Source organism: Chaetodon trifascialis, chromosome 24 (assembly GCF_039877785.1).
Source record: "Chaetodon trifascialis isolate fChaTrf1 chromosome 24, fChaTrf1.hap1, whole genome shotgun sequence".
NCBI lineage: Eukaryota > Metazoa > Chordata > Actinopteri > Chaetodontiformes > Chaetodontidae > Chaetodon > Chaetodon trifascialis.
Window position 1 is genome coordinate 6895129 of NC_092079.1, and position 139034 is coordinate 7034162.

Below are 139034 nucleotides of genomic sequence, written 5' to 3' on the forward strand. Positions count from 1 at the left end.
TGCGAACTGGACTGAACTTGGAGTCACTTCCTCGAGTCGGGTGACACAAAGCAGGGCTCCACTGTCAGGAACCCTGATGTTGAGTGTGAATAGCCTTGTTCACGTTTGACCAAACTCTCCATAGGTTGAACAACTCTCCTCCTGTTGCACTAGATCAGAGTAACAACCCTTATGCAAAGAAACTCAACAAGCATTTCAGAGTTTCCTTTCCTTTAGCGATAGTCCACACAGTAACTGCAGTAAACCTGGACCCTGCTTGTGTTGTTAGTGTTCACACTTCAGTTACTATTACCGCCAGTAAAAGCTCACCAAAGATGATGTCAGCATCCGTCAGACTTCTCAAATGTGTCATTTTCTGTGTTTTTCACACGTTCAAATGTCTGTTTCTATTCCTGTATTCTGCCTCTGAACCCTGTATGGCAAACCATTCAGCCGTACGCTTGTGACGACAGCTGAAGTGGTGTTTCCTGTGTGATGTCTTACTCTTTCCAACCGAACAAGACAGAATCCCAAATCACCCGATTCCTCTGGCAAATGTAAATTTTAACTTTCAGATTGTTTTTAACTTTCATGGTTTTCTAAATTTATTTTGCCGTCAACATCCTCCGGATGGAAACCTCCAGCCTCAAACACACACAGAGCGCATTTAACTTATCTACTTTCACTGTGGGTTGAGCTCTTTTCTTACTATATTTTGAATGTCTCTCCTTCTGCTTCTGTTTAATTGCTGAAAATATGTCTTAACTGCGAGCATGTGCAAACCTGTTCCTGTCTCAGCATACCTGACTCACGGCTTGGGCCCTTGGGGTTTTTGGAGGTGCCGACTAATTATGTTTCCCCAGGATATGCACTTTTTAAAAAGGGAAAACAATTGCTTTTTTTCATTGACTTCGAGGTAAAGCAAAAGCGAATGGATAAGCGGGATAAGATGGTCGACCATGTGTCGATCCTCCCTGTCCATTTGTTTGTGGTTAGTGAGCCTCTGCAGCTCTGATGGGTTCATGCACTACATTTTTTTTGCCCTTAAAAAATATGGCAAGACTGACGGGCCTAATGCATGAGCTCTCCCTGTAAAGCATGAAAATTATAGATATAAAATATGTAGAACTGAGTCAAGTCACTGAGCTAGAAATTTAATAAAATGCTATTACAGTCATTTTGTATGCTTGTCTTTGCTTTTAAATAAGGATTATGGCTGGAGTGCTTTTAAAAATGTTTGTTAAAGGATCTTTCCTGTGTTGAATATTCACTCCCAGTGGGCTTGAAACACAGCAAAGTTTGTAGCTTCTCAACATCTCAAACTGCTGTTAAAATATTCAAAATGTGTCAAAACACATCAAAATATCACAGGAAGCCCACTGGCTTTGAGGATGAAAGTCCATTATTGGCCATGGAAATGGTATTTGTTAAAAACAATTCCTGACTAAAGTCCAATTACCAGGTTTATCAGGATGTTTTGACTGTTTTCATCAGCAGGTACAGTTTGCTTAGTGGACCTGGAGTTAACAACTGAGCTGAAAGCTACTCAAACTCTACCCAGGACCATGAGATTTAATTGAAAAATGAAAAAAAAGGGAGACAGAAAGAGAGAGAGAAATGTTATTGGTGTACAAGGAATATCAAAAATTTGCTAAATGCACCTAGTGTATAATATAGGCAGTGTAAGCGAAGAAGAAATATATTATTGTTTGCCGTGCTGTTTATGAACCCTTCATGACAGTGAAGGTGTCATGTGAAAATGACGGTCTTGAGTAACATCTAGTCAATTCTCCGCTGCTTTTGTTGTTGTTGACATAAGGCCAGGCAGCTGCTGTTTATCTGCTGCTATCTAAAGCTGTCCTGACCGCCATCTCCACACAAGCTTTTAGAGGCCTATTACTTGGTGTCATATCAGCCGCCGGCACCTGTGCAACATGAGAGGACCAGATAATCTCGCTGTGGATTACCTGTTCTCCCTGCATCACCAGAGGACAGCCGGCACTCCCTGCAAAAAGACAGACCTGTCTAAACTGACGCTTTTTTCTTTTCCTGCAAGAACCTCCCATCCCCTTCTTCATCCACCAACAAGAAAAAAGTTAAGACGTTGATTTCTGGGTCCTGGGATTTGAGCTGATAGAGTGTGGCGAAAAATGAGAGAAAGGAGAAGTCAAACAGCTTCAAGGTGAAGTGGGATTAGTGAAAACAGCTCTTCATACTTCTCCACCTTCCCCAATTTATCTGCAAATTATGTTCCCCGGCTAAGACTCTGACAGGGGCCAAGTAAAACGGACCTCGTCCTCAACAAATTTAAGTCTTCCCTTCAACCACTTTGTATTACTTGGATAGTAATTCTGTACTTTACATCAACCCTGTGTCACTTCTGTCTCCTGTTCTGAGGTGATGGCATTTTTTTTTCCCTGTATGAAGTGCACATATAAAAGTGGGCCAAGACTCTCGCCTAAGCAGCCTTTCAGTTTGCTTTTGTCATCAGTGCTCATTATAGCCAACAAAAAACTATTCACGTTGGACACTAAATGTCCAAACACGCTTCAAAAACCTCTCCTGCAGTATTTCTCTTGTGCTCATGTGTCCAATCTTTTGGTTCAGCGCACTGATGTTTTGTCAAAGTATGGTTCAGTCAGTTTTGTTGTGAGACCTCGTCAAAGCTAAATTCATTCCTGTGAGACAAATGATTCCTCCTCTTCGTAAACTGAACATGGCAGCTGAAGAAGCAGATCTGGAGCAGAGCCCGAGTGTCCCGTCCCCCTCCATCAAACGCTCCGGCTCAGTGGCAGAAGTTGTCCATCCATTAGGACATCTCCTCATTTGTCACAGCTCGTTTCCCCGGCAATCAAACCCCATTAGCCACTTAATGGGCCTCTGCATGAACTTAATGTACGTACAGTACAGCAGCACTCAGCAGATGGTCAGAAAAACTCTCCAACCACACTTCGCCTTTTCTCTGAGATGTAAAACTGCAGTGGTGTTGCAAAATCACACCAACCATTGCAAACTTTAGAATCTAACTTTTGCAGCAACAGTGTGTCACACATTGATTTTTCTTCAGCCTTTACTTTAATATGAGCAGCCAAAATGAAACCAGTTTTGTGCTCTCTATGGAGCTTTATCTGAAACTGCCTACTGTACCAACAGTAAGCACTGATTTAGCCAAAATTTAGCATGTAGCAAAAGGAAAATCTGCAGTATGCCAAAAACAGACCAGTCGACCTCACCTGCTGTGTCCCACAATGCAAAGCGCTGGAACAGTCAGTCAGTCAGACATTCGTCACCCATCATAGATATTCCAGTAAATACTATACAGGAGACCTTCTCATCTCACTCTCAGAAAGTTAATTTCCCAAAAATGCATTTTTTTTCCCCAAAATGTATATGTTAATGAATATAAATGAATTAATAAATTGCTCAATATTGAAAATGTAGCTCGCTGTTGACGTCGTTTGGCACGCGCTCACAGAGGCTGGCTGTGGACTGAGGAAGCAGGTATCTGTGCTCAGCCGGTGACAATTAAAGCCTGAAGCCTGCTGCGGTGGCAATGAGAAATTCTTGGAATCAGATGTGGCACGCAGACGGTTAGCCTCATTAACGCCCGGGGATGGCTCACTGGTGTGAGCCCTGTTACAGCCATGACCAGTGATCTGTTTGCCTTGAGTCACCGTCCTGTAACCAATCTTTCTAATTCCTCCCTTTTAGCTTCAGTGGTGTGGATTGTTTGCTAGATTTCCTCTCTTGCGCCACATGGAGCAAACTTTGTGAATGACATTATCATTTGACCCACATGTCTGCACTGCCTGTGTCATATTTTCCCACCTGCTTGGAAACGTGGAAGACACAAACAGGCTCTGCTTTCACTTGATTTTATTCCGCAATTCCTTTCATGCTGAGCGGCCGTTTCACCTGGCTGCACACGCAATGCTGCTGCAGCACCTGCGGAGAGACTTGTTTTCATCCACTAATGACACAGCACAAGGTAATATGAGTCATGTGTCTTATGCTTTGTACTCTCAAGATGAGCTCATTATGTCTATCAATATTTCTTCATATATTTTACTAGTGCGTCTAGTGTTTAGATTCTACTGTTCCCTGAAGTGCAGAAATTGTGCCTGGAAATCTTTGTATTTGTGTGTAATTAGACATCATATGTTGTCATTTCTCTTTGCAGACCACACACAGATGCAGCCTCCTGCTAGCAGCACATATGTCTGTCTACGGCACTCCTTGAAGTAAATGCACTGACCTGAGGATCCCCGCTCATGCTCTGGAGCTTGCCTGGAATCATCTCTATACCTGCTGAACCAAACCAATCACCTTTTCAAAGGCGCCTGTGTCGTATCAATCTGTAGTAAATATAAGACTGTACCATTACACAGTCTGAGGTTCATTATACCATAGTCAATAAACAACTTTTAAAGAACTGAAAAGTGATTTTTACAGTCAGCCAATGATGAATAATCAATAAAAAAAAAGAGTATCGAAGTGGAATTCTAAACACTCTATTTGGAAACAAATGGTTATGAGTTGGAGAAAGCTCAGTGGTCCAGGTAGCACTGAGGTGATGTAATCACCCGCCATAAATCATACAGCTCAGGTCAATGGGACCCTCGACTCCGTTCAAGGCCTAAATTTCCATTTTAATTTTCTGCTCAGTGGAGTTGATGTATGTGGGGACACAGTGAGTAGCCAGGCTCTTCGCTCCCTTCTATTCATTATTAAATGACGACCTTTCCTTTCTGGATCTGTGAAAACTCGACTCTCTCACATGAGACAGGTAGCTGTGTGGACTGCAGTGACACCAGCCTTTTCCAATCTCGTGAAGAGAAATGTCAGACAGGGTGAGATTAGGAATTCATTTCAGATGCTGTGGCTTCGAGATTTACTTACTTTGGCTTGGAAATCCCTTATATGTGTTTACCTGTGCAGTGCTTGTGCGGTTTGAGGGTTCTACTTCTAAATGACAGATTAAAGGACCATTACCAATGGTTTTGCATGCAACATTGCTCAATAAATTACCCATGGAAGCCATGGCTTTGTTTTCTTCCTTGTCTTTTGCAGCCTAGTCAGAAGTCAACTTCACAAGGTGCAGCACAAGCAAGGACTCTCACATTTCCAGCTTGCCCTTGTGCCTCTTTTTCTGACCTCCAGGTGCCCACTGGTCTGCTTGTCACTGGGAGTTGAAGATGTACTTAGGCAGACATGAGTTAGATGTTCTTCCTGCATGCTCAGCCCATCTAAATTGGTCTAAGTTGACAAGGGCTGGCGATGCTGGAGGTGTTTGATTGCTCTAGCAGTTATCTTTGATATACTGTATACGTGTTTGTCTTTCCAGTGAATCTTTTTGGGAGCACTCCGGGGCTGTGATGTGTCTGCTTAGCACTGATCTAGGTCTTTGCTCCATATAGTAGAGTAAGAAGAGCAGATGGTTGCAACTCGCACAACACAAAGACAAAAAGCTACCCATGCTCAAATAACCGCTGATATGGCCATGAACATAATTAAGACAGTGTTAAGCAAATGGCAATCTATAGTGTGCATTTGCATTTGAAAATCAATTTTTGACCTTTCCATTCAGCGAGCTGAAGTTCAAGATAAAGCAGCGACATCTGTGTGATCTCAGTGACATTAGAATATTCGACATCCACGAAATCAAAGCCAAACACGATATTTCCCGTCCCGTGAGTGTCCTGTGACACATGATGCTGAGCTGAAACTGCAAAGCAGACACCTGTTTCTGCCTTCCACACCTGCTGAGAGACACGACCTGTCTGAGTCTACAGCATTTCACAGGACTGTGTAGTTGATCTGAACAGATTTTGCATTAATTTACATATTAATGAGGAAAAATGAATGAAATGTCTGTCGGGTCTCAAAGTTCATTGAGTGTTAATATAAACATGATAACAAGCATACTGATGTACAAATGTGTGCTAATTAATGCATCACTCAGCTTAGTAAAAGACTTAATTAGCATGTTTTGTTTGACAGATTATGTGGGACAAAAGGCAGTTCAAGTCTCTTTTGTTTTAAATATGGGTGTCTAATTGGTGTTTGAGCCCTGGGGGGACTGTTGGATGTCATCTGATATTATTATTTCAACACATGCGTTCCTGCAGCCTCAAGGTGCTGCACCTTTAATCTGCTATTTATGTGTTTTCTTTTTGTAAATGTCTGCACTGGAACTTGGTGTTATCTGCATTTACTCAGTTCAGACTGGTCAGTCGTTTGAACTCATTTGATGTTTATCTGAGGGAGACGTTGTTGCAGTGAGAAGAGCTGCTGAGACATTTCTGCCATCTTGTGGTTGCTAATGTTGAGTACAGCAACAGTGTTCCTGGGACCTGCTGTCAGCTTTATTAATACATTGTGAATGCATTATTTACCACAGCAAAATGAATGTGCTTTTCTTTCAGTATTGCTGAGTAGGTCGGGGAGGTTTAATGTCTTTTGTCTGTGTACTGAAGCACGTTATCTCTTCTAGGATAGATAGATAGATAGATAGATAGATAGATAGATAGATAGATAGATAGATAGATAGATAGATAGATAGATAGATAGATAGATAGATAGATAGATAGATAGATAGATAGATAGATAGATACTTCATTTAAAATGTGCATGTCACAGCCACATTCATTCACATTCTACTACAATTTAGTTTCCCTCCATGTGGTTTTCAGACAGTATGTGTGAAAAATAATAGTCACATTGCATGGGGGGCACTTGAACTCATTGCTCTGGATCATAAATAGACCCAGTATGTGTCCATATAAACAATTTCCTCAAAGAATTTGGGCTCTTTCTTTGAGCTGTTCAGAAAGATTGAGGTTTATTGTCAAGTCACACAACAACAGTGCTATATGACAACACAAATGTTTGGCTTTGGGGTATAATTAGGTGTTGTAGAGAAATCAGGGAGTACATTTTTGTACCGATGTGCTTGGGGTAAACCTCCAAGGAATGTATGAAATGTCCCTAAATTGTCCAGAGTATGACACAGGTGTCTGGATATCGGCACATTTCCTCTAAATAGCTTTGGTCATATTCAGTTCCTTGTCTGGAGAGCTGTGTGTGACAAATACCAGTACTGTATAATGGAAGACACAGTATTACACTGGGGAATCTGTCAGGAAAGATATCATGGAAAGTACACAATCATCTAATTAATCACTTAATTCAGGAGTATCGGAGGTAAATTAGTTTCGTTTCGTTTCATGTCATTGAGTTTGATGTTCTGCCAAACGACACTCTACACTCCAGGCCGCTAGGTGGCGGTAAAGCACCTATAAGTTAGTTTGCCAGTTGAGCTCAAAACTCGAGGAAGAAGAACGACGACGACGAAGAAGAAGTTGTTAAATTTAAACTAGGCTAAATAGTGAACCCAGTTAAACGCAGTATCGGTATTACTAATTATTGGTAACTCACTTCGTCATTAATTTCATATCCGCTAGCAGTAACAAACACACAGGTAAAGTGGCCACGATGCGTTTTAAGCTCCAGAATCTAACGCAGCTCTAAAGTTCAACATGCTAACCTGGGAGCAGATATATTGAAGTATTGTCTCAATTTAGCTAACGCTACGATCAATCTAGCTAGTTCCTGTCATTTTTGTTAATTTGGAGAGCTTGACGACAACTTCATTCAGCATGTGTCATTTGTTATTATTTTAATCGAAGGTCTCGTTTGGTTTCCTCCTTTTACTAAAATAAACTCAACATTCATAAATTATATGCTTTTTTTTTTACAATTTGTCGTTGTATGCTGTTGTTAACAGCTCAGTAGGTTTAAATTGACGGACTTTAAAGACGTAGTTGGATCTGCTTATAGCTCTGAACACTATTGTTTTATCTCCTGCAGGGGGGCGTAACGATGGAAGAGGTGAGTCAACCTAAACAAAATAATGCTCATCTGAGGCTGTAGAGGCTTGTGTGTGGAGAGGGTCTGTGTCGGAGAGAGATGATGGGGGAGTGGATCGGCTTTCAGTCATTGTTGTGGTGCAGAGGTGGCAGCTGCAGGAACTGCAGAAACCTAATCGCTAGTGGGCTTTCACCAGAGGCATCTCATTCTACAAAGGCACTCAAGTCCTGCAATGATTAGAGTTATGCTCTTCAGGTGCTTCGTTTGTGCTGAGAGGAGGACTTTTAAGAATGGACAGCAGGACAGCTACTTTTTTACAATCAAGAAATAAGACATATGTTTATCTGTGGACGTACAGGCAGTTTCAGGTAGTGCTCAGATTTCTTCAGCAGCTTCGTGTTGCTCTGTGATGTTTCTTTCCACCCTGTGCTTTCCTCTTTTGACTCCAGTCCTGTCTGTATTGCAGCAGGAGCAGGTAGAATGGGATGACGTGAACAAACTTCTGCAGCATCATGGTTTTAAGCCAGTGCATTTTGCAGATCCTGGAGAGAACAAGAACCTTTCGGGTAAGAGTCGCTGGTTCCAGTTTCTAGTCAAAATGAAAGCAACTTGTCATGGTGAAATTCCAGTTTTAAGTAGGATTTGGAAACGATTGCAAATGCTCACGTGTGTCCTTAGATTTGGTTCTACTGGACAAGAAGTCAGCTGGTGAGATTAGGACGACTTTGAGGACAATGCTGACAGACTCGGAAAGAAGACAGACCCTCATTCAGGAGCTCATCAAGTCCAATAACCAACTTAAGTAAGTCAAACGATGAAGCTGTCAGTCATTCCCTTTTGAAATTTAGACATTTGTGAATAAAATGTATTAGTCACAGCAACCTTTTCCCCAAATCTGCAACATATGTGGTGTAAATAGTAAATAGTAAATAGAGTAGTAACAATATGGTTTTTAGAGGGTTTTGAGCTCTAACCATTAAGAAAATATAGGTATGTAGTAGACTTGTGTCACCCTCCAACGATGGAAATTCTTACATGCCTGCAGTGTGTATTACTGTGGGTGTTATACGTCCGTATCTGTTTAATAATGTATCTGCAGTGTGTGTCGACCACCTGTCCACCTGTCATCTAATCTGATCAGCATCAGATGAGTGTCAGCGAGATGACTGGGCTTCTGCCATCAAGCCCCCTCTAGGCTCTGGAATTCCTTGTCTGAGGGGATCAGGCCCCCCAGTGCATTACACTATGAAGACATGTTTTTATCAGAAAGCCTTGGGAGGGGAGGGAAACCACCAGCCAACAGGTGAAGAGAAAGCACTCGCTGCATTGGGAGAATGAAACTCTTCCATGTGTGTCTTCAGAGAGGAGGCTCATGAGCAAATGAGACAAGCAGCTCAAAAGTCTCAGAGGGCCACAGAGCTGGAGGGGCTGCTGGACGAGGTGAAGACCAGACTCCAGGACCTGGAGGACCGCTACCTGGGCAAGGCTGTCCAACAGCACAGCTACACACAACAACTGCAGCAGGAAAAACAAGAAGCACAGGTACGTCAGCAGACTTTCACAGCAAGCCACGACAGGCTGAGACTTGTTGCACATAATTTTTGATCTTGCAAAGCTTTTTAAAAATGAGAATATTGTCTATCATCAGCTTCAGTCAAGAAATATCTTTTTCTGAGAGAGAGAAAAAATCTCTTGTAGAAACTGTGTCAGGCTCTGGAGCAGAAGCTGTCGAAACAGAGGGAGGAAGCAGCTCAGCTTCAGAGGAAGCTCTACTTCACTATCAAAGAGGAAGAGGGACGAGTGGCTCGACAGAGTCAGACCTTCCAGCACATCTGCAACAAAGTCAGCCAGCAGAGCTCCCCTGCAGACCAGCAGTAAGAACATAATATTCTCTTTGACAAAGAAATTGTATCTCAAGGTTCGCTTGCAAGCTTTTTCCCACAGCTTTCAACTGCATCGTGTGGACTTCCTCAAAGAGAAAATACTGTGTGCTGAGTTGAATTCTCTCCTGGTTCTCATGTCTGCAGGGTGTTGGATGTGATTGACTTCTATGAGAGTAAAATGGCTCAGCTGCTGGATGAGCTCAGGTAAGCATGCCTCCAAAAATTCAGTATCAAGTATCATTTGGCAGGCACAAAATAAAGTTCAAGAAAAGGCTGCGTTGGTGTTGTCTTTCATAAATGATGTAGATCACACCCTGCAATGAGCACTGTTGTCTCCACTTGTACCAAGCTGTTCATTCTGACCCCAGATCTGCCAGAGGAGAACCAGAAGGATCTCAGGTGGCTCATCAGACAAGAATCAAGAAAGCATCCAGCAATGTTACTCCATCATTCAAAACCATTCTCAAGGTAACTGGACAAACGTTCATTCATTTTCACGTCGTTCTTTCCCCGTGTCGTCATGTAATACTCTTGCATTTCTTTCAAGGCGTACCAGGACCAGCAAAAGACGAGCAAAAGTCACATCGAGGAGCTAAAGAGGGAGGTTGAGCGCCTGAAGCAAGAGCTGGAGTCGAGGTGTGTGTTGATCCAGCTTGAAACAAATGCACGCTCTGTCTTATGAATATTTGCGCTGACTGCGTTCCCCCATGCAGGCCGACGCTCAAAGAAGTGAAGTTCTACAAACACAAACTCCGCCGCTTGGAGGGGGCCAACAAAAGCAGTCGCACAAGGTCAGAACGTTCTTGAGAATAAAGGATCGTGCACTGCTCTCTGAATCTCTGTGCGTTTTTTGCGTCCAAGTCAAAAGACAATCATTCACTGTTTTAAAAAAAAGCAAATAAGGCAGTGTCTGGTTTTGTCGTCATTTGCCGAGCAGCATCTTTGTATTAACTTTGCATTCGCGCAGGGGATGGGTGCGTCTGTCCTCTGGGCCAAACTTTGGAGTTTGAGCATCCAGGTATTGACCTAATCTGATCTGCAGAGTGACGAAAGAAGACAATACGACTGAGATCAGTGAGAACATCAGTGACCAAACCAGGGAAGCCAGTCTGTGTGCCCACTACAACCATGTAAGCACATTGTTTGATTCCACAAGATTTCCTGTCTTCTTCTATCCAGAGTCCAGTCCTTGTTGTTTGCTAAAATGTACCTCGACCAAACATAACAAACAGGACTTTTCTTCTCCTGAATTCTAGCTGTTGAGTCAAATCTGTGCCATTGTGACAAATCCCAGAACCCGTTTCAACTGCACCGGCAGAAACCCTCCTCTGATGGTTCAGAGCGGGCTGAGTTTCAGTCCGTCCTCCCCACACTGGAGATTTGGGCTCAGCAGCTCCACCTGCTACAGGTAAACACCACCTATCTGCAGGCTTTAGTGTTATTTACTCTTTTAACTGATTAAAATTCTTCCATTTGTATGTTGGTAGGATTTGCAAAGGGGATTAAATAAATTGACTGCCAGACTGATGCCCTGGCAGCCATCTGATGGCGGCCACGATGCTGCAGAAGCAGCGAAGGTGGAGGACATGATGTTGCTGGTGGACACCATGCTGGAAAACACCTCGACTGATGACGACAAGGTAGAAGACTTGTTTACTTTTCTACTTATGGTGTAAAACACACTCCATGGTGCATTGATTGAGAGGCTGCCAGAGTATCTGACTGATGTAGGACAGGGTCAACTCCGGTGACACTTACTTATAAGTGTGTTTTCTGTGGTGGTGTAGGTGCTCAGGAGTCCCACTCGATACACTCTGGCTTCCATGGTGTCCCACTTCCAGAAGCTGTTTGACGTGACCTCCCTCAGTGGCGTGTACCCACGTATGAACGAGGTCTACACCAGGCTGGGAGAGACGACTAACACCATGAGGAACCTCCGCGATGTTCTCGAGCTAGGTACGCTTCTGCTAGAATCCAAGCTTCATGTGTTGTTTCGTCAGTTTTGGATACTTGTACGGTAGAAATGAAACGACAATGGAGAAGAATTGTGATGTTTGTGGTTTTGTGTCAGACAGCAGGGTTCCTCCTGCTGAGGTGGTGAGCCAGGTGGCCAGACTGGTTTCCTCCACTGAACACACTGCTGGTCTCCACAATCTGCTGGGAGATGCTGAAATTGACAGGTTCTCACATACAGAACACACACATACTGTTTGGAATGTGAGACACCAGCTCATAAGCAGCTTTACTGCAGGGCGACAGGAACCCAACGTGCTCCTTGAAGTGGTTTTATTTTTTTTACTCTGCAGTATCATCGTCAAAGTGAGGCAGCACGAGGAGTTCTTCCCTGCTTTCCACGCGCTCATCGTGGACATTTTACAGGCTCTCGGTATGTAAGACACAATACACACACCAAGCAGCTGGGCCTTTCTCCTTGTTTGACTTGATTTGGCTGAGTTTCAGCAGATCCTAATCAGAGCACCACATGTGACAAATATACATACATTCAAAAAAGACCTAGATGTCTGACTGAGGCTGATTATCAGGATTTGAAAGTCAAAAAATACAAATTGCAAATCAGATTGATTGTAGCACTGGTTCAGCCTGAGGGTAGCCTGACAAGGACCAGGTTCATCTGGAGGGATCAGTTTCCATGTTTATGAAACCGCCTTCATGAAACAAAATGTACTGAGAATGAATGTGTGTGTGTGTGTGTGTGTGTGTGTGTGTGTGTGTGTGTGTGTGTGTGTGTGTGTGTGTGTGTGTGTGTGTGTGTGTGTGTGTGTGTGTGTGTGTGTGTGTTTCAGGTGTGAGTCACCTCGATGACATCCTTCCAGCTCTGAAGTCTTTGAAACAAGCAGCTCAATGACACGTTGCTTTGACTGAACTTTGCTTTGAGTGCTGCGTTTTATTCAGTGTCATGATTGTGGAGTGATTTTTGTTTTTTAAAAAAACAGAGTGTTTCTTTGGTGGAAAGTAGATGATTTGCTACAAGAATTCATGCTGACCTCAAAATGAGACCCTGATAGTAAAATGAAAAAGCAGGTCCTCTTGAGGGCACCATCGGGAGGGTGAGGCACAGGGTCTTATGTTGTTTGCAATCTGCAACCTCACCACATATATGCCACTGAATCCCACTGCTCACAGTGTATGCTTTGTACGTTGGGTGAAGCAGCCCTTTACATTGCCTTCTGAAGTCACTTGCAGATCGCCTTTTGTGGCAGTAGATAGAAGCATACTCCTGGTTAATAAACATGACGATTTTTGACTGTCCTACCAGTAAGCAGCTTGGACTGGCAACATTTTTTATGGCAAAAAATAGTGAATACTTTGCTTTAATCCTCTTCTTATTTAGTGTTCATTTTGGGAAAATTCATATTTTTTCAAACCCATTATTAAGAAATTTCTTTTCAGCAGTTTTTGTTTTAGAATGTCTTTTTTTTTCTTCTTCCATTATCTATTTATTTTTTTCATAATGGCGCTTCAGCTCAGCTCATTCCGATCAAAGCAGCAGCCAATCAGGCTCGTCCCAGTTGTGTGTTTTGACTGACAGGTGAAGATGAAAAGTGGCATTATGAAATACAATAATCATAAATAATTATTGAGTTACACTGAAATAAAACTGATCAATAATCGAAATGAATCGGTTTCCATAATATGTGATGAATAAAAGCCACGTGTACATTTACAGTGGAAAGCTGCGTGCGTGGCGCTTCACAGTAAGTCCAGCCCAAGCGATTCACCTTAAGAACACTTAATCTTTTACACAACCCATGAAACTCGCATAATTCTGTAATATTGTTAATACTTCACATGATCTGACTCATCATTTCGCTTTAAGTGAAATAACAGCAACACAGGTTTTCACCTCAACCTGTACGGGTTTGAGCACCTGGCTGACTCAGGCCAGTACTATTCCAGACTTGTCAGTCCGTCTAATACAACACAGCAACCAGTTCGTGGTTTTCCATAACAAGCTGGAGATATATGATTCATTGAAAGTGAATCAATAGCCCAAGACAATCATTTTTTCCTGAACTCTTAGTAATATGTACACGTTCAGTCCTGGTTGATTTACTCGAGCAGCAACGCTCAGCTCACAAACAGGTGGCATCAATGCAAAGCTGGCAACGCCATTGCCACTGAGGACCACATTGTGAAGGGACTAAACATACAAAAATCTGAATGTGTGTAAAACACAATTATGTTTAAAAGTGTAGAAATAATCATATATTTAAAAGTGTATTAGAAATTACGTTGGGGACCCTTCACCCCCCCACACACAGACTAAATGGTACGGCCCGCAAGTGTCAGTTTCCTGCACTCGGTTGCTAGGAGGCGGAGAACGCCTGACAGCTAGAAATAAAACGCAGGGAAAAGCTCTGCCTCTCACTTGTCCGCACTCAGCATCGTTAACGCTTCTATTTCACTCGTTTCTGTACCGAAGGATAATTCGGTGGATACTTCGCTGTGGGACGGTAAGGCTGGAAAGCATGTTTACATGTTGTTCTGCTTCTTCAACCATTATCTCATCGCTGGAGGTAGAGCACAATACAATAATAAGTTGTCGTATTGATGTTGACGATGGCCACCGACTGCAGTCAAGAATCAATTTTGGATTTTCTGAAGGAGAAAGGGGGCAAAGTGACAAACGCGGATTTGATTAAGCACTTTAAGCCCGTATTCCCCGAGGAGCCAGGCAAGAAGGCGACTGTCCGTAACAGGTTTAAAAACTACGTTGACAACATTGCTTTTGTAAAAACTGAGTGTGGAGTTAAGTATGTCTGCCTGAAGAAGAAGTTTCGCGGTTCTCTGAAAGAGCAGCGCAACGAGACAAATGGGACAGAAACACAAGTTTTAAGTGAAAAGAAAGCCTCAGGTTCAGACTGCAGTCAGGTTCGCAGTGATGACGCAGGGGAGGATCCAGCCCAGCCTCGTGCCGCCCGCGCTGAGGTGCAACAACAGACACCTGGCTCAGGTTACGGAAATGACAGCCAGGTAAAGGTTCTGCGTGATTTCTCTTCTACAACCATTTTCCTGGACGACGAAAGTAAGTGTCACGAGTTTGTTTGTTCAGTGGAGGAGGTGGACAGCAGCTCAGGTGAGATGGGAAACAGAGGGAGCTTTCGAAGAGAGAGGAGGGAGTCCAAGAAGGAGCAGGTGGCGAAAGCGCCTGACATACCAGAAATTGCAGTGATTGAAGCTTCGCCTCTCCCTGCAGAGGGAAGTGCGTTCATCTTGCCTGGGCCTGTACAAACTGGTACTGCAGGACAGACAAACGCATCTACTGCTGCACTCAATCCCAGAGACAGGCAGGTTGAGACTGAGTGTCTTTCACTTGAAGGCCTGGAGGAAGCAGAGCAGATTCATGTGGTGACCCGGCGGCGAAACTCAACAGGATCGCAGCCTGGAACCAGACAGCTGCAGCCAGACAAAGAGGAGGATGAAGGACTGCTGGACACACATAGTTTGTCTGGGAGTGAAGGGAACAGCTCCCCAAAAGGCAGCCGCAAACACTTCATCGAGGTCATGATCAACAGTTCCCCCCAGGTCAGGCGTAGCGTAGTGTTACGCAACTCATTTTGCCTGTCCTCCAAGAGTGATGGGGACTCCGTGTCATTGGTCTCCTCCAACCTGGAAGACGATAGGGCCTCCGTCACTCTGGACCCGCTGGAACATGAGTGGATGATGTGTGCTTCAGATGGGGAGTGGGCCAGCTTGTACCGCCTCCTCACCACAGAGCCCAGCCTCATCCTGAGGAAAGATTTTGTCAGCGGTTTCACATGCCTGCACTGGGCAGCCAAGCATGGCAAGCCTGAGCTGTTAGCATTGATTATCAACTTTGCCAAACAGCACAATGTTCCTATCAGCGTTGATGTTCGATCCAACACCGGCTACACGCCGCTGCACATAGCTGCCATGCACAACCACATGGAGGTGGTGAAGCTCCTGGTGGGTGCCTACAATGCAGATGTTGAGATCAGAGACTACAGCGGGAGGAAGGCCTGCCAGTACCTCACTGACAATGTGAGCGTGGACATACGGGACATCATAGGAGCATACGAGCATTCAGGCTCAGATAAGACAGACCACAAGGACGGAGGTCGCTGGAGGTTCTCTAAAGTCCTCCAGTCTAACCTGAAGCCCCTCAGGCTCCTCAGTCCCAGTGACTGCGACTCTGTGGACAGAGAGTATCTACCCAGAGAGAAACCTGTCAGGAGGAAGTCGTCATTCAGCAGGATGAAGCCCAAACTCGAGAGGCTCCGCTTCAGGACGTCGCAGATCGTCCACAGCACGTCGTTCCGTGACACAGAGGAGCTGGAGGCGTCTATCAGAGCTTCCTTTAAGCCCAGACCCAAGACACATTTCTTTGGGTGAGATCAATACTTCCACAGGACAGGAAGCAGTGTTTAAGGATGTCAACAGTTGAAACACAGAAATGTAGCAGAAGATTTTTACATATTCATATAAATTTGTGGGATCAGATATTCATATTCATCCAATCAGATGTAGAAATAGTTCCTGCTCCTGGAGCAGTTAAAGGGGAAAAATAACTGTACTCTCATTTCTCGCTCTGAATTGAAAAATGGTAACGATACGCAGTCTGAGCCTCAGTAGCATCAGTGATATCTATGTCAGATAGCTAGATTGGGCTCATTGATCATTACCTTCTCTAACAGGGTTCCTTAAATGTTTAAGATAGATGTTAATTAGTCTGAAATTGCTGCTCATGCAACTCAAGTTAGTCGCAGTTTTAGAGTGTTAAGAGCATGAAATCAACTCTTTCTATTTAAAGCAGAAGAACAATCTTTGATAATTTCAAGGCTGCAGTTATGTTGCAGGGGATAAGATATATCAGGCTTTGGTTGCAGACAGTGCTTATTATGGGAATTGCTGGTTTGGCTCTGCATATTTGATTTACACACACACACACACACACACACACACACACACACACACACACACACACACACACACACATATATATATATATATATATATATATATATATATATATCACCAGCACATCACACAAAATGAAATGAATGAAATGTAATTAAGCAGCACTGAATGTTTAGTCAAAAGTTTCCTCTTTCTATTTAGTTTTGTTTACGCTCTGAATGACTTTTCACCACAGAAACAACAGCATAAGAACTTTCTGGTGATGTACTGTATATGACTAATTTTTCACTCCAGATCTACAAAAAATGCACACAGAGTTACATTATTTATCAGTTTGGTGACTGCTGGTGACACTCTTTGTGATGTGACTGCAGGTCAGCCTGCTTCTCTTTATCCAGACACAGCTGACACTAAAGCCTCTTGACCTTCAGACTCTAATCTCGGCTCCTGCAGGCAGATTTCTGTGTCACAAGGTTGTAGTTTGAGGCCAGGCCAGGGGCAACGCTAGAGAAGTTCTAGTCTTGGGTAATTTTACTTTTCAGACTTTCCAGGACCAGAATGTTAGTGTGGTGACTCAGGCCACCAACATTGGAGGGTGAAAAAGCCATCTGGGCAGGGCTAAATCCTAGAAACTGGATGCTTTGGTGAAGTCTGTGCACAGCACTGAATTTTACATGTGGTTTACTTAACTTATGCTTTTTAATATATGCATTTTATGGGAGCCACACTGGAAAATAACATCACTGAATCAGCAGAAAACAACAGTGTGATGCAGCAGGGTTATGAGTCACACATGATGCATGAACAGATTCATCTGATGTACAACATGCTGCTTCATTTCAGAACTTGACTGACTGTACGAGCTTTGCGTGTCAAGCTGTGTTAAGGTTCTTAACGAGAGGCCTGTGGAGATGAAGGTTGATTGCTTACATTTCTTCATCAATTTTACATTTTCTCATTGTCATATATATCCAGTGTTGGTTTGGAAGGGCCGGCTGGTTTGTCAGTCATGCAGAAAGCGGAAATTTCACTGTGGATCATCCCCCTTTTTTCAGATCTGCCCAGTGTTTCCATTTGGGGAATCCCAGACTGCCTCTCTGTTATTATGGTAACCAGTCCATTTGCTGCGTGACCACAAGTTCAAACCTCTCAACTTTTTCAGTGTTTTTGTCTTAACAGAATCTTTTTTTATCTAAGATTTTCTTTCACTGAATGGCACCTTCAGTCTTTTTTATTACACCTTTGCACATTTTAATAAAAACAGCTCTTAGATTTTTATTTGCACATTATAATGTGACATACACCTTTACTCTTGCAGCTCAGAGATTAGTAAATATTTTTTTGGGTTACTTGTACTTTGGTCATTTTATTGATGTCTGTGATGTTTTTACTCTGATCAAATAAATAATACTGACAACTTGTACAAAGGACTGTGTCTGATTTGACTCTTGGTGCGTGCAAGGCAAGAATGAACTTTTCCCACCCAAGAAAATTAGTAGTTTCAGTTCCCACTGCTATAATCTGTCTACCCCACATGGCCAAAAGTATATGGACAATTAACTGTTCCTGCCATGTGTGACAGCCAGTCAGCCACAAGAGCAGTGGCAGTTTGATCAACTGGCGACCCACAGTTGGACTCTGTAATATGAAGAGGGTTACACAATGAAATTTGATGTGATCCTCACTCAATATGTGAGTTCACAGGTGGATCAGACAGATTGGAGTCCTCACAGGGATCAGGAGCTGCACATAAATGCAGATTGTGCTGAATTAATGCTTTCCATTGTTTTCCCAAATTCACTCGAAAAAGTGAACTAGGGGTGTTGTGCGTTGTGTTATGTCAATTATTTATTTTCATTTTACCTAGACAAGTTTTTTCTAGTAAGGTTAAAGTAATTGTGTCTCCTGTTATCTGTATAAAATCGTAATCTGCTACTCAAACACAAACGATTGACGTTAAGCGAATTAGCGCTGAAATGCCGCTCGCATCCAGAAGGTGGCAGTGGTGCAGCGTCAGAGGCCGTGAAAGACTGACGAAAAAGTAAAGCAAGCAGCCACACACCTGGCCCGCTCTTTTCAGTCTTGGAGACTTCGTCGTGGTTCAGAAGTTGGACTTGGTCGCACTGCTTTCGAGTTGGAAGAGGTAAGAGACATATATTTGTCACCAGTAATTTTGTGTTGCAGTGCTTGTGTCGTACACAAGATGGAATTTTGTTTGTGATTCAAGCCGTGTCATGCAGTGGGCGTGACGGTCCGGACATGCTAGCTTGGTGGTAGGTAACATTACTGCGACCTCAGTGACATTTAGTCCTGACGGTACTTGCGCTGTTTTATTCTTGCTGGGTAGCAGTGTCTTGAACGACTAATACAGAAACGGTTGTTTAGGTGAGGTGACGAGTGGTCTCATTGTTGGCACCGGAGCATGAAGTATTGACTGGTGGGTGGAGGCTTCATAGAGTCGCCTGGCTGTGAGCAAAATAAAAAGTTGTTTGCGTCTTTTTTCGCCCAGTGAATTTTCATTATGTTCCTGGCTGTTTCCAGATATTAGTGTATAACTTGTAAAATTGCCACTTTGTTAGTTTCACGTTTCAAACAACAACATGTGTAATGTTTACACTATGATGAGCTAAAAATTAAGTCTTTAAATTATATGCGTTTAAAAACGTGGATTACTTATTATGGCATGTGTTATGGCATTATTTTCTATTTAAGAGCAGAGCCCAGTCAATGACCAGTACCTGTTTTTCAGGTTGAGGCATCCAAGTTCCTTGTGACCAACACATTACCCAGCTCATCCAACGGTTCAAGAAAAAGGAGGATCTGCAGGGCGGGAAATGAGCACGACATTGGCTCCAATCACACAGGTAAGTTTTTCTATTTGTAGAAAATAGATCAATGCATAGAATGCAGAAAATGCATAGAATGACATAGAAAATAACAAACGTTTGTATCTACCAGATTAATTTGTGTGGGACTTGTTGACAAATGAGGATTGAGTCAACCCAATTAGAAAAATTAGAATTATGTAACCTGTGTAAAGCTGAAGCTAGACGGCATAATTGGAGTACAGTTTTTGGCAAATTAATCCGCCAGAAGCAGTGAATTTCTTCTTTAAGGCTATGTTTTCAAAGAGATGCCTGGTTTGACTTTTTGGCTGATTTTTTTCTGCCGAGTCGAGCTCACTTTAGAAAGGAAAGCACAAATCTGTCAGGGGCCTGTTGTTTTACAAGTCAGTCATGTTGCTGAACAATTGTTATACTAAAAATGTACTAATATTTATTTATTTATTGCTTATTATTTTCTATGTTCATTTAAAAAAAGAATATGTTTGTATATGTATCTATATGTATAGAATTATATTTTCAGTCATACATTATTTTGATGTAATCCATGATTTTGTGTATCCTGTTTTCAATATTGTGGAAAAAGTGTCTTATGCACCTCATGCAGTGTCAGTGCAGATGAGATGTATGAACATAGCGTGTTCACATTTGATGCAAACACTCCCGTACAGCTCAGTTTAGACTGCTGCCATCATGCCTCCACTTTTACCTAATCACGGCATTTCACCGTCCTGCGACAAAGAACAGCAGCTCATAGTCTTTTCAGGCAGCAGGATCACTCAAATCTGTAGGAGCTCCAGCTGATAATGATAGCTGCTCTCATCTCAGTGGAGGGCTTCTCTTAATGCTGGATAGTCAGGTGATGGAGGCTAATTAGTGCAGTCGCAGGAAGAAAATATCTGATCAAATGAAATATTACTAAAGTATGTATTAACAGACAAAAATGAATACAAACACGATAAAAAATAGCATTAAATGATAAGTCAGGCGGCTCAGACCCTCAAAGGCAATTTGTTTATTGGCGATTAACATATTCTTGCCATCTGTGAAGCATCTTCCTCAATCTGTCGGCATGACATATTATAAAGTAATACACAACTGAATAAGGCATCATTCACAGTGATTACGGTAAACCATTTGTGTGCAATGGAAAGAGGTGGCATATCGGTTACAGGCCAGAGGACATTAGAGACACCTTGTCATGTGTCCTCTTTTTATGCTAGCAGAAAAGTAAGACAACACCTTCATCCTGGACAACATGCTCACTAACACTGAGAACTTTGATTAGTAACACAGTAACTGCTCCACGTGGAGGACAAGTGTCTGGTTGAGGACTTTGAGAAGTCTCTTTGGATCTTTTTGGCCTATCAGGCAGACTGGGCTGTTTGATTGGACTTTTGCTGATTGGATACCTGCATGTTAAATCAAGCTAATTCACAACTGATCATCAATTAAACAGGACAGAAACCACGTGCTGTGTCTTAGTAGGCGCCCGTTACTGCTGTCTTGATCAGCAGACAGGGGACACTGTCCATTCAACTATACCAACCAATTAAAACTCATAATGTGGCAGCTGGCAGTATTTCAGCAAGGAAACGCATAATTATACACTCATAATACAAATGATTTCAGTGTATTTGACAGATTCAAGCTACCATTGAATCACAATACTTAAATAGAGTCGTTTTTCTGTCAACTAAAGTTATGATTAAAAATCTTTGATTTCCCATATCATTTCTTTTAATCTGCATATAAGTGTGGATTCATAATATATATGTTAGAACGGATTTTCATTAAGGCTGCAGTAAATTCTAAAAAGTAAATTTTGTGGTATCCAATGGGAAAATTGATATGATTGATTTTTGACATAGAAATAAATTCTTAAAAACATGTTGAGAACTTTTTTCCATAATATGAATATTTTTCCATAAATGAGTCTGAACAAAATTCAGGTGAAAAAAAAAATATATATATATATATATATATTTTTTTTAAACACTGAATCCTGATTCTATACAATTCACATTCTCACACATGACATCACATTTATTGAAACATAAATGGAGGCTGTGCAAAAGTATATGTTTTAAAAGTCATCTGTAGGCTTAAATTTGCACCTTTGAGGCACTTCGGTTGCACCTGTGATCAGATTGTAGGTGATTAACAAAGCTGCTTGACTAGGAAAAACTTACTACTAAAGTCTGGCTTAGTGTCGATAAAGACAACAAGTGCATTTGATACATGGAGAACTTGGTGTTTCGCTCTGTAGCCAACTTGCTCAAGTACAACAAAACATACAGATGAGACTTAATTGTGCATTGGGCAGAAGGAGAACCATGTCCATAAAGAGTAGCTCACAGTTTCTATTGTATACACAGTATGACACTTAATGTATGCCACAGAATTTGCTTTTAGCACAGCAGTAGATTAAAATTCTAGATATTTAAGTGCTGGGACAGTATAAAGAGAGGCAGTAAGCTCTGGATAGCATCTCTGAGATGACTGATGTGGGTCACATCAGGTTGCATCGGTCCTCCTAAAGGCCCACAAGCTCACAGCTCTTCTTCCAGAGCTTGGCTTGGAGCTCGGAGTCGTAGGAAATGTTGGAGGATTGCCTCTTCTCGCCGTTGTACAGGTAACAGCCCCCGACCCCCTCCATCTCCGAGGCAGCTGCAGCATAGATGGAAATGGATGCTCCCTCTGCTGGAGTCTGAGAAGGAGATGTGTGAAGAAAAGAACCATCAACAGGTTGAGTTAAAAGAGAAGGTGTCCGAATAAGTTCAGCTCCTCAGAATTCTGAGTCTTATCAGGCAGTTTTTATGATTGAACTTTTATGTTTGAACTCGTTGTCAGTCTGCCTGCACTGCTGAGACTGCGGCTCAGGACGCAGAGCAGATAGTCCGCTAATCAGGTCAGTGGTTCGATCCCTGGCTTCTTGGACAAGATACTGAAGCTCAGATTGCTCCTGGTAGCTGTGCCATCAGTGTGTGCGTGAATGGCAGAATACCGCATGAGTTGTGAAGTGCTTTGAGAAATCGGTAGACTAGACTTTAGAAAAATCAAGATATCACCAAGCACGAGGATAGATACCGTAAACAGACGACAACTTATACTATTAAACACGTACTCTGAACAGTGTCTTGGCCACTGGCTTCTTCAGCAGCTGCGCGAGAGTCCACAGGTTGTCGTACAGCGCTGTGTCCACCATGCCGGGGTCCACGGCGTTGACGATCACCGGGAAGCCGCCGGCCGTCAGCTGCTCCTGCAGGTAGTAGGTGAAGAGGACCATAGCCAGTTTGCTTTGGGAGTAGGCGCCATGGGAACTGTAGCATATGCTATAGGAAGAGAGAGGGAGGGCGTGCCAGTGTGCAGGTTAACTCTGGAGTCATGCTGGCATTGAAATAAGCACAAATTATGATGAATTATGAAACCAGTTGCACAATCAGTTAACAACAGAATGCAGCACAACTCATTTGGTTGTAACTGCGCAGTGTGCACAGCACACACACACACAATGAAAGGCACACAAACAGGGCTGGACGACCGGAGCGACAGACGACAATACGAATGTATTATTCACCCTGCAGTGTTGAGTGTTTGTGCCACTGCCTCGTTTCAGGGTTTCCACCGTTCCTCTTACCTCCTGTTTAAGTCTTCCATGTCCATAATTCCTGCATAGTGTGTAGCAGAGGACATGTTGACGATTCTGGAGCAGCAGCCCTGTCTTCCTGCCTTCTTCAGCATATCCAGCAGCAGTCTGGTGAGCAGGAAGTGGCCGAGGTAGTTGAGTACAAAGTGGAACTCAAAGCCGTCCTCTGTTCTTCTTTCAGGAACCAACATAGTTCCAGCTACATGAGAGAATAACAGAGTACAATGCACATGCAATCCCTCAACATAAATTGTGTTTAACCAACACCTGAAAATGTAATTTGAGTACAGCCTGTCAGGCATTTACAGGGACAATGAAAGCAGCCTACCATTGTTCACCAGGACATGGAGGGGGAGACCTTTGTCTTTGAACTTCTGCACAAACTGTCGCACGGATTTCAGCAAGGTCAGGTCAACAAACATAAACTCAGCTGTCAACAGAAACACCGCGTTAGCACAGACTCAGAGAGCTCTGTCTGACTGAAGAGAGAAACAGACGTATGATTTCTGACCTGACAGTTTTAAAGAAGCATTTCAGGCACAATTTTTCGGAAATTCATCTGGAAAATTTCTGTGATGCAATGGTGACGAGCATCTTGCAGACTAGTCCTGTCTGCGCTGATTTGTGTATATAGCCAATGATTGCTGATTGGTGCAATCGCCTCTTTCAAATTCCAAAACGAATTAATAGTTTTTTTTTTTTAGCGGTGCTGAAGTACAGTTCTGACATACTGGTACTGGATTAGATACTACTTTAAACTTCTACTCCACCATATTATATCTCAGAGGGAACTTTTCAATGATGCTAATACTAATAATTATTATTTATCATTATCTTTATTCGGCTGAGAAATACTGGACTAAACTAGCTAACTGTGTATAATGTCGATCAAACTAGCACCGAGCTTTAACAGTATGCTACTTACATATTTATGCATCAGTATTAAGAATCTAAAAATATCTTTTATAATACATTTGAGTGATGGATACTTTTACTTTTGATACTTTTAATACTGACAGCAATCAGTAACAGTAGCAATAATAACTGCTCATACTTTAAGCTGAATTTTAATGCAGGATTTTAACTTGTAATAGAGTAGTTGATTTGCTTTACTGTATTTACTGGGGTGTCTCTTACCTTGATAAGAGCAGAAAGCAAGAGCAAGAAAGATGTTAAGAAGCTCTGAAGTTCTGAGAAGAACAGCAGAGGTCATGATTATTCTTGGTGGGTTTCTCATTTCTTAGCAGCTGCAGGAATTTCATTCACGAGGCACTTGCTCAAGCACTGAGTTAAATCAATCAAAAACACAATTGCAGCATATTCTGCATGACACTAATTGAGATGCCTGACAAGAGAGGGTTAAAGTAGGGTCTGAAGTAAGGCCACAGTAGAGAATGTCGACGCATAGAAACACGTGAAAAAGCCTACTGAGAATTCAGTCAGTCACTGGTGTAATTAGCACCGTTTGTCACACACGGTTAGGCTGAAACAAAGAGCTCTTTGTGTGGATATTGTGTGATGGCTGTTATTATGCTGGCCTGTTTGTGTCGCTCTCTCTCTTGTGTTCAGAAGGAAATATGTTGATTTTCTTTGCCACATGCTTATGTGGCATTTTAAGCTGACCACCTCCACAGTTAATGTCATATTGTAGGTCTTTGTGAATTTCACTGAAGCCAAATAATTGAGTCAAAATGATGTCTTAACTTCTATACATATATTTCAAATACAGCATACTTAAAACCTGCAGTTCATCTATAAATACTGCAGAACAAGCCTTGGTTTGAAGGCTCTTGACATTTTGTGCCAGACTATTTCATAAAAATGTTTTGTATTTGGCTAAAAGAAAAAAAGTGCAAAAATGGCAGATGTGACTAAAGACAGAGATGGAGGCAGACAGATGATTACCTTTCCCTCTGCTGCCGTCGTTTTGAATCACCTTGACGGCTGCTGCACCCTCTTCTTTCTCGTTCCCAGCTGGAGATGATGGAGATCAGAGAGGCTTGTTGGGCAGATGTCCAGCAGATGTGCATTTCAGATCAATACCTCAATAGGTAAGATTATCAAATGCCCCAAAAACAGAACTTTGAAAAGAGGACAGCACAAATTAAAGGCCCCTCTGTTGAGTGTGATAATAAAATTTTGATTTTTCACAATTAACTTCTTCTTTTGACTTCATTTGCAGCATTTGTTTATGCGAAAAATTAAGAGGAAAATTGCTAATTAAAGCTGGACTCCTTATCTGGCTAGAGGCATATGATTGGACAGGAGCCTACCTATGACAACATGCATGCCCAGGTGTGCCAGGTGTCTCGCTGTCTCAAAACCCATTCCTCTGGTCCCCCCAGTCACAATGGCAACCCTTCCATTTTGCTTGGGCAAGACTGTGTAGGAGGAGAGAGGGGACCACATGAGAACATGATGCAATCCTTCATTTCCAGTTGTTTTGGAATCAGTATCAATGTTTCATTTAATACCAGCTAGGATTAAACGTGGCAGGTCACAGGCAGCTCACTTATCAGATCCAGACCTTGCAGGGAGGAAGGACTCTTAATGCTTATTTGCAGCAGTTTACGTGTCAGTTAAGATGCTGCCACGCAGCATTTATCTTTGCCTGTTGTTAATGCTGAAGTATTGATATGCAGTAAGTGTTTTTCACTCCGAAAAAAATGGCATAGTAAACTACTTAATCATTTCTTCAACTAAATTCAATACGTTTCTTGTGGAAAGCTGGTCTCACCACATAATTTATGGTGGCACAACTTTGTACTTGTACTTTGCGCATGTTTCACGCTAAGCATGGGGTTTCTTGAACAGTGCTAGGTTTCTGAAGTTTAACAATCCCCAAAGTTGTTGTATTTGCCAACAGATGCCCTGGTGGAGAAGTCATGAATGCAGTCATTAATAGGCCTTTAATCACTGGTCTGATGGTTTCTTCTAATTTACAGACACCTGACATTGCACTGCACCGAAGGAAAACGAGTCTTGAAGATGTAGTTTCTGCTGCTCAATCACAACAATAACAAAAGATGGAGTTATCCGATAACATAAAATCCAGATACATTTTCTATTGGAGCCAAGTATGGACTGATTTGGATTCCAGATCAGATGTTTAAGTATAGATTTCTTTGTTTACACATGTACTTGAACGCATATGAAGTCTTCTGCATACAAAGCGATGTAGATGAGAGAGTTTGAGGTGCACCAGAATGTACCAGGAAGTCTTATGTTTAGCAGTCTACAGTCAGTGCTTTGCAGCGATGAAGACGCTCAATTGATCTTTTAAGTGTTTGAAGTTTACAAGTCGAGGTAGTTTAATTGTGTTTCTCAAGCGAAGAGGTGTGTATGCATGTGTGTGCACTGGGGGGAGAATGAGTCAGCTGATATGTTTCTATGAGAGAGAAACTTCAAGCTCCAAAAATAATTAGCAGGCAAAGTTTTACTGTTCTGGGCCATCGAATATAAATGATTGTCAGTGAAACACTGAGTGAAGAAATGTGTTGATCGGATTGGAGCCAGACTAAAAACTAAAATCCTTCATCTGGTTAAAAAATAGTTAAAAAACAACCAGGAACAACCACAATTAAATGAAATAGATAACACGGGTCAGTCTTTTTTAGACATTTTAATATAGAAGAGGTGCATCTTGCAATTTTATTCACAGGTTAACTGTCATGCACAATAGAGTTCGGCCAATTTCTGTTTTTTCCAGTCTGGTCCAGTGTCGGAGCTTCAATCACTTCGAGTTTATGGACATCGTCTGAGCCGACTTTTGCCATTACGACAGGGTATGACAGAGTAAAACGTAGTGTACATCATCAGCTTCATGGTGCGCAATCTAGCTTGTATTGCATTCGTCATAAGCAAAATGACAACATAATTCATATATTGTGTTTGATCAAGTCCTTTTTCAACAGGACACGGATCCAGAGGAGAGGCAGACCAGAGGTGTCAAGATGGCTGTTCTCACATAGATGATCAAGCACCTTCCTCACTGCCACAGTCAACAGGATTGCCGATGAGGCAGCTTAGCAGTAAGTTTTAACAAATAAACAAACCAAAAATAAAATTAAAAAAAGCCGCGTGAATATAAACCTTGTTTTGAAAATGTTCAAGTAAGTGTGAAAGTCAAATGTTTATTTAAGTGGGGTTTTTTTTGTTTTTGTTTTTTTAATAAACATGTTAACTGAGCTGGCTTGGTTTGTTATCCATGACCTCTATTTTTCAGAATTCCTAGTGTATAGAACTCAAAATTAAGTTTTTTTTTTACATAAAATTGTGACATCAACCATTGCAGTTTTTTGTATAGTTCACTTACGGGCTTTAATACACTCGTTCCATCTTGAGGTTGTCGGGGGGTTTTTTCTTTCTTTCTGAGATAAGAAGATTTTTATCAATGTAATTTTTGCATGTCAAGTACATAGTCAGGATCTGGTTAGGCGAGCTTAGCATGATGGCTACAAGGAGGGGAAACAGCTAGCCGGGCTTTGCTCAATGCAGAAAAAAGTCCATCAACAAGCTAATTGCTAATTAACACCATGTGTCTTTTGTCTTCAGCGCATACATGTGTGCACCTAGAGCCACACCACTATGAACAACAATACATGGTTATATGGCGAGCAGCGTGTTTGAGCTATTTCTTGGGCAACAGGAGCTAAACATATGGTTTTTCTATTTACATTTAGAGATTAAACAAATGAGAGTCAACGGGTGGGCTTTTTGGGTCTTAGAACGTTGGACAGTACAGGCTAGCCGTTTCTCTTGTTTCCAGTCTTTGCTCTGTACTTAATGTGGGGACATGAGATAACAATCTTCTCATCTCACTGTCCGAGAAAGCAGATAGGACTTTTCCCCCCAAATATTACACAGTTCTTTTCAAACCATTTTCATGCAAAATTCTGACCAAAACTTGAAGAAAGTTCATTATAGCAGATCCATGAAATGTTAATACTGCTGTGTGCAGGGTATAGATTGAAATGATTACAGTTCATTGACTTTTTTGCACTTTTAAGCATTCAGTCATTCAAGCGGCTGACCCAGACAACAGTTTCCCTCCCAAACATTGTCCAAATCATCCTCACAAGGTTCAGGCTCGTAGTAGCTTCGTGAGTTCTCGTACAAGAAGACCTGCTGATCGACTAAAGCTGGAGCTAAACGATTCCTTTTTCCGCACAGAACAGTACCAGAGGAGCTGAACAGCCTGTGACAAGGTACACTCATGGCAGGAACACACCAATACTTCTGGAGCACCTTCGGGAGGGTAGGAAACAAGGGTGCATGACTCGACCACCACAGTAAAGGGTCTTCATTCAGACCTAGGACTCGTTGTGATTTGTAGTTACTCAGCTCCTCTACCACTTGTGCATGCAGCTCCTCCTGGCTCTGGTCTGCATCAGACTGGCAAAATATGGCAGCCAAAGGATTGTCTTGGGTTACAGTGCTGGCTGAAGATTCTCTTAGAGGTGTCTGCTTTTTGCTCGGTGGTTCATCAGATACCAAAGAGAAGTCATCTAGGCATGCTCGCTCAGCAATTTGCTTCTCAAGGATTGCTTTTGCCTCTTCGATGATGTTATCCTCAACTTTGGAGCGTTCCTGAGTGGACAGGAAAGGCAGTTTCTTGTACCGAGGATCAAGGAACGTAGCAATGTTGAGGAATGTTGAAATTTCTTGTGAGAGATGTGAATTCTGAGAATAGGTGCTTGATAGAACCTTTGCAATAACCTCTTTGGTCATGCTGATCTCTTTGAGGTCCCCTTCCTTGACCTTGAGGGTGTTGTTCAACAGCATATGAAGCACAGGCCGTACCATGCTAATGGTTGGATACCTGCAAGAAGTTATCATGTTTGTCACAACTTTAAAAGGCTGGAGGACTTCAATCAAACCCCCCAACAAGGCCCAGTCAGAACCATCAAAGCTGAAATGATGGTTGCTGGAACTCTCTATAAGCGTTGCAGTGACAGCAACCTGTTGCTCTTTCAGTCTTTGTAACATTGCCAACGTGGCCAACCAAGTCCGACACCTGTCTGTGATGAGCGCACACTGAGTGAGGCCATGCTGCTTCTGTTTATCCCTCAGCAGATACATTGCTGGTTCTCTAAAATGATCGACGAGTTTGCGGCAACATCCCAAAAAGCTGTCGACTCCTGGCAGCTGGAAGGCTTCATCCATGGCACGGTTGATGGTATGTCCGAGGCAAGGCATTTCCACTGATAGCTCCAGGAGCGAGCATGCTTTAACAATGTCCACTGAACCATTTGTGGTGGCACCGCTGACTTTATGAGTTATCCCCCATTCAACAAAGGCTTCATACATCGCTCTGGTGATGTTCTCGGCTGTGTTGTCCTCTTGTACTTGAAATGTTTTCAGGCACTTGTTGGTCAAAGAGAAGCCAGTTGTACTATTGTAATTAACTGAATGCATAGACAGTGAAATGTATGTTCTATTCTGGGTTTGGCTTTGCCAAAGGTCTGTCGTAACACCACAGTTCACAACCCCAGTAAGCTCACTAAAGACCATGTCCCGGGTACGGCAGTACATCTGAGGAAGCATTTTAACTACGAGGTCGCTTTTGCTTGGTGGAGAGTAGCCAGGATCAACAGTACTCATTAAGGTCTTGAAAGTAGGCTCTTCAACTACAGATGCAGGATACAAACCCTCGCAGATGAAGTTGATGATGGCAGCAGTCAGATCACTGTGTCGTCTGTTTTCAAAGTCTAAGCTCTGCCTTAAGTTGGTGTCCTGGGATTGTTGCTGAACATGTACACCCGACGGCTCAGACTTTATCCTGGAGAATGCTGTGGCGAATGCTTCGCGCATCTGATCTGTGTTGCTCTTCACAAACTCACTGAACTCTACAGGGTGGTTCTTTTCGAGGTGGTACGACAGATTGGAGGTGTTTCCAGAATAAGCAATTTGACTCATACATACGCGACAGTATATCCGTTTCCAGTGCAGTATGCAGCCATCTGCATCTGTGTCAAAGCCAAAGTATTTCCAGACTTTGCTTTTTGCCCGTGGGTGGGCAACCAGATTGAGGCCAGAGCATGAAGGTCCTGAACTTTTAGCCTCCATTGGTTCCTTCAGTAAGCAATCCACTTGGATGCCTTCACTTATGAGTACCTAACAAGAATAGTGAAATAAACAATTGAGGATGTTGATAAAAACACTTTAGCTATTTTTGAGACGACACTGAAACAGTATCTTAAACCCTTTCTGTGATGTTTACATGTAAACAACAAATCAAATTACTTTGAGAAATCAGGTTAAGACAGGAAGTGTAAAACTTTCACCTTGCTAATGTCTGATCTGATCTCTCGAAAATCTGTTCACATGCAATGCAACAAAGCTCCCTCTGCCAAGTCCATTTTATCTTTACTATTATGTTCTATATTACCTCCCAGAATGCAATCTCACTGAAGGAAGAAAGCCTGTTTGGGTTAGTTTCAGTTTTAGTTCAAGTCCAATGATTGATTATGTTTGACAATGATGGTATGATGTAGACATGGCATGTTTTGTTGGCTGCAGGGTTTTCATCAAACACATGACCACGTGTAAAGAAAGAATAAACTCACAGTAGATTCTGGAAGGAGCGAAACATCGTTGCTGTGGGCTCAATAGGCTGAAAGATATAAGTCCTCTGACCAAACCCAGAATCACAAGCTGGGTGTGGTCTGTCTGTCGAACGTGTGACCACACTTGGCTGTGATAGAACATGGCATTATAGTGCTTCAGTTTAATTTACTATATGAAGGTAACAATGAAGGAGGATTTAAAAGTGATCTTTTCAGTTCTGACACGTTCAACCCCTTTGTGCACCTGGGGTTTTTACGGTGTAGTTTAGGATTAAAATAAAAACTGATTTTTCAGTCAAGCTTGATTTTTTTTGTCATTAATCAGAAGTCTTCTGAGACTTTCCTTTCAGGCCACTGCACTCTACCATATCAACTGCCTGCATTCTTTGAGTGATTAGAGAGTAATTCTTCTGGCCGGGGGACACAATCATGTCTTTGTCTTGAAGTGTAATGCAACAGTAATTTCTCACTCTGCAGTCGTCACATGCTTCAACACAAAACCTTTTTGTGTGAAAGGATCATTCAGAAGACCATCACCACAGTTTGAGTATGTACTACGTGACAGTTGTTATTTTAAGGCAAGATGTTAAGATTCATTTAAACTAAATGTCCTCTCACTGACTTTTTCCACAGCTTCTAATCACATTTCATGGTCTTCAGCAGATGGACGCCAATCAGTTGAGGCTCAGAGAGCCTGTTGGACATCGGGGACCTTGAGTTGAGATGATTTTATGTTTACGTTTGAGGTTGAAATTCTTATGAGTTACATAACTTTTGAAGGCAGGTTTCTCTATGTGTACATACGCTGTAATAAAATGAACAGCAATTAATACATTTTAGGATAATTACCATATATTGTTACGCCGCATTTATTCAGGAGATGTGCAAGGAAATTATTCACAAGCTTGTGCTGCTCTGTGTCGGCCGTATTTGAATGAGAAGGTCAAATAATGTTGGAAATTGTGATTATATGATCTCATGTTATCGTTCTATTAATTCAAGAAGGAACTAAACTGTTATTAAGGCCTTTGTTTATTACATATTTATAACAATTTTGCTTCCAGTTGTGATATATCCCAATATCAGAAAATATCCTTAATAATATTGGGAAAATATTTTCACCAAGCATTTTCATGGAGACAAACTACTGCTGTTCTCCAAATGAAAACTTTGGCTTTTTATTTTTGCAACCACAATATGTGATTATGAAAAGAACGCAGTGATCCGAATACTGCTTTCTGCTCAATATATTTTTGAATGAATAGATACATTTCAGTAGACTTTATGCAACAAGCATTATCCCTGGACAGACAGATGTTTGAACCATGATGAATGAACTCACCTTTAAGCCAACATGTGGCATGTTTTCCACAAAGTGGGTTTTATAATAATAGCAATAAGTAACATAAAGGTCACAATACTCCTCAAACTCTAAACTTTGACCTCTTTCATTTAAAAATAAAAAAATATCTCAGGTTCTATTAACGACATTCGTTAGTCAACAAATGATATAATACTTCTAACTCACATCTCCACTGAGAGCTGCATGCAAAAGAAAGAATGGCGGGTAGTGGGAAATCATAACCTGAAAGAGGAGATTAGCAGAGCGTAACACACACGTAGGAACGAGAAATTGACCAAACCTGGGAGCGTAAACGATCTGTTGAACATCTGATAGAGAAGAACCTTCATTCCGCACAAATACAGCCTGACAAGAGGCACCAATACTGCGATCAGCCACATCACTCCGCTTCCGACTCCAGCTGTGCGTCGCGATAATGAGTCCGAGTCGCAGCCTTCATCGCATTTGTAGTGGTTCCGCCCCCAAGACACTTGCGTCACAAGATGCTTCGCTGCATCAGCTGATTTATCTAGTTTAAATTTTTTTTCCCTCCCCCCATCAACTATTATCTGACTATCTGGTTGAACTGCTCTTAAATCAATCCCATCTTGGTCTCCACTTGACCTCCACCATTCATTAATTTCAATCTTTATGACGTTTATGTTTGTTTTTAAAGTAGAGCCTAACTATAATGTATATAATGCGGTGTCAGTGTCAGTTAACTCAATTGTGTAAATGTATGCATTATTCAAGAGAAACATACTTCATTTTGATACTTGTAACTAACTGAAAGAAGCTCCCGTTGTCATGTAATGTGTTGTACTGTGTTTCATAAGCTCCTCTGATGTGCTTAGGCATGATCATTAGTTAAGCTTTCAGGCAGTGGTTATTATGCTTTCCATGTGAAACTCACCTAAAGCCAGTTGCAAGAAGTGGACTAAACAACATGTTATGCACGCTTAAAGGACAGCTGCCAACAGAGTGCAGCAGGTTAATATTCCTGAAGACAGTATGACAAAAATGATTAAGTGAAAATGATTCACCATCAGGTTTGATACGATATATTTTGGAGTGTACTTGTGAACCTGTTTTGTATGGAAATACACAAGTTAAATGTACAGTATTCTTCTGTCAATTGCCATGGTTGTTCATTGGCATTGATTGTTCAGATGATCTAAACTTGTAGATAACAGAACCAAAGTTCAGTTGAATTTATTTTGACATTTTTCCTGTTGACAGGTGGCAGCTGCTGGAGGAGCCCATGGCATTTGATTGTTGGGACAAGGTTTGAAGAGTAATTTGCGTTACCTGGCCTCTCCTCATGATGACTGTGAACAAGCTATCAGCTGATTACGGTCTGAGACCCTTCAGAAAGGTTATCTCAAAGCTCAAATCATTTGAGGTGATGAAACTTTTGCATGGTGCTCCTCTCCTTTTTTACTCTAAAGTCGTGCAGAATAGAAATAATACAGAGATCTTGCTTAAAATGCTGCAAAGAATTTTTTCATTTTTAAAATCAGGTAATCTTTTACTCACTTTCATTTCATTGCTATTCACAGTCAGAAATTTTAGTAAAGGCAGCCTGACTTTTACAATACATACAGTCATGTGAAAAAATGAGGACGCCCTATGAAAACGTGTGTTTTTTGACAAATTTAAACATATGGATATTTAATATCTATTTTAACAATACTTAGAGATTCAAGTAATATAACTAAACAAGTAAAACTGAAGAAATATTTTTAAAACCTTCTGTAAAATGTAATAAAATAAAAAGGCAATTTCTGTTGAGGAATAAATTAGGACACCCCCACATTTTTTCCCTCTTAAATTGGCTGAAATCACACACAGTTGTCTCACATCAGATGCACATGATTACAACATTGTCACTCATTTTGAAGGAGACTTGCCCTCAGTCATTCAGTTTGGTGTACTCCTGACTTGACGTGAGAGTGAACACCGTGGTGAGATCAAAAGACCTGTCTGAGGCCTTCAGAAAGAAGATTGTTGCAGTGTATGAGTCTGGTAAGGGATTTAAAAAGATCTCAAAAGGGTTTGACATCAGCCATTCCACTGTCCAGAAAATAGTGTACAAGTGGAGTACATTCAAAACAACTGCCAACATGCCCACGTCTGGCCGTCCAAGCAAGTTCACCCCGAGAGCAGGCCGCAAGATGCTTAAAGAAGTCTCCAAAAACCCTAAAATCTCATCACAGGACCTGCAGCAGGCACTGGTGACTGTTGATGTGAAAGTGCATGCCTCTATAATCAGAAAGAGACTGCACAAGTTTAACTTTCACGGGAGGTGTGCAAGGAGGAAGAGGAACATTAAGGCCAGACTGAAGTTTGCCAGGGAGAACATAGATGAAGAACAGGACTTCTGGAATAATGTTCTTTGGACAGTTGAGTGTAAAATTGAATTATGTGGACACCAGAACAGAGGACATATTTGGCGCACACCAAATACTGCGTTCCAGGAAAAGAACCTCAAACCAACTGTGAAGCATGGAGATGGAAGTGTCATGGTTTGGGGATGCTTTGCTGCCTTTGACCTGGCCGGCTCACCATCTTATAATCTACCATGAATTCTACAGAGGGTGCTTGAAGAACATGTGAGACCATCAGTAAGAAAATTGAAACTGAAGCTGAACTGGACCCTGCAACATGACAATGACCCTAAACATACCAGTAAATACGTTAAGGGCTGTCTGAAAACTGAAAAGTGGAGAGTCCTGGAATCCAGTCAAAGCCCAGATGCATGCATTTATGGTGATGTCTTTTGCTTAATGAGTAAAACAGTGTTATTTTTCGTTGTTTTTCTGTAATTATTTCACTTTCTTTTCCAGAGATTAATAAAAAATAAAATTAGACATCAATATGTGAACATTTCTTAATGAATAACTGAATATGTGATGGGGTGTCCTAATTTTTTCACATGACTGTAGTCTGCAAATGCTGGAATCAGCCTTTAAAGTGGCTGTCTTGTCTGAGAATTAAGCATAAAATGTGACCCCATCCCCCCCAGGTTTCAAAATTCCCAAATTCCAGAAAAACACAGACTGCAGTCAATCACAGTACAGAGCATCACTGAGATGAACAGATCCTTAAAATTAGATCACATGGACCCCTGCAGCTCTGTGGACATGGATAGTACAGTGTGTTCTTTGATAAGTCTTCATATTGATGATGAGGCAAGATCCAATCTTGATATTAGTCTCACACAGAGTGAACATCCCTTCTCAGTCCTTCACTCGTGATTGGAAATGACCATAAAACGCAGATTATTTCTGGGGAAGAACATGGTTTTTTACTTTCATTCCTCAGTCATGTGTGGCACTTTGGTCTGGATGAATCTGTGTTCCCCATTTAATTTTTTGTCATGGCGTGCTGTCACACATAACTTAGCTGGACATTTCGGACACATTTGAGCATCATGTTATCTGTGGCTGCATGAAAGAAAGCATTCTGGCTTTTCATTTCTGACTTCATCATGAAAATATTTTCCGATCAAGCAAAACATTATGACCAACTGCCTAATATTTTGTTAGGCTGCCAAAACATCCCTGACCCATGGACACATTGATTTCACTAGACCCCTGAAGGCATGCTGTGGTGTCGGGCACCAAGATGTTAGCAGCAGATCCTTCAAGTCCTGGAAGTTGTGAGGTGGGGCCTCCATGGATTGGACTTGTTTGCCCAGCACATCCCACAGATGCTGGATTAGATTGAGATGTGGGGAATTTGGAGGCCAAATCAACACCTCAAACTTGTCGTTGTGCTCCTCAAACCACCCCTGAACCATTTTGACGCAACAGCCAAGTGACCATGAAATGTGCTGAGCCGAACATCGACTGCAGACTGCATGATTTCTGATGAGAGAGCGGGGTTGCGCGATTCTTGAGCTAAGGGACAAAACATGTCCTACACATAAAAGTCTTATTTACGATAAAAAATAAATCCATTCCTAGTAATAAAATTTGTCTACACTGGGGGTTGGCAGATAGCGGGGTGTGAGCCCAGAGAAAACATTACAAACTGGTCTTCCCCTTTATCGTCACGGGAAATGAAAGATCTCTGTCAAATGTGATGCATGAGGTAGCACTGCTGACTGAGCACCAGATGGAGCGTAGCATTATGCTGTTCAGGGAGCTAACCACGCTAACTCGAGACACGACCACTGTGTTGGACTGTTTCCAGATGTGGTGGGTAGACAGGACAGAATGTTCCACAGGTGAGGAGCATCATAACTGAAAGCTGCTTCACTTTGTTTGGTTCTGATTCTGGGAACACACAGTAGACCTGTCCCTGATGACCTGAGAGGTCTGGATACTTCATATGGAGTTATAAATCTAGAATATGTTTTGGTCCTAAACCATTTCATGCTTTGTAGACCAACAGTAAGTTTTTAAAGTCTATTCTTTGACTCACAGGAAGCCAATGTAGTGATCTGAGGACTGGTGTGATATGGTCCGTTTTTCTGGTGTTTGTAAGGAAGGGGGGAGTGCTGGCGTGTGTGTTTTGTTGTGCTCATGGGAAAGACTGACAGCCTCACACATTGTGCAATGGGTAATGGGTGACATAAACTTCTTGTAGGGGGAATCCACCACATCCGTATGGTGTTTTTCCAACAACAAAACCTGCATTACTCCTGACATAAAGGCTGTCCTCAATTAAAGGAAGAGCATCTTTAAGTCAGGAAATAAAAAATCAGCTGATGAATGTGCAGAGGGAGCTGAGCGGATTGAACAGTGGAGTCTGAAGAGCCTATTGAGGACTGAAGTGGATGAGTGATCTGAACTGCTTCCCATTGTCATCAACCAACATCAACAAGTATCTTCTGAACCAACACGTCCTCGTACCTCAATAACCGAATAAGCTGACTGCCAGCCTTGCTTGCACGAGTTACCCTTGGCGTCGAGAGCATTAGGTGGTTTTTTATCCTAATTTTTGATGTCGTAAACACAGTAAGAGTATTTAAAAGGTGCCATGTAAATCAAGTTTTGTTGGTATTTTTTATGGAGAAATAAAGCATTGGAATGAATAATGCATTATAATTTATGCAAACATTAAAAATACTTTTATAGTTGTTATATATATAGTGTTTAACACAGATGGGTGTAAATTCTATTCATGGTATATATCAAGTAATTACAGACTGATTGAGTCATTGTCACAAGTAATTGTTCTGTTTTGACCGTTTGTTTTGAACAAATCTGTTATTGTCAGGTGTGTTGGTCACATTTTTTCGCAATCCACCTTTTGCAACAGCCCTCTCTGAACGCCACACCTCGCCTGTTCTTTAAAAGGTCGGAGTCGAAACAGCGAGCGGCACACGGCAGCTGCATCTGTAAAAAAAATTCTTCAGAAGCAGGTCTTAAGTCGTGGTGAGAAAAAGCTCAAAGCTCTGGTCAGAATGAGGTCTGGTTTGCAGCTCGCTTTCCTTCTGCTTCTGGTTACAGTGATGGTGAAAGGTAAGACAAAGCTGTGATCACTGCATAGCGATGCTGTCCATTTATCTTTTGAAGGCGATAGAGGGTTTAAGGAACAGTGGTGGTGTATCTGATTACTTTTTTTCATTTTGACAGAATAAAACTAGCTTATGCAGTAGTTTGCTTGTTTGTTTGTTTGTTTTTTTTGATGAACACTGGATTCTTCTTGTAGTTAATATTTACAGAGAGCTTTTTATTACACAGGGGATCTCAGCTTGTAAAAGCGCTTGAACACCTTGTCAGGCTTACCTCTGATGAGGTGCTCGCTACGTGGTTCATATTGTCAATACATTTTCAGAATTTCTCGTCACAGTCCATTTAGTTCTTGGTCAAGAAGCATTGGCGTACACATCTGGTGTCCAAAGCTGCTCAGAGTGTCAGTCAGTGCTGCATGGAAACCAACAGCTGCACTGAACTGTACGACTCTCTGCAACAGCCTGACGCTGAGCACACAGGCCATAGATTAATGGAAAGAAAAGGACAGGACCGAACGCAATTCACATCAGGAAAGATTTCATGTTTTCCTGTTTGGGAAGGCTCCAACTCTTTCTACTAGTGATGTTGATTTGTAATGACATTGCCTGTCCTTCTTTTCCAGGAACTGACCAAGATGATAATGGTGAGTGACCTTTACTTTAGTATTATAATCGCTGCTCAAAACCATCCTTACAAGTCCATTTTAATGAAACTAAAATATTAATATGAACACTCAGGTCATGATCATGGTTTTACACATACTCTAAAAGAGCACAACAGGATCTGTTGCATTGGCAGGAGATCCTATAAGCATGAACTCTGTTTGTGGTTTAGTGGGATTAAAGCATGAAAAGAGATGAGATGAGTTGGGACGAGATGAGCGATGTTGAAAACACTTAAGAACATGAGTGAGGCTGCCATGTCTAATTGCTGTCCTAATGAGGCGGTGGAAACAACAACAACATGACCTGCTTGAGGAACAGGTACTGTGATGCTGACAGCTGATGACAACAGATTAACACATCAGCATTGCACCACTTCTGCTGTCATCACAGCACCACCCTGTCACAGCGGCCCATGCACGCAACATTTTGATTTATGGTCACTAATACTGTCTAGTTAATGCAGCCTGGGGCCTCTGGGGCCCTTGTGGGTAGCTGCTCATAGTGCAATTCATAGTAACCTTTGAGACAAATGCGGGTGTTTAAGTGAGTAGAGCAACTTTATGATAGTTTGTAACTTTCTTTGTTAATGCAATTAATCATGCATTAATTCTTTAGACATCTATAGTTATACATTTTTTGATGTACTTGACGATGATGTTTCCGTGCCCACAGATCCCAATCGTGGAGAAACTCTTCACCGATCTAAGCGCAGTGAGTGTGCACATCACTATGTTTGTTTAACAGTCAAATGTTCTGCTGCTTATAAGGTCCGAGCAGCAGATCCACACCCTGATTTTCCCAGTAGCGACCACAAATCCCCAAAACTTCATCCGGCCATGAGTTGATGTATGGAAACTCAGCTGTTGAGTTTCACAATATCACAAAACTTTGGCAGGGAGTGGATCTTCAGATGGGCGTTAACCTTTGTTTTTCATGTCTTTCTCAAACAGGATTCAGCGTGTATGATATTCTGCGCGGCAACGGTGAGTAGCAGATCAGAGACAGATCAGTTCATCAGAAATGAAACCTTAGACATGTATGTAGCATTTTTTACCATTTCAGTGTCCTTTATTTAAGTCTAATTTATGATTTTAAAGAAAGAATCTTAAAAAGTTCTGCCATTGTTTACATAAAGAGGCTATTGCAATGTTGTGGAAACCAATGACAAGAGCCTCAGGTGTGCAGGAGCACAAAATAGTGAGCACAGTCAGGCCTTTTGTTTATGCATCTCTATGTTACAGGAGCCTCGACCGTGAGACCCAAACCTACTAAATCCATTGGAGGAAGTGAGTGTACAAATGTCATACCAATTCAAATTCAATGCCTTTTTAGCACTTTGATTAAATAATGATGACCTATAATTTCTCTTTGATATTTGGCACTCTTAGATGGCTTTGGATTCAATCTGGAGGATGCTCTTAGTCCAGGTAAAGCTCATTTATGGATAACTAATATTGATTGAATACAGATGATAGCAGTAATTTAGGCCAGTGTTGGTTAGAGTAAAAGCTGCATTAACTGATATTTGGCCTTGTTAGATCACCAGATTTGTTTTCGCTGATTTAAACATTATCCAGATGCTTTTAACACCAGTTTTGTCGATAAAGTTTTCCAGACTTTATCTAAGAGATATGGCTGAAACATCACAAGACCTTCATCATCTTTGCCTCTGGCCAAATAAATCAATTCATGCAGACAATTTTCAAGCAACAGTATCCAAGAGTGCAGACTCCCTTCAGTTCAATTAGAGCCTGTCAATATGTTGCAGTTTGATGACGATGAACATGCTGTCATACTGACTTTGTCTGCTCCATAGATGCTCAGACCTCTCAGCCTGGTGGAGGAAGTGAGTCCACAAAACCTCAGTTTGCTCATTTCTTGCTAATTCTTGAGATATAGATAAGTGACAGATTCGTGTTCATACTCAAACGCCATATATTATCACCTGTCAACCCCAACAACTGATTTTTTTTTTCCCCATAAAAACAAGAAGACATTCATTTAGAGATATTCGGTAAAGCCACGCTCATTTTAAGATTTCTTGTGTCTATGTTCTTCATTCATAGACGGCTTTGGGTTCAATCTGGAGGATGCTCTCCGTCCAGGTAAAATTATTTGTTCAAGGTTTTTTCCTGTTAAATATAATTAAATCTGTTGTGCATTTGTTTATATTGTTGTTTCATCTCTTAAATTATAGATGGGTCTGAAACATTCTTTGCCAGAGACAGTGATAATGTAGCTCTCTTGAACTGAAGCACATGTGGCTCAGTAGGCACAGTTGGGTCATTGTCTATGAGGATGCCGTCATTCCAAATAGATGTATTTTTGGAAAGATCAACACAACCAGTAACTTGTCCAGCAGCAGCAGCTCATGAAGTCAGTGACAGCTTGTGAGATAATAGAGAATCCTCACTGATTCCCCGACTGTGATTGATGAGTTGTTAGAACATGTTTCAGGTTCTATTTGTCTGATATTTTGTCTTAGGCGTGTTGGCTCTGTCAAGAATATCTTTACATAATAGAGATTTCAGTCAGATTTGGTGGATGGTGATATTTTGGTGTGGATAGCACCACCATGCAGCCATGTGCAGAGGCATTTAATGTTCCAGCAAACACCCAAACTTATGAACCATGTGGTGTAGACCTACCATTTCTATAATAGTTGTCCAATAGCAGCCACATATACATAACAACAGCACACATCAACGGTGTGATCCTGCATGTCCTGATGGCATTAACTTGACATTCAAACATCTGTAACTTGGTGGTCATGGCTCTGAATTGCTTCAGTAAGCATCATCTCTCTCACTGTGTGTCTTTGGATGCAGATCTAAATGCAGATTGCAGTTCATTTCTGTTAAAATAACACATTCAGATGATTATGCAGTTCTGCAGGGGTATGCGCTCTTTAAGCGACCCCGAACGTGACTATGTTATTGTAATGTTCAACATTCGTGTTCCCACAGCTCCAAAACCCACTGACGGAGGTGAGTCCACAAACCTCAACTTCTTTTATTATTTGATCATTTGATATTGTAAAGTTTCAAAGATGAAAAAGATTTGTTTTTAATTTGAAATGAAACTACCTCTGTTACTTTGACAGTATTATAACCTCTTCCTATAATCAAAGGAATTTCTAAACTCTTCCCCAGATTGCAGAAGCAATGTGGCCCAAAAGCTGAGCTCAGTCATTGAGAACCAACATGAGCAGCTCAGACTGCTGCTGAAGCTGGCGGCTCGCTTGAATTAGGCCCACGAGCTCGGTGTGGAGGTACAGGAAGAAAGGTGTGAGTCAAAAATCAATGTTTTCCACAAATAGTTCCCCATTTTTATTAAAGTGGCTTTAGCAGATCTCTCCAGCAGAGACACATTCCTTATCACTCATCCTCTGTTCACTTTTACTGATTGAACCCTGCTGGTGTTTTTAGACATGAAGAGGACGGGTTCGATGGTGACGCCTTCCTGAATATGCCTGAACTTCTTAATCCTTTTTCCCGATCAGTAAACATTCACAAAAAGGTCCGTTAGAGCAGATTATGAAAATGTAATTTACGAAATGTTAATTGTACGGTATGTATGGGGTGTATGGTGATTGGTGGTTGACACTATTTAAACCAGGAATTTCTGTGACTAGGTAGGCATTTGGGACCAGGAAGAGAAACAGTTTTGACCTCTGTATATCGCTGTCGGTCTACCATTCTGTACGTATGCTCTGCATGCTATTATGCTGTATGGAAATATGTGACTTCTGGACTTGTAAAAGAAAAATAAACAGAAGATTGTGCATTACAATGGAAATTCACGTGGACTTTCATTCATGACATGGCAGAAAGCGTGTCAATTTAATTTCAAGTCAAAATGCCTCAGTGGCTTAAGCATTGGCTTAGCCTCTGCAAAGTCATTTATATATTCAGCATGAATTAATTCTTTCCGTATAATCTACTGTATTTTAAACGCACAAATCATGATACAGAAGGGGACAGAAGATTTATCTGCAGAATGTCCAGACAGACTGAAAGCTTGACACTCTGGAATGTATTATTGCTTTTCGACTCTAGTATCATGAGTTAAAGGCAGGACTACATGCTAATACCCCTGAACTGCTCGTGTTCACCATCATCAATGAAAACAATTACTTTAATTACATCGTATAAATCAAGACAAGCCCAGAAGCAAGGATTCAAGATGAAAGTTGGATCCATTTCCACTAGGGGGCACACAAGCTTCAGTAGAAACTGTTGGTCCATGCTGGATGAGCTGAGCACTGGCCCACATCTTTGGGCCACCTCCAACTACTGGCTTCACAGAGACAATAGGTTTGTCTCTGTCTTCATTTTAGCCCTTTATGTTACCTCTTGTCTACATTTCAGTGTTGCATGAAATTGAATTAAAGGAATATGATATAATGTGATGATTTGATTTGTTTGTTGCTATTAAGCGGTGTCAGTTCTTCAAAGATCAGTGAATGTGTGAACCCTAAACTAAACGTCATTCAAAAATAAGTCTATTTGAGGATCTCATTATTTGTTCAGTAAAGAATGATACAGTGGAGAATTCATCTTCAGCTGCTCAAGTAGCACTTTGTTTCAACAAAATTGCAGCTTTTGCACATTGCTTCTTTTGTGTTTTATGTTGTTTTCCTTCCATAAAGTCTATGGACAGAAAACACGAGAATGGGATTTAAAGTTGCTACTTTACCACATATTCTGTGCTTGACATGCGTTCAATAAAAAGTTATTGTTCAGCTCAGATTTGGGGGGGGGAAAGTTGGCATATTGTGTTAAAAGTCAATAAAAACAGGATGCAATCGTTTGCAAGTGGTGAAAGTCACGCATTACTTTTTCTAAGGATGGCGAAGGCATGACCCGGCCTGCTCTGCCTTTGATAGGCTAGCCCGAACCAATCTCACTCATTCCTGGACCTAACCAACCCAAGCAACCAGAGCGAACGACAACCAGCAAATCACAACCAGAGTAGGGCGGGCTATGTCTTCGCCATCCTAGGAAAAAGAACGATAAAGCAACCCTCGCCCTTTCTGCCACCATATGGACTGTGTATATCGGAGGAATGCGCCTCTTTGACCTTATCATGATATTATCACCTGTTTTACTTGTGAAATGTGCCAGAATGATTAGAAACAGATCACATTCTGCTTTATTCATTTCTAATACAACGCGGGTTGTATCTCTGCGCGTCTCATAGAAAAACAGAAAACACTTCAGGATTAATTTAACGTTCTTTATACAAGCGTTAACGCCCCTCTGACAGGCCGCCACACCCAGTGAGTTCTTCATAGGCAAAGCTGACTCACAACGACCTGTAACAAGACACCAGGCGAGGTTTTTGCAGTCCAGTCAGGACAAGAGAGCCGTGTCCACAAATACTCGGCTTGCAAGCTAAACAGAGACCCATGTAAGCGTCGCTGCTGCACTTCGCCGCATTAAAACTAAACTGAAGTGTCTGCGAAGAAAAGCCAAGTCAAAATGAAGTTTTGTTTGAGGATTGTTTTACTTCTTTTTCTTGTTACTGGGACATTAACGGACGGTAAGCTTGCTTTGGAAGTTATTATGAGGCTTGTGTAATGATTGTATTACGGTTATGGTATGTGTTCTGCTGGTCTTGCCATTTTTAGGCGACGCAGGAAAGATTTATGGCTAATCCAAGGCTTCAATTACCGCACGTTTCTATGGCAATTAGAGCCATTAGCCATACACGGCCATTTTATTTTAGCCCGACTGAAAACTATGCCAACTTTTCTTGCGACAGAACTCGCTTTATTAGGAGTTACCTCATCACAAACCCTGTCCCAGTTTCCATCATGTGGTCTCTGTGTGCTTCAGCCCTGTGGCTGCCTGTCTGCTTCACAGGCCGAGGAGTCCATCACAGGGGCTTATGTGTTAACAGGGCAGCAGCTTTAAAGGGATGGCCGCGCTGGGTTGATTTGAGAAGATCGTGAAGTTATAATGAGCTCAGCTGGAGGAGTGACACGTCCGATGAGTCTGACAAATCCTTTTATTTGATGTTCAAGTTCATGTCCCCACTGTGTGTTCAGCTTCATGGCTGAAGAAAGGGATCAGAATTAACCCGCAGAGGAGATCAGGCGTGATTCAGCCTTTATTCACAGGGCTGGGAATAGATGGAGGCGGTGTGGGTTATTGTGTTGGATCACTGGGGTCATATAAGGTGATCAGTGATTTCAGATTTTCAGATTCTGGTTTAATCATGAGTAAGTTTTCGTTTTTAGAGTTTAAACTCCTTCAGGTTGCAAAAAGATGAGATGTGGAATAGGATGGAGGTGTTAATATGTAGTTGAAGGGAAGTCTGCAGCTGTATCTGATGATTATTGTCATCGGTGATCAATCTGCTGATTATTTTCTCCATGGATTTAATGGTTGTTCTGTTTAACGTGAGAAAATACAGAAAAATGCTGCACAATTTACTAAAGCCTATATTGATGCTTTCAAAATGCCCCAGTAAGGCTGCAAATCATGAAAACGAAATTCACTGAAAATGATAACACGGTATCAGAATAGATTGATTTTCTCATCATTTCAGATTTCTTTGATTCTGCACTCATTTACAGAACATACAATGTCCAAACTCACACTCTCCACACACTTCTGTTTGGGGCTTTTTGTGGTTTGGACTTGGTCCCTCATTTGCAGTTTGGGGGAATCCGAATACTTCAGGATGCAATGACAAAGACAATGGTCTTCTTCCAACTTTGTGGCAACTGTTTGGGCAAGGCCACTTTCTACATCAGTGTTACAAAGCCAGGTCCGTAAAGAAATGGCTCAAGCTCACCCAACGTGTTTGGGATGGACTGAAACACTGACGGTGGGTCAGTTCAAATCACACATCGGTGCTGGAGTCTCACAGGGATGAAAGTTCAGCTGTCCACATACTTTTGGCCAAGTAGTCATTGCTTAAAGGACATTGAGGTTATTGCGACAGTGAAGTAACAATAAAAAAAAGAAAAGAGACATCTAAGTCATCTAACAGACAGAAATACTGCACATTGATTGAAGGTATGAAGAACTGAAGGCTGTAAGCAAGCTAAAAAGAAACCTGCAGCGTCAAAATAGCAGCCAACTAACAGACATCGTCTTTTAGATCAAGTCCAACAGCATGGAGAAATACTCAGAATTGTCGCAGTCATAATATAATACTGTGTACTCTGCTTCCTGTGAAGGGGAACGAGGGCTGGCAGAGTAAACCACAGGCATGCAAATGAGAAGTAGATGGCATGCAATCCGGCTGAAGAAGGTTAGACGGATGTTGCGTATCTTACTCGTGGCTGGTGTTGATATTTTGCAGAGATTTAATGCCTTTACATTTTACAGCATTCATAAATAGTTATTTTTAAAATATCAGCAGCATCTGGAACCTGGTAAGACTGCTGGAAACCACAAAAGAGAAGTATTTTTAGTCCAGTTTTTCTGACGAAATGGAAAAAGGAAGTAATAATGTTAGATTTAAACTTGGCGTGGATACTCTCTTTGTCTCACCATGGCCTGAGGATGAAACGGCAATACTGAATACACAGGCCTCAGCCTTTTAACCTCATATATCCAGTCCACATACATTATTCATCAGATAAAACAACACATAAAACATTGGTCTCGATCAGACAGAGAGGAGGAGATGAGTAATGCTGAATCATCGTCAGCTCCTTTTAAGCTAAAAGGCTCTGATAAACCCACCGGACGTTATCTGCTCAGCAGCAGGCACAGTCAGAGACGAGCCGGCGAACGAGGTGGAGCATTTAGCAGCTGAAGAGCCAGATATGTCCCTCAGGAGATGGAGGAGACCAAAAAAACAGTTGAAAGGAGAGTGAATATTAGATCAGGTGGACACGAAAACAATTTCAAATGAATGCAGTGTTGCACTAGTTTCAGTCCTGACTCTTGCTGCTCTGATGCTTCAGAGCTGCTCCGTGTGTCCGTCAGCGCTGCCAGGGCAACCAGCGAATACACTGCAAAACTTCCTGCGACGCTCAAACACAGAACACATGTGCTTCCGCTGTGACGGGGGGGCAAGCACTGTCCTGTTGAAGTAGCACTGCTGTTTTTTTAATGGTGTTCCTTCTGTCTTCCTCACACAGAACTGAACCTGTTCGATGCTTTGGATGACGGTAAGTGACTGTTAGTGATGGGGCAGGATGATGATGATGATGATTAATCAGTGTCTGTAATCAATTTAAGTATTTCTAATTTATTACGCACATCCTCTTTGTTCCTTAGGACCAACCCCTTCAGCACCCAAAGAGCAACCGAAGGCCCCAAAGAAGCCCCAAAGTGATGGTTTGTCTCCTTTCACCTCTTACAGAATAATATCTGTTCTTCAGAAGAACCACGAGTTTGAAGGCTAGATAACAGTCTATGTTAGCCATGCTGTGACGCACTGTTGCTTTGAGCTAAATGCTAACGTCTGATCATACTCTTACATACTCACCTATGACTGACACCTGAGGCTGATGGGGATGTTATTAGTTTTGCAGGTATTTGGTCAAACTTTGTGTATTTGTGTGTTACAGATGGCTTTGGATTCAACTTGGAGGACGCTTTCGGCCCAGGTAAACCTGTCTCTCTGATGTGAAATTAATATGTGCTTCTAATTCGGGTGTGACCAGTATTCTGAATGCTGATAATACCTCTGCACCCACAGACCCCACTCCCAAACCTGACAAACCTGCTGTGAAACCACCAAGTGGCGGAGGGGGTGAGTCTCCAAATATTTCAGCTCATTCAATGTTTGTGGAATATTTTTTCATTTTTATCTTGTCAGAGTGTATCCAACTATTAAGCATGTGTGTTTGTGTATTGTAGGTGGCTTTAACTTGGAGGATGCTTTCGGCCCAGGTAAAGCTGTTGGAAAGTCTCTCTGCTTTGAATACGATATGTGGTGGTGTGATTAGTGTCAACCCAGCTGCTGATGCTTTCATGATTTTATCATTTAAGAGCAGACTTAATTTTTGCCTCCATCAGCTGACCATTCACTCAATCCCTCCCCCAAGCAGACATGGTCCTATTATAGCTTGCTACAGTCTACGCCTGATTTGCATGCAAAGTGTTCTGAGATTATTTCTCTTATGATTTGGCGCGCAATAAGTAAAACTAACTTGACTTGACTGGCATTTTATTTAGTCTGTATGTAGCTTGACACTGAAAAAGAAAAGAGGTCTGAACTTGGGGAAGGCCTGCTGTAATGCATCTGCTTTCTCTCTGTACTCACTGTCTCTGCACCCACAGACCCCACTCCCAAACCTAACAAACCTGCTGTGAAACCACCAAGTGGCGGCGGGGGTGAGTCTCCAAATATCTCAGCTCATTTCATGTTTTTGAATTCTGAATTTACAAAAAGAAAAGCCGGTGATATTTTTTTATTCTTGTCATTAAGAATATTAAGCATGTGCATTTGTGTCTTGCAGGTGGCTTGGATTTGGAGGATGCTCTTGGCCCAGGTAAACATGCGTGGTCACAAAGCTGGAAACGGGGCTGTTCTTTTGCTTCTCACAGGACTGCGATGCTACACGCATGATGATCTTATCGAATTTGACGCATCGCTGTAGATTAAAGCACCCAACAGTGCACGAAGTCGCTAAAATGAGCTCAACCTTAAACGTGCAGCAGTGATATTAACCCAGAAACATCAAATATAAATGAATTCAGACTAACGGGGAGTCGTTAGGGTTTGTGCTCAATTAAAATCCAGGTCAGGATAAAGGACAGTAAAATATTAATGGCCATATTTTGCACCCACAGACCCCAACCCCAAACCTGACAAACCTGCTGTGAAACCACCAAGCGGCGGAGGGGGTGAGTCTACATATCTCAGCTCATTTCCTGTCTTTTGAATTCTTAATCTACACAGATGTCGAGAACACAAAATGCAAATCAAAGAGGTTTTGGAGTTCTTGTTTTTTAATCCATTTTGTCGCTCATTTCTCATAGGCGGTGGATCTTTTGATGACGGAGACTTGTTCGATGTTACTGGTGGGGACTACAAGCCTGAAGGAGGTCGCCCAGGAGGAGGTAAGACAGCAGTGCCGCCTGAAAAAGTTGAAAAGCTGCTCTTTTTACATCTGTCCATCCCATTCCTGTGAATTTCTTCAAATTTAGCCCAAACCACAAGCTCACTGGTTTTGCTGATATTGAGCTTCAGGCGATTGTTGTTGCACCATGTGATGAAGCTCTCACTCGGTCCTCTGCTCGGCGGTAATTTTAGCTATCCCTGTTTTGCTTCTGGTGCCGGCTGCTCGGTCAAATGTCATCTGAATGCATTAGACTGTGTTCACGCTGCAGCTCTTCATGGTTAAATATACACTGTATGATTTATTGCAGCACCCCTGCATCCTCAGACTACACTGCAGTGTACTTTTAATGTTACGCAGCACAGCACAGTTTGTGCAGAGCAGGAGGAGTCTCTCAGTGCTCAGGCTGGTTTGCCACAGGATGATTTGGGTTTAGGCTTGAGGAGTGAGATTGGTTCGGGTTAGGGTAGACTGAGAATGTCAGGGTTAGCCAATCGGGGCAGAGGAGGGCGGGGTCATGCCTTCGCCATCCGGCATGCTGGGTAATGTGAAACACAGGGCATGAGTGTTGTTAACGCTTGTGGGAGTCCACAATGGACACGCTCCTTCAGCACGGCACTGACTGTGCATATTATGGGGTTGAAACATTTGTTTAAACACTTTTATTCTGAATACCAGATCCACGTTCAAAGAGCCTTTCTTCAGATTTTCCCCAAACACGTTCCTCGTGTATCCGTTGTCACTTTATTATCCTTTCGCTCATCTTTCAGACAAGGACTGAAAACAACCTTTTTTTACATTGTGCTTTTAAAGAAATGGTGGAAATCAGACAAAGACGCTGCCTGTTGTTCTGGACAGTCTTGTCTTTTGGGTCTCTATACTGCTGTTTAGTCAGAGCATGGAAATAATTACTTGTTCCTCTACCAAAGAAAGGAAACAGAATAAACACCCACAGGCCCTCCAGTGTAATTAGAGCCACATGGTTGCTTTTCAGATCTGATTCTGCTCGATCGTATATATGAAGCAGTAACTACACTAACTTGTTATTAACTGCAGTTTACTGCACACAGTCATACCGATCAGTTGGGTCTGTTTCTGTTTAGAGAGCCAGTGCAGCAGTCAAACCCAGAGTTTCACTGCTGCCTCCTCTCAGGACTCCGCCGTTCAATGGAAGGAAGTTTTCAAAGAGTTTCTAACTTGACTTTTCTCTCTTTTCTTTTGGATCCAGGCCATGCGGTGGACCCTGGCTCCGATCCTCAGGGTATGTTCTTAAATCACAATATTATACCTGCAACCTCATGAGACGACGATCGTGCTCAGTATTATAGCTGCTTAACTTGGTGATTGTGAGCACGTTTGCATTAGCATTTTAGGTCGAAGCACGAAAGGCTCCTGTACTCGAACAGGGGATGTTGTGCTTATGTGCAGACAGCAAGTTATTGGGACTCAGTGCAGATACACAACTGAGTCTGTACAGTGGAAATCTTGCATTTGTATTTAGTGTCTTTAGTAGTTTCAGAAAATATCTGACCAGCATGAACATTGTATTGATTTTCATTCTGTGTTCCTGACAGGTGGTGCTGACCAGCCTCAAGGTAAATCCACATTTAATCTTGATGTACTTCCTCTCTTTGTTTATGTGCTGTGTTATCATCACTGTGGGTACCATTATGTCAACTTGCAGAACTGATCAGTCCTTGAGCTCTTGTTGGGAATTTCCTGTTTCCCGTCTTAGAGGAAGTTGCGCGTTCGCTGCTTCTGTTTGTTGCTAATCCCCCAGTTGTTGGGTCTGTGTCCTCGGCATCGCAAGTGAATTTTATCGTTATGCTAGCGGCTTTGAAAGCAGTTCATGACCTTGTTGTGTAATTGTCAGACTCTATTCTCATCATCTTGACATGGGGGCTGTCTGGATCATTCAGACTTCAGATATTTGATCAGTTGTATTTAGTTTCACATCACTCGGCAAAAGCGACGTCTTTGAGGATTGACCGCTTTAGTTTCTTACTGGTCTATTCTTCGTATTGGTATCCCTGGTCTGGTGTCTTTGGCTAAAACTCTGCTACGATTATGTGTCGTTGCAGATCCAGACCTTCTGTGGGGCCAAATCCTGAAGATGCTAAATGATAACATGCCAGAGGAATTCTATATGTGGATTTCCAACGTAAAGAAAACTGTAATACCTTTGTTAGAGAGGGCCATGGAGCTGCTACAAGCTATTCAATGAACCATCAATCTGTACTTTCTGATTGGCTGTCAGGTCTGAGGTTGCCCTCAACTCGTGGTTACATATGTGTGTATATAACAGGGTGTTTGAAAAGTCAAGAATCGGACAGGAATCGTGCTTTCCTGGGCGAAGCCAAGATTGTGGTCATAGGGATTTTTTTTCTTGTTGTTTTTTAATGTTCTGCTGAAGGATTTTATTGCAGTGCATCTCTAAACTCTGTAGCTAACCTTTTTGCGCTCATTGTGCTCTGGAGTGCTATCCTGGATGCGCTTCCTGTGCTCTTTGACCACCTGATCACTCACAGCTGCAGGTGTGTGCTTGGGCTGGAAAGGCTGTGCGGTTGGCGTAAACTGCAGTGAAGGGCTTGCACCTCTGAACCACCCAGACAGTTAGAACTAGCAGGACTGCTGGAAACACTATATTGCTGACTTTAACCCTGCGATTCCAGGCTCACAGGATACCCCGTATTTGGGTGTGTACATACATTCCTCTGTCTTTCACTCTCCACCCAGCTATTCCTGACACGCCATGACTCATGCATATGTTACCTTCTTTTAAACACCACACATGTATTTGGGAAAAGATTTTCAGTGCTTGCTGTTCTAATGATCATTGCTGTCTTGGTCTTTTTTTAGCACTAAATAAGCTCATATGACAGGAAGTGATTCTTCTGATTTGAAGTTGGCGAACAGAGCGCTCAGAACTGTGCTGTGCTTTCAGACTCATAAACAAATAGCTTTTAGTCACCTTGCTTTATTTGCCAAAAAAAAAAAAAAACAAGGTTATGTTTGCATCAGTGGAAAGCTAAGTCTTTGTTTCAGAGTGTTTGTTGCTTTCCTCACTTCATGTCAGGACACGCCTGGTCTCTGCCTGTGCACTCACTGTCAGTCCAGACACCTTGGATCCTCCACAGTCAGCAGCAGTCTGCACACATTCTTTACATACTGCAGGCAGCATTCACAGCACTCTGCTGAGAGATCCAGCACGCAGAGCTCAGTTAGAATCCTCTCGTTTTAGGTGTTTGATCAGATGATGGTTTTTGCCTTTGGCACTTTTTAGCTGATGAGTAGTTCTATGCGTACTCTTTGGTAACTGGCAGTATATTTGGTGGGTTCCTTGTACTGTACGGGATTTGTGACTTTGCTGCAATGATTGCAATGTAAGAAAGCCTTGAAATGTGTCATGCATACTGAATAAAACAAACCAGTGTCAGCGATCTGGTCATAATTTGTTTGATTTATGATACGTGCAAGGCTTATTGATTGATTAGAAATATGCACCACTATCACACATCCAAAAAAAAGCCTTAATGTGCCTGCTCAATTTTACCTGATATTTGCATCCTGTCTTGTTTTAGTTTGAATACCTTTAATATTTCAGTTGATCTAATGAACCACACCCCTTCATCTCACAGTCAAAACTCTGAACACACAGAAATCACACACATTCACATACAGTACTTCTGGAATCACTGTTTCCACTGATTGCAGCTAAACAGGCATAATCCTGGAGAAACACCAAAGCCCTTCTTACCTCACACATAGCAGCATTATGTTTCCTGTTTGCATCTTAACACCTGCGTGATGGGAGCTGAAGCTCCAAGACTGTGAATGTGTTTGTCCAAATAAATAGTCTTTTGTTTTTTGAAAGTCGAGCTCGACAAGCTTCTTTTTAAATGTGTTACGCTCAGTCAAAATAGCTGCAAAGACTTTGACTGATCCCTGACGCATGTTCACCCAGCACAGAGACAGACTGAGAGGTTCAAGATACATCATGAATAATAAAGTATATATTGTTACATGACATATATATGCAGTATATGTAATATACAAAGACACAGTACCAATACAAAACTATGAAGTATATATGACAAAATAGAAGACAATACCATGATATAGCTTGTATTACGATCATATAAAAGCACAATAACAGTACAGTATTGTTATAAACTGATGCACAGTTCTATCATCCAATGTGTTAGATGTGTTACTACTTCAGTAGCACTGAAGTGCCGATCCTGACTGCGCGTGTTGGCCTGGAGATAAAGGGAGTGAAACCTGAGCGGAGACAGCTGCAGGCTCAAAGGGTTAATAAATTAGGGTGCGATCACATTATTGTAAAGAACAGACAGGATAGGATTCAGCCCCTTGGGGTTGATCCAGCACCAAATCTTGATTCCAATAGAAGCGAACTCTGAAGGTGTCTTGCATGTGTGTGGGAAACAACACGATCCACATGCTCAGCATTTTCCAGCAGTTACTCATGCTGCAGGCCGGCATCCCGTGCTTTTTTTATTTTTGTTTTTTTTTTATGTCCAGGCAACGCCCTGTTTTAGTACACTGCTCCATCACAAGACACACCTCTCCCACATGACTCACAGTGGTTTTCAGGTCGTGCCAGTTAACAGCGCAGGCTCATGATTCATGCAGCCAGTGTGTGTGTTTCTCTCTCTCTGTGCCATCATCCCTTTGTGTGTGCCTTGCCTCAGTGCTCGACCCTGCCCCGGGGCTTGGGTGTGTTCACTTTTTACTTTTAATCCAGCTCTCTGGACCTGGTTCCCCTTTATTCTCAGTGTCAGTTTTACCGCTGAATCCCCAGTTTGACATGGACGCTTTCAGTCTTTGTGTCTCTCATGTTCTGGTTTGCACATTTTCGCTACAGTTTTCCCTGACAGTTGGTTTTGGGAGCTGTTTTGCAAAGCATGTCAAAAGTTATTGGACGCCACCTTGTGTAAAACTGAGGTTACGACAGTTCACAGTTGAGGAACTCTTCTTAGATTTTCAGTTATATGTTAAAGTTTATTTATGTGATTTCTTAAAAATGGAGAATATTCTGCTCCTGGAACAGAGATAAATTGTTATAAGGAACAACAAAGATGCATGAAAAGTGCAAACAAAATCAATGGCCGCTTCATTCTTGTTGTTTGCAATGAGGATTGCAAAAAAACAAATCAGAACAGTGATGTAGCATCCTTTCAAATGTGTGTTTGGAGATAAAAAGCTCAGCTGCAATGAGACTAAACGACCTAATAAGACCTTCTGAATTATACACAGTGCTTCAGATAACAGATCCAAAAAATCTCAAAGGCCCAGAAAAAAAGCTGTAAACATGCATAAACTTTAACTTTCTTTCACAAACGTGCACTCTGCTGTAACAGTGTTTGGTTTTGCTCCTCATCTAGCGGAAGCCGGATCTGGACAGATAGCAGGAATTGTCAGCGCCATAGGAGTCGCCCTTATGGGAGCAGCATCCAGTTACATTGCTTACCAGAAGAAAAAGCTCTGCTTCAAGCTGCAGGGAGGTCAGTGTGTTTCTCTTAATTGACATATTTAATATATTTATAGAATGCAATATGGAGACAATAACATAGACGTTAGTAGAGTCACAGATAAAAGGAAGTACAGCACTGTTATCACTACAGGTGTTGTCACTGTGATCGTATTCATGAAATGTTCTTTATTTAGGGGCAGATCCAGAGAGGGGTAAAGGCCATCATGGTAATCAGTCTGATCCTCAAGGTAGGTTTCTTTGTCTGTTCAAAGGAATAATATCATATGCAAAAGTGCTCAGAGTTGAGGGTTAGTCTTTTTTTGTGGAGCACTTTATGACTTGTTTTTGAAAAGTGCTGTGGAAATAAAGTTATTGAAATATTGAGTTATAAGAGAATTAAAAGACGCCGCTTTAAAACCAAAGCAGCCAAACCAAACCCAAACATGTGCGTAGCCTGACATCGGGTGGTCAACAGTGGGACGTGAACTGAAGGTTTAGTCACTCTTTAACAGAGTCAGACTCCTAATTGTTCTGTGCTTTCAAATTTCAGTGTTCAGCAACCTGCTCAGGACGTCCTAGACACCTTCTGCACACACACAAGACAAGTCAGTGGCCTTCTCGACAAAACTCAACTTCATTCAACTTTCAATCAACATGTCATTTGTCACTTCCATCTTAAAATGAGACTTTCTCTTTCAATAGCCTAGTTTAAACAACGAAAACAGCTTAAGCCTAAATTAAGCTGTTTGTCGTGTGTCATTTATTTTTCCATTCACTGAACAAAACTCAAATCTTAGTTGTCCGTAGAGCTACTTTGATTTCTTCAGTGATAATTTCTGCAGACAGCGGTTTTGCAGAGATTTTTGTGTTTATGTGCTTTGTCTGTGTTTAACTACTGTACACATAAATGCATTGTTTCGTTCCCCTTACATGTCTTTTAAACCTTTTACAGTAAAGTAACCGCAAAAAGTACGTTTAGCTTAACAAAGGCGCTACATGGGTAGGGTTTACTGCATCATACAAGTCAACTTAGGCGTTTGTTACAGAAACGATGCTCTAAACTAAAACCTTCTGGATTGTTGCAGACCCCCTGCAGATGGCATCTAAGAAGGATGGATGCTGAGTATTGTCTTTTGCACCTTAAATCCTGAACGGTTTGTTCACCCAGACCCCCCCACACCTCAGAGTCTGCCTAAACAATATAACAGAAATTCCCAAATAAAAGCAGGTCTTCAAATAACAGCAAGAGGTGCGGCCAACACATAAGGCTGGTTGCAAAGTAAGACCGATAAAAAACATTTGATCACCGGTATCATTGTACCATAGTGGCTCACATTTTAAATGCAGCACATTGTGCATTTCCAAAGCACAAATTCCATTATTAGAACGACAGTCAAGTCATGCTCACCACTCTGCTGCCATTAATATTTCCTTTGATCACAAATGTTTTCATTTACTAGGAGCAACCTACTTTTTGTCCTATGAGCTGCTGAGTTTGGTTGACGGTACCTTAATAGCAATTTGAAAAAAAAAAAAAAACCAGCAAAATGTATGCAGTTGGAAATAATTAATGAATAAAAACATTTTTATTAGAGAAGAGAAGCTCGAAAGAGCCAAGTGGTGAGTATGACATGACTGTTATTGTACTACTTGAGTCAGAGTTGTGGAAATGTACAGTGTACTGAATTTCTGAAGTAAAACTAAACAGAAAAAGTGTGTGCATCAACAGAAAACAGCATCAACAGCGGATTAATTGCTTAAATATGATAGAGTATACTTTTCAAAGAGGGGAAATTACAAATAAAGGCCTGTTTCAAATAAAGGCCAGGTTCTCCTCTCTCTGTGGTTGAGGTAAATAAAGGTTCTGGCTGCTATTTGAGAATTTACAGTTGTCTTTTTCACAGCACAACACAAAGTTGCTTGAAGTTGTACTGACATGGTTATCATGTAACTGGATCTGATCCAGCAGAAGGAGCTTTTCAATATAAAGTAATGATTGTAATGACACATAGCAGAAACTTGCTAGATGTACACATCCAGGAAGTGTACACAATTAAGTGGCATGTGAGATTGCTTAGGATCTTTTTTTTTTATGACATATTAAATTGTAACATACAGTATAAGTATCTGTATCAGTATACAGTAACAGTATCTGTTCTTTGTTTGTTGTTTTGTTGGAGATTGATCTCAAATTTGTTTGTACTGCAAAATTCATTTTTGTCTGTAGTATGTCTCGTCCTATTTTCTTACAGCTGCATGAATCAATGCACCAGTGTAGGTTAAATGTCTTTCCACTGCCCCCTAGTGATAAAAAAGAATGAATGCAACTTTTTTTTTTTTTTTTTTTTTTTTTTTTTTTTAAAGTGAAATACGAAACAAGCAAACTTTTTTCAAGAAACTTCTTGAAACAAGTTGATTTTTGTTGGAAACATGTGGACATATTTTTACCACACTGACATGTTTTGCTTTGTTGTATGAAACTAAGCGTTTTAGTAACTAAGACAGAAAGATAAGATGGAGACTTTTGCAGTCTGTAGTTAATTGGGTTTATTACTCTGCTTTGATGCTCTTTATACTCGCTAGCAGAACAGCAGTCATGAAACACTCTGAGGCCAGGCTGATTCACTTGTGTACGCTGGTTCACTCAGACTCGCCCACATGTGTTCAGTTTGACTCCCAAATGGACTCATAAAGTGTTAAACGATCAGAACTTTTGCATCAGGGGATTGTAGATGGAGAATTGGTCTTGCTAAAATATTAAAATGAGTTGTACCCTTGTTAGCTGTAAATATTTGAGAATAATGTGTATAGATGCCTGCTGACTTTTGCTTTTTGCATTTCACTATGAACAACCATGATCTCAGTTTGTGTATTTCTGGAGGTTTTTATATTCAAACTTGTCTCAGTTTTTCAATCTTAATACAGCTATGTTACATCTGATGATTGCAGCAATGTTACTTTTTGTGTGTGGATTTAAAGTGTGTGTACATGTTTTCAATAAAGTGGTGTTGTACAGTGTATCTGCTCTTTGTCATTTTGTCATCGCATGCTTTATGTTTACTCATTTCACTTGAGGATGGATGTTCCTCCTTGACCTTGAGATTAGTGAATATGACAAAATAATTCCAACTTCCCAGTTTCCACTTATGCTTCCAAGAGCACTCTTCCGCACTTGCTTTTTTTAAATCATGTTTTTTATTTTTAATTGTCATTGCTGTAAAGTATGTCTATATAGTTTATGCAACTAACTACATTTAACAAAATAACGTCATGGAGTAATGTGTTTTTAATGGTGTTTGGTGGACACGTTGAACTTGTTAACATCACGTGACGGCAGCGCCTGTATTGCCGGCCTCCGATTGGCTGCAGCTTTATTGAAGGCGCCTCCGTGTGCAGAGGTCACGTCGGTCACCGCAGCCACGACTGTTTTTTTGAGGCTGCCAAAAAAGTTTGTTTCACGGTCGCGCCAAGATAGTTTAAACCGGGACTATCGCCAATTTCCGGTGAAGGAAGAGGACCTACAGAAGAAACTCCGCCGCTCCTGCCATTGGGACTCCAGACTTGGGCGACGCTGGACGACTGGAGGCAAATGTGTCCGTATCGGCGAACTTTTTGCTGCTACTAGCGTTTGGTGAGTTACTGTCAACTTGACAAGGCAACGTTTATTCATTTTTGTGACTTGGATGATAAGGTGTGTGCGAACAAGCTGATTTGTGTGCGTTACCTTGGCTAACTCAATTTAAGCTAGGCAGACCGTCGTGCAGTTTGCAAGTAGCTAACATTTAGCTTTAAAGCTAAAGCGTTGCGGCTGAAATGAATTGCGGATTGGTGGCGGACGCCATAACTATATGCAATTTATTTATTTACGTTAGTCCGATTATTTCCTTTCCTTTGAAGGCAGAGATGAGAGGACACTCAACAGCCAAATGTTGTGTCGATTTTTTTTTTTTAAATATGTGGTTTTAAGGTAAAACTCTGTTAATAGTGTTGCCGAGGTACATAACCCTGTATCAGCTGTTGTTGTTTACCTTTTTTGCCTTTTAGTCAGGCGTTATCTGAAATTGTACTTACATGCAGTACTTGCAACCACAACCACTGTTGTAAAGTAAAACTGATTCGTGCTGTCTCCCTGCCACACCCTAGAAAAAATGCTATATTGAATGAATATTTAGTCAACAAGCACTTAGTTATCAATGCACGTTATGCCTTAATATTGACCAAGTACTGCTCCCCATGTCGCTGCTGCGGTCAGAATCCGCCAGGCTGTCCAGTGGGAGCTGTAAGCACTTTGCTGCCCTCTGGTGGACAATGAGAAGACCGACTGTCAATATGCTCACGCTATCCATTTCACCCGGTGCAATTTCTAAATTGAATAATTCTCTGCGTGCAATACAACATTTGACATTCGTAGTTTTCTCAAAAGAACATTGGCAATGGTACTTTTTTCCTGGCAGTAGGATTGTTGTGGATTGTTATGTTACGTTAGATTAATTTGGCTTTTGTGATCGTCAGTCATTGTTGCAGCAGTAGCTGCAAAGGCTGACAAAAAGGCTGCCTATTGTGCTGTATTTTAAATATAAGGACATTGGAGCTTTAGTTGATGTTGTGGTCTCATTTGTTTGAGGATTGCTGGTGAAGAATGAAGAAGTTTTTGCAATGTTAGTTCGCCTTATTTGTGGTGGATATTTAAAGACTTAGGGTAGACGCTATGTAGAAGCCTCGTTGGCGCAGTAGGCAGCGCGTCAGTCTCATAATCTGAAGGTCGTGAGTTCGAGCCTCACACGGGGCACATATTTTGCTAATTACTTGACGATATATTTTACAATGAATGGGGTGAAAACAGCTGCTGAGAAGTGGTATGTTCTTAATGAAAATACACTAATGTAAGACTGTAGTTTTTTCAGCAGGAATTTCTGCAGACAGACCAAAAGTAAAGCCAGGAATGGTGTATGGGACATTTTAAAAACACAACTTTTTCTGTCATGCCCAAGGCCCGGCTAGCTCAGTCGGTAGAGCATGAGACTCTTAATCTCAGGGTCGTGGGTTCGAGCCCCACGTTGGGCGTGGATTTTTTTTTTTTTTCACTGATTTTGGAGTGCAGTTGTGTCTGTACAATGTTTAAATTCGGTTTGAAGGTTAAACTGATAATAAAGTTGATATGTTTGTAATGATGGTGCTAGGGTAACATAACCCAACCCTGTATTGGCTGCTCTTGTTGCCTGACACTTAAGCATTGACCACTGTTTTGAGCTAAGTTGTCATTGAGGTAGTTTTAGATATGTTGAACATCACAAGCTGTGTCAGCTTGTCTTGTCTATGATGTTTGTCAGACCAGTTGCTGTTGAGATGAGCTGCAACAAAAACACATTAGAAAATCCTTGAGCTATGTGAGCATTGGTGGTTCAGTGGTAGAATTCTCGCCTGCCACGCGGGAGGCCCGGGTTCGATTCCCGGCCAATGCAGCACCCTCTTTTGCAATTGATAATTTTAGACAACAATTACATGATTTTGTATTACATTTGAATTTTTGTCCAACAAAGAAAAAGAATGGATTTAATCAAACCTTTTGGTTCACGATCAGTAGAGGAAAAGAGAAGGTGCATACTTCAGATATGTTTTTCTTCAGTCTCCAGAGAGTCTTTTTGCAGATTCTTTTTGCAGATGTTGGAATTTCCCCTCGTGGGACTAATAAAGGAATATTGAATTGAATTCAGGTGATGTTTGTGGGCAGGAAAACAAACAGACAAAAAAACTCAAAAGTAGTGTGTACTCCCCGTCGGGGAATCGAACCCCGGTCTCCCGCGTGACAGGCGGGGATACTTACCACTATACTAACGAGGAGCTGTTTATATTTGCTTTCTTGCTCATTTTTCAATGTTCACTCCACCACAACTGTAACCGTTCATGTTTTGTCTTTGTACCATGATCGTGCTGCCTGTTCCATTCCTTACCACATTTGCTGAGATATGCAGTGTTTTTAAATGCGGTAAACTGATAAGCAAATTGTGTGTATGATCTGAGATGACATCCACTGTGGAATGGTAGAGCTGAAGGTCATGTGAGCATTGGTGGTTCAGTGGTAGAATTCTCGCCTGCCACGCGGGAGGCCCGGGTTCGATTCCCGGCCAATGCAGCTGTCTTTTGGGATATAACGTATTGAAAGCCCTGCAACGTAGTTGTCACAATTATTGTGTAGTAATAGCCGGAAACACTAACATACTCCTAATTTGTTTGCTTTGTGATTTGGTTGCTTTGTAATTTGGTTGCTTTGTAGGCCGCTTGAACACACTCAGAAACTCTCTACTCCCTTGAATGATCTCCAGTCACATACAGGCCGTTGTATAAATGTAGCAAATATTGACAAAATTGTGACGAATGTGATGTGTGCGCGCGCTCCGAGAACCATTGATTTTGGCAATGTTGTAGGCCTCGTTGGCGCAGTAGGCAGCGCGTCAGTCTCATAATCTGAAGGTCGTGAGTTCGAGCCTCACACGGGGCATGAGTTTTGTTCTGCCTGTGATTTCATCTTGACTCATGGACAGCAACAACGCTATTGTTCACCCGAAATCCCCCAAAGAGCATTAACTTTATCCAGGTGCATTTGTCCTGATATAAGAGCATGCTTTGTGTGTCCTCTCTCATTACTGCCAGCGGGTTCCCTCAATCTCACTGAGGCACAGTGTCTTGCCATCAAGCTGGCCTCTGGACACTGTAAAAATGGAGCACATTTGACAGCGTGATGGAAGAACCATCCATTTTGTTCACCTTTCAGGCCTCGTTGGCGCAGTAGGCAGCGCGTCAGTCTCATAATCTGAAGGTCGTGAGTTCGAGCCTCACACGGGGCACATCTTTTGTTTCATGCCTACATTCGTTTCGCTGGGCTCACGTTCTTGTTGCATTTCCTTGCTGATGGACCAGGGTCATGATCGAGTTTATCGCCAAATGCTTAAAATGTTCTGGGTCTCCCTTCTTGTTTGGTTCCCTGGAGGTTATTTGAGACCTTCCTACTTTTCCCAGTACAATACTAAACAACTTACTACAACTTATGTAGCATACAGATGTTGATAGAAATAAAGGAGTGATTTGAAGTTTTCATGAAGATTTTTATAATATAATGCGTGAAAACTTGTGACCAATGCGTTCTAAGCAAATAAAATCAATCTGAACACAGTTGCCAGTTTTGGTCAAAAAAAGGAAAAAAAGAAACAATCCAGAGCCACCTTTAAAATCTGACAATGACAGTAGATGTCAGGTGAAGTGTCACTTTAAGAACTGGTAGGTTTGACAGTGTTTTTCCTCTTTGACAAATTACATCATTAATGTGGGTTTTAAATGTCATATCTGTTTCCATAATAAGGCTTCTGCTGATATTCATGTGTTACACGTTGCTCAGAGAAAATGTAAATAAAGTCACAACTGAGACATGAACCCAACTATCGGAAGAGTCTACAGTAATACACTTTGTCCTTGGGAAAATGTCTGTTCCCTTTTTTTTTAAAGGGCAAACATTTAAAGAATTTTCTCCTGTGTTACAGCCATCCACATAGACAAAGTTGACCACTGTGGCCTGAAGACGGGGGAACATCCTGGGTAGTTGTTGACATCGCACTTCCATCAGCACCTCTCGTACAGTTCTTCTTCTGAAAGGGATCATTTGTTGCATTAAATTATATAATATTGTCAGGTGTCCTGGGTTTTTCCACACTCTGTTTGTATGAATGATGATAAAACTGATTTTGTTACTGTACAGAAATTGTTAGATGTTAGATGCTTTTTGTTGTCAGTGTTATATTTTGTCTGTGATATTGTGTAAGTTATTTTTTCTCCATAGAATTAAATGACCATTGACCAAGAGGAAAATGTCTTGTCGAATATGAATTAATTTTAAATGTAAGAAGGGGTTGACATAACTCTGCCCTGTCGTTCCCAGGTAAACGTTGTCAGAACCCCCCATCAGTAGAAGCTGAGGCTTCCCAGGAATAGTCTTGACATTTGGGTTGAACGTTTACAGAAAGCATGGATCATGTGTCTGCTCACTTTCTGCATTACGCAACCTTTAGAATCAGACTTCAGAGTGGAACTTTCCCACAGCCTGCCCTCCCCTAAAGGGGCATGTGATGTGTTTCCGAACAGCCATGATGGTGACATCTTTGACAGGCGTGTCTCAACTCTTTGATTTGCATTCCTGCTGTTTTATGTTTAACATGATAATCTTTTGCCAGAAGGCAGGCACAAAAACAGACACAGAGATAAAAAATATGATTGGAATTGTAGGGGGATTATAGTCATTTGTATAGAGCTTCTCACCTCTGGCTTAATTATACCCATCAGCAGAACAAGCTGGTCCTACGTGAGCCGAAGGTTCAACTTTATCTTTGTGCCCAGACTTGTTTTGCATGACATGTTATCAGCAATGATTAGCTTTTCATACCACCTGGCAAAGGGTTATTTGAATACAGACATGAGTTGATATTGTGTAGTTTGTATAGCTGGCTTGAGCAGCACTTCCCAAACAGCGGGGTCCGAGAAAAAAAAATAGCAAAGCCAGAGTCCAATGCGACTTGTCAACGTGACGTACCTAAATACTTAGAAGTTGTACATTCCAACTTGACAGTAGAGCCTCAGCGTTGAGCCAAATGCAGGTAGAGATGCGCATGCGCACTCGCTGATCCACTCTCCGAAGCAGAAGGTGGCGGTAACGCGCTAATCACCTGGACGACAACAGCCGTAAAATTAGAAGAAGAAGCCCATTAGCTGCCGCTGCTGCTCTCTGGCAATGATACAGCAAACACGGACTCGGTAAGACACATCGAGATGGACTTAGCGAGCACTTTTCATCAGTACAAATACGGATATTATGTAGACACCGTTGTCTGTTGACGGCAGACGGGGTTCATTCTTCGCCAGGATCATTTTTGTTTCGGGGAAAAAGGGTACTCGACGTCAGGGAGAGGAATGGATGCGACGACTCGCTTCCTGCGACACGCACCGGCCAGCTAAGAAGCTTCCACATTCACTTTGAAGACCACCTGAGTGCACCTGAACTGTTCAGGGCTAGACTTTCGGCGCCTGATCGTGACACTATTATCAGCAAAATAATCGTAATTGGTGAAAATGTACACTGAGTAGGAGCAGAGAGTGGATAATCGCTAGTGGCGACCCAACAGCTCGAAGCTAACCGACGACTAGCTGAAATTCGCATTCTTTGTTTATTTTATTTGCTCCATTGAATACAGTGTTTTTATATGTCTGAAGTTGGACTCATACTTACGTTGGGTGGACGGACACCGCTTATAAGCTAGCCTTTCAGCCTAACTACAGGCCGGAACGCTGTACTTGATTTTTAAAGGACATAAATCATCTGACATCTCACTTATGACTCGTTAGTGTCGCGGTACTGCAGCTGACCCAGCTAGCTAGCATCTGTGTTAGCTAGTAGGTAGCGCAAACAGCCGTCAGCCATTTATTGGCCTTTAATAAGTCGTTGATCGTAACGATGCACCACCAGGACTTCACGGGAGACCCGCCTGCGACCGGGAGCAGGAAGACGGCGTACCACTACAGGAGGGGCAGCAGCGGCGCGTCCGCCTCCGCCGCAGCCGGTGGCGGTGGAGTGAATGCGGGTGACGACAATCCGTCCCAGGCTGGATCCTCTTCACCCGGACCCCACCACCAGCCCCAGTCCCAAGTGGCTGGCGCTCAGGTGAAGAAGAAGAGTGGCTTCCAGATAACAAGTGTCACCTCAGCTCAGATCAACGTGAGTGGCAACAACAGTTTAGCAGATGACACTGAGAGCTATGATGACATGGATGAGTCACACACAGAAGACCTCTCCTCCTCTGATATGCTGGACGTGTCAGTGTCCAGAGCCACGGATACAGGTGTACCGGAGAGAAGCTCTTCTGATGAGACATTGAATAGTCTCCATGGGGTCGACACACCTGGACTTGTGTCACCCAACGAGCCCCTTCACCCTCATTCCATCCCTCAGGGGTCTCAGCAGCACACCTCTATGGTGAATGGGACCATGCATCATCATTATTATCCCCAGCAACACAGCCAGACCCACCATCAGCACTCTGATAGCTTGGGAGGAGGTGAACACTCTTTGCCAACTCTTCCCATTGCTCCCTTGGCTAATTCCAGCCCGGCTCCCAAAGCAGGGCCTAGCCAGTCCCAGAGACCTCCGATGTTGGATAACACTAAACCTGCAGGTGGAACAAACCAACCATTAGCCCCTATTGTTGGTGGGACAGCCACTGAACCACACCTACAAGGCAATGTGAACATGTCCAATGTGTCTGCTGTCACTGCTGCTACGGTTCCTCCTTCTGGGCCTGCAGGTTTTGACAACACTAGTGTGAGTGGGCAAGTAGCTTCTGCTGGAGGAGGAACAGGCTTGTCTGCTGCCACCTCCAACACTCAAACCCAGCACACCCAAACTCAGACAGCTACTGGGTCTCGTTTTAGGGTGGTCAAATTAGACACTAACTCTGAGCCGTTCCGCAAAGGAAGATGGACATGTACAGAATATTATGAAAAGGAGATTCCTCAACCAGCTACAGCCGAGGCACCAAAAGGTGCAGATGTGGTTGCAGAGACTGAGGCAGGCAACGCTGCGATTAGTCAGAGCGTACCTGCTGTACAGCCACCTCACACCCTGCAGCCCTATCAGCAGCCGAGCCAGGACTTCACAAGTCCACAAGCCATGCAGAGCCCACCACAAGGGCTGGCCCAAACCACCCCTCTGACCTATGTTTCACCGCAGGAGGTTGTTGGTGGGGCTCACTTGCTGAAACCAGTGGCCCCTCTCACTCTTCCTACAGCAACGCCACAGGCTGGCTTAAGTCAGCCTCCCTCTGTCATACCCCAGCAGTTGCCCTATGCCGTGGATCCCCACCAGGCTCAACCCCAGGGAGGTGGTTACCCTGCACCTCAGCTCCCTGGAGGCGTTATGGCCCCGGGAAGTGTCCGACAGCCAGACTTTATCCAGCCCACTGCACCTTTCCAGAACCAAGTGCAACCTCCGCTGCCGCATGTTACAACAGGAATCTCAATAACATCAGTTCCAGGGGTCACAGCTCAGCAACCTGTCAGCATAACTCAACAGCTGCCTCACCAAGGTCAAGTAGCCCCACCTGCCCAGGCAACTTTTGCAGGACAGCCACAGACGATCCCAGCTCAACCCCAACCTCACCTACAGCCACAAATTCAGCCCTCTTCCACAGCTACAGTCCCAGGGGCACACACTCATGGGACACCCTACATGCCTCTGACTGCTGTCCTCCAACCCCTCCTCACCCCGGGCGCAACCTTCGCCCAGGTTCCGGGAGGAGGGAGCTCCATCAAAACCTCCCAGTTAGAGGATGCGCAGAAGCTTTTGCTCCAGCACCAAAGCCTGCTGGGACTGCCCAGGCTTGGTGGGGTGGCAGCAGGTGGAGAGGGGGCTGCAGAGGCCCACATGGGAATGTCAGCTGAAGCCAGCGCCTTCATGGCTGCTGCTGCAGGCCTCAGGACTCAGCATGCCGAAGGAGAGGAAGACAGGTGAGGATGGACGGCCTGTGCTGTCAGAGCCACTGATTCTGAAATGAACTTTGTTTTGCTGGTGGAGGTTTTTAAGCAAACAAATAGTGGAAGTTATTATTGATACATTGTAGTTCAGGCTGCAGCACAGGTTGATAATGTAGTTATTTTTAATTGTAACATTTCATTACAACTACTTACCTTTGCAGTAATTTTGAAACATATTTATTTTCAAGGCAATAAATACAAAGAAATAGCTTTCCCTTCCTTTCCTCATCATGGAAACAAGCAAGTATGATTTACAGGGTCTGATTGTGGTGTCTGGCTCGATCCGTAACTGTATCTCTGCTTGTGTGCTTGGAATGGCATCCTGCCACTGGTTTTCTGTCTGGTTTTGCTGTCACTGTAGATGAGGAGTTTGATGTCGACCTACAAGCCCAATGTCACATTCATCTGACCCCCTGTCCCCCGAGGTCACTGTTGGCCTTCAGAAGGCAGCGGGCGAAAAAACAGCTCACTGGACATTATTGTAAAAACATCAGTGGCTTGAATTGAAACAGTGGAGTTGCTGAGTCACTGAGGATGCTGGTGACTCAGCAGACACTCTGCCCTGGTTGACCCCCCTAACCTCACACATCCACCTCCATTAGCCCATGGTTCTCTATCATTAAGGCTGCAGTCTCCCTGTCGTACTGCCTGGTGCTATCCTTCTTACTTGTTCAGTATTTGCGTCTCTCTTTCCCCCATCTCCCCTTAGGTTTAGTCTTTTATTAGACACTGGATCTGTTGATCTGTGCTGCCCCGAAGGAACTGTGCAGTGGTTTATTTACGTGTACAATTACTCAATCCCGTGTTCCTTTTAGTTTTGCTGCGCAAAAGTGGTTATTTCAGCTGCAGGTAGTTTCTAAAAATACATGGTCAGTGGAAATGAAGTCAGTGCCCTGGAAAAAAAACTGCCCTGCTCCATCTGAAGATGCAGTGTAAGTGTTAGTCTTGCAGAGTCTGTGTAGGAGAGACCGTGGAGGGCCTGATCAGGAGTTGCGTTGCATGCATCTGCAGAGAAGAAGAGCACTGTTGTGGCAGCAGTCTAGTGTTACCACTGTGCTGTCCTGTGTTCTGGTTTAGCAGGAGATTCATGTTGTGAGTGCCACAGTGATGCCTGCAGGGTATGCAGGAGGTTCGACAGAGGACTGTCAGCCTCACCCAAGCACCCGTAACTGAAATACAAAACCTATTCTTGAATGTTGTGGCTTTTATGTAGCTGTTGGCAACAAAAGCAAATGGTCTAAAAAGTCTTCTCCCCCAGTGGTGTACAAATGCGTGCTGAGACTCCTGAGCAGTTACATGATTAAAACAACAGTTGCTGAGCAAACCGGTAAACAAACTTCAAACCCAATTATCAGCACGGCAGGCCGTTGGTGACCTGAAGCTCACCGTTCATGTATTTTCAGCTGTTGAGGTCATTTCTGAACTCAAGGAACAGTGATGGAGGCTGCTTCAGTGTTGACACAGTCTTAGTCAAGTTCAGCTGCAGACAGAGCTGGACTGTTGACTGTGTGTGGAGGCTTTTGTCAGCAATTCATGGCACCCCATCATGACTGCGTGTGCACAGTCCCTGCGTGCCGTCTGTGTTTCAGTCCATTTGTAAGCCTGTTTTCTTGTCATGAATTGGCCAGTCTCCTGCAAGACAGTCTTGGTGTGTGTGTGTGCTTTGTTTATAGTCATGGTCATGTCATGCTGCGATCTGGCTCTGGCTCCCTTTTACTGTCTCTGCTTTCTTTCTGTCTCCTATTCTCTCTGTCGCCCTCTCTTTCTTTCTCTCTGTGCTTCATGTCAGCTGTCCAAACTGTTCTCCTCTACCCCATTCCCATAGACACTAGTCCATTCTCCTCTTTCCCCTCTTAAAATATCCCTCTCCTTTCCCTTCATACATGTAGTCTTCTCTCCAACCGAATGGTATCCAGCCCTGTGCCATGATGAAGTCGACAGGTTTTTCCTCTGTCAGGCACCTGCACCCATATTTACCACTGAAAGTGAGCATGAGCAAGAGCGTATGAAAAGGTTGTGAGTCAGTACCCTTTGTTAAGATCTCATGACCAAGAACAACCCTGTGACTGTAGTGACAGTGCCAACATAAGGAAAGAAGGCCACTGCAGAAGCAGTACTGTTTTTTTCCAAACATTTAAACGACCAGATTCATAAACGTCTCAGAAACTCTTTGAATGCTTGAACTCTCTTACGGGCAAATTGACTTAAATGATTAACCAGTTATCTAAATAGTTGCTTTATCAACTTTAATTTGGGTTGACCCTGAACAGCAGACCGGATGCAGCCGTGAGAGGAAGACCGTGTTCAGTCCGAGTTTGAGCAGTGTTCACCAGCTGTCAGCGTTCACCTTATGATCCGGCTGTAAAAAACACCTGACCTGGCTCGGCCGTGCATGGCTGCCGCCGTGGTAAAACGGGGATCTGAGTGTGTGTGTGTGTGTGTGTGTGTGTGTGTGTGTGTGTGTGTGTGTGTGTGTGTGTGTGTGTGTGTGTGTGTGTGTGTGTGTGTGTGTGTGTGTGTGTGTGTGTGTGTGTGTGTGTGTGTGTGTGTGTGTGTGTGTGTGTGTGTGTGTGTGTGTGTGTGTGTGTGCGCGCTCTGCAGCGTTCTGCTCCTTTCTGTTCACCTGCTTGCTGTCTATTTGAATATCTGTCAGTGAGGTTGATGTCAGCAAGAGGACTGGATGGCAGCACGGCGATATTAATCAGGCCTTTCATCAGGTCCCTGTGCGTCCTCGGGTGGAATTTCAGCCTGCAGGTTGTTGCTAGTATAATTTGACATTTGGAGAGCTGCCAGCATCGGTTCACAGCAGAAGGAAAAGGCGTGCACTTCCAATACACTTCACACCTGTTGCTTCTGTCTCACCCACACACCTTTCTCTCTTTCCTGCAGAGAAAACTGACATTGCATACAGGTTGCGGAATGACTATAGCATTGGTTCCCACTGTTTGTAGCCTTATAAATAGCAGTGTACTGTATCAGTAGAGCTATTTCACCGCTTAGGCAAAAAGCATTACTCTGCATGTTGATGTAATGCACAAATGGAGCATAATGATATCACTAAGCAACATAGGTGCGACTGAACAGCCTGTGTGCAGCACTGTCAGTGTCCTCCTTCCAGCATTGCATGTTTTGGTTGTGAACCTGAACGTATTATGCCTTATGAACACTTATGTGTGCATCTGTATGTTGAGCACTGGTCGTAGGCCTCATTTAGGAATCATTTACCTATCCTAAATAATTTTCTGTCCATTAGTCAACACAAGAATCAAAAGAATATTTCCTTTGCCCAGGTGTTGCAAATGCATGCAGATCACATTTTCATTTGTTAAAAACATAAAGTGGTAATATGCATTTCACAGCTAACTGCATGTCAAAGATAGATGAAATGTCATCATAACTGCATTTCATACACAGGCCATTTATTTGTATGATCTTGTCCTTTGGAGCCATAACAGTTGGAGGTGCAGTCGTTGGTGATTATTTGCATAAAAAACTTGTGCACGCCATGTGTCAACTGCTTTGTACCAGCAGCCCTCTTTTTACATTTGGCATCTTTCAGTATTTTCTCCTATTTTAGTCGAAGCGCACATGTGCTCAGCAGCAGTTGAGGCACAGTTTAAACCTAAGTGAGCAGTCATGATATTCCAGCGTGAACTGAGTAATCATTAATCAATCAAAGACTGCCTCCGTAACCGTCAACAGGTGGGCCAAAGGTGGATGCAAGAGAGTCCCTTTGTTGTGCCGGGCGAAGCACATTAGGTTGTTAAAAGAGCCTTGTTCTAATAGAGACTGATGTATCGATAAGGTGACAATGAGCTGTGTGATTTTAAGGGGATGCAGGCTTAGTTTCTGATTGTGAGCTGCTTCAAATGTGCCATCAGTTCTTAGATAAAGCTTATCTGCCTTTAAAAGCCGTTTTGTGGCTTCCGAGCGTCAGTCTCTATCATCAGTCGAGGCTCAGGCGCAGCTCTAACGTGGGCTCGCATATTAGGCCTTGTTCAAAGATAGGGCTCCTTTCAATGCCTCTCTGGCTGTGTGTTCAATGTTGGTGCGTGACTGAACGCTGCTCTGTTTTTATGAGGCGCTTCAGTCTGTTAATCCATCACATGTTTCAGTGACAATAAGCTGCCCGTCGAGCACTGCAGTTATACCGGCTTTGACTTGTGATTTATGTTTTGTTAATATTGACACACCTGTTTTTGATTGACACATCATCCAAAACTGAGCTTTTATGAGGTCGACGGAGTCCCAGATGGCTAAGACCTAACACGGACAAATGCTTGAAGCTATCATAAAAATAGAGTTGATGGGGAGCTCGGCAGTAATTTAAAATATTTCTAGCATAAATAGAGTTGGAGCGCTGCATTGAGTCACATTTACAAACCTAAACAGCGAGTCATACCGAACAACGAGCTTGTTTGTGAACACACCCCAAGATAGGAACGCTGGTATACTCATGCATTGTTTACACAGCCTTAACATAACGAGAAGAACAAAGACACATCATAGTAAAATGGGAAAAGTCTTAGAAGTAATTTCACACCATGAAATTATGTGGTCTTCATTTCAATATTAATAATTCTTAATAATTTCTTCGCTATCAGATACAAATCCAAAATCTTAATGCCTTCTTCCATGCTTCCTGCTTCAGGCTCAACAAGCTCATGCTGCTTTGACCAAACCTACATCACTTGATTGAATATTTAGGTGGCGATCCCAATGTGAAATGAAAGCCAAATTAAGAGGAAGCCTGAGGCGAAAAATCAGGACAGAAAGTATTTTTAAGAACACAAATTGGCCCATCTTAACACATTATGCCTACAGCCTGCCATTAAATATATACTATTGCACATTTTCATGCACTGATACCTGAAACCTGTCTGGTCTTCCCATTATTTTATTTTAAATAGCTTTTATAAAGTATTTAAAGGTAAGTCAGATTTAAGCCTAAAGACTTCTCTGCGTGCACATTTTCTGTTGTAATGTGTAGACTCATCACTGTAAACCCCAGGCAGCTGTAATAGGCAAGAAGTAGATGTGCTGATGTGTACCTCTAATGTTCTGTCTCTGCACACCGCGCATGCGGTGTATGATAGTGTTCATGTTTCGCCTGCTTGTGCACACCATTTGCAGTTGCTGAAGCACAAACAGCAGGTTTCTGTTTGGCTGCTTTGTCCCTCATGTTTGCTGGGTCTTCTGGTCCGACTGCAGCTTTGTGAGTCAGTGTAGTGGTGCTTCTGGTTTCCTGGGCGGCATCTCCTGCACGTCAAGCCCAATAAATCACACCTGAAGGTAGTTCAGTCATTTGTCTGTTAATGAAATGTGACATGAAATCACGCTTCAGCAGAGGCATCAACTTGGCCGTCTGTGTCTTCTCTCACGTTGTCGTGCTGCCGTTGCCCCACAAGGTGGCAGTGTGGGCTCATAAATCCTCCCAGGCTGGTCAACAGTTGTTTATGCAACCTTGGCGTGCACTGAGAAGCTGAGCTAAAATGTGCCTAGCGGCTAAGTGGAAATGTCCTTCCTGCAGGCAGTGAATGAGTGGTTTTAGATCTTTTCTCTGTAAAACACTCCGACCCTGTGTCCTTGCTGTCAGAAATGAGTGTGTAATGTGCACCAAGTGTGGTTTCTGGCTGCAGAAGGTGTCAGTGGCACAGTTATTAGTATAATATATCCATTGACAGGGTTCGTCACACAGTAGGTGTGCTTGTTTTTATGAGTGGACTGAGTCTATTTCATGCTAATGGTCTGACTTTATTATTTGTGCATGCATCACATGTTCAGACGCCGTAATGTTTGAGTCCTTGTTGAGATAACACCAGAAGGGTGATGTTTTCAGGCTTAGCTGTCTCATTTTGATGTGTGTGAAGATCTTAATGCAGCCAGATAATAACTTCATCCGGCTCTGACAGATTCAGTTTAAGGCAGCGTGGGTGGGGGGTTTTGGGGGGCGCAGAGCCAAGTAGATGGGTCACGTTTGTACGCCTTGTGCCTTCGTGCACAACTGCAGATTCTTGTAGAAAGTAGCAGGCCAGAGAGACGTAATATGTGTCTGTGCACGCCTGCTGAAGCGTGTTTACGAGCTCGTCTGTCAGGATGCTGTGCACGTATGTGTGAAGCAGGAGGCGTCAACAGGAGATGTTTTAAAGACAAAGAGGAGGAGACGCAATGTTTCTGGTTTTGACCGGCCGTGCCACGATCGCTGCCGTGACACCTGTGCTGTTCTTTTCCTTCTGTCTGTCTGTCATTTTCCTTTTCGATAACTCCCCCCCCCCAGCTGTTCTCACAGAGAAGAACACAGTACAGTTTCACGTAGCAGGATAGAAATGGGACATTTCACATCCTATAATTGAAGCATCCAGCTGAGCTTTACTGCAAGAGGAGAATTTACTCCTGAGCTTTTTGCTCTCACGGAAAAGGGCGGCCTTAAGCTTCCACTGTAAACTCACATGATGCAGAAATTGGAGTGAATTGTTCTTGATGTTTGATCCTGAAATGTTTGAGTTTGAGACGGTAAAGCGACCCGTAAAGGAAGCAGGGGTTGTGTCTCGCTAAAGGACACCTCAAACTCGTCTGTCTGTCAACGCACCCCTTCCTGGTAAAGAACAGCCTTCACGGTAAAGAGAAGAAATAATCGTTCTGCGTGAAGCCAGTTGTGTTTGTTTTGTCTCAGACCTTTGACCCTTCCATCTGCCGAAACACATTCGCGTCACCACACGAAGGCCGCACGCCGCAGAGAGCCTCGAGCAAAGTTTCTCAGCCGCCGCTGAGAAGATCCTCACTGTTGATGTGCTGACCGTGAGCTCCCCCGACTCAGTTTCCATTCACAGCGAGTCCTCGAACCATGAAACAGAAACACTGTGCAGATCCATGTGACCGGGGTTCGGTAACAACTTCCTGTGACGTTTTTAATGTTTTTGGCGTGTAAGATTGTGTAATGTTTGGTTGTATAATATTTATCTTAGCCCAGCATGGTTGAGAGAGAGACTGTGAGATTTGTGACACAGAGCATGAAATTGTTTTTCTGCCTTGTGTGTGCGCTTACAAAGCTTTTACAGCTCACCTACCTTTTACCTGTTTGTGTGCTATTTAGAGCGAAACTGAAGCAAGAGGAGATACGTGGCTTCATCTAATCGATCGATTGTTTTAGACACTTTTCAAGCACAATCCTTAAATCCAGCTGCTAAATTGTGAGAATGTGCTGCTATTGTTTGATTTTTGGGAAATAATGATTGGCTCTGACAGATGTCTCTTTCAGAAAATGATTACCGGTTAAGAAAACCGTTGCTGCGTGATAGAATCTCCTCTTTACATCACCATTTTGACTTTCTTACTATATCACACCCTCCTTGCTAAATGTAGAAGGCTGAAACTCCCTCTATTTCCATCTCCTTTAAAAATGCGTCCACCCTCCGCAGCGGATGTGCACTGTGTCGGGGTGTTGAAAGTTAACACCACATCCATCACAAGAACAAGGCATGTCTCCAGTGTCACTCAACCAGTGGAGATGTCCGAGCTCGGTCTCCATCCTGCGCCGTCTCTCTGCCGTCTCTCATGGCTCATATGGCACAGAGGCTGGTTATGTAAGACATTGCGTGCATTGCAGAGACCGATTCACTTCTGCTCCAGAGAGCCGCTGCCCTGGAGCTCTGTGATGCCATGAGAGCTGTTTGAGTTTTGGGGCGTTCCTGCTCTTTGTTTTGTCTGTTTCTGGGCGAAGATAAAGAGAATTTTTCCGCAGCTTGCAAACAAATATGTGGTTATTTTTGATTGCTAGCTTTGTACGCATCTCCTACTCAGGAATTATACCTCAAAAGTGGAGAAATTGCATGCTGCAGGTCTAAATTTGATTACTTTCCAACAAATCTTCACATATATTACTGTCTTGTTTTTTGGTGTGTGTGTGTGTGTGTGTGTTGTGTGTGTTGTGTGTGTTGTGTGTGTGTGTGTGTGTGTGTGTGTGTGTGTGTGTGTGTGTGTGTGTGTGTGTGTGTGTGTGTGTGTGTGTGTGTGTGTGTGTGTGTGTGTGTGATCTTGCTGTCGGCCTCTGTTCTCCTACATGTAAATGCCAGCGCTCAAAGCTTCCGAAACCGGATTCTGCCAGTTTGCAACACACACACACACTGGCTGCTACGGCAAACACACAAACAGGAGGCACGCACGCACGCACGCACGCACGCACGCACGCACGCACGCACGCACGCACGCACGCAAGCTGATTTCTCCCAACTGCTTCAGGACAAGTGATGTGGAAGAAGGCGGGCGAAGCACAGAGCAGCGCACAAAGCGATGAAAAAAGAGAAAGATGGAAATGATTAGATGCCGGCAAATGCCGTTGAGGGATGTAAAAAGTGAACCCAGTGTTTTAGTGTTTGACATAATCCAGCAAAGGTTTGATGCACTGTTTTGTCTTGAAATGAGCTGATAGCTTCCAGTTGTGGTTTTCGTGGAGGTTACTTTTCATGTCGTGCTGTTGTTTCCAGTCACTTCCTTGAATCGCTTTGTGTCCTCGCTGCTTTCGCGCCCTTTGCTGCGTTCATGTAACTTACAGCGGTGGCAGAGCTGGACCCTTTCCAGGACCACACACTGCAGCCTGAGCGGTGGATCCCCGATTGAGCCCAGCTCTGCTTTCACTTGAACCGCACCATAAAGTGAGGCGGAAGCATTACTTACACCCAGCTGGATGCTTTTGCGAGAGGGAACGCGGATAAAAGCAGGGTTGCTGTGGTTAAAAGGGGGCGCGTCTCCTCCTGTATGGGCAGAAGGCATTTAGGTTGCTGTTAGTGTTTATTGATTTTACACTTTTCCAGAACGCCTGATCACTGGAGCTTAAGGATATCTCCTCTGCTTGTTGTGACATGCCTTTCTTTTCCTCTCACCTCGTGTTGGCTGTGTGGTTTTGAAAATGTTTCTGTATGACAAAGATGTAATCTTACACACTCTTAAGATATGAAGCAGGCTGCTTGTCTGCATTCACGTCAGCCTCCTCAGTTAAGCTGCCCCAGTTTCTTTCTTCTCTTTTTTTTCCATGACTCCTATCTCAGATTAAAAGATATTGCCCGAGGTTTGACGGTTCAGTCCAGACGGTACAGGATTTAGCATTACTTCAACCCCCTTCCCAAACTTTACTATGGCTTGGATTTAAATATAGGCGTCACTTTTCTCAAATATAGTTCACCCCTTGTTTTGCGTTGAAACTTTATATTTTTAATTATGTGGGCAATGCAAACACCATCCGTTCTTTTTGTTCCTCCACATCGTCAGCTGCCACACTGTGGCTACACATCCGCCCTTATATAAGCTGCGCAGGGTGTGGCGAAGACGAACACCGCCACCCTTTTCTGTTCAGATCTGCGTGTAGCCAGTGGCTGTTTTTAGGAGGGTTCACGGTGTGGATGGTGTGTTGTCAGAGGCTTAAGGGAGAGTTAAAATGAGCTCTAATTGATTTGTTAATAGTTAATTGATTTATCCACAGTTTGGCAAGGTCGAGAGCTCATTATCGAACCTCTCTGTCTAATAGCTTGGTGGAACGTGGCCATTAAAGGAGATTTTATTTTAGTGTCGTTAGCGTCGTTTCTAAGCCTCCTAAGTACAGTATGAACATACATTAAGCTTTAACGTAGCGGTTAGGTAATATATGGGTCAGCCCTTTGCACATGCCACACACACAAGCCTAAGATGGACATGGATAGATAATGAATGAAAGCATCCCCATCTGTGATGTCATGACGTCAAGATATTGCCATTGGCCGAGCCTGGTGTGTTGCACCGTCAGCGATTGGCTGAAAGTGAACCGTCTCCACATGAGTGAACGCTTCCCTCAGACGACTTGTGAGCCTTTTGTTCTGTGCGGGCATGCGTACACTGACCCAAACCTGCAAGTACACAGTGTACAGTTAGACGGGATGCTATCAAGAGTTGCATGGTCAAATGGCAGATAAAGTAATTGCCACTAATCAATAATGAGTCTTTTGAGTCGAAAGTACAAGTGGAGAAAACAGCCGTTGTGACCTGTTCTTAGTCTTGTGTCCGGCCCTCGACTGTTTCTTGGATTAGTGACACATACAGTGAGGGGAAGAAAAGATGTGACCTTCACCTAATGAGGTTAATAATTTCACTGTATGCATTGAGCAAAATCCCACCAACAAAGTCACCCGCCGCGCCCCTCGGCGCCATTTTGTGGTCCCAACAACTGCGCGCTCCCTTCGACCAGGGTTGTCGCCTCCCTTTGTTCTCCACAGTTGCTCTACTCAACAGTCAGTGCCGTTTATTTTTGTTTTTTTACTGCGAGATACAGCGTTGATGCTTTGCGCTCTGCATCAGCTGCCTGCCCTATCTCCCGTCCAGCTCGCCATCCTGTTTTGATCGTCTTTGTTCAGACTGCGATGTGAACTGTGTGCGCGTCTGCGTGCAAGCCTCTTAGCGCTAGCATGGAGGTACACGTGAGCCGTGCTCCAGTGGAGACCCATGCTGTGAGAGTGTGCGTGTCCAGTGGGCGTCCACTGATGAGGAGCGACAGGACGACTAAAGGCGTGCCTGGTACAATGTACACATTCTCCTTGAGAGAACTGAAGCGGGGGGCACAGTCTGAGGAAGTGTGAGGGATGCAGGAGGTGGATGTTTATCATGTTAAGGGAATTTAAGGGCAAATGCATCCATTCTTCACTAGAACTGATGCAAGGAGGTTTGGAGTGGGGTACCACTCCTGTGCCCAGCATAGGGTGGATGTTGCAGGAAAGAAGGAGCAAGAGGTTTCACGCTGATGGCAGTGAGCGTGCTAATGGGGTGTGTGGTCAAAAGTAGCTCATCCTATTGGACGGATCACCCTAATCTCCGCTGACAGTTTATATAACAACAGAAGGAGGAGGTGACATGACTCCTTATGCAGTGACATCACAGCCCACCCTCCTATCTCCCCTCACCTTGCACCCAATCGTCTGAGAGTCTTTCTGTGATTCAGGCTTAGCAAGGGGGCAATCGGGACGACTTATCACACTAATGCGTGCTCCCGTTGTACGCACACACACTCCCACTACCAGCCCTGTCCTACACAGCTCCATCCTGGTCTCCATTGTTGGCCAGGCTCCCTATGTGAAGCTCCCACTGCTGAGGGGAGCAGGGAGTCAGGGGCCAAAGGTCAGGAGGACGGAGGAGGGTGCAGTGGTTGTGTTTGTTTTGGGGGGTGTTTTTGGTCGGGGCGGGTGTGTGTGGGGGGGCCCTCTGCTTTGATCGGAGTGTGTGTTTTAGCCTGAGAGCATCAATGAGAGAGAAGGGGCTGGCCGGGGCAGGAGGAGCGCAGGGCAGGAGCACCATGGCTCTAAAGCTGCTCTTCTGGGAGCTGGAGAAGCATCTGAAGAGGTAACAATGGCTGTGGTGTTGTCACATTGTCGGGGGTCGGTGGAAGCAACCTAGGGGTTAAACAAGGGCGGACGCCATGGGGGTTTTGTGTTGATGCATCTGCCTGATTGTCTTTTTTTTTTATTGTTGTTGCTGTTGTGGTGGTGCTCAGTTGATTGAATGTCGTGGAAAATTCAACTGTGGCCTGCAGTTATCAAAGCATTTACCCAGGTTTTCAAATCTAACCATGATCAGCGTGGGAATTTGGCACCCCGCATCAACACACACCACCTCAGGACATTCAAACTCCCACTCAGCCGCCCTGAACGGCTGTAATTGTGTTTGAGCACACAGCGTTCCCGCACATGCATGTCGCTCCGCTGGACTGCGTGTGAGTATGAAAGCGCGTGTGGCTCATGTTCACTGCAAGGCGCTCCTGGCCAGATCCAGACCAAGAGGAGTGACTTTGTCCCTCACCTGCTTTCAGTTGAATTTCCCCTCCAGTTTCAACAGCCAGAGATAAGCATCATGTTTAGTTCCTCAGCTGATCCACTTAGCCCATATTTGCTTCCCTTTGCTCAGTTATCAGACCACTAATAGACCCCAACAAACCAGTGTGTGTGCAGGCTGTCCAACATGAGGTCTGCAACATAGATAAAAATATTTCCCTACAGTTGACCCTCCCTACGTTCTCCATCACAGTGTGTATGTGTGACGCTGCTTGTTTGGATGGAACAAAGGGGGAAGTCACCACAGACGTTATTTTCCAGTTCTCTAAAAATCACTCGATCCCATCAAAGGTCCATGACCACAAAGCCAAAGTTAACGAGAAAGCTGGAGGAAGTCAGATAGAAGAGCACAAGGAGTTCAAGGGTGTTCGTCTTCTCCGACATGTTTCTGATCTCTCAGCTTGGTACCAGTCAGTGAACGTCCCAGCCAGACGGGGTTCAGGTGTGTAAGCAGGTGTTCGACAGGAGCTCTCTGAAAGATGCTCTTGTGTGTGTGTGTGTGTGTGTGCATGCGTGCGTGTGTGCGCGCGCACGCGTCCTTGTCCAGTCAAACTCAGGGAAAAGTGTGAATGAGCAGCAGTTTGGGGTCAGTTAGCTCGTGCTGATTAAATGAAAATGTGTCAGTATGTGCAAAGAAAACGGCGCCCTCGTTTTCCGGGACGCCGTGGAATCCTTTTTATCTCGAGCGCAGCTGTTTACACCAAACGTACTTCCTCTTCCTTGTGTGCTGTTAATGGCTCTTGATGACATCAGTTCATGCCGTCATACAATCAAATCCCATTAGCGTATCTAAAGTGCCAAGTAATATGAGTGAAGTATTGATCTAATCAGCCGTGAGTAAATCAGAAAGAGATGAAAATCTGCCTTTGCGTTACAAATCAAAGGTACCTTAAATTAGGGCTGCAACTCGCTATTATTTTTATTATCTGGAGTCTTCAGAGCAGTTGTCATGTCCGATGATCAACAGTCCAACTCAAAGATAGTCTCTTTGTTATCAAAGAAAGGCACGAAACCCACCAAATATTTCCATAAAAGTTGATATTTCTGCCTTTTTAAATTCAGTCAATTTAAAGCTGATGTGTACAGAAAGCTCAAGTAGCTGAGGAATTCTTGATATATCGATTGCTCATTGGCCTGAGAGTAAAAAAAAAAAAGTTCATTCATAATGATATGAACAGGCTGAAACCAGCAAGTGTTTGCATTTATTGTTTGATATTTTGGGTATCCATTTTCTGTTGATTGACTCATTGTTTCTTACAAGAGGCAGTTCTCAGATGATTAATATCGGAGCCTCAAGGGGTGCTCCTCACTTCAGTCAGCTCATCTTCTGCTGTTTTCCTGCCATCTGACCCCTTCCTGCCTCTCCCCACACTTTCAGACTTTCAGTTTTTGTTTACTCTGAAGTGACATCTGGACAGTGCTCAGGTCAGCTTTTAGCTCAGGGTCAGCTTGGGATCAATTGATTATGTTGACTCAGATGACATGATGCCTGTGTGTGTGTGTGTGTGTGTGTGTGTGTGTGTGTGTGTGTGTGTGTGTGTGTGTGTGTGTGTGTGTGTGTGTGTGTGTGTGTGTGTGTGTGTGTGTGTGTGTGACCTCTTTACCACACGATTGATAACCGATAGGTGGAGACGTTGTTTCACAAAACAGCCAACTAAAGATGTTCATAACCTGCAGCCCCACATTTGAGCAAGAAACCCGACATGACAGCACGTTTTGACCGGGCTGGACGAAACAGCCGGTTAAAAGCAAAATGTCTACCGGTAAACTTCTGTCAGGAAGCTCTTTCACGCCGTGGTGTGCAGTTTCTTTCGGATGCGGGTTTTTATAGACGACGGCGCAGCAGGTAGAGCGCCGCTGAATGACTTATGAACATGAGCGAGCTCTCCTCCAATCAGGAACGCCGCGGCGCCCTCCTATCGCGTGCATTATGTTAATGAGCTGCCACCTCAGCCAATCACGCGGCTGCTGGCGCCGTTCTCCTGCATGTATTATCCAAAGAGCGAGCCGCGGTCTGCGGAGCTGCAGCCCGCCGCTTCAGTCTTTGTGTGCTCTGTCCCGGCTGCGAGCGCTGCGGTCGCCCGGAGAGCAGACCTGACGTCCTGGCCTCAATAATGCGCTGTTTTTCTACTTTCGTACCGCTGGATTTCCAGTTTGTACAGCCGGGGAATCGCCTTTGGGGGGTTTAATGGACGGGATAGCATGAATTCCCAATGTTACACAGTGGCGATGGATCTTGGCGTTTGTCAGCTGAGGAATTTCTCGATTTCGTTTCTGTCCTCTGTGCTCGGGAAGGAGAGCGCATCGGTCCGGGTTGACAATAGGTAATGTCTGCAGGCTTTCTGCGCAACATCGCCCGCTTCTGAAACGCGATGTGCGGCAAATGAAAACGAGGCTACGAGCCTCATTGATTCTCCGCCATCAAAGTCAGAGCCTCCTAGCCCGACCTCCATTTGCTTTGTTGCAGACACTCATTACTGTGGCTTCTAGGTTGTCATATTTTGTGACAGCTCCAGCATTTTCCACCTCAGGCTTCTTTGTGTTTGTCTCCGCTGCTTGATGCCTCAAATGCCAGTCACGTTTCTGCCACGAAAAACACCCAAATCTACCCTGCAGTGCTCAGCCATCGTTGCACCATGTAGGCTGTGACAATCAACCAACTAATCCTCTTTTTTCTTTGTCTTTCAGCTCCTCTGGTGCAAGCGTTGTGGCCATTGACAACAAGATCGAACAAGCAATGGTAAGCGTGTGTTTGTTTTAAAGCTCTATTACGCAGTCATATCACCCCACAGTGTTTGTAAATAGGCCCGTCTCATGCCTGACATGTATGCGCTGCCTCCACTGTTATGTAACGCAAACACCGCGGTGTCCTCCTGAGCGACATGCAAGATAATGTGTGCAATGGTGGGGGGATGTCAGGTGACTGAGGGGCGACACAAAGCTGATGTTCAGCAATGAATGAGTAAAAAGCATGATGGCGCTTTTCTGCGCTCTGGATGTTATCTTTCCCCGCATATTTGCGCCTGCTGCTGTCTGAAATTGTGGCGGCAGGAGCTTCCTGCTCTGTCACGATTTGAACAGATGACCTCCGGGTTGTTGGCAACTCGATGTGGGCCAGGCTAAGGTTCACACGCTATCTCTCTCTCTCTTCCTCATCTCATGCATATACATGGTCCCTCGCCCTGTCCCCCCCTCTCTGTCCCGTGTTGCTAGGCAAGCAGCAGCCTCCCCATGGCTCGGTATAAATAACTCGGCCGGTGATAGGCTCCTCCCACCCCGGTGCAGGAACATTTTGTTCCCTCTCTGTGCACCAGGCCAGGCAGGAGGAGGAGGAGGAAGAGGGTCCTCAGAGGAGGGGATGCTCAGATTATTAGGCGTAAATCCCCATTCCGTGGGCTGCCACAGCACACTGCTCAGGCATCAGCGCGGGAATGCACCACAAGGCCGCTTCTCTTAATAAATAGTATTTCTGAGGAATCCATGAGCTGGTTTCCTGCCAGACAGCTGCCATGTGCTGTGCCAATGACTTACGACCCATAATTAGCCTTTGCTCTGCTGTGTCACCTTCTCTCCCGGAGTCGCTCACATGTTTGAGTCAATTTCTCTTTGAGAAGAGCGTCGCTGTTTTTTTTTTTTTATCCAAGTGGGAAGTCAGGGGTTATTTCTAGAGTAAATATAAACATGGATGAGCCAAAATACAATTGAGGAAAATAAAAAGGAAGTTAGACAAGGGAGGTTTGGGAAGTCATGAAGGTCATGTGAATCAAAAAGGATGGGGTGTGCGATCAGGGCTGCAACTATGCTTATCAGGTATTTAATCTGGTGATCTGCAAACCGATACTCATTTGGATCCTAAAAGTAAAAAAAAAAAGGTGAAATATTTCAATTTTTCAGTTCACAATCTGGTGATAGGAAAAACTGCAGAGCAGCAAATCTTCCTATTTGAGAAATTGGAGCCACAGTATGTTGAAAAATGATGAGTTGATTATCAGAAGTGAGCTGTCAACCGTTTGTTTTCTGTCGGTTGGCGTGTTTTGTCGATGAACTGACTGATGCTGCTCTTGATTAATTTATAAGAATTTATTTTAGTCTTCCGACTCGCAGAGAAATTGTGGCCCGTCCCCATTCCTCAGAGTCTCAAAGAGCTTGCTGTGTTTGAGCAACTGTGCAAGAAACAAAAATACTTACTATACAATGATCCGAATTCGAAAAAGGTAATATATCTTCACATCTGAAAAGCTGTAAGCAGCAAATGTTTAAAAAAATGGCAAACAAATCAGTCGATTAGCAAAATAATTGGAGAGTAATTGACAAACTAATTGTTGTATCTATCCTGAATAGTTTCACTTCCGACGTGAATCAGCTTTATAAATAACAAGCATGTGGAAGCATATGGTCGTTTTGTTGCATCATAAGGAGTCTGGATCATAGTGAGTGTGGTTTGAGCTGTCAGCTAACCGCCTCTCGCTCTTTCTCCCCCTCCGTCCTCAGGACCTGGTGAAGAGCCACCTGATGTACGCCGTGCGCGAGGAGGTGGAGGTGCTGAAGGAGCAGATCAAAGAGCTGATCGAGCGCAACACTCAGCTGGAGCAGGAGAACAACCTGCTGAAGAACCTGGCCAGCCCCGAGCAGATGGCTCAGTTCCAGGCGCAGGTCCAGACCGGCGGCTCCCCGACCGCGACCGCCCAGCCTCCGGTCCCGGTCCCGGCCGGGACGACACAAGTCCTCCCCTCCACACAGAACTCCGGCACATCTGCGTAACCCATAAGCTGCACACTGGAGGACCCCGAGGATGAGAGATGGGGGGATGGGAGGAGGAGGAAGAAGAGGAAGGAGTCTTGCCATACTGTGAACTGACTCTATGCCACCATCTCAAAGAGCGCACACTTCAACTTACCCGGAGGACGAAAAACAACTTTGTTTTGTTGCACATTTAATTTAACAGAAAGACTGTGGAGTTGCACCTGTGTGTGTGTGTGTGTGTGTGTGTGTGTGTGTGTGTGTGTGTGTGTGTGTGTGTGTGTGTGTGTGTGTGTGTGTGTGTGTTTGTTTGTGTGTTTGTGTGTGTGTGTGTGTGTGTGTGTGTGTGTGTGTGTGTGTGTGTGTGTGTGTGTGTGTCCCAGCTTGATCTCCAACTTTTATTACCCGCTTCAGACAATCGTCGTCGTCGTGATCATCATGATGATGATGAGGGGAAGGACGTGGCTGACAGGAAGTGACTGTCGATCCTCACAGCCGCCTCCGCCGCCATTGTTCAGGGCCACCTGGGGGGAGGAGCTAACGCCGGGCCCGGCCAATCAGGGGAGCGTGCCGCATGCTCTTGTCAGTGCCGTCGAGTCCCCGTGGAACGTGTGCCATCGTCTCGCCCCGCCTCGACCCGGCACTGTCCACCTGCATCACAGATTTTCTACTCAGAGTCTTGTTTTCCATTTGTTTTTTTGTTTTTTCAGTGCTGTGGTCCGTGCACCTTTTCCAGACGATGCTGACAATGGACGAACTGTACACACTTGTACGACCCATCTGGAATGGGAGTCAAAAGAGTCCAGCTCGCTTTCTCTCATGCTCACAATTTCTGTGGACGACGAGAGCCTTGCTGTTCTGGGTTGAGGGGGATGACTTAGAAAGAATTACGAAATATATATTAGCTGCGCCTCATTGTTCACTTTGAGAAGTGTGTTCTTCCCGAGGTTCACGCCGCCGTCCCCACCCTGAACACACTCTCCCCCGTCTTGGATGGAGCGTTAAACATTTATGCAGGGAATCAAGGCTTTTTTTTAAGGGAGGGTTTAGGATTCATTTTTGTCTGTTTACGTTTTCGCTCTTGTTGATGTAATTAAAGTCCTAGTGATCTGTAAAAATAATTAATGGAGAGGCAAATAAGTAGGACATGACTGTTTCTAGGTAGTTAACTTTGTACAGATTAAAAATTTCCAATTAAACTCTGCCAAGTGCCTGGTTTCTAACCATAGATACATATATAAAAGTTTTTTTAGTTGTTTTATTCAATACGTGTGTGTATATATATTTATATATATACATATCCATATATATATCTATGGTTTTACCAGGTTTTGAACTACCTGTGATGTCATTACTCAGGGTGGGAACAGAAGAGGATTATTTCCCTCCACACTAAGATGCTGTCTCTCCTGCAGTGACACACGGCCTTGTACTGTACGTGAACTCTCCTCTGCCGTCGCTTCACTCACTCGCTCAAGTTATCTGGACTGTTTTACCATTTGGAGATGTGTGTGGTTTTTTTAATGGATGGCGATGGTGTTTTTTGTTTTGTCTTTTCATTTCTTTGTCTTTTTGTACAGCCGAGTGTGTGAGTTGCTCGTAGTGCAACTGGAGCGCTGAACGCAGTTATGAGACACTTGGCACAAAAGAGAAAAAAAGGAAAATGCCGAGCACAAGTATGTCGATGTTTTGTGCATGTTCCTCAGCCCATCACAAATGTGACGTTACAATTGCACTAGACAGTTGCACCTCAAATAAAAATGAAAACAAAAAAAGCGGACTGTTCGGTTTTCTTTTGAAACACTGTTGAGGTTTGAGTGACTCTCCAGCTAAAACCCTTAAAACTCTGGATTAAATCATTAAATTGATGCAAAAAAAAAAAAAAGGTTTATAACAAGGAAATCAATCAGTTCTACAATTTAAACATAAGTACAGCTGCTCTTCACTCCACCTGTTCTAGCCAGTAACCTGCTCTTCCTCCCAGTTTAACAGCAGGATCACCTGCTTCCGCACTAGACCTCATTACGCATGCGCAGAGGCGGACCGCCACCTAAATATTTATCTATATGTGGACGTGTTATTGGTTCGATACGGCCGAGCCCCCTTTGAAGACACGCTGTGGTCGCCCGCCCACCGCTGCGTCACGTGGACAAGCACGCTGCCAGCAACGGCGTGCAGGCGGGCGCGTGCAACAATGTCGGACAACGCCATGTGACGATTGCAGGAGCAGAGAGCGTGTTTGTCTTGCAAATATGTGCATTCCGCGTCTTAAAACGTCAGGTACGACGTGTTTGGGGTTCAAACCGACTTAAATGCCTTAATTGTGTTTACACAGCGAGTTTTCTAATGGGCTCTGTGTGTGTGTGTGTGTGTGTGTGTGTGTGTGTGTGTGTGTGTGTGTGTGTGTGTGTGTGTGTGTGTGTGTGTGTGCGCGCGCGCGCGCCTGCCTTTGTATTGTTTGTTTAAATTGCAGTTACAGGTGTAAAGAAAGTCCTGTGAGGATAGCAAAATATTTTTAATACAGCTCTCAAAACCAGAGCTCAAAAAAGCGCTTAATGAGGGAAAACAAGAAAATACACGTGATACATGGATGTGAGGAAAGAAAAAGAATAAATTTGTATTAGCATGCAAACGTACATGTTGGACACATACACACAGTGTCTCTGCATTGTAATCCCCATTAGATTTGTGGTTCTGCTTTGATGTCTCCATAGTATTAATGTAAAAGTATGACAGGATTACTAGAAATCATTTTTATAATCCTCCATAAAACATGGAGAAAACCTGCAGTCTGTACACTCTATTTATGCAAAGCCATACATTTTATTCATACTGGCAAGGCTGAAACAAGACAAGCACAATTTAGCTGTCTTGCATAACTCTTGCTACAACATAATATTATATAATATGATAACATGCCAGTTTATTCAAGATACTAAAACCAGTACAGCTCAACAAAAACACTTCAAAAAAATCTCACGCTGGTGGCTCTGACTATTTCCTCAATATTTCAGCTCAGGAATCTGCAAATCAAACATGAATGAATGAAGCAAACTAGTTCAGTCGGCAATAATGAAGCACATGCAATTTAACACCAAGACAGTGGCGGACTTTTATTTTCCAGGCCAAATTTTGACCCTGAGGTCCAGCAGCTGAGTGGCTCTGTGTATTTTTAGTAGCATTTAGGACCCTGCAGAGTGCATGGCTCAATTTCCTCTTAAGCGAGGCAATAAAAACTAGGTCTTTTAGGTCTTTTTTTTTAAAGTTTCTTTAATTAAATCAAACCACTTAATTTGATATTCTTTTATTTTCGTCATATGATTCATGTCAAATTAAAAAAAATAAATAAATAAAAGGGAACCTGAGAGGGATAAAGCACTGCAGTTTGAGGTGCCCTGGGACAAAATCTAATTAACTGCAGTCTTTGATGTAATGTATGTCTATTTAAAGGACCTCGACCTGACCTGCTCTGCCCCCCCCCCCCCCCCCCCCCATCCTCAGGTCAGTCTGATTCCAGATCCCGACCTCAGAGCGGCTGGCTCGCTCGGTGTAGACAGAGCTCCTGCTCTAGTGTCCAGATGGCACTTTCGCAAATCCCGTTTCATTGACAAAAGGTGTTTTCTTCAAGCAGGCTGCCGCGGGTACAGGATGTACTCTGAGGCCGGGGGATCACAGGCGGATTAACCTCATCTGTTTGTGCTGCCACTGATGTTTGGATGCACAGATATCGAGGCCAATTATATACATTATGTGCTGGCACCCGTCAGTAAAGTCCTGGTGGGCCTGTTGGCATATTTATGCTGTTTCTGACTGTGACCAACCAGCACATAATATTATGGTAAACAGCCCCTTTTCATTCTGTTTTCTCTGACAGTTATTGACATGCATGCACCTAACATGACATGCACACAACGTGTTTTTCTGGCCTGCTGTTTCCAGACATGCAAAGACCATTCTGCCCCAAAATCGACCCAAAACAAATCCTCTTTACACCCCCTTCACTGGACCTCCCTCTGAAGAAAGCAGGTGCCCTGCTGGTTAAACCCTGAGCCTCCAGACTGTCAGAGAGGCCCCCACCTCCCGTGGCCCCCCCAGATGCTCTGCAGGGATTAGCCTGTCCGGTGTCGGGTCATCGGAGATACGCTACGTGTTTGTACACACAGAAAGAAAACCTGTGAACAGCACTGTCATCGCTGCGAAATCCCAAATATACCAAGGCTAAAGCAGGTTTTAGAGCAGAGTTAAGGGGGAAAATCCAGCTTTAAACGTCTGACCAGAAGGCCGGTGGTATCACTCGAATGTACAGCAGATATATACAAGAAATCAGTTTACTGAGACAAAAGATCCCACGATTTCCAGCTTCAGCAGTATTTGCCAAAGCAGGAAATGCACAATTTAAGTGTTTCCATCCAAATATCATGTGATTTTGTACCTTAATGTTACATTAGCCTGATGATTGGACTGAACTGTCATCCTGTTCTCTGAAGCCAAAATGATTGATTGATTGATTGATTGATTGATTGATTGATTGATTGATTGATTGATTGATTGATTGAACCAAAGCTAAATACGAGGCTGTGTTGTGTCTGATCACGTCCTCCTCTTTGACTTGACCAGGGATCGTGGCCTCACACACACAATCCAGATGAAGGATGAGTCATTTGGTGACCAATAGGTGTGCGTTTGTGCACATCCCTGCACAATTGGCAGCTCGACTGCACTGGCCGCAGTTAATTGGATGAAGCGGTTTGGTCATGTCTGCGTGTTTGGACAGCTGAGGGGAGGCGTGAACACATGGCTGCACTGAAATAGAGCAGGAGAGACGAGGAAGGCCTCCAACCGGACAGAGCTGAAGACCAGTTTGCCTATCGCATGTCTGCTGTGCCCTCATCGGTTTATTTAGATTACAGAGCTCACACATGATCTCACCTCACACGTGGAGGCAGAGTGATGTGTCTCCTGGCTTTTATGGTCCAGTTTTAAAAAAAAAACTAGTTTCTTTTCCATTCGTATGTCCTCGTGTGCAGTGGATTTACTCCTGTCGTCCTGTTATCAAACACTGGTGCACAAGTCTAGAAAGAGATTTAGAAAAGAGATGACTATGTCTGCATAAACACTGACCTTGATGCATTAAAAGACAGAGACAACTGTGTTTTTTATGCTCAGTGCACCGCAACATATCCAGACTTCAAATTTTCATGCAAGATGTATCGTGATCAGAAACACACGACCAGCATGCATTCAGTGTGGAAGCCCTGCTGCCTTTTTACCCTCAATATCCTCCAAAATGTGTGTGCTTCTTTTAAAATGCACTAAAACAAGTCCATGTTGGAGATAGTGTGGGAAAATATTTGGCATATGGAGGCCGTTGTGCACGCTGTGTCTCTGTTTGTGCCTATAGCATGAATTATTTATCCAATCAGAGGAAAATGTTCACAAATGCACCACGTTGGTACAAGTACTTTGAGTTTTCACACACCTTCCCAAACACACACCCACGCAGTCAGTGATTTGGTACTTTGTGGGGAGCTCGGGATCAGTGTGCAGGAGGTCCGTTCTTGAGTATGTCCCTGTCCTCATCTGTCCTCCGTCCAAAGTCACATTTCTAGGCGGCACGTGCCCTCGCTGGCGAGCGGCAGCCCTCTGAAATTTCAAAACAACCTGCAGACAGAAGCTCAGAGAGAGAGAGGCACGTAGCCGCCGCCCCATGGGGAGAGAAGGGGATTATGGGGTATTACGGCCCTCTCTCATCCTCCAGTTTTCCTCCCCTCAGCACCCTCTCTAGCTCCCTCTGAGTTGTCAAAACAGGAAGAGTTTTCATCCTAAAATCTCCATCAGTCAACCATGGCGACGTGGTCTTTTTAACAAGGAGAGTTTAAGTGCACAGTTGAGCTTGATACTCCATAGGTCATGCCTTCTCCTCCCTCAGCTGTCTGAAACATTTCTTTATCGTGTTAATGTGGTTTGACTGGTTTTCTAAATGTCTGTCAAGATGTGAGAAAGCCGTCACATTTCTGCGTCCCTGCGTCACAACAGTGAGCACAAATATAAAATGCTGAGGCCTGAATTTACTGCTTATTTGGGAAATCTGTGTTTGCATGGATTTTCAAGCAGTTTCCCCCTAAAATTTCTATTTAAAGCAGCGAGAATGTGTCTGATTAATTGTGCCTTGTGTTGCAGAATGATCAGGAGAAAGGTGAAGCCGACAGCCAGCCGTCAAGGTGCGGTAAGTCAAAATGAAAGCTGGATTCTTCTCAAGTGCACCTCACTTTAATCCTTTGTTTGTTTTGGCTGACATACAGTGAATTTGTGTGTGCGTCTCCGCTCCATGAAGCCAGACAGTCATTATGCTATTGTTAAACTGACACAGCAGGGGGACAACAACAGGCCCAACGACGCTACGTTCACTTAAAGAGCTTTCCGCTTAATCAGGTTGTTTATGGCGCAGACTGCTCCAGTTTATTAGAAGGACGCTTGAAGGACTTCAAATTTATGAGCTGTACAGGAAAAAATAAAGCATAATGTGTCTGTTTTTAGTTTATTTAAGAATAGAAGAATCCACAGTTCAACAGTACAGCCACCGAAATGCAATATTCTGCAGACACATAAAATGCACACCGCAAGTTAAAACAGACTACAGTAAAACACTAATGTGTGTAAAAATACATCCCATTTGTGGCAGCACTGTGTGTAAGCTAAACCGCACTTTGTTCCCTCAATTTTATTTCTTTACATGTTGAAGTGATGCGCGTGGGGCTGCAGTCAGGCTGATACCGGGCATCTCGACAGTTTGTGCCACAAACACTGGAGTGTAAGGAATAGATCGCACGTTTTTTATCTCCTGGAATGTAAACTGAAATCATTAGCATACTCAGCTAACTAGCCTGCTTCCTCCAGAAGTAACCGAGCATTACTTCTGAGAAAAGCCAACGAGCCTTATATAAAATAACTACATCAATTGTAGGCTGACAAATTATCGGTAAAAAGCATTCACGACTAGCATATCCAATGTGCAGTATATATCCACTGTGTGAGAGTTTGTCCTGGAATGGAGTTTAAGTTAACGCAGATCTGTTTGGCTCTTTGTTGTGTTTAGGAAAGTTTACACTTCAACCACCACGGCCAGCGTTACTTTATGTTCACCAAATTGCATAGGCCTTATTCTCAAGGCTTTGTCACTTGTAACATTTAAGTGAAAATACACTGTTTGGACATATAAACAAGTAGGCTAGCTATGTAAGCAAGCAGCTAAACAGAAACAAATAGCAATTTATTTATTTTAATCTTTATAATAATTATAACTCTTGGGCTAACCAGCTCTGCACTGTAAAATTAGAACACTGTTGTTTCTTTATTTCCGAGTCTTTTATATGGATTATCAAATGGTGAAGATACTGACATTTAGCTGTAGCCCAACTCTATTAGCAGTAACCACACATCATGTTTGGTAGCTATCAAGAGCATAAAGCATATGAAGATTCTCCTTTTAAAACCTTTCAGCTGGAGACATTGAAAAGTCACCTGGAGACTGTTTTCAACCAACTCATGGACCTTAAACATTAACGTAATTAGCTAGCTAGCTACAGCTGATAAAATGTGCTAGCGCCAGTTAAATAGATGGTTGTCAGCTCGAAAAGATAAGCCTGCTTTTGTCTACAGCTGTCTGAAATCAAGGAACCATTGTTTAAGAAATGACATTTAATTTGTAATCACTAAACCTTCGACGTTATCACTGTAAACCGTATACGTGCCGGGCTAGAACACAAAGCCTTGCAGACATGGACGGGGCTCAGCAAAGAGATAATTGCCTCACCGTGGCATCACCAGTAATTGATTTCCATTCTTACACAGAGTGCCATCAACTGTTTCACGAAGTCAAGTGGAGACAGCCTGTTCTCTGCAGACAATGTGCTGATCAGCAACAATCAGAGCGTGCACGCACGGCTGTCACAACGCCAGCATGAGCACTAAATGTGTCCTTCCTCTGCCTCCACACAGACACATCCACTCAGCACTCAGTTCAGACCAGAGGAAAGAGAAGTCTCGACCTTGTGTGACACAGTAATGTGACCTAAAACCGCAGCAATCTCAAAAATAGCTTGAGCGCTCAGGGGGCGTCAGCGCTGCTCCTTGTCGGCACTGACAATCGATGCGAATGTGACCCGATTGAGAAAGACTTGTGCTGATGATCATTCAGGTCAAAGCGATTCAGGGTCGGTTTTTCACAGTGTTAATATTGTGCGTGCGAGACTTCTTCTTAAATGCAAATCCACCACAGCGGGTGTGTTTGAGCAGGTGTGCGCCAAATGGCGGACAAACGCCTGAGGCCTCGCAACAAAGTAGGAGCAGCGATCTGGTGCAAGCCTTGCAGCCATGATGTTGGATCAGCCCAGATACGGAGCGCTTTGTGTCAATAAGCAGTGGAAGGCATCATCTGGTTGACATCTGCCTGTCTGTGCGGACACATCTGCAAGAACGTGCAAAGCCCTTCACAGAAACTCACAAATCCTACGTTTTGTTTGCAGGAACGGGGAGTGGGTGTGCTACGTGTACAGATAATTTGACACAGCAGAGTTAAACAGACTCTGACTTTCCCCAAAAGCATATTTGTCCCGAGATTATCTTTTCCGCCCATTTAGCTCGACACTCGATGCTTCTGCAGACACAGCAAAGCTTCCTTTGCATCTTTCTTTCTCGAAGCAGAACTACTTGGAGACTTATTTTGTATTCCTCTCTCCCGCAGCTCAACCATGAACAGCTATTTAACTGACACGGATGGAGCCGATCTGGGTCAGTCAGTGATGCAGGCGCAGATACGTGAAGATGACTTGAACTCACTCTGTAGTACGTCTTCATTCATTTTCAGTGCCTCTGAAACTACATCCCTGTGTGTCCTTGAACCCTCATTCAGCCTCCGTCTGGTACACAGTGTTCAACCGCAGACACACGCAAATATAAACACACGCAGTCTGAGGTCAGCTTCTGACACAACGGCGTTTCCTGTTTGCTTCCTATTTCTGAGACAGGAAGAGAAATCAGCAGCCTTCTCTTTCGTCCTTGTGCCGTCGTTCACTTCTCACCTCGCTCTCGTTTTATTTGTGATAGGGCAGCGGGCAGTCAACCCAACCGCCACTGTATTTTTTTACTCATTAAACCCGCTCGCTCTTTGAGTCATCGTTAAGTTAATACTCAAACTCCGTCGACTCGTGAGGTTGAGTTTTTGATGCACCAAGTTGGTTACACAATTAGCCAATTAGACATTCACAGGTGTCCATACATGAGCAGTACACAATTTAACCATATTTTCAGATTATTGACAAAAGAAAATATGAATTTATGCACACTTTCCATCCACTACTGCGCCTGCTTCAGATGCAAATATTAAGAATTGGTTAATCGAGCTGCACAGGTAGTTGTCCAGTCAGGCGCCATTATAACATGGTCGAAGGGTGCGATGAGATGATGTAATCAAAAGAGCGCCGGTCAAATCTCGAACGCTGGGAAAAAATGCTTCATGTGTCACGATTGATTTGCTCAATCTGTTTCCATTTTCACTTTGTAACTTTTCCTCTTTAGCAAGTGTAAAAATTTAAAAAGGGTTTTTGTTTTGTTTTCACTTTTTTGTGTGACAAATTGAAAGTATGCAAAAAACGAATGGAAACACTGCTGATGTGACCTAACGTGTTTCCACGTAACTGTCAAAAAAAAAAAACATCCATCATCTGGTTTGAAGCAAATAAACGAGGCTACGAAAGCTAATAATAAACAGAGTAGAACAGCAGACAAAAACCTGTTGTTTGTCATCTGGCAATAAAGCTCAAAGAAGAAAAGGAACCCAAACCAGTCGCCATCTATGAGACAAATATGGAGGAAGGAGAGAAACAGCTGATCAGTTGTTGTGTATTTAAATGTTGGCTCCAAAGAAGAGGACGGCTAGTGGCCTAAGACTGACGTTGCCTCAAATATAGTGAAGGATTGATGGATGATACATGCAACTGGAACAGCATCCGACTCACATGTGAAAAGGACACATTTCAATTGAATACAAAAGAAAGCTCTTCAATACTGTCAGCAGCCAATGTAAAGATAGAAATGACCTCCTGACATACATGAAACTGGCGCCTGAGCTCGAACTTGACTGGTGAGACGACATGTTCTTTTAAAATGTTCCCTCCTTCAGTCTGCGGCCGGCTGCACGTTTTCAGTCCAGCTCCAGGCAGCAGTTAGTGACACGTGGAGCAACATCAGCAGGAAGAAAATGCAGGCGGAGGCAAGAAGAAGAGGAAGAGCGGAGCCCAAACACAGCGGAGTGGAAAAACATACCATCTGAGGATGACATTAGAAATTACAGTGTCCGTCCGCTGTATTGCTGCAGCTTCTGGCATAGGAGATGCTGCAATTACATCACATTGTTTTCATGCAACATGACTCCATGTGGCTGAATGGAGGCAGAGAGACACTGTGTATCACCCCTACAATCAGCATGTTTTCTAATTTAGATGCATTCATTGGACTGCGGTAATATGATGAAGCCTTATAGTTGCATACAACTACCACCAGGTGATCCTAATTTACTATAATCAGATAATGACCAGCCAACAGTTTGTGAGACAGATTTGTGGTTTTGACTTTGCTTTGTGAGTGTTTAAATAACTGCCGCTACTCTGAAAATTTAAGTGCAATTTGGTGCAATTAGTCTAGGAAGATCTGAGCACACTCCCTGTGGAGGAAGAGGAAGATCTCGTTCTGGTGACGAACAAATTCTGGAGCAGTTGGTTTGTACTAACTAAAAGGCGCCCTTTGCAAGTTTTAGCTAAACAGCACCTTTGCAACAGTTGCTAGCAGCTAGCTGGAGATGAGCCTGAGATGATGCCTTCTTGATATTTGTGGATACAGGATCTTTGTGCTTTTACTGATGCTTTTTGGCTCGTTTGAGTGTTTTTCAAGTTTAAAAAGTCATTCACCGATTCGGACGACAGCTAACAGGCTGTCAGTTTGGAAACGTGTTTAGCAGTCCCGTCTGAAAATGTCTTCACTGTTCAGTCCTCTCTGTCCTGCTGTTATTACAGACATATCTGAACCAGCCGTCTCACGCATGGACCCTCTCGTGGGAAAGGTGCTAAGAACAGAGCGAGGACATTCGACGGGCAGCGGTTCTGCTCAAAGGCTGGATCTGCAGAGGTGAGGTTTCTGTTGCAGAGTCAGGAAGTTCTGGTTCCAGTCTGGCTCTGTCTATGTCACTGTGTCAGGTCAAAATGACTCTCACAAAAATAGACTCAAAATATATGTTTGCCCTTCGTGACTTGATGCACTTGTGACCCACAGCTATGCACGATAGGTGGAGGACAAGATTTCTCTTTCTTTATCTGTTTAACTAGGATTTACTACCTCGACTTAGATGATGTGTGTTGGCATTATTTATTCATGACTCTCTCCCAAGACAGGAGACAAAAAATGGAGGAAGTAAACCAGACAGAGACAATGATCGTCTTGTTTTGTTAAACAGTCGCTCTCCTGAATCAGAATGACATTACATATATTGATATGAAGTCGTAATCGATACGCACGTACGACGAGTTCATATTTAGGTCAACCCCACTGTGGGCGACGCCCACTTCACCCACCCCACCTCTCTTCAGCTGAGAGCTTTAAGGCTTTGACGAGTACAGGGTGTTCCAGCACGGTCTGTACATGTGTGTAGTATGCAGCCAACTGGAGCCGTGCACACATTTGCATCCACCAAAAATGTCCCTGCCCAACTCGTATGTACACACACACACACACACACACACACACACACACACACACACACACACACACACACACACACACACACACACACACACACACACACACACACACACATAGATATTTCCTTGCTTTGCATTGTTTTTAATATTTCTGTCAGGGTGTCCATACAGGACACTGTGTCCTCATCGGAACAGGTGCAGAGCTGCATTAAACATGAGACACACAGAGCCTGCAGTATAAGAGATACAGCATGGATTTAGTGTGTATGGTGTGTGTTGAGTCATGAACTACAGTATGGGAAGGAAAATGCTGTTTTTTATTGCATAACAGAAGAAAAAGCTTGCCGTTTGGATAAAAGTTCTGTTGTAAGATTAAAATATGTGGAAAAAGACAAAACAAAGGCTGAAGAAGTTTCCTGGAAAAAGGGTTGGTAAACACTATGTAATTTGGTCCCAGTTAGAGGAAAATAGAGGTTGTGTTTCGTGAAAATTTACTTAAATTTAAATGGATGTTTTCCTTTATGTGTCTCTGTGTAATTAACATCAAATTACAGAGTTCTTTCCAGGAAACGTCCATGCAACACTTAGATTTATTAGCAATGAATTATACTTAATTATACCTCCAGAACAATACCACCATGAAATAATATGTCTGTCCTCACACCAGTGCTCAAATAGTTTCCCATCATTAATACATTCTTGCATCGTGTCTTTCACACAGTCACCGGTGTGTCTTGTCACTATAAAACACAGGACAATCTCTAAAACGCCCAGGCTAATTCATATCTCCTCTTCAAAATGTTTCCAACTCTTTCTTATTAGTGTATTTGTAACTTTAGAAATGTGGGAAGTGAAGCTCGCTGTGACTCACACAAACTCAGACTGCTAAATGTACACAAAGAAACACACACACACGCATGCACGCACGCCAACCCGAGCAGAAGCTTTGAGAGGCGGCAAACAAAAGAGAGGACGAGTCAGTGTTTCAGCTGCAGTCACGATACAGCACGGCGTGGGCACAATGTGTAGAATGCTGTAGATCTCAACCACTGCCTTTTCAGGTTTTACCTGCTCGTTGTTTGAGTCTTGAAGCTGCATGTGATTTACCATTTTAACAGCACAAAGTGTCAAAGCTAACATGACATGAACTGCTGAGTAAAAAGAAGAAAACGTGACAGCAAAGTCTGTAATGCGACATGTATTCAAGGATTATTTCCAGAGGGAGTCTCTCTGTTGGTGACTGACATGAATAAAGCCTCACATGAAACTCCTTAGCGCTATGAAATAATGACAAAGCCAAAATGAACGTACTGAAATGGGTTTTCTATTCTAGGTTGGACTCCTCGTGCAGACCAAATGGTTTGTGGGACCTGCAGCCATCCAGACCACTCATGCAGCGGGGAAAAGGCAAATATTGGCGTCTAAACACCCACACACACCTGGTGTACAGTGCCGAGTGGTAAACAAGCAGCCTCTTCACGAGCAGCAGTTGAGGAGGGCTGCTGGGTTTGTTTGCATGATTTGTTTATCTCGGTGTGGAACCTTTTTTAAGTGCCATAGGAGAAGTACAGCCGTGAAGCATGACCTGCTCTTTGTCATCATTTTTGCAGCCTGAAGCAAGATGTTTTCAAAGTCCTATATTTAACCTACATATTGGCTACAATTGTACAACTGGCTTGCGTTAGCAGATGCAGGTTGTGATAATGGCAACCCACTCCAGGTGATACACGCGACCATTTTTAATGCTGCTGTTAGGAGTACCAAGACTGCCAGATTTATGTGTGCATTTAGAGGTTTTTGGGTTGTTATATGATGTCCAGAAAATCAAAAGATCCTATTGAATGAATGAACAATCGACCCTGTAGGAAATCCACATTATTCCCGGTTGTTTGTTGTAACAGAAACGTGGCGAGATGAGGGGAGGATGTCGTTGGTGTTCAGTGCTCTGTGGAAAAAAATGGCTTCAGAGTGATAAAGCTGCAGCTGTGGTTTCTGTGTGCCTGTGTGAGGAGGAAGACACGGGGAACAGCTTGTTGAGGGCTTTTCAGTCTCCACATGAGAGACAAAAAATGGCACCGGGGAGAGCAGATACTCAAGCTTTAGTTCCTTCCCGCCGTCACTTCCTTCTCAATTTCATTCATAATTTACTGACCCGTTCTTCTATCTGCAATTAGGATACAGGCCGGAAACAAACTGAGGCAAGGCCCCCTCCCCTTGGTAGCACGCACTTGTTTGTGTGACGTAATGGACGACCCGAGACTCCCTGCTGCTCCCTCTGGCTGCCCTACTTTCTAACTGCGGAGGAACTAAATCGGCCTTCTCATCGCTTGTGTCGCAGTTAAAGCCTCTGTTGTCCCAGACTGTACTGCTGATTTAACAAGCTATTTGTGAGTATTGTGCCAAAAGTGTGCTGCTGTGAAATGGTAAAAGCTGTCTGGCTGTGCATTTGCAACATGGGATCCAAACACAGACACCAGGCTGATCAGGTCAATTCATGCTCCCAAATTTAGGACTTTTTTTTTTTTTTTAACCTGGATCATCATGTGCCCATCAAACCAGGAAGATTAGCTCCATAATGAACCAGCATGTCGTTGCATTGTGGGCTTTCCTTGACATTTCACACAGCACACGTATCCAAAATGCTCACTTTAGCAGAGACAAAGCTGCTCACTGCGCTGCGGGGAGGACATGTGAAATACATATTTAATGAGTCTGGAGGATGCAAACGTTACACAACACATTGTCCAATACTGCTGCTGCAGTGTGCTGAACACGCACAAGACAATTAACACCTTTATTGAAATGATACATCGTCGTAATGGGTGTAATCGGTCATCGCACATACAGTACATACTCTGAATCACATAGTCTGGACAGAGGTGGCAAGTAGCTCTGCATAATCTGAGGTACTTGTACTTAACTGGAGTATTTAAACTCAACGCTGCTTTCTACTCTTTCCTATATTTCAAATCAATATTGTACTTGTTACTGCATTACCATTTTTTTCAATTGAATCTATCTTGAGCCCATAAAATGCAACACATTGTCTTATGGCTGCAACGTACAGTTACTGTCATTAATCGATTAATCTACCGATTCTTTTCTTGAATGTTGGATTAATTGTTTGGTATACAAAAGTGATCAAACAAACAAAGCAAAATATTTCCACCACAACTTCACAGAGCTCAACATCCTCAAATGTCTTGTTTTATCCAAACAGTTCAAAACCCAAAGATATTCAGTTTACTGTCACAGATGAGTAAAAAACACAAAAAAATGGTTAATTTGGTCATTTTTTGCTTGAAAAATTACTAAATGAAAGATGAATCTTCGACTGATCAACTGATCGATTATTTGACTAATAGCACGATAAAATGATCTGTACCTCAGCCAGCTGCATCATTTAAATGCTACTTACATGATAAAGTACAACTAATAATCTAACAGTATAATGAATAATAATATAACACTGACATGAGCCAGCACTAACAGTGCAGGTTGAACATAATTCCCACATGTGTTTTGAATGTGGGACTTTAATTTCTAATAGAGGATTTTTAAATGAGGGTACTGCAATTTTGACTGGAGTAAAAGATTAAGAGACATCCCCTTCCACCACGGTTAGTGTTGGATGAGGATTTAAGAAGGCAAAATGCTGAGCAGCATTTACAAAAATGACTCACTGCTGGGTGGGTGGGTGTGAAGCCCTGACTCTGCACGCCTCCAGATGTACACTTGGCAGGGGGACCAGATATATACACATACACAGTATACTGTATATATATACTGTACTGCTGCGAGTGTCCAAGTGGGCTCGTGGTTCATTTCAGTCTAAATAAATCACTATATGTCACAATTGCTGTCACAGTGAGGAGGAAAGCGGTCGTCCGTCGATAAGCAAACATCCATGCCGCTCACATTTATTATGTGATGGAAGCAAAGAGTTACTGAACAGCTCTAATTGCGCATTTTGAAAGCTGTCCTGTTATCTGCCGAGCATACCACGACGCTAATGTGTGTGTTTGTTTGCGCGTTGCCCAGGTACATACCAGGGTGGGGCTCCATTTCAGGCATGTTTGTGGGTTAAAGTTTTCTTTGTGACATCTATTTTTGGCTGAGGCTATTTTCTGGAGCCAAGCGAGGCCTTTTGGCCACGTCACGGTCCTGACTTCTCTCTTCCCGCCGTTCAGTCCCACTCACCTGTGGACTGTTTCGTGCCTGTGCAAACCAAAACATTCCTCAGACTAATGGCCAACCACACCCTACAAGAGCGTGGAACGGCTCAGAACAAGCCACAGCTCTCACCCTCCAGAGACTGCTTCAACAAATGCCCTCATGACCCACCCTTGTTTTCAGTGGAAGAAAGAAAAAAGATTTTAGTCATCAATGAATCACATGCTGACGATGATTATTCTAAATGCGAGCGGCTTAAAGCAACACGAAAACAAGGCAAAAAGAAGTCGGCAGGTTTTACCGGTAAACTGTTGCTGTTTAGTCTAACAGGGACTGACGGGATCAATTAGAGGCCAGCAGCGGTTTCCCCTGCATGTTTAACCCGGCCTTCTGAGGGATATCCTCCACACTCCTATTTCATTTGCTCATCCGCGCACAAAGTACACGCTTATTTTCCCGCGCTGACACAGACCAGGGGCCTGCCTCGTAAATGAGGATTACTGCTTTGTGGGACAGAACCCTCTCTCAGTCATCTGGGTGACTTTCCAGAGACAGTAATTACTTGTACAAACAAATGAGGACAGATAAACTTCCTCAGGCCTCTGGAGATAAATCCATACTTAAAGTTGACGGTGTTGTTGCCCGGAGGGGTCTGTGGAGCACTAAGCTCCTTACAGCCACAGCAAAACAATGACAGTTTGCACTGAGAAGTTAGTGCCTGTGGGAGCTGATACTTTTTCAGCCTGTGAAACTGAGTTTGTCTTTTGGAGCTTAAGAGCAAACAAACGCTGTATTCTCTCCTGACTTGGAGAGGTTGGTCATTTGAGGCGTATTTCAAGTGTTTCTTGTTCTCGGAAAGCTCATCCCACCTTTTCTCGGGTGTGATTACACCACTGATGTCACAGAGGAAAACTTTGCTCAGTGTGTTTATGCACGCAATGGCTGAGCTGATTGTGTACACACACATGCACACACACACACACACACACACACACACACACACACACACACACACACACACACACACACACACAGCCGGTTGAGGTGACATACCACCCACCACTCACCAGCTGCTGGGTGGGAGTCAGTGGTTAATGATAATAAGATATCATGATATAAGGTGTCTGGCGATAAGGTTTGGAAGCAGAGCTGAAACAATTTGTTATATAAAAATCATAAAATAATCAGCAGCCCCTCAATTGTTTAAGACATTTTTCTAGACTGACAAACTCTGCAGGTTCCAGCCTTTCAGATGTGAAGATATCCGGCTTCAATTTGTCTGTGATGAAAACAACAAGATTTCGACTCTTTTGGTTTTAAATGGTATCATTTCAAATAATCCTTGTAAAAACAAACAGAACAGAGCAAATGCTCACATTTGAGAAGCTGGCATGATGCTTCTGCTTGAAAAAATGACACAAAAAAGTGTTAATAATAAATAAATATTAAGTCACGTGTGCAACGGTCAGCCAGTTATCTTAGCTTAGCACAAAAACTGTAAACATAGATTAAAAAAAACTTCCACCAACACCTCTAAAACTTACTAACCCGCTGTTCATCGCTGATGCTACCTCCTGCTTCTCCGTCTTTATGCTAAGCTAAGCTAAGCTAAGCTAATCACAACCTGGCTTTAGCTTCGTATTAAATGGTCAGAGATTATTTTTCTCATCAAACCTTCAAGAAGTGTTAGAGCTTATTTCTCACTGATGATTCAAACAGAGCAGCGGTCATGTGACAAATCACACTGAATACAGAAAAAGTAACCACATTGCAGCCATTCCTGTAAAACTGTGACTGGGCCTTCGGGAACCCGGGCTCATGTAAAAAGATTTTTCCAGGTGATTCACCTGCACATGCTACTAACCACCATTGTGTTGGCCACTCTGCCAAACTGTGCAGGAAATACACCTCAGCTTACAGCAGGAAGAGTTCAGGAGTGTATCACACTCGAGGCATGCACGTAACGATTTCTCAAACGCTCCTGGTCAGCTGCCTTTGCCTTCACGCAGCGCAGATGGGCAGCAAGCCAGAGGGGAGGTGAGAGCAGCCGCAAAGGTGGCAGTCAGAGGCGGTTAATCAGGCACTTGATGGAGTACAGCCTGAATGGGAGCAAACAAAAAGCAGCTGAGACTGGAATGTGAAATTACAGGTTGTCACATTGTGTTCGGGTAAAAATTTACAGCTTGGCATCAGCAATACAAAACAAACTGCAGAAGCTGCATTATGCAACAAGTCATACAGATGCAACAAAGGAGGCGCTTTCTGCGACTGCATGTGTGCAATTATCTTGTGTTATTCGCGGTTTGGGTTGTGTTCGTTGACCTTGGGACAGAGGACAAAGCTCTTAGTTTGTTCGATGGAAGAAGATTGTCGAGCGAACCTCAAACGTCTCACTGATCCCAACTCATGGGGATCTTTTCACGTCATTCTCGTTCGGGACAGACTGGAGGATGGATGCCAAATGTCTGAGTGATTGTAATCACCTGATATTCTTTCCTGCGTCCACAACTGTGTTGTGCAGGCAGAGTTCATAAACAGTGCGCTGCATCTACTCGAGATGAGAAGTAAATGAGCTATTCAAGAGAGAGCCCCTCAGTCGACGTGAAAGCTTGCCAAGCACACTTTATTTGCACACGAAAGGCCAACACAAGGTGAAGTCAAGGTGAACGGAGAAGTTTCCTGGAGAGAGGCAGGCGAGCCTGAAATGAATAAACGTTTAACAGCAATTGTTCTTATGTAGATCCACCGGTCATGTTTTGAGTTAGCTTACTTCTTCTTCGTTGTAAAGCGGCCTTTGTGGGTGATATGCTTGAACAACGTTGCTTTATGTCTTCACAGAAAAAGAAACTCCATGCTGACATATGTTTACGTTGTTTGTAAATCCCCCTCTTCTATTTCGGCAGCCAAATGTATTTTGAAGTGACGGTCGATGCCAGTGTGGAATAGACAAATGTGTCACAGCCAAATAAATAAAACCAGCAGGTGGTAGAAGGCTGGTGTACAATTCAGTCCCTAATTAGCGAGGGCCTAATTAGCTTGGACTGGATAGGAGAATATGAATGGCATTTATTCTGAGAGCTCCTTACAAAGGCACTCAGCGAAGAGCAGAAACCCCTTATTATGCAAGTGCCACACATGGCGCTTGACAGTGCGTGAGCTAGCGTCGAGAAGAAACAGCCATACGGTCTTGTGCATATTAAAAAGCCAGTTCAGAGTGGAGCATGCAGGCACGTGGCCACACTCAGAGGAGGGAGCAGTCACTCTTCCAGTGACACTGCAGCATGTTTTTATATATACTGCACTGCCCTTTTGAGGAGGACGTTTTGAGGCAGTTTGCTGCACATTTACCCACAAAGCCTTGTGAGTAATATTGCGAGGACAGAACAGAGGGCTGTCAGCCTGAGAACATGGTAATGAGGTCAGTGAGATAGACCAGTGCTGCAGTTTAGACTCCCTGAGCGAACTTAAGAGGAAATGGCACACTAAACTGCAATTTGTGGTTGAGTGGGTCATAAAAACAGTCCTAACTTCTGGCTAATTTGTCACACGTTGTCCTTTACTTCCCACACATTCAAGCAGAGCCCCTGATTCTAAATTAAAGCTGCAGGAACTCTGAGTTACTAACGCTTTGTTGCTCAAAATCTAGAACTTCTCCATATAAATATCACGGGATAATTGGTTTTCAGTGTCAAATAGTTGCATTTGTGTGTCTTGAAATGTGACCTCGCTCTCAATTCTACATGGACGTGACCATATTTTAACACAAACACCTGAGAAAACCATGTGTGACCCAAAACATTGTCATGCTCAAGAAAGGCTGTGGAAAACACAGAAGCGTGAGGGTATTTTTTTTTTTGTCTTTTTAACCTTCGTAAAGCTGCAAGAAATCAAAAATCAAAGCCATTTTCACAGCTTTTCATGCCCTCAGTTAAAATGTGAATATTTTCTATGACTTGTCATGCCTTGAGATAATTGTTCCAGTCATGCAAAGAGGCATGCGGTGTGAAGGAATACAATTCAGATTTGACAAAATGTGTAACAAGTTCGAGCTTTTCTCCAAGGCCGGTGCAGTACACTGTGATGTGGAGTGATTTTCTGAAGAGGCAGTTTCATTGTTCAATTACTTTTGAGTTATGGCTGAAGTAGCACAGTCACGCCCTTGTTAGCCGGCAGTGGGGCTGTCACCTCGCAGGCCATCGAGCGGCCCAGTGAAGCGGAAGCTGGAACAGCGTGTCCCAAAACAGCACCATCAACATCGACAGTTAGAGCAGACACTTGGCTTTTGTTCAGCAAATCGCTGTCGTGGACACTGACTGGACAAGTAGATTCAGTGTCACCACCTGACCTAAAATCCCATCCCACGCCCTGCTGAAACTGTCCCCAATTTGGTGAAACACTCTTGCTTGTCCTGTTATTGAAAGAAATCAAATAATGCGATAAAAGGCAAATGGTTTAATCATTCCACTCTTTTTTTCTCTCTGACGAAACATTCAGCGCCAACCTTTATGTTAATATCCAGTGCTGGAACAGCCAAGGTGAGGGGGTTTGTGATAAAATCAAGCAGCTTAAGTTCAACATGTATTTGACTCTGTTGCCCCCTGTTGTTCAGTTGTAGTAACAGCAATTTTTCCTGAAACTGATCCACAATAACTGCATTTATTCTGACAACAAAATATATAAGATGCTCCTGTTTACTGTCCACCGACTGCTGAGTCCTGTGACGACTCCAGCTGCCTCTTGAGTTCAGCCAGTTGTCTCTCCATGTGGAAGATGTCGTCGGACATTTGCCTAAAGCAGACACAGTTTAGGAGCATTTCATATGTAGAACGTTGTACTTGGAGTAGTCTTCCTCCAAACAGTCTCCAAGGTGGAACATTCTTGTCGAATTAATGTGAAAATTTGATAAATCCTATTTCAAATGTATCAAAAACAACAATATGTGTTATGTATTTTATGGCTTTTCGCTGGATTTGGTCACATGGGCACATTAATGGAACTTCCCATCCCAAAGTGTCCAGAAGCACTTCTTAGTTGTTTAAATATGGATGGTGTCGTCACGAGTGCTGTATTTGCATTTCTGATTACCTGTGGGCAGCCTGGGCCCTGCTGAGCTGGCAGTGGAGGCGCTTGACGATGGCTTCATAGCGCCTGTTCTGGATCTGTAAACAAAGATTTTCAATATATACATAGAAATTAGAGCCATATTGCTCTGGTGAATTGCAATATTTCCATTTTTAAAGGAAAAACGGCAGAAATTGGCTGATTCCAGCCTCTTAAATGTGATCATTTTCTGGTTTCCATGCTCTTCTGTGATAGTAAACATACAATATCTGAATGTAAAAGGAAGTGGAAAATAGCAGTTGCAGGCCGACTGTAAATAATCAATAAATTCACAACCTCTCTTTGCCAAACCTCAATGTCTTTCTTTATCTGGGTTTGCGTTTCAAACTCTTTGCGCAGTTGCTCTTTCCTCTCAGCTGTCGTCTTCCTCATCCGAGAAATTTCCCCCTGCAGAGCATCGATCTCTCTCTGCGGAACATTGACCGAAAAACAAACAACGTGATCTGTGAAGTTTCAAAATATCATTCACCATCACCCAGATCATTTTCTCCACCTTGGCCATCTGCACTGTGTTTCCATTTGGATTCTCCAAATCTCCCCTCAGCTCCTCTTTCTTTTGTGCCAGCATCCTGACCAGTGCTCTCTTCTCCTCCAGAACTTTATGGGCCTCTGTCTGGCTCGCCGCGTGCAAAACGGCTGCTCTGTGGCCCTCCATCTTTTTTCTGTAAGCACTGAACCTTGCCAGTGCCATGCGAGCGTTCTCCTCCTCCTCGCTTATAGCGATCTGGAGCTCTGTGTTCTCCTTGCTGATGGATGCACAGCGATCATACAGGACTTTGGCCTGCCGCTCCAGGTGCTCCATCTCGCCCTCCAACAGTGGGATTTCCCTCACTTTGGATCTCAACTCCTGCTCTGCCATCTCTCCTCTCTTTTCAACATCTGAAAGAGTTTCCTGGAAAAGGAGGATGACATCCAAACCAGTGACTAACCCCCAAAGGTACATTTTTAAGATGCAAAGGCTTTATAATAAACAAGTAGATGACACATACACATGGCTCTTTAAGAGAATAGTCAAACTTGCTCAATAAATGTTTCATAAAATTGTATTTCTACTAATTGATTGCCATCTTTTATGGTACGTATCCGCTATATTCGGAGAAACACTTTTCATACTGTATAGTTTAATGCCAGAAAAAGCATAATGGAGATGATACTTTGTGTTAGCTTGAATCTAAAGCGAATTTAGCTTGTCTGAAGGTGAACCTGCAGGGAGCTGAGTGACTTCTGTTTCTCTTTCAGGGCCTCAGTCTGAGCGCAGCCATGTTGAGTGATACCCTCCACCATCCTGGCAAATGAACACCCAGGCTTCTCCTCTGTTCCTGAGAGACAGTGGATGAAAGTGTGTTAAAGTTTCTGTTAGGAGCCAAGAAGTGAGATCTTGCTCGCAGTATTTTCAAATGTCGTCTTTGGATTTTGGCAGGCTGATGTAGGTTAGACACCCAGACCACATGACCAAATGTTAGGGCTTAGCTGAACTGACTCATAGCTAATTGATGTGTAGCTCCAATTAAACGAGCACAATTCAAAGCATCTGATCAGGTAAACATTGGCTAATACTTGGCTAACAAAGCTAGCTAAAAATTGGTTAAATTTCCTTACATATACTCAGCTACTTAAACACAATTTTGCGTATTTATTTACTGTTAATAAGGCTGTTTATCATTAGTTAATATCATCTTACCATTTTCACAGGGTCCACAGCTTGACATTTTGACAGCAGTTAGTATACCTCACCAATATTTACTTAATGCTAAATGTCAAAACACTAGCCAAAACCGTTTTAACACAGATGATGTCTAAATGTCAAACTTTGGAGCCAGTGACGGTGTTAACTGAGATTATATTTTTTCTTAAACTTAATTATTGACCAAATTAATTAATTAATTTTTCAAACAACAACAACATATTATCTTTGTTAGGCATTTATTAGCCGATTTGCCGTCTCGATCGCACTACAGTTCCCAGAGTTCGCTTCTTCTATTCGACCTCTTCTCACAAACTACATCCGGTGTCTCATCCGGGTAGCCTTAGTTACAGCAGCAATGATATTTGACAGTTGTAAACACTTGAACAACACGTTTGAAGATTGTTTTTGCTTTACTCGTTGCTCTGTAAATGTAGTGAAATGCTCGCTAATCGCTGGTTTCAGCTGTGCTCTTTGTGTAGCCGTGTAGTTTACAGCACCAGAGGAAGAAGAAGAGCAGGATGGAGGACACTGACAGGACACAGCAATCTGAAATGTGCTACCATCACAGAGGTGCAACACTGGGGTACAGCAGCACCCAAACGCTTCTGTCACAGCGATTTGGGGGACTTGTACAAGACTGAGTCTGTTCAGAGGTATATTCAGCAGCTCATGGAGGAGCACAGAGAGCTTAGTGAGAAGCTGCAGCATGCATACCTCAGCGAGTCAGACAGGAAAGCGCTCATAAAGAGACACACAGAGCTGCTGCCTCTGGCAAATGTGTTTGAGAGGCTGGAACAAGCCCTGAAAGACCACGAGGAAGTCCTTTCACTTCTGCAGAGTGAGTAGCTTTTTTTAATTCTTGTACTTCTGTTGGTAACAATTGTCAAAATATAAAGATAAAGGGGTGTACTTTTTCTGGAGTGATACAGGAAATAATGTATATAACATAACAGCATTCCTGTCTTTTATTATTTTGGTACAGAAACCTCACCTTCTGTTTTCCCCTGACTCGCAGGTTCAGCTGATACCAAAGATGAAGACGAGCAACTGACCCAGCTGCTGAAAGAGGAGGACGCACAAATGTCCCGCAAAATTTTAGCCCTGAGAAAAGATGTAAGAATACAAAGGTATGATCGCATATGTGCAGAAATGTGTTCAAGAACATTTTATGCTAATGGCTGCGCTTCTTGCTCTCCAGTTGATGAAATCTCTTGTGCCCCCTGACCCTCTTGACTCCAGTGATATTCTGCTGGAGGTTGTATCAGGACGAACAACAGGAGGTACAAACGGATGCAAACAGGCTTTTTCTCCACCAAACCTAAACTTATCACTCTAAAAATCAGTATGTTTTCTGAATTTGTGTTAATGTGGTTTCAGGTGACATCTGTCAGCAGTTCACCAGAGAAATGTTTGACATGTACCAGGGTTTTGCCTCTTACAAGAACTGGGACTTTGAAGTTTTCAACTACACTCCTTCTGACTATGGTCAGTCACCGATTGATTGATTTGTTTCTGTATTATTACACTCAAAAAGAAAATCCAAAATGTAGCATGTTGAAGTGAAAACACTTAGTTCCAACATGGTCTCAAGTGCGAGAGAGTCACGACTCTCAGAACAGAGCCGTCCTTAATGATCTGAGCTTCACCCGCGCTTATATTGCTGTGACACATCTTTATTGTGGTTTGCAGGTGGTTTGCACCATGCAGCCGTTAGAATAGCCGGGGAGAAAGTGTACAGACATCTGAAGCACGAAGGAGGAACACACCGGGTGCAGAGGATCCCTGAGGTGGGCCTCTCCTCCAGGATGCAGCGTATCCACACGGGAACCATGACTGTCATTATCCTGCCTCAGCCAGTGGAGGTACGCTCTCCTCTTCGCTCTTTGTTAGCTGCTTCTTCATCAGTCCGGTACGATTCAAAAGTCTGTCTTTGTGTCCTGTGTCCACAGTTTGACGTCCACATAGATCCAAAGGATCTTCGCGTCGACACATTCAGATCGCGAGGTGCGGGGGGCCAGAGCGTCAACACAACAGACAGCGCAGTGCGCATCGTTCATCTTCCCACCGGTAAAGTGCGCCACAACGGTTCTGGAGCCGCTCCGGACTGGAAACAGCTCTGCTTTGATTTCACACAAACACCGGGCCTCGTTGCTATTCATCATTTTCGTGGTTACCTTAACAGGTGTAACTGCTGAGTGTCAGCAGACTCGATCTCAGCTGCAAAACAGAGACACCGCCATGCGAGTGCTGAAGACCAGACTGTACCAGAGCATGATGGGTAAAGAGACAGAGAACAGGCAAACAGCACGGAAGCAGCAGGTGAGGGAACTCCTCTCGCAGGGACACACTTTTGTCAGGACAACGAGTTTTCCTTTTTTCTTATCTGTTTACTCCCACGTCGCTATCGGCAGGTGGGCACGCGCTCTCAGTCAGAGAGGATTCGGACCTACAACTTCAGCCAGGATCGTGTCACGGACCACAGGACTGGATACGTTACAAGAGACATTAAGGTTAAACATTAAACGAGTGTCAGTGGGCCTCCAGCCTCTGCATGAATCATGAGAAACTTAAATCTGTGAGCCTTTCTTGTCATTTTCCCGTCACTTTATTGCCTTTTCAGTCGGGTTTGTTTCGTCCCAACTCTTTCTGGTTCTGGTCCATGTGTAGGAGTTCATGAGAGGAGGGGAGGATCTCGACGATCTGATCTGTGACCTCCTTCAACACGCAGAGATGGAGGCTCTTCTGGAGGTCGTGGAGAGCAGCGGGCGCGGCAAACCACCACAGTCTGGACAATCTGCAGACTGACACCCACCAGTTAGTGCACTGAACATACAGTGGTGGATGCGCTCGTCTAACGTGTCCTCCAGTAATTTGACTGCATGCCAGGGCTGAAAGATATGATCAAACACTGAGAGGTATTTTTTTTAGTAATAAAATATTAAGTGTTTTGTGTCAATTCCCTAAATAATGCCACGAGTCATTTTTATTTCTAAATTAATACTTTCAGATGACAATTAAGCAAGTTAAAAGCTGTACATATCAACTAAAACTGTTCATATACACATAAGTACATATCGCTAAAGTCAAATATGGTACAAAATTTCCCAATATATTTTTAGCATTTTCTGCTTTAAGTGGGAATTTGTCATAATCAAACCTTTTATCCTGGAAGAGTTTTCAGCATCAAGTTCCAGGGCAGGCACAGACCTCAGTTCCGTTTACTGTCGGCAAGTCTTCTCTGTGGTTCTTTGCCAGTCAGGGTGCGGCGAAAGCACCTATCAGCGTGAGACACACTCGCACCCAAAGCCTGTCACACCCTGCGTGTGCGTGCCAGCTGACCAGAAATATCCACTATTTGTTTTTCCTCATTTATTATCAAAAAGTGTTTTCTTTACCGCGGCTGGCGCCTGTTTCAGTGACATCCATCACTTTCATTCTTTATTCAGTTCAGAAATAATTTTGCTGACAGCGTTGTGCTTTAGCACCCGGACAGTCGTGAAATACCGAGATCCCATTTTACGATCTTTAATCCATTCTGCTTTATCAAAGTATAACATTTGAACTGACAGATATGACAATGGCGTTTTCATCGGGATGGCTTGGTAGTTTTTCATAAATTACACTGGTAAAAAAATACAGATATGGAAAATAGAAAAAGTTCTTTGATTTGCTCTCTATGGGTACATCTGTGCTTACCAGACTACGTGATCTGCATTAATCAAATTATCGTACTGGGATATGACAATGTTGTATGCATGAAATAAGATGAGAAAACTCAAGTACACCTTCATTATGACACTTTTTTTTTTTTCTCGTTAAGCAATGGCATCAGAGTGACTTTGTCTTCAGGTTTCACGGGCCAATTTGTCCAAAAACTCTTAATTAAAATTAAAAAAAAAAAAAGATGATTTCATGCATCTCTGGTATAAAATAAAAAAACAAAAACACTCTTAATGCATTTAATACACTTCAAAGATCAAAACAGTGCATCCAAAAAGTTCCTAGAAAGAGTTGTATTGTGAGAAAGTCTTATTCTGCTGCATTTTGGCTTGACGTTTGGGTCAGTCGTCGTTGTCTCGCTGTCGGAGGCTCCTGGATTTGCCGTTCTGCGTCTTGTTTTTCTTGAATGAAGCGGGTCCGCCTTCCTCTCCAAGGGATGTGATGACGCGCTCCTTGAACTTCGGTTTTGGCTCGGGCGGCAGGTCGGCTGGAGCGCCGGCCGTGCTCGACTCCACCTGGGGCAACTGTAAGTCCACGCTGGCACTGGAGACGAAAGAAAAGGGAGCAGTTAGAGCTTTTTTGATACCTGCATCTTGTCTTTATCGCAGTCTGTACGCTGCATATCAATCCACGGTCTATCAGTATCTTAATCCACCATTCTAACAGCACTTACTATGGATCCTCCTCTTCCTGGATCCGTTCCCAGACCCCATACGGAGTCGCAGTTTTCGGTCGTTTGGCTTGCGTCTCCCTCTGTGTCACCTGTTCCTCTTTCTTCTCCTCAGGTTCAGCTGTTGTGCTTTGGACCTCTTCCTCTTTTTTCGTGTCCTCAGGGTCCTCTTTGGGAGCATCTTCACTTACTTGACCTTCTCCCTCCTTTTCTGACGGCTCTGCTTTCCTTTTCTGAAAACAAAAAATGAAGAAAACCGATGTCTGGAATTCTGTTCTGCTGAATCTTGACAAGCCGATGTGAAAATTCTGCTTTATTCTGCCGGGACTCCTCACCCTGAAGCTGATCTTTGGGACCCTGGGCTGCTGGCTGGCTTCTTCTGGCACTTCAGCCTCCTGGGATGCCAGGGCCCCACCGGAGCTCTCCTCTTCACCTGAGAGGGGCTCCGGCTGAGGGGCTGAAGGCTCCTCCTGACTCTGTCCCTCCTCGTTGGATCCAGATCCAGGTGCCTCATTGGAAGGATAGTCTGCTGGCTTCTCCCAGCTGGACTCTGAGAGGTGAGGAAGATAAAGCAGACAGGATCTCCAAAAACTCAGAAACAGAATCCAGAAGTAAAAGAATTCAGTCGTAATTAAGATTTTAGATGCGTATAAAGTTTTTCCAACCTCCAGTTTCTGAGTTGTAGTAATATGTGTAACCATCAGGACTGACAGCTTCCATCCAAGGACAGGCTGAAGAGCTCTAGAGACAAACACAATATTTATGTTTAAGTGCTCGTTTGAAATGACAATAAACTTAAAATGTACACAAACTAAAATCTAAACCTCAGTTTGTCCAGGCTGTGTGGAGGCTGAACTTGCTCCCTTGAAGCCTTCTGGTTTGTCCCATTGAGATTCTGTATTTCAAATACAAAGACAGCGTAACACACAACCACACTGGAAAAATTAAATCTGACAAAGAAGTAGAAAAATACTGTGGGATTCTGTCAAAGAGGCCTTCAGGTCATCCTCACCTCCAGTTATTGTGTTGTAGTAGTACGTGTTGCCATCATCTGCCTGTCCTTCAACCCAAATCTCCACTTCTGTTTGGTCACTGGACATCTTGCTCGCTTTCGCTTTCTTGTCCTTTTTTTTCGTCTGAGGCTTCACCTGAGGTCTCACCTGAATTTTCACCTGAGGTTGTGGCTTTGTTGTTGTTGTTGTTGTTGTTGTTGTTTGGCTTGGTGAAGCAGACCCTAACGTACAAACGCATTATTTAAAATGTCATCAAAGAGCAAATGCTCCTCCTGAGCAGCCCACCCGTTCCACAGTATTTCAATAAAATGCCAATTACCTGTAGATTCCCTTTCCATCCTCTTCAGATCTTCCTGATACGCCTTCAGCGCGGCGTCCTCCATCGCCGCAAACTCTTTGGACATACGTTCCTCCTGCTTCGCCTTGTCAAGGCTCTTCTTTTTAATCTGCAGAGAGAAAGATAGCATGAGATGAGTGGCAGCAACTAGTAGCCAATAAGAAGAGAGCTTTTGAGTCAGAGTGTTATGTCTGGACCTTATCTTTCCTGCCAGTCCTGAGAGGGGTGCCAAGACCAGCAAGTATTTCTTAGATGCTTGTGCTTGTGTGTGTCACTGAGAAACATCATTAATGACTGTTGATAATGTCTAATGTTTCATGTGGATCGGTGTTTGTGAATCAGCAAGCAGACTGGGAACCACATGAATTCAGAAGATCAAATTCAACTCTCATGACTTGACATGGAGTATGAATATGAGTAAACTCTAAAGTGTAACTGTAAAGTGCAGATAACTGGCCCACCATTATCAAAAATCCAATCATTCATAACACTCCTTTAACTTCATTTATTATTCACATAGTTTACTAAATTAATGGTAGCATTTCACTCCTGATAAGTGGAGTGATTCAATCCTTGTGAACAAAGAAAGAAAGAAAGAAAACATATATAGAAAAATTAATACCTCCGAGATTTTTGCAGCCACATTTTCTTTGTGGTTTTTCCCTCTTTCGTGGAACTCAATGCTCTGCAGAGCAAAACAAACATTAGCGTAAAATGAGTGGAAGCTATCCTCAGCAACATGAACTGTTCGCTATCTATCGGCCGACTCACAGGCTTATTGTCCGCAATCCAGCATTTGCAGTACTGACAGAATTTCCTTGGTTGTGACTTCCAGTAGTCAGCCCTGAAAATACACAAAATTGGCGTGAGCTAACAAACACGACTCATTTAGATTACCTTTAGCATGAACAGCTAAACGGGCTAACTGGCTGAATTCCTGGCCAGGGTTCATTATTTAACTGAATGTGCTTTATATCTTAACGTAAACAACACGTCCCAGAGTGGATCTCACGACTTACATCTTCAGTTCTAGTGGTTAAATACGACCCAGAGTTTAAAACCAACCAAAAAAAGAGGGGACCGCTTCCCACATTTCTAGGATGACAACACAGTCCACTGGTGATGACGCCATCGCCAGTCGCCGAAGAGACGAATCTTCAAGCAGGTAAAAAATGTTAAAAACGCCACAAACACATTGAAATAAATAGGTAAATAAAAAAATCGAAAGTTTTCATATTGATGAGGAATTACAAGGTCGATAAAAAATAAACATCACATATTTTGTTGTACCGTAGTGAGCTAATAGAGAAAGAACAGAAAAGTAGATCCCAGTTGACCGCAGGCTGACAAAATCCTTCACGCACTCACAACTACACCGCAAACTCCTTAAAATTATTAATGTAGTGGAAAATGGGCTTTACGTGTTTTGAAATCAGTCCCCAACGAGGCATATTACATGTGCTCTTTTTCATGGTCCACTTTCCACCGTATACAACGTTTGTCCGCAGAGATGTACACATGGTACTTCGTAATAGTAATTACTGAGTGCTATTTAGTTTGTGGTTATCTGATGAAACGTGAATGTATTTAGGAACATGCAATATGTAACCATATATATTATCATGATGATGAATAATGAAGTCACAAAACCAAGGCAGATGAAAAAAAGTTCAGGAGCTGACCTCAATATTTTCAGTTAAATGGGTAGAAGGTTATATATTTGTAAAAATCTGTTGATGCCAACTAAATTTGATGACAGAAATCAATGGCAGTCGTCATATGAACGTATATATAAACTGTAAATCACGTCTTCTTTTCAACGTCCCATATGGTCTAGCGGTTAGGATTCCTGGTTTTCACCCAGGCGGCCCGGGTTCGACTCCCGGTATGGGAACATACTTTTTGCCGTTCGCCTATGGAAACTAAAATGATTGCATTGATTGCCATGTGAAAGGAGAGTCTAATCAAAGAAAACGAGCAATCGCTGACAGAGAGTGATGTATGTATGAGAGAATAAAAATGACTCTCACCTGGCAATGGCCATGTTAAAAACGTTTATATATGTTATTAAACAAATTTGTCTGAATGTGACGAATAAAAGAAAAATTAAGTATGGGGTTACAAGATTGCAAATTGCTAAAATGTCAAGGCAAGCATAGAGAGAAAAAGTATATTATCCAATTTACTTTTTCGCACTGCTCGAGCGCCACTGATTACGTCATCACCGGGGGCCAGGACGAACATTACGTTTGAATTCCGCGACTGACCCACCGCCCCCCGTCTTTGGTTGATCCTGATCCGCTTAGCCGGTGGTAGTAATCGGTTTCCTACCCAGTTCGGTGCTGAAGCTCCGGGGCTGCCCATGAACGGCACCATGGCCGCGTCCTCACACCGGATAATGCTGGGGCCGCTGGTTGCTGCCATAGACCAGGGCACGAGCTCCACTCGGTTTTTGGTAAGACGAACGTGAGCGGCACAGCGGGAACTCCCCTCCATGCTAGCTAGCCGTGTCACTTCTGGCTCATTAATGTGTTAAAGCTGTCAGGTGTCCTTGGGGGAATTTTTAAGCTTGTCCTTTTATTAACGAGCGTGTAGCCTCGAAACCACAATGCGGGTTTGTAACCGCAGTTTTTTTCGTTTGAACGACACTAAATGAGGTGTGTTGTTGGTTAAAAAACACGTAAATTACACCCAAAGCTCTTAATGATGCAACGTTGAAGTGCTCGGTATACCGCCATACACTACGCCATTTAACACTGCAATATTGCAATTATTAAGGCATCAACGCATCCTAGATTTATGGATTACACTCATTAAAAGGCGGATGAAGTGAAAAAAAAAAAGTTTTCACTCCATGATAATCATAACATACTAGGCTGCTACATATTTTAGTTGTTTCCAGCAGTGCCTGAGGGCAGCAGTTGAGTATTTCTTGTGGGGAGGGGCAGGACTTCATGTCAAACATCCTGAATAACCAGGCAGCTTGGTATTCTCTACCAAACAGACCTCTTTTTTTTTTTTTTTTTTTTTTCCCAAAGCAAAAATGTGACAAATTAAAGCTCCACAAATGTGCATATTTGCTGATGTGTGGGTTGGGAAAATAACTGTGGCATAGTTTTTGGTTATGATGAATCCAGATTTTGTTGTTGTTTTTCCATGTGGTGCGTTCAAAGAAGCGATGTTTAGATTTATATTGTGGGTGTGGCAGAGAGGCAGAGTTTTATTGGCACCTCACACTGTCAGAAGCACAGGGCTGACAGATGGCTGAAGTGAGTTTTTCCTCTATAGTCTCTAAACTTCTATAGAAAGAATCATTTTAATTGTAGTTTTTCAGTGAATATTAGTCTGTTTTTGAAATCCTAATACTTTAGCAGGAGTCTTGACTTCTCATGTGAATCTGGTGAATGCCACAGGACATGTGCAGAGGTATTTTTAGCTGTGATAATTGTACTGTGAGATGGTGATAGTGGCTGTGCAACAGTGGCGTTGTGTGTGAAAACCCTGCGCAACTTCAGAGCGAGGGCACGGTTGTAATGCAGTGGAAAATTCTCTTCCACAGAGGATTGCATTGCTCTGTCTTAAAATTGTCGCCTGTACTGTTCAGCCTCGTCTCCAGTTGCAATATTGTTCCTTTTCAGTTGTTATTTCTCCCCCGAGCAGCTGTAATAATTGGATGTGTGTGCTTGAAAGTCACTGAGAGTCTATTAAAGCAGGTGTGGGATTCAGAGGATGCCAGTTTGGGCCCTTTTACTGCTGGAAAAATCTAAATTGCAAATGGGAATCAAGAATCCCCTCCAGCATCCATGTGAAGGACTAAAAAGGAGGCTTTGTGCAGGGTTGCAGCGTTCACACGCGCCGTCGACTTCCTTTCGGTCGAATGAAGGCTAAAGTGATGTGTCGCTGGCTGAAGCGACATCCTTTCTCTTGTGCTCTTTTTATCTTTGAAGGTGTTTAATTCCAAAACAGCAGAACTCCTGAGCCATCATCAGGTGGAGATCAAACAGAGCTTCCCCAAAGAAGGGTAAGTGAAAACATCCAACACGGCCCCTGAAAGATGCACACATGGTTTGGAAGTGAGTAAATCTGATTTGTTGTGATTTTTCCCATCCTAATTGTCAGATGGGTGGAGGAGGACCCGAAAGAAATACTGCAGTCAGTGTACGAGTGCATGGAGCGGACGTGTGAAAAACTCACTCAGCTCAACATCGACATCTCGAACATTAAAGGTGTGCAGGCGTGCGGCTGGCACATCAGTTTCCTCTATTTGAAAGAAAAGCATTATGATGGACGCCTCTCGCCCATTGTAGCTGGAATAGGCTCCAGTCCCCCGCAACCCCGAAAGGGATAGGCGGTATAGATGATAGATGGATGCATTATGATGGAACATCTCTGAAAATCTGTGCTTGAATTTGTCCAGCCATCGGAGTGACCAACCAAAGAGAGACCACGCTCGTTTGGGACAAAGAGACGGGGGAGCCCCTCTACAATGCGATCGGTAACGCTTTGAATCTCCCTGCTGCCGGTTTGTTGTGGTTCCTTTGTTGTCGCTGTAATCTAACTGCTGCGTTTTTGTTCAGTTTGGCTGGACCTGCGGACCCAATCAACAGTCGAACGTCTAATTAACAAAACTCCAGGAAGGAATAAGAACCACTTGAAGGTGAGCTCCTCTCTGTTTAGTCTTTTTTAATTCGTGTTTATCTCACTAGAAAATATTTTATTCCTACATATTTATTGATATATATATTGATTCGCACATGTGAACCATTGCAAGCAGCAGCACTCGTAGAGGTGTTTACGTCGCTGTCATCCCGCAGCATAAAACAGGGCTCCCGATCAGCACTTACTTCAGCGCGGTGAAACTTCGCTGGCTGATGGACAACGTGGACGAGGTCCGCGAAGCCGTCGTGTCTCACCGCGCTATGTTTGGCACCGTGGACTCCTGGCTCATTTGGGTAAGTGAAGACTTCCCGCCTCAGTAGTTGTCCAGATGAAGTTTTCTCTGGAGAGACGGCGACAATTACGGAGCTCGCTGACTTTTTGCTTGCATTTCCGGTGGCTGTCCAACAGTGTTTGACTGGGGGGAAGTCGGGCGGAGTCCACTGCACAGATGTGACCAACGCCAGCAGAACCATGCTGTTCAACATTCACACTATGGACTGGGACCCAGAACTTTGCAAGTACGGCAGCTGCCTTTTATTTTGAAAATATCCCTTGTAGAGATCACTCTTTTATTTTGAAGTTCATGCCATAGTCATTTATACATTTGAAGACTTTAAGAAGTGGGAAAAAACAGCATGATCCAGTGATAACTGCATTACTTTGTGATGACCTTGTACTGAAATTGTGCTTTTGGTGCCTCATTTTTACTGCTTTAAATGCGTTAAAGCAACAGAATAGCTTCAGAATACGTTTTTATTGCAAGCAAATAACAAATAGATTGAACTGACTTAATTATTCACGTCCTGTTTCGATTCCCATCAGATATTTTGGTATTCCCATGGAGATCTTGCCCAGAGTGCGGAGTTCTTCCGAAATCTATGGCCTCATGGTAAGCACGCATACATCCGTTAACTCTGTTATTTCAAATTTCAATTTGAGTGTTTATATGAGCTGATTAATCCTAATGATCATTGCCATGTCTAGTGTGACTAGGCCACTAATAAGATGATAGAGGTTTTGTTTTTTGTGTTTTTTCAGTTAACGTGCATTTCAGAAGTGCACGAAGGTTGACTGAGGAATTCTTTTAGGCATTTTTTTGTGTGTGTGCCATTGTCTCTCTTCTCTCACTGGTAGAAAATATGTTCTAGCCGGGTAAGTAATACTCGCCATCACTACTTTCCTCACCCCGCAAAGTTGACCCGTCCCGCTTCTCCGTGGCCAAAGCGATCACTTGCCATCACACAGTGCATTTCCAACATTTATATGAAGGCAAAAGTTTCAGTAGCAGATTGGAAGAAGGTAGTGTCAACAGGTCAGATGTTGGTCAGATTGGGCATTTATTTAATTTTTCCTGCTGACACGATAACATATTTTGAGCAAATTTGCCAAATTGCCAGAATAAGTAACACCATGTAGATGTGGCCTGAAAAACATCTAAAATTTCAAAAAAAATATATATATATAATTGACCCAAACCACGTTCCTGAATTGTTATTCAAGCTTTTCCTCCTGATGCATTCAGACACACTTAATTAACACTTGACTTTATGTCTCTGCACGTTCCCTCAGCTCTATGGAGCTTTATCGCAACTGTAGCTTATTGTCTTGGTTTTCCAGCCTGTGTTTTTACTGTTGAGCTCAGTCTTGGAGCTTCATTTCCAGATGCAGCAGCCAGCTGCTTTCAGCAAAAGACACGACCCGCTGCAGCACCAAACGACAGACAAAGCTATTAGTCGGTTGGTGAAGCAGCTAAAGAGCAAGATATTTCCCTCAGAAGTTTGTGGAGACCAAAATCGGAGCTAAAAAGAAAGGAAATATTGGGCTTGTGTCCATTGTGTGGCCAGAAACTCCACACGAAAGCTAAGGTTGCTCTGTATGAAACGAAAAGGTCACGGTATGTCGGTGTTGTGACCAGTGCCTTCACTGATTTCGGACCGAGCAAACACACAAGCACGAGGGCGCTCACTCGCACACACACAAGCTGACCTGGAAATGTACTGGATGGTCCCCGTCCCTCGTTGCTTCTGTCGTGGCATGCTCCTCGGCCGGTTGTCGTTGACGCCCACAGCTTTCCTGACAGACCGTCCACAGTCCCCAGTAACATCCCATCACGTGTCCAAAATCTCTTCACTCTTTGGCACATTTTTTTAAACCTTATCTTCTGTCTTGAAAGATCTAACCAGAACGGAGTGAAGACATTTTCATTTCTGAAGGGTCACACTTGCCCTTGTTTCCCCTCATTGTTGCAGGATGCTTCATCATAAAAAACTGGTAGAATTGAAAGTTATTTGGCTTCTTGTAGCCAAATAATGAGTAAGTCCCTGTGGTTTCAGTGTTGTTGTCAGGGCAAAGTTAAAAATGATGTTTTTCCATCAATGACTGATTGTATTTGTAATTCATATGGAGTGACTGCTATCAAATTCTTATTTTATCAACAAATATGCATAATTTCTGTTTTTCAAATCGGCCCTCATCGACAATTTATGCATATTTTTCTTTATGAAAGCAAACAGACAAAATGATAAGATCTCCCTATTTGATATCCCGCAGCTGCAGGCATGTCCAAGATGCTGTTGAAACCCAAAAACGCAACAAATTAGAGAAGAAACAAAACACTTCACCATTAAAATGCACCGCTCAGGCATTAAACCGGTTACTTTTCTCTGTTAACAGAAATCTGGAGCTCTTTCGGGTATCCCCATTTCAGGGGTAAGTTGATCTCCGTTTTTCCTTTCCAGCATCGCCTCCGTGCAGTCAGTGCTCTGATGTTTGCTGACAGGTGTTCTGTCAAAACAGTGTCTCGGGGATCAGTCCGCAGCGCTTGTCGGACAGATGTGTTTTCAGGACGGGCAGGCGAAAAACACGTACGTGGCTTTGCGTGTTGGCCCGTCATCACTGTGGCTTTCTTAATGTGCTTCTCTGCAAATGTCTGTGTTTGCTAAATGTTTGATTTATTTTGTGTTTCAGGTATGGAACTGGCTGCTTTCTCCTGCGAAACACTGGACCAAAGGTACATCACAAAAGATTTATGTTTTCATAGAAGCAGTGACATCCCTGCATACAGTTGAAACGGTGGCGTTTTTCCCGTTTCTGTTGTTTTGCAGCCCGTAATGTCAGATCACGGTCTTCTCACCACTGTGGCGTACAAACTCGGTCGAGACAAACCTGCCTGTTACGCGCTAGAGGTACAGTATTTTCCAAGCACAGTTCGGTCGGTGTGGTCGTATGTTCCTCAGTTCACAGGTGGTTTGTTTTTTCTGGTACTCGTCGCAGGGCTCTGTGGCCATAGCAGGAGCTGTGGTTCGTTGGCTGCAGGACAATCTGGGGATCATCGGATCTTCTGAGGAGCTCGGTATGTATGACAAATCAGATATGACAATTCAGAGAGATACAGGCCACGTTCTCCTGTATTTTCCTTGCTTTTATTTCCGTTTCTCTCCCCGTGTAGAGAAGTTGGCCGCATCGGTCGGTACATCCTACGGCTGTTATTTTGTTCCCGCGTTTTCGGGTCTTTACGCACCGTACTGGGAGCCCAGTGCGAGAGGGTAAGACCGAGAGCGTCTGTGTCACGTAGTTAACGCTTCTTAACATTCACACAGCCTGCTGAAATAAATCTTTCTCTGCGTCACAGGATCATTTGTGGGTTAACTCAGTTTACTAACAAGAGTCACCTCGCATTTGCTGCGCTGGAAGCTGTTTGTTTCCAGACACGAGAGGTAAGGTCCTTCTCGCATCGGTTATCAGAGAAAAGCATTTGGGGCTGACGCGTGGCGCACGAGCTTCGTGCAACGCGAAGTCCGATCAGATGCAGATATTTATTGTCATAATGAGGATATATGTATGGACGGCAGATACTGGACGCCATGAATCAGGACAGCGGCATCCCGCTAACTCAGCTCCAGGTGGACGGAGGAATGACCTCCAACAGGTTGCTGATGCAGCTGCAGGCGGACATTCTCTGCATCCCCGTCGGTAAGATTTCCTTTCATTCGTCAACATCTGTTTTCGTTATTCTGTGATGTTGGAGTCAAAAGCGATAAGTCTTTACAGTCATAATGAAGAAATGCTGGCGCCGGTTGTTTACTTAGCAGCACGGTCACAGACACTGGATGTTTAGAGGAGGAGACGTTTGTCTTTGCACATGACAAAGATGTGTTTACAGCACAGTAGATATATCCAAAGAACATAAAACAAACTGTTACACTTTACTGCCCTCTGCTGGCATCCTGTGGAACAAGATCAGGTGGAGATGAGGTCAAACAGTCAGCATGAACAGATAAAACGTGAGTGTGGACGAGCACAGAGGAGGAGCAGGGTGACATGTCTTCTACTGATGTCGCTCCTTTCAGTGAAACCGTCCATGCCCGAGACCACAGCTCTGGGTGCGGCGATGGCAGCGGGAGCAGCAGAGGGGGTGAGCGTGTGGAGTCTGAGCCCAGAGGACCTGAGCGAAGTCACCTCGGAGAAGTTCGAGCCTCAGATCAACCCCGAAGGTACAGCAAGTAGCTCTGCGTTGTTGCGCGTTCGAGAGCTGCCGCTTCAGAAGTAAAAACGTCTCCATGTCCGCGCTTTGCAGAGAGCGAGTGTCGGTACGCTCGATGGAAGAAGGCGGTGCAGAAATCCATGAACTGGGAGACCACAGAGCCCGTTGGCAACGGGAACGGTAGGCAACACCAAATTCAGATTCAGATAATTAAGATTAATCCATAATGCTGCAGTTCATAACGTGCTGGACCAGAACATGCCCGAAGCTCAATCTGCAACCACAGGACACTGAATCTGTCCTCCGTTCAGAGAAAAGACAGTCCAAATTTAAACTTCTAAATATGTACATGACACTACAATCTAAACTCAAAATGTAAATGTGACTTAATTGACATGAAATGTAGATTATTTTCACAGTGATGGAGGCAGACCGAGGCATGTTTTTATGTTCTTTTCCCTTTGACTTGAATAAAGCTGATCGGGGTGTCTTTTGTCTCCTCTCTCTGAAAGGTGAAACTAGTATCTTCAGCAGCGCCCCGCTGGGGTTCTACATCATGGGCAGCATGTTGATGTTAATTGGTGCAAAATACCTCGCAGGTCAGTGCCTTCCTCAGTGAGGTGAAACGTATTCTTTGCTGTTGCTTTGTCATCCTGTTGCAGCTGTACATTTTTGTTGTCATTTCTGTGAAGCGAATGCATTTATGCTCATTGTAATTATTATCATTAGATTCGGTTTAGATCTCACTCTTCTTTCCCACTCACGCTCCACGATATCATCAGCATCTTGCATACCTTCAGGGTTTTGTCACATGATCCAGCCTGACGTTAGGCGCGCCGTGTTTGACGACCCTTCTAATGTCTCTCTTCAGGCCACGACTAGACTCCGACTCCTGGAGGCGTGAAAGCAGAGAGGACAGTGGAAACGAACGCTCTTCGTGCTGGACCACCACTCGTCCTCTCTGTCTCTCGTTTCCTGATGGAATCTCATGAGACAGATGCTCCTGCTGAGTCATTCTGGAAATCCGGGACGAGTTTGAACTGACTAATGGGACTTTTCCTGTATTTTCCTTTTTTTATTTGAATGCATTTTTCTCTGCAGCAGACAGGAGGACATTGATACTGTAGATTAATGTCATTCATTCATTAGGAATGTGCATGGACTATGTGTTTTTGTTGACATGCTGTGAATATCTGAGCTTATTTATGCAGAAACTCCACCCACTGTACTTCACATCGCTGTAATCTTTCCCCAGCCGTATCAAGCGAAGTCCGCAGTCTAATTGTTGTTCGTCATGTCACCGTTCCCCTCGAGCGCTTGTGTAACTTATTTGTGAGGTGTTGTTTGAGACCCTCCACTATGAGCTACAGAGGAATTCTTAGAGCACTTTATATTTTTATTTTTGTCTTGTGGGAGTACACTTAGTGGTCACTTTATTAGGCACGCACAATCTGAATTCCACTTTTCCATCTTAAAGCCAGCTTGAAGCACCTGTCAACATTACGCACATGACGGCCTTTAACGACATCAACGAAAGCTCATAAAGTGGCCGCTGTGCGTGCGCCGTATATTTTCAGCGTATGTTGGGATTGAACCCTCAATGCGATGTCCCAGATGTGCTGAGCTGTTGCACTGTTTCAAATGAGCGGACGAGTTCATCTCACGTCTGCAGGAATAAACCCATTTAGTTCAGAATTGTGCTGGTTTTCGGTTTTATATCCTGCAAACACCTGTGAATCTAAGGAAGTACCCAAGTGCTCATCTGAAGAGCAGATTTCAGGTACTTGAGTCACAATACAATAAATGTCATGTTTGACCTCATTGTTGGAAATAAGTGCTTTTTCCGAATTAGATGCAGCAACAAGTTGAGACAGGAGCAACAGAAGACTGGGAAAGTCCCTGGCAATTTTGCATTTATTTTGATTTGACGCGTGCGCCAAAAGCGGAACTAATGCGACGCAACGTTCCACACGGGTAAATTAGAGCGGCGCACCCAAACATTGTAGCCTGTCAGGTGAGGTGCTGCTCACTGAGGGAGAGCTCAGCAACGAGTCTTGTCGAGAGGAGCAACGATTTCTCCAGTTGCAAGAATCGGAGGTAAGCGAAACAATTTCATGTCGTAAGTGACTTGTTGTCCTTGCATATAACCGCGTTACTGTTGTTCCTCTCACTGCTAATGAAATTTGGAAATGTCTGCTGTCGATATGTTAACAAACGTGATCACGTCTAAGCCTACTGTATGTCCTTAAAATAGCGCTTTCTGCTGTGAATTCTCTTTTGTGTTAATGTGACTCCAACGTTTCTTTTTTGAAGTAAAAACTTGGCCTACATTTTGAAATACATGCAGATATACCTGCATCAGTCAATAAATGTTGTAGCTGCGCCCTTTGTTTGCTGTACGTCTTTCTACAGATATCAGCAAGTCCAACGATGACGGACCAGTGCAGCCCGCCTTGAGTATATTCCCAGCCGCTTTGATGGGGGACAGAAGACGGAGCTTCAGGCTTGAATGAATGTCATGATGACACTGTTATTGTTTCAGCACCTGCTTTTAGAAACTGGAAAAAAAGCAGCTATGAGAGATGCACAACCGCCGTATCCTGTGGCTGTAGTGTAGTCCTTCTGTTTTATTAAAATTCAGTTGATCCAGCTTTGTGCCGATTCATTTTTTTATATTATTTATTTTGAAGTTTCAGTGTTATTGTTAACATAATATGTATAAACATGAATTAATAAACATTAATGTAGATGTCATGTGCAAAGAAAAGACAAAACAACAAGGATAAATAAAAGACAAAACAAACAAACGAGCCAAAAAATAGCTTATAGTTTCCATCTGGAGAGTAAAATTAAGGAGTCCATTCATAATCTTCACAAGTAGACTAATAAAAGTAATAATTATAATGAAAATACAAACAAGTAACAAATATTCTTGTCTGTTTATATTTTTCGTACCAGTTCATTTGAACGCAACTCCCAGACATGAATTATATAGTTGATAAATTTATATAGAGTGCAGATAAAGAAGCAAATCCTCCCCAAAGCAATGTCTATGTTGATATTTGGTTGGGCCTGGATATATATATTTATATTTATTTATATAATTCTACGATGAGGACGTCTCCCACATTGAAATTCCTTCTCGTTGTTTTTTTTTGTCTTTTCTGTAAGAGGGGTAGGTACTCTTGTGTCCACCTGCGCCATATATTGCATGTCTCCAACGGCAAGACACATAGAGATCATCCTTTGAGAAGACACCTGGTGGAATATTTGGCTGTGTTCTCATCAGTAGCAGATGGTTTGGGGTCAAAGCCTCCAAATCATTGGGGTCATTTGAGGGCGTTGTTATGGGCCTGTCATTTATGATGCTTTCTACTTCACATAAGAGTGTCTGCAGTCCTTCATCATCCAATATCCGCTGTTTTAACGGGACTCTTCTCTTCTGCTTAAAAAGCGGCGTACATGAGCTGGTGTTAAGTGAGTGTGCTACCTCTATGTGAACTGCTCTACTGGTTGAACATGCGAAAAGCACAACATATCTTTTCGCTCTGCCACGACCTCTACTGACCTCAAATGGGCCTAAGAAATCCACGGTGGTGTTTGTGAAGGGTGGCTTATCTGGCAACAACCGATCTTCTGGCAAATTTGCCCTTTTTTGCTCACCTGCCTTAGCATGTAATCTTGTCTTGTGAGAATGTCATTTCTGCCTGAGTGTCCTGTCTCTTCATGTATTTGACGGAGGATGAGCTTGGCATCCGTCGGCATCGCAGCTCGACTTAACCGTCCTCCTACTCTGAGTACTCCATCTTTCAAATGTGGATCCAACTTAAAGATATGACTATCTTTCCTTACGTGATCTTTCTCTTCTTGCAGGGCTTTGAGCTCCTCTGCATATTTTCCCTTTCTGACGCAGGCGAATTAACTCCAACTCTGCCTTGTCAAGATCTTCTGTCATGAGCGTTTGTTTTTCAAAGCTTTGTTTGTACTTGAGCTTCCTTTGCTGGAGCAATGACTCTGCTTTAGATGAGTTGTTTTCACTGTTACAGATTTCATCTTGAAGCTCTTTTCTTTTCTGTCTCTCACCGTTGCTTTCTTGAGTTTGTACCAGCTTGAAAAGTGATGAGTCATTGTATCCGACCTCTCATCTGCTTGTATCAGAGACACTTGGGCTGATCTTTTGACCTCTGCATCATTTTCTTCGTGAGTGAATGAGCTGGTCTGGGCGTGCTGGCCAGTCTTAACAGGATCTCTGGTCCCTGCATCCAGTTTTCATTCTGCAGCAGACTCTCAGCGCTTCTTCCGGTACCCTGGTGGCGTACCCCTTGTTTAACAGCTCTCTCATGAACCTGTCATATTCCTCGTGGAAGTCAGGGTCCCTGTGAAACTTCCTCTTGAGGCTTGTAAGATGCTGCTTAGATAGAGGTCTGTTGTCAGGCATTTTCATGTCTTTCAATGGTAGTCCGATGCAGTAGTGACCATCAACTATCCGTGTTATTTTTTTCACTGAGTCGAGGAACTGACGGTCTGCTTGTGACATCTCAGACTTGTCATCATACTGTATCCTCTGTCTGGGAAGTTGGCATGGTACAACTGAGTCAACAGATTTTCCACACAGGACACGGAAATGTGATTTGCAGAGTGACTCATGATGTTTTGGTTAACCGTAGTAGAGCCTCTGAGCGGGCCGTTGATAACCCATCCAAGGGATGTCCTTACTGCATACGGCCCATCATCTCTACTGTTTATTATCTGCCGAGGTTCCGTGGCTTTATAGACGTCAGCGCCTACAAGCAAGCCAACTTCTGCTTCAGTGTCAAAGAATACGAACTTCCTGAAGGTAAGGCCACTGGTCTACATCTCTCTGCAGAGGTATGTTGTCCTTTTTCACTGGTATACTTGGTTGAGTGAACACCTGTGGAAGATCAATGTGGTTCTCCTCTTCCAAGCCACACACTTCTAAATCTAAGAGAACATGAGCGCTCACCCTTTTCTCAGATCTTACGGTCGTGAGTAGGACCTCTGCTTTTCTTCCTCGCAGATTAAGCTGCTGCACAACCTGGTTAGTGCAGAAGGTTGCCGTGCTTCCTAAGTCTCAAAATGCAAAGACCTACATTATTTGGTTACTTCTTTTAGACTTAATCTTCACTGGAACTATGGGGAGAATAGTTTCCCTGTTACCTGCCCCAGTATCTCTACTGCTTTCATTCTCCGCCTCTACAAAGGCACTTAGTCACCTTGCTAGTGACTTCTGTGTGTCTTATTTTCATCCCTTTCTGGCAAGGCTGGAGCATCCTTTGTGACATTCAAGATACTTGGGTGTTTTCCTGAACACTCCTTGCATTGCATCCTCTTGCGACAATCCTTGCTCAGATGACCTGGTGTGGGTCCTTTACTTATTAGAAGCCTGATTCTGTCCTTGGGAGTCTGTTCCTTTATCTTCTCACAGACCTCTAAAGCGTCGCTCTTTTTACAGTAAATGCAGGGACCTTGAAAGGCGTCAGCTGGTTTGTCTGGACCCTGCTGCTTCTGTTGTGGCTGTTGAGCACCACCGTTAGGTTGTCCATCTCGTCCATGAACTCCACGTCATTCATGGTGTTTCGACATCCTATCAGAAATAAAGCATATGCATGTAAAGCTTTCCTGTCTTCTGTCTTTCTCTGTGGCTATTCAGGAGCTTTATTCACGAAAGCTGTGGCTATTCTCAGCTCGTCCCCATAGTGCTGTCGGAGAAGCCTCCTTGCTTCTTTATAACCTTCATCTGGCCTCGTGTGTTCACAGCTAGGAACTGGGTTGCGAGGTTCTCCACTTGTGAACTGCTGCAGGTCTAACCTGTCCTGTCGCTTTGCAGTCTTACTCTCAATAGTTTGTTCAAATGCTCTTATAAATGAATGGTAGCTGAGCGGCTCTCCATAGAATATTGGAACATCTCTCTCGCAGAGAGAGAGGTGCATGAGTTGAAGCACTGACGTTAACATTAGCAGGCTGAGTTACTTGCTGCGTGCCCACAGCTGCTAAAAAACTCACTACTGCCCCATCATCTCAGGTCAAATAACACAAATCTTAATAATTTATCAAGTTGTCTGCAGTGCACAAATGACTCTAACAGTGTTTATTCATGAAATTTGAATTTTTTTGCATGTTTCTCTTCAAATATAAAGGGCCACAGCACTCACAAAACGTTTTCCACATCCAGTGTTAACATAAGTAATTGTTTTGTTTTTTGGGAGTATTTCATTGTATTTATTGTTCTTCTAACAGTATCAGTTACGTGTCTGTTAGGGATAAAAACTAGACAGGTCTGAGTTTGTGATATTAGGAATTGGAATTGGTCGATATGATGCGCAGTCTGTTGGATCTTTTCCATCTTTATTAATAATAGTAATAATTGCAGAGTTCCATGTTGTGGCATATTCTTTATTATCTAGTGGCCAGTTGTACACGTTACAGAGGATTGCTGTTAATTCTGGATGAAATTCCTCAGTAAAACCATCACTACCTGGGCATTTCTCCTCTTCCGTTATTGATTTGATTAGTTGATTGTTTGCTTCTTCTGTAACATCTGGTACTTCAGTGTTTTCCAAGTATTTCTGGATTTTTCTATCTATTGGCTTCCTGAACCTCTGTCTGTTTATAGTGTTTTAAGAATTCATTTGCTATTTCTGTTCCTTCGAACACATTTCTAGAATGACTGTTCCTTATTTTGCTTACATTCACTTTTATGTTTTGTTTTTCAGCCGGAACGCTTGTAGTTTCTGTGCTTTCGGCCCGCTGTCGTAATGTTTTGGTTTTGTGAAAATTAGTGCTCTTTCAGTGTTTTCCAATTCAACTTGATCTAACCTTTTTTCAATTTGCTTCATTTTGTTCAAAGCCTGCATACATGTTTCCTTTTTGTGTTCGTTTTGGAGTTTATTGTAATTCCTTTCTCTCTCTCTCTCTCTCTCTCTCTCTCTCTCTCTCTCTCTCTCTCTCTCTCTCTCTCTCTCTTTCCTTTACCTTATATGATGCCAACATTCTTATCTCTCCTCGAATTACTGCTTTAGCCCCTTCCCACACTGTGATGGGGGAGACCTGTCCATTGTTTAATTGTTGTCCTCATTTTATTCTTAATGTCGGCATCATTCGAAAGTGAATTTTTAAGTCTCCATAATGTTGGACTTGTTACAATTCCTGTTTTTAATTTCATTGATATCATTGCATGGTCAGATACTTCTATTGTGCCAGTCCGGCAGTCTAATACCTTATCTAAATCTGTTTTAAATATAAAGAAGAAGTCTAGTCTGGAATATTTATTATTATTATTGTGTGCTGCTCCAAACATCTACTAGGCCAGTCTCATGTTCTGCTGTTTTGAAGATTTGTGACGCCTTCTCTGCTTTATGTTTGGCGTTATGTTGACAATCTAACACTGGATTCATGACCAGATTTACATCTTCCCCCACAACCAATGTCCCTTTTGTTTCTAGGGTGATCAATTCTACTATTTTAGATAGAAAATCAGAGCTTTCTTCCGGAGGCTTATACAGTATACATTAAATAGTGTTATTTTGAGCTTTTCTATTCTTCCTTTGACTAGTACGTATCTACCCTCTTTGTCTGCTACAGTTCTTTCAACATGTGAAGGAATGTTATTGTTGACCGGTACTGCCACACCTCTCCCAGAGGGATGAAAGGAAGACGCGTGTACAGTCTTTCTAATTTCTTATCTTCCTCTTTTGAAAGGTGTGTTTCCTGAAGAAACATTACATCTCCTCTCTCCCCAACTGAGTCACTTGCACCTGTTTGCACTGCGTTGACAGCAGCTTGACATTCCAGGTGCGTGAGAGAAGAAACACTTCAGATCCAAGTGGAGTTTGGTGCCAATACATGAAGCCTTTAACATGTTGGATCCAAGAGGGAATGAAACCAGAGGAGGCCAGAGTCTGTCAATAGGGACCAACATCGCCAACAATACAGGTCAGTTTTTAGAATTCAGCTCATCCACACGACCGTTCACCACTTTGAAAAGCGTGACATTGAAACCGCAAACTCGTCACGGTCTCGTTCCTGAACGTTTGACACCTCTGGCGTGTGCTGCTTTCAGGACATGAAGGAATGAGGAAGTTCAACAACCACCGGCAAATACTCAGATCCTTGACCTCAGAAAAAGTAGAAATACCACACTGTAAATACTCCATTGCAAGTAAAATTCCTGCATTCAGAATCTTTAAAGTATTTCAGTGTCATTGGCAAAAATGTTCAAGTATCAAAAGTGAAAGTACTCATAGATGTTTGGGGATTAATATTACTGCTGCTTTAATGAGATGGGATTTAGTTTGAAGTGAGAGTCTAAAGTTTTATTTGCAGTAGTGGGAAGTACTTGAGTAAAATTTTCAGGTACTTGCTTCTTTCCGCTTGATGCTACAGTACTTTATACATGTACTCCATTTCATTTCAATACTATAGAATATTTAACTAAGAAAACTTCTGTACTTGTACTGAAGTACAATTTTGAATGCAGGACTTTGACTTTTAAACAAACTTCTTCCACTGTTTTTATGCCTGTTGATGACAGTCTTCCATCCACACTGATAAAGCCGACGGGCTCTGGCTTACGTGCTTGCTTCAAAAATGGCTCCAGGTGGCTCCTTGGACTTGAAAGAACACAACGGACTGGTACGAACACTGCAAGTTCATCTCACATAATCAATGAGGATTTTCATGTTGTTCGCTGTTCCTGCGCCGCTGACACTCTGGCTTCTTGTGCTCTCTACACAGAGACAGCTCTTCAGATAGCAGCTGCCACCAATCAGCACTTCATCATCCACGACCTGCTGACACACGGCGCGCAGATCGACACTCGTGACTTCTGGGGAAGTAGCAGGATGAGGTGTGACTGTTGTGACACCGTTTAAACATTGACAGATTGCTGTCTGCCAACTCGAGAGACTCATTAAACCCACATCTTTTCCATTATTCCATATTGATTTGTGTTATTAAAATTAGCCACTTCTACTTGAATTTACATCTTACATCAAACACTGAGGCCTGTCACTGAGTTTTGACCTTCGGCTTGTTGAAACTTACTTTTCTCCGTTCCAGCTTTTCTCAGGCGCTTTGGTACGTTTCTCAGATCAGAATTGAAATTCTCCAGATTACTTGTTCAATCTTCATCTCATTGTGTCACTTGTGCACATCAAAAAGTCATGAAAGAAGTTTCTAATTTCTTTGAACAAGTTCTAAATGCTTTGGTACATCCATGCAAGTGATTGTGTACAATTCTCTGCCGCGGTTGACTCCGCTGCACGTGGCCGTCCTGTCTCACAACGCTGTCGTTAAAGAGCTGAGGACTCTGGACTCTTTGCAAAATCACAAAAGTCAAGTGGAAGCAGTCGAGCTGCTGATGAGGAGAGGGGGCGACCCAGGAACGAGAAACGCTGAAAACGAGTTGCCGTCTCAGCTCGTGCCCGAAGGACCCACGGGCGAACAGGTGGGCCGGGTTCACTGCATTATCTCAACACTGTTAACAAACAAGTCACACCGTCTACATGAGTTCTGAACTCCACTGGGCTTTCTTTCAGGTGCGGAGGATCCCGAAGGGGAAATGTTGAGTTTCTGAAAGCACCGACTGCAGCTGAGTGCGGACGAGCAGCATCTGAACAGGGCACGGACAAGTCAACCAATAAATATACTTTCAACATTGTGCAGGAGACCCCCACAGCCCCCACAACAATCCAGTGCAATATTCACATGTATTTTTGCATTTGTTTTGTCAAAAGACCTCAGCTTACATGTTGTCAGTCTCTTTCCACTAGCACACTAGCCGCATTTCACTCGGGGAGACACGACAGGTGAGTATGAAAATGAGGCATTATCCAGTTACTTGTGCAAATTGGAGATGATTCAATGTTTGAGGTCCCACAAATGAATTTGCTGTTGTGCAGTGAGCGTCCAGCAGCAGCAGCAGGAGCCATTTCTCTGCCACCGTCTTCACATGAAGGGCCACAAAATCCCAGAGACATGGTACGCACACACTCACCAAGCGTCTGGAAATGTAGAAGATTTTTCAAGTGTGAAGCTTTGTCACGATTGCTGAGGCGTTTGAACGATTCAGGTTCACTTCACACTTTTTGAGTATGCAAAGGGAAAGATGTTTCCAGGTGTGTTCTCGTGTGTGGATGTAAGTGTGTAGTGTTGAAGTGCGTGTATTTTCCGAGTGTGTTGTTGTGTGTGGAGGTCTGTTGAATGTCTAAGCGTGTAGTTTCTGTAAAGGTGACTGTAAAGAATGTGGCTGTTACGCCAATCTGCATGCACATAAATACAGAGGCCTCCTTTGGGGCTCCTGGCAGCTTTGAAAGCATTAATAGCCTTTTCCACGATATTCTAATTTGAACTGTTTAACCCCATTTTTCATTTCAGATTTACAGATCGAGACAGCCGGCGCTCCGGAAATAACTGCAGCCACGGCCTGAGACGGACCACTCTACACAGCAGGTCAGTAAAATGCATCCACTGACATGCAAAACATGGCAGAAATAGATCCACACACACATTAAGCAACACCATATTTCACAAAGGCATTGGACATCTGGAGTCTACAACAAAAAGTGGTGAAGAAAGATTTTCTTAAATCAACATAAAATTCACACAGGAGGCACACAAGAAAATACACAAATAGTCTGTTGTGCTGTTTCTCGCATTAAAGCTTTAATCTAGCAATATTGCACTGTACATTCATGTAATTCATCACAGCGATGTTTGTTATATAAATATCCAATATTCCAATCATCTATCCAATTAACATCCATGGTGAGTGAGCATATCCCTGTCTGAAATCATGTGTCTGAATAGAGCAAATGGAGCGATGGTGAGCTCCAGTCTGCAGGTAAATTGAAGGTAAATTGATTAAACGCTCACGTTTACCTATTGCGTTTCAGCAATAAGTCATTCATGTCTTGCTCTGGGAGGTTAAAGGTCAGTTTCTTTTCTCTTTGTGTGTTAGGCTTCTCTCCTGGGCAGCGGCGGTGTTCTCCAAGGTTTCTTACATCAACGCGCTCATCCGAGTCTGTAGAAAGGGTGACACATTCAGGTTCCAACAGCGAGGACTTCCCGATGCAATGGCGACTTTTGTGTGTGGAAAGCAACTGCCCTAGTGAGGCAGAGTCTGGTGGGAGGGTGGAAAGGGTGATATTTGTAGGTGATATTTTGCTAGCTAGCTGCTACTCTGCCTCAACCGCAGGCAAAGCAGGTAGTGCGCGTGCCTCACAGCAAGAAGGTTTCCGGTTCGATCCCCGGGCGGGGCCTTTCTGCGCCAAGTTTGCATGTTCTTTCCGTGCATGCGTGGGTTCTCTCCAGGCAGTCCGGCTTCCTCCCACAGACCAAACACATGCTCATTGGGTGAATTGGTGACTGTAATATTGCCCCTAGGTGTGAGTGTGAGTGTGAGTGTGAATGGTTGTTTGTCTTGTGTGTTGACCTGCGATCAACCGGTGACCGGTCCAAGGTGTACCCCGCCTCTCGCCCGTTGACAGCTGGGATAGACTCCAGCCCCCCCGCAACCCCGAAAGGGATAGGCGGTCTAGAAAATGGATGGATGGATGGATGGATGGATGGATGGATGGATGGATGGATGGATGGATGATGGGAGATGCTCATTGAATTATTTCCTACCAGCTCAGTCAACTTGTAGCTTGAAACTTCAGTGTCACTCACAAAGATAGGAAATTTGTGATTCTGGATGTATTTTTATTCGTGTTTCACTGATGATTTATTGTCACATCTACATGTTTACGATGGAACAGCAAAGATTTGAACACATGCTGAGAAGAGACTCAACATTTTAAAATAAATGTTCTTTTTCTTCTTGTTCTTCAGACTGAGTGGCTGTAACCTCTCAGAGAGAAGCTGTGAAGCTCTGTCCGTGGTCATCAGATCCCGGTCCTCCAGTCTGAGAGAGCTGGACCTGAGTAACAACAACCTGCAGGATTCAGGAGTGAAGCTGCTGTGTGCTGGATTAGAGAGTCCACACTGTGCACTGGAAAGTCTCAGGTCAGGTCAAGTTACTGTTTGCTGTAAAAGCGTTGACGTCTTTCTTTAACCTCAGAAGTCCACACATTTGACACAGACATTCATCGATTGGCAGATTTTTTTCTCTCAATGTACTTTTTATTAATGAAGTCTGGCTGAGATGGAAATCCTCGTTTATGTTTTGTTGTCATGTGACTTTGATTAGTGGACGTCACTTTGTTCCTTATTCAGTCATGATTAATTAGCACAAAGGTGTCGCCGAGGACCTCAGGAATCGAAGTGTCTAGCGTGAAGTCGTTGACCTGAAATACAGAAACTGTGGAGAATTATTATGTGTTGTAAATCCTCCCATGTGATGCTGGTCAGCCTATCAGATCTCTGCATTTTGAGAGCAATGGTTTGACAGACACAGCAGGACCTTCAGATGATCTTCCATGTGTGTCGTGTGTGTTTTCAGGCTGTCAGGCTGTCTGATCACAGAGGAAGGCTGTGCTTCTCTGGCCTCATCTCTGACCTCCAACCCCTCCCATCTGAGAGAGCTGGACCTGAGCTACAATCATCCAGGAGACTCAGGAGTGAAGCTGCTGTCGGCTGGACTGGAGGATCCTCGCTGCAGACTGGACACTCTCAGGTATGAAGAGGCTGCTGCAGCCACAGTCAGTCAGTGTTGAAGTGGAGGAAGAGCTGGAAACATGTTGTCTGTCTTTTTGGTTGACGGTGGACGTGAGTGAGACACGAACAGTCACACACGTAGGAAACCTTTGTCCTTTGATCACAACATAAACACCGGTTGAACATGAAAAGGACACATTTGTGTCGGAGGCCTCGAGGAGAACATCTCCAGGAACAAACGTGATGATGACCTGTTGGTCATCATTAATGCAGTTTGGACAGATCTCTGCATGGTCAAAGAACTGTCTGTCAGTGTGACAAATGTCCTTTTTGTCCTCAAAGACATAAAAACAAGCTTCCAATAAGTCCAAAGCAGTTGTATTTAGTTCAAACTGCTGGAACCTGACAACCACAGGACAGAGCAGGACTTTTGAGACGCTTCATTCAAGTGTTTTTCTCAAAATGTTGGACTGTTCCTTCATCAGTGGACAACAATTGGACTGAACATGGTCTTCACAGCAAACATGGCTTGTAAATATTTCCATGTGCAGACATCAGGTGGCTCTTCTTGTTCTGGTGAACTTCAGAAAGTTTGACATGAAAAGATTTCCACACAGCAGAGTCACGATGACTGTCTCAGATATTGAATTCATTGACAGTTTTCACACTTGTAACGAACACATGAAGCACGGTCACATGTGGGACATGACGAGGACAACCGCGTCCAATAATAAATGATTAAAGCTCTGTTGGTTTGTTGAGTGAAGACAACGTCAGACTGATTATTAATCATCACAGGTGGGAGAGCAAGAGAGCGATCAGTGAGTGAAGCAGCTCAGAATAGAAGTCAGCAACAGATTGAAATGAGGAAATGAGCTGATGAAGGCAGATTTAATGATGAGAGAGAATCAGTGTCACTGTCAGTGTCTGAGCAGAGCTGAAGAGGTTTAGGGGCAGCAGGGAGAAGCAGGCCGGATCAACATGTTGTGTTTGTGTGTATGAGAGTAATGTAACGTCCATGTTTGCGTGCTGAAAGAGGAGGTGCTGCTCTGACCTTCCTCCTCCTTTCAGGGTGGAGCCTGCTGGAGTGCGATGGTTGAGACCAGGTCTGAGGAAGTGTAAGTGTGTCTTTCATTTGACTGATGACAACAAAGCAGAGCACATTCAGCCATCTCTCAACTGTGACATCACTCATTCACATCATCATCAAACTGTCCATCAATCAACAGCTGATCGATCAATAACTGCAGCTGTTTTCTTCTTCTCTCCATCAGATTCCTGTGAACTCAAACTGGAGACAAACACAGTGAACAGAAGCATCAAACTGTCTGACAACAACAGGATGATGACACATGTGAAGGAGCCTCAGTCATATCCTGATCATCCAGGCAGGTTTGACCACTGGCCTCAGCTGCTGTGTTCAACTGGTCTGACTGGTCGCTGTTACTGAGAGGTCGAGCGGAGAGGAGAAGTTTATGTATCAGTGAGTTACAGAAGAATCAGAAGGAAAGGAGACAGGACAGAGTGTTTGTTTGGAATGAATGATCAGTCCTGGAGTCTTTCCTGCTCTGATGGTCGCTACTCTGTCCGTCACAATAAGAGAATAATGTCCTCCTCCTCCTCCTCCTTCTCGTCCTCCTCCTCTGTCTCTCACAGAGTAGGAGTGTATGTGGACTGTCCTGCTGGCACTCTGTCCTTCTACAGAGTCTCCTCTGACTCACTGATCCACCTCCACACCTTCAACACCACATTCACTGAACCTCTTTATCCTGGCTTTGGGTTCTGGTCCAGGTTCAGTTCTGCTTCCTCAGTGTCTCTGTGTCCTCTGTAGGAGGGACAGTCTCCTCCTGTTAGAGAAACACTGCTGAACAGATCAGTTGAGTCTGTGCAGGATCTCAGTCACATCAGTCTTTCAGGTTATTGGAATAAATTGATCAATGAATTTGTTGAAAAGGATTGAAAAGATTTCTCATTTACTTTGTAAACTTCTTCCACTTCCAGTCCTTTAAAGATGGACGCTGTGATCATTAAAGTGTGGAAACACTGTTGACTTGAACCTTCAGCTGTGTGTTGATTTCAATTGTGGATCTTGTTCCAGTCAAAGCTGAATGTTGCCGTGAGTGTTTTATGGTCTTTCTTCAGGTCAGGACTGCTGACCGGACTCAGCTGAAAGATCAGGAGAAACGTTTCTGGATGCTGACGTCCATAAAGAAATGGTTTTTCCAGTTTGGTGTCGAAGAACTCAGCGGGTCTTCACAGAGCCGTGACTGGAACCACATCTGACACCTTTGGGATTAACCGGAGCGCCGACTGTGAGCCAGACCTGATCGCCGACATCAGCGTTGGACCTCAGTGATTCTCTGGTGTGCGTTTGGGATCAAACAGCAGCTTCGATATCTGCTGCAAAGGCTGAGCGCAGAAGACTGGACGTTGATGTGGCAGCACGGTCATGAACACAGTGTCACAATCACATTAATCACACATTGAGTGAAAGTTCAACCGTCCACATACTTTTGGCCACAGTGTCACAAAAAGCCAAACCGCAGACTGAGATGAAGCTGCTCTCTTTAGTTCAGTGAAAGTGTTTTGTCCTATCAGGTTTTGAGTCGCCGACACCTTCACGAAACTGTGTAGATTGTCGTGTGCATCATCCCACTGATGAAGAGGAGGGAGCCCACGTGACCATGAGGAATCAAAGTGAGTCGGATGAACGAAACCACCACAGATCCAGATTTCACATCGAAGACACGACGAACTGTTAACGTTGAGAGGAAACACACGAACAAACGCTGCTTTTCCTGCAAAGTCTCTGCTTAATATTCAAAAACATCCTCTAAAATTCAACCTTCTCTCAATGTTTTCCACCAAATATTTCAAATTTTCACCATTTTACTGCAGTGTCGTACTGAGTCTGTGTGTTTCTGTGTGCATTTCTGTGTGTTGTGTATTGTGGTGTGACTGTCCTCCAAACATTTAAAATATGTCACTTTTTCTTCTTAAATTATGACTTTTTGTACATTTTATCTTCTAAATTGTGTGATTTTATTGTCAAATGTTGTGTTTCTTCCTCTGTGTGTTTTAAAGGTTGTGTGTTGGTGTGTGTCGGTATGTGTTGTTTTTTGTGCATCAGTGTGTTGTTGTTGCTGTTGTTGTCGTGAGGATGTTCATCATGTGATCAGCTGATTCTCTCACTTTAAACTCAGTCAGACGTTCCATCATCACTTTCAGCCTCCTGAACACACGGTGAGTCTATTCCTCTTTAATCACGTTCATGAAATCAGATGAATTTTTGTTCCATTTCATCTAAACGTTACTGTAAACTGATTTCATTCAATCACAGCTGAAATCACTGAGTCGTTTGTTGGTGCTGAATTATTGAACCAAGCTGCATTTAAATCATCAAGTTGGTCCGTTTGGTCTTTATTTAAAGTTTCTGTTCAATAGTTTGATCTGAAAAATGTCATATTTCATCATAAAACTGCAAAACTTTCGATGAGTCAACTGAACTTTTATTAACAGAAACGCCTGTAGGATCCATTAAGACTTCTGTAGGAACCATTAAGACTTCTGTAGGAACCATTAGTAGGGACCAGTTAAAGTCCTGTAGATTTGTGTAGGAGATAATAGAATCCCATTAGAATAACAAACCGAACCATTAGGAAAACATAAGTAGCCATTAGATTCCATTAGAAACCATTACAAAACCACCAGGAACCATTAGAAACCAATAGAATATGACTTTTTTCAGCAGAGGTTTCATGTCCATCAGCCTGTCTAGTGGGAACGGCGTGGGTGTTCTCTCCTCCAGTCAAATTGTGCAATTGTACACTTTCAAATAAAGTTCACCTCGATGAACACAATGTGAGTCGGAGTCATATTTGAAGTTATACAAAAGCGGAAGAAGAGTTCATTAGTACATTTCTGCTAGCTGATAAACGCTATGCTAATACTGCTCTAATGGCATTAGTGCTAATTGAAGAGCAGAATTCAGAGTGAAGAGGATCCGGTGGCATGGTGCGAAGAGCTGCGAGTGAGGAGCGGCAGATGATGAAGAGTCCAGTTTGAATCCTGCCCGTTGCTGGTGATCGTCGTCCCCCGCAGGAGCGGAGAGACAAAGGCAAGGAGTTATGCTACCAAAGACCACCACCGGCTAAAATGTTATTAAAAACACTGATAACAACAAGCAGAATCTGAATGATGATGATAATAACAATAATAATCAAAACGACAATAAAAATAAAATGATATATGACAAAATTTAAACAATTGTGTATAATCAGGGTAAAAAAAAAAAAAAAACGGGGGGCGTGGTCGACGGTCGACGCAAACGTTTCGGTTTGAGCGGAAAATGGCGCGTGTCCTGGTGGCTCTGCTAGAACCTGTTTTCTAACGAATTGTGGAGAAAAACAACAGAAGGAAAACAACAGAAAGACGTGGAGAAGTTCGTCGTGATCATGAGGTCAGTCGGTGGCTCAACGGCCACACACACGCACACAGCGTCCGTTGCTTGCTAGCTTAAATAGCATCTATGCTAACGTCCATGCAGTGCAGTAGCAGTGTTCGCGGCGAATAAACAAACGACACATCGGTCAAATTCAGCCGAACGATACGGGGAGAAAGTTATAGTTTATTGAGAGGAGGAAAACATGGCTTTTCTAATGTTTTTGTTTAGTTTTCCAACCATTGCTGTCAGCGGTAATCAACGCCACCTGTCAACCAGCCAACAGGTTGCGAGCGGCAGGAGGGAAGAAGTGGCAGCCTCCGTTAAACACGGTGCTCACACGAAGTTAGAAATAGTTTAAGAAAGTTTTTAATGTGGGAAAGGTACGCGCAGTTTACTGGTTGTTGCGTGTGTGCTGCTCCTGGTTGCCTCTGATTCAAAGTATTGCTGTTTTGTTTAAATGAACCCATGTTTGGTTTGTAGTTTCACTCATGAGGTGTTCGTCAGGTGCGATAATCAGAATGATTTTGGACCGTAGTGTCCCTCTGAGTCATTTTGGACATTGTTGATTTGTCTCCATGTTGTGTACAGTCTGTTAGCTACAGTGAATGCTGAGGTGTTAGATGCACAGGTGTTTCAGCCGTGTTTGGTGGTGATGAACGAACAGGGACCTGACTGGATTATTCTATGGTTAAACTGGATCAGCAGCTCCCGGAACAGGAAGTCCAACCTCTGTCCTTTTTGTTGATGGAGCTGATTATTCATCCATGTCGGTTACATCTTTAAAGCATTATCTGGTGTCGTGCAGACTTTATACAGTCCGTAACCTCTAAATCTTTCTTTAAGCATTAGTTGTGGTGGCTAGAATAGTTTATTTCAACAGAAAATGTTGTATTATTTATAATCTCCCCATTGGTTTTTTACTAGGGCAGGGCAATGTGACTGTTTTTACTCTATGATGGTAGAAATGTGTCCACCTGTACAGATGTAGCAGCACCGTTTCCATGGCAGAAGGATCATTATGGATGAGTTGTTGTCATCGTCCTGCATGCTCTACTTGGGCGCTGCTGAGGAGTCTTGTGTCTGTGTGAAAGGGTGATTGTAAACATTTAGTAGACACGATTCTGTTGACATTGTCCAGAGTTGATATGAGAAAATGGTCTTTACTATATTTGGGCCAGGCAGCACAGCGGAGACTCCAGCTGCCCCTTTAGAGAGTGACAGTCGGCGGATGCACCTCCGCTCTCATTTGGAGCCTTTGCATCAACTCCCAGTTGAAAATCTGTGTCCCAGTGTCCCAGCGTCCCAGCCAAGCTGCTCTGCACCATTGTTGTTGCCACGAGGGAGGACTGTTCAGAGGTCTCGGAAGTGTGTGATTTTTGAAGGCCGGTGTCCAAATGAAGAAGGAAAAACTTCAAAAAGACGACCCACTCCTGTCTGGTCCTGTTGCTCAGGCTGAAGGAGGACAGCTCAGGACTCATTTTTCCATCTAATCTCAGACCAAAGCAGGACTCAATGGACTGATTTCTGAGCAGATTTTACTGCAATTGACAGACAACAAACTAAAGTGTCGAGGTCATCATAAAGAGACTTTCGGAAGGTCCCCGCTGGATTTGTGCCGAAGCCTCATATTATCCTCAGCTTTCAGTGTCCACATGTGGACATGTCAGTGCTGTTTAGGGACAGACTGGACAAATGTCCTTTAATACTAATCTAGCTCAAACCTTCACAGAAAAAACATGCAGGTGTCAGTGCAGGACTTTTACTTGTTATGAAGTATATTTATATATTATGTACTTTTATTTCCTCCACTCCTGATTTCAGTCAGTAAATCCCATCAGCCCCTGCCTGAGGACTCGTCCAGTTACTCAGATTTCTACCACTTATTTGATGATCAGAGACTAGATTTCATGTAATTTAATGTGTAGGTGTGTTTTTGTACTCACGGCAGGTAATTATTTGCTCTGCGTCCCTGAAGTGCTAGCAACGTCTTTGCACGATGTTGGTGTCCAGCCAGACCAAGTGAGTGTCACTTCCACCAATCAGCAGCCGTTGCCACGTGGCCTCGATTCATTGACCAATCACATTCGTCCCGTAGAGTTTGCCTGGTGGCCGCGCCGCTCGAGACGGCAGAGAAAACGGAGTAGGAAGAACAGGAGAGAAGACAGATTAAAAACGGTGTTTGAGCGGTGGCTTTGTTTCTTTAACACAGAGGAAAAGTTCATTAGGAAGCCAGAAAGACGCTGGAGATGTTTCTGGAGAGCAAGCGATGATTAACGCACCTGTGGCTGAAGGTGAAGCTAACGAGCTCACTAATGATGCTAGCTAGCAGCGTTAGCTTTAGCGTCTCCTTTATTGATATAACAATTAATTAGTCATCTTTTGATGCGCAGCTAAGTCTGTGTTTGTGTTTTTGGAGCTAAAGCAGTTGTGTGAGGGTCTAACATGAGCTGGAGGCCCCTGTTGACCCCCGAGTGTCTCCCCCCTGCGTACAGGAAGTGGAGATAATACACGAAGT

General features: G+C 43.3%; 11 protein-coding genes and 8 non-coding genes across 23 annotated transcripts; 14 read left to right on the plus strand and 5 right to left on the minus strand.

The window, feature by feature from the left end:
* Positions 1–7291: 7291 nt before the first annotated feature.
* cep70 (centrosomal protein 70) lies at positions 7292–13364 on the plus strand. Its single transcript, XM_070957699.1, is given in 18 exon segments — positions 7292–7459; positions 7849–7869; positions 8315–8414; positions 8527–8650; positions 9210–9390; positions 9547–9722; positions 9876–9935; positions 10100–10199; positions 10279–10367; positions 10445–10522; positions 10774–10861; positions 10988–11024; positions 11027–11139; positions 11219–11371; positions 11519–11687; positions 11803–11911; positions 12038–12117; positions 12536–13364. Coding segments are annotated over 17 exon segments (1728 nt in total). The 5' UTR covers positions 7292–7459; positions 7849–7860; the 3' UTR covers positions 12598–13364.
* A 684-nt stretch (positions 13365–14048) lies between these two features.
* LOC139327788 (ankyrin repeat domain-containing protein SOWAHC-like) lies at positions 14049–16381 on the plus strand. Its single transcript, XM_070957755.1, has one exon. The coding sequence runs from the start codon at positions 14304–14306 to the stop codon at positions 16104–16106; it is 1803 nt and encodes a 600-aa protein (XP_070813856.1). The 5' UTR covers positions 14049–14303; the 3' UTR covers positions 16107–16381.
* A 5261-nt stretch (positions 16382–21642) lies between these two features.
* dhrsx (dehydrogenase/reductase (SDR family) X-linked) lies at positions 21643–32451 on the minus strand. The gene is made up of 7 exons (XM_070958113.1): positions 32335–32451; positions 25397–25504; positions 25029–25097; positions 23452–23553; positions 23115–23322; positions 22602–22809; positions 21643–22184 (listed from the first exon to the last, which is right to left on the minus strand). The coding sequence occupies exons 1-7, from the start codon at positions 32432–32434 to the stop codon at positions 22011–22013; spliced, it is 969 nt and encodes a 322-aa protein (XP_070814214.1). The 5' UTR covers positions 32435–32451; the 3' UTR covers positions 21643–22010.
* Positions 26745–32429, minus strand: LOC139328004 (E3 SUMO-protein ligase ZBED1-like). Of its 2 annotated transcripts, none has more exons than XM_070958112.1 (2): positions 32335–32429; positions 26745–30239 (listed from the first exon to the last, which is right to left on the minus strand). In XM_070958112.1, the coding sequence occupies exon 2, from the start codon at positions 30189–30191 to the stop codon at positions 28140–28142; it is 2052 nt and encodes a 683-aa protein (XP_070814213.1). In that variant the 5' UTR covers positions 30192–30239; positions 32335–32429; the 3' UTR covers positions 26745–28139. The 2 variants fall into 2 exon arrangements, with proteins under 2 accessions (XP_070814213.1, XP_070814212.1); XM_070958111.1 differs by lacking the exon at positions 32335–32429 and adding an exon at positions 32034–32122.
* Positions 32452–43191: 10740 nt separating the features above from the next.
* On the plus strand, positions 43192–56708 carry cd99 (CD99 molecule). Of its 2 annotated transcripts, XM_070958080.1 has the most exons (15): positions 43192–43707; positions 46268–46297; positions 46407–46466; positions 46700–46738; positions 46831–46884; positions 46992–47024; positions 47415–47468; positions 47594–47626; positions 47928–47981; positions 48117–48197; positions 49425–49457; positions 49771–49791; positions 53602–53721; positions 53885–53938; positions 54241–56708. In XM_070958080.1, the coding sequence occupies exons 1-15, from the start codon at positions 43647–43649 to the stop codon at positions 54267–54269; spliced, it is 756 nt and encodes a 251-aa protein (XP_070814181.1). In that variant the 5' UTR covers positions 43192–43646; the 3' UTR covers positions 54270–56708. The 2 variants fall into 2 exon arrangements, with proteins under 2 accessions (XP_070814181.1, XP_070814182.1); XM_070958081.1 differs by lacking the exons at positions 53602–53721; positions 53885–53938; positions 54241–56708 and adding an exon at positions 50278–51635 and having other exon boundaries at positions 43529–43707.
* A 1698-nt stretch (positions 56709–58406) lies between these two features.
* On the plus strand, positions 58407–58479 carry trnam-cau (transfer RNA methionine (anticodon CAU)). The gene has a single exon. It is a non-coding gene; the product is annotated as a tRNA-Met (tRNA).
* A 202-nt stretch (positions 58480–58681) lies between these two features.
* Positions 58682–58754, plus strand: trnak-cuu (transfer RNA lysine (anticodon CUU)). Its single transcript has one exon. It is a non-coding gene; the product is annotated as a tRNA-Lys (tRNA).
* A 327-nt stretch (positions 58755–59081) lies between these two features.
* trnag-gcc (transfer RNA glycine (anticodon GCC)) lies at positions 59082–59152 on the plus strand. Its single transcript has one exon. It is a non-coding gene; the product is annotated as a tRNA-Gly (tRNA).
* Positions 59153–59459: 307 nt separating this feature from the next.
* On the minus strand, positions 59460–59531 carry trnad-guc (transfer RNA aspartic acid (anticodon GUC)). Its single transcript has one exon. It is a non-coding gene; the product is annotated as a tRNA-Asp (tRNA).
* Positions 59532–59752: 221 nt separating this feature from the next.
* On the plus strand, positions 59753–59823 carry trnag-gcc (transfer RNA glycine (anticodon GCC)). Its single transcript has one exon. It is a non-coding gene; the product is annotated as a tRNA-Gly (tRNA).
* Positions 59824–60116: 293 nt separating this feature from the next.
* trnam-cau (transfer RNA methionine (anticodon CAU)) lies at positions 60117–60189 on the plus strand. Its single transcript has one exon. It is a non-coding gene; the product is annotated as a tRNA-Met (tRNA).
* A 273-nt stretch (positions 60190–60462) lies between these two features.
* Positions 60463–60535, plus strand: trnam-cau (transfer RNA methionine (anticodon CAU)). The gene has a single exon. It is a non-coding gene; the product is annotated as a tRNA-Met (tRNA).
* Positions 60536–62439: 1904 nt separating this feature from the next.
* LOC139352127 (TSC22 domain family protein 1) lies at positions 62440–83718 on the plus strand. 2 transcript variants are annotated; one of them, XM_070994226.1, is made up of 3 exons: positions 62440–65234; positions 79796–79847; positions 81599–83718. In XM_070994226.1, the coding sequence occupies exons 1-3, from the start codon at positions 63187–63189 to the stop codon at positions 81866–81868; spliced, it is 2370 nt and encodes a 789-aa protein (XP_070850327.1). In that variant the 5' UTR covers positions 62440–63186; the 3' UTR covers positions 81869–83718. The 2 variants fall into 2 exon arrangements, with proteins under 2 accessions (XP_070850327.1, XP_070850328.1); XM_070994227.1 differs by lacking the exon at positions 62440–65234 and adding an exon at positions 79110–79431.
* An 18743-nt stretch (positions 83719–102461) lies between these two features.
* On the minus strand, positions 102462–104175 carry LOC139328056 (coiled-coil domain-containing protein 122). The gene is made up of 5 exons (XM_070958169.1): positions 104095–104175; positions 103385–103783; positions 103183–103299; positions 102856–102929; positions 102462–102558 (listed from the first exon to the last, which is right to left on the minus strand). Exons 1-5 carry the CDS (start codon positions 104173–104175, stop codon positions 102462–102464), a joined length of 768 nt encoding a protein of 255 aa, XP_070814270.1.
* A 712-nt stretch (positions 104176–104887) lies between these two features.
* mtrf1 (mitochondrial translational release factor 1) lies at positions 104888–107949 on the plus strand. Its single transcript, XM_070957898.1, has 9 exons — positions 104888–105416; positions 105594–105691; positions 105777–105858; positions 105956–106063; positions 106268–106440; positions 106528–106645; positions 106761–106897; positions 106990–107088; positions 107246–107949. Exons 1-9 carry the CDS (start codon positions 105017–105019, stop codon positions 107381–107383), a joined length of 1353 nt encoding a protein of 450 aa, XP_070813999.1. The 5' UTR covers positions 104888–105016; the 3' UTR covers positions 107384–107949.
* Positions 107950–108370: 421 nt separating this feature from the next.
* wbp4 (WW domain binding protein 4) lies at positions 108371–111469 on the minus strand. Its single transcript, XM_070957897.1, has 10 exons — positions 111338–111469; positions 111090–111162; positions 110941–111003; positions 110301–110427; positions 109981–110202; positions 109793–109863; positions 109634–109709; positions 109304–109518; positions 108972–109201; positions 108371–108841 (listed from the first exon to the last, which is right to left on the minus strand). Coding segments are annotated over exons 1-10 (1281 nt in total). The 5' UTR covers positions 111340–111469; the 3' UTR covers positions 108371–108639.
* A 671-nt stretch (positions 111470–112140) lies between these two features.
* On the plus strand, positions 112141–112212 carry trnae-uuc (transfer RNA glutamic acid (anticodon UUC)). The gene has a single exon. It is a non-coding gene; the product is annotated as a tRNA-Glu (tRNA).
* A 326-nt stretch (positions 112213–112538) lies between these two features.
* On the plus strand, positions 112539–121844 carry LOC139327691 (glycerol kinase). Of its 2 annotated transcripts, XM_070957603.1 has the most exons (21): positions 112539–112773; positions 114266–114339; positions 114438–114544; positions 114736–114813; positions 114896–114975; positions 115133–115270; positions 115386–115495; positions 115800–115866; positions 116112–116129; positions 117651–117686; positions 117774–117841; positions 117945–117987; positions 118082–118162; positions 118251–118329; positions 118426–118522; positions 118609–118693; positions 118829–118949; positions 119327–119470; positions 119554–119640; positions 119973–120059; positions 120332–121844. In XM_070957603.1, exons 1-21 carry the CDS (start codon positions 112681–112683, stop codon positions 120340–120342), a joined length of 1704 nt encoding a protein of 567 aa, XP_070813704.1. In that variant the 5' UTR covers positions 112539–112680; the 3' UTR covers positions 120343–121844. The 2 variants fall into 2 exon arrangements, with proteins under 2 accessions (XP_070813704.1, XP_070813705.1); XM_070957604.1 differs by lacking the exon at positions 116112–116129 and having other exon boundaries at positions 112577–112773.
* Positions 121845–127337: 5493 nt separating this feature from the next.
* Positions 127338–135927, plus strand: LOC139328057 (NACHT, LRR and PYD domains-containing protein 12-like). The gene is made up of 8 exons (XM_070958170.1): positions 127338–127413; positions 127541–127639; positions 128215–128326; positions 129856–129930; positions 131311–131484; positions 131921–132094; positions 133147–133193; positions 133350–135927. The coding sequence occupies exons 1-8, from the start codon at positions 127338–127340 to the stop codon at positions 133523–133525; spliced, it is 933 nt and encodes a 310-aa protein (XP_070814271.1). The 3' UTR covers positions 133526–135927.
* Positions 135928–139034: the final 3107 nt, after the last annotated feature.

Bases quoted from the DNA above. Each gene is read 5' to 3' on its own strand.
- dhrsx (XM_070958113.1), bottom strand. From the start codon at position 32,434: ATGTGGCTGATCGCAGTATTGGTGCCTCTTGTCAGGCTGTATTTGTGC. The intron at 25,505-32,334 runs GTTTGGTCAATT...CCTCCTACACAG, and splicing joins CAGATCGTTTACGCTCCCAG to TCTTGCCCAAGCAAAATGGA. The intron at 23,323-23,451 runs GTAGGCTGCTTT...TCTCTCATGTAG, and splicing joins CCATGTCCTGGTGAACAATG to CTGGAACTATGTTGGTTCCT.
- mtrf1 (XM_070957898.1), top strand. From the start codon at position 105,017: ATGCTCGCTAATCGCTGGTTTCAGCTGTGCTCTTTGTGTAGCCGTGTA. The intron at 106,064-106,267 runs GTCAGTCACCGA...TGTGGTTTGCAG, and splicing joins CTACACTCCTTCTGACTATG to GTGGTTTGCACCATGCAGCC. The intron at 106,898-106,989 runs GTGAGGGAACTC...CGCTATCGGCAG, and splicing joins AAACAGCACGGAAGCAGCAG to GTGGGCACGCGCTCTCAGTC.
- LOC139328057 (XM_070958170.1), top strand. From the start codon at position 127,338: ATGTTGGATCCAAGAGGGAATGAAACCAGAGGAGGCCAGAGTCTGTCA. The intron at 127,640-128,214 runs GTAAAATTCCTG...CTCTCTACACAG, and splicing joins CTGTAAATACTCCATTGCAA to AGACAGCTCTTCAGATAGCA. The intron at 133,194-133,349 runs GTAAGTGTGTCT...TCTCTCCATCAG, and splicing joins GAGACCAGGTCTGAGGAAGT to ATTCCTGTGAACTCAAACTG.
- LOC139327788 (XM_070957755.1), top strand. From the start codon at position 14,304: ATGTTGACGATGGCCACCGACTGCAGTCAAGAATCAATTTTGGATTTT.
- LOC139327691 (XM_070957603.1), top strand. From the start codon at position 112,681: ATGAACGGCACCATGGCCGCGTCCTCACACCGGATAATGCTGGGGCCG. The intron at 117,842-117,944 runs GTACGTGGCTTT...TTTGTGTTTCAG, and splicing joins GACGGGCAGGCGAAAAACAC to GTATGGAACTGGCTGCTTTC. The intron at 118,330-118,425 runs GTATGTATGACA...CTCCCCGTGTAG, and splicing joins CGGATCTTCTGAGGAGCTCG to AGAAGTTGGCCGCATCGGTC.
- cd99 (XM_070958080.1), top strand. From the start codon at position 43,647: ATGAAGTTTTGTTTGAGGATTGTTTTACTTCTTTTTCTTGTTACTGGG. The intron at 47,025-47,414 runs GTAAAGCTGTTG...CTGCACCCACAG, and splicing joins GGAGGATGCTTTCGGCCCAG to ACCCCACTCCCAAACCTAAC. The intron at 47,982-48,116 runs GTGAGTCTACAT...CATTTCTCATAG, and splicing joins ACCACCAAGCGGCGGAGGGG to GCGGTGGATCTTTTGATGAC.
- LOC139328056 (XM_070958169.1), bottom strand. From the start codon at position 104,175: ATGGTGGAGGGTATCACTCAACATGGCTGCGCTCAGACTGAGGCCCTG. The intron at 103,784-104,094 runs GTTCACCTTCAG...CTCCTTTTCCAG, and splicing joins AGTCACTCAGCTCCCTGCAG to GAAACTCTTTCAGATGTTGA. The intron at 102,559-102,855 runs GTAATCAGAAAT...TGTCTGCTTTAG, and splicing joins AGGGCCCAGGCTGCCCACAG to GCAAATGTCCGACGACATCT.
- wbp4 (XM_070957897.1), bottom strand. The intron at 111,004-111,089 runs GTGAGTCGGCCG...TTTGCTCTGCAG, and splicing joins GGATTGCGGACAATAAGCCT to AGCATTGAGTTCCACGAAAG. The intron at 108,842-108,971 runs GTAAGTGCTGTT...TTTCGTCTCCAG, and splicing joins CAGGAAGAGGAGGATCCATA to TGCCAGCGTGGACTTACAGT.
- LOC139328004 (XM_070958111.1), bottom strand. From the start codon at position 32,054: ATGCCACATGTTGGCTTAAAG. The intron at 30,240-32,033 runs GTGAGTTCATTC...TATTCTTGTTAG, and splicing joins TGCCACATGTTGGCTTAAAG to GTACTCATAAGTGAAGGCAT.
- LOC139352127 (XM_070994226.1), top strand. From the start codon at position 63,187: ATGCACCACCAGGACTTCACGGGAGACCCGCCTGCGACCGGGAGCAGG. The intron at 65,235-79,795 runs GTGAGGATGGAC...TTTGTCTTTCAG, and splicing joins GCCGAAGGAGAGGAAGACAG to CTCCTCTGGTGCAAGCGTTG. The intron at 79,848-81,598 runs GTAAGCGTGTGT...CTCCGTCCTCAG, and splicing joins ACAAGATCGAACAAGCAATG to GACCTGGTGAAGAGCCACCT.